The following is a 118,252-nucleotide window of genomic DNA, read 5'->3' as shown; positions in this document are numbered from 1 at the left end:
TGCTTTGTTTGTATCGAGTGTTTTTGTTACTGGATATCAAAAACGAAACAAGAGCAAGTATGATAATTGATTTATCACATAAAAGTGGTTCATTTAGCAAATCATTCTTAGTTTTGTTGAATTTCAAGCTTTCTTTCAACAGTGTCTATATGAAGAGTTTTTCAACAATCAGTGTATGAATCTAAACAGTGGTGATCATCTTATGAAAAGTTTCATGCCGCAAGGCATGCTGGGTACCATCATAGATGACATAAAACGAATTTATTACTCCCAGCATGCATTGAGGATTGAATAAATCATGCAGATGAAATGTCGTACTGTTTTCTTTATCTGCTTTTACTTTTCCTGTTGTTTTGTTGGTTCTTCAAATTTGTCAGCAAGAAAAACCATGAACCTCTAAACCTTCTTTTAATAGTCAAATGAGCGCTTTTGTACATGTATGACAGAAGGAAAGTGAAGGTGGCATTTAAAGTGTGCCATTTACGCCCATATAAACTTCAAAGATTAAGCTGTACTTAATGCATAAATAGCTCATATAAAATAATTATAAAAATAATCCAAAAAATTGTGCTTTTGCACCAGTTGCCTTTAGTCAGCTCATAAGGGAACATTTTGTGTTATGCTTCAATATTTATTTCTGTAAAACTGTAAAATTTCTGTCAATTATGTTCATTGGATTTACCAGCTAATAAAAATAAATTCTAACAGTCTTAAATCATACATTTTTTAAACCTCTAAAGAAATATTAAGAATTTCACCTAAGAACATTCTTATGAATGTATAATTTATAAAACGTTCAATACACTGAATGAAACGAACAGCAGAGCCAATCCACTAGAATTTAATCCACTTTATTAAATGTGGAATTTTAAACGCATACATACATTTATTTCACTCCATTTACATAAACTATCAAATATTAGAGGTGTACATGTTAAATAAGGCACAAGGCAAATTGAATAGATCGGCAAAACATCCTGTACATACATTTCTGGCAAACATTTTCTCTGACAACATTGAATATTTACATTCATATTTTGCAAGGCTCTCAAATTAACAAAACAGGCAGAGAGTTAAACATGACCACAAGCCAAACGATAAAGTTCATCATCATTTAAAATGAATCAGCAAGAAACATGACATGAAAAAAAGACCTTTCTTAATTTCAGCCAATAACGTTTATGTCCAAACACAGAATTTCTCTGTCAAGGATTGATGAAGGTTTCAAACACACATTTAAAGTTTTTATGGAGTGATGTTTTTAAATATCGAGTCTTTTTTTCTCAGTAATGATGGTTTTGAGTTCAGACACTCGGGATGTGATCTGTGGGTGCTTGTGTCTGTCTGAGCTTTCACAGAAAGCAGGAATAAAGCCGCTCTGTTGGCGCCTCTCTCAGCGTTATGGACGGGACGTTTGGTTGCGTCACAGTTTAATGTCCTGAGAATCGGACATCTTGCAGAGCGTCTTCTTTACCCTCAGTGCGGTCAGACGCGACGCGGGATTGTGCGCCCAGCATTCCGTCATGAGTTTACCCATCTGCCGTAGACACTATAAAGCAAAACACAAAACCGATTAAAGCTTATTAAAAAAAGATTATTAGTTGTTTAGATGCATATGTGCTATATAATGTTAGTCGAAGACATTTTTTTACAATCTACAAACTATCTTTGTCTTCTCTTGGTGGATGAGTTTGGAGACGATACTCAACATAACTTGGCTGGAAATTTATTTCATGCATAAAACTTCACTTCTTTTCACAATAAATCTGCTTTCTTTCGATAGTCGATTTTGATACGTCATCAAAGTTGGCAACTTCTTATTTAAAGAATATTTCTCTATATTTTGGATGAGATGTAGTTTGATGTTTGTACCTCATCGCTGCTCCAGCGGTTGGGAAAAGAGGGTCTCTGTCTCTTAATACAGACCACCTCCCTCATGTCCTCATATGAAGGGTCACTGGGCACCAGATCATGATACGGTAACTGATACTCCTCCACAATCCCTGTTGAAAACATGACATCGGCGTATAAACAGGACGTTTTATTACATCTGATGCTTTAAAAAAGAAACACCAGACTTTCACGCTAAATGCAGTTTTTGCTCACCAGCAGACACGCATCTCCTGGCGATCTCCCACAGAATGAGACCGAAGCTGTACATGTCTGCCATGATGTACGACTGGAAGTGACTCCGGTTCAGACTCTCGTCCAGAACCTCCGGCGCCATGTAGCGTTTGGTCCCGACTCGCGTGTTGGGAGGGATGTCCACTTCGTTCGTGTCACTGCGTGAAACAAAACACAGTTAGACGTCTCATGATCATTGACTGTTCATCCGACCCAACGGGCACGTGTCCGCGCGCTTCTACCTGATGAATTTGACGGCGAGTCCCAGATCCGCAATGCAGCAGGTGCCGTTTTTCTTCACCAGGATGTTTTTGCTCTTCAGGTCTCGGTGTGCGATGGCCGGTTTTCCCTTCGTGCCGAAGATCTCCGTGTGCAGGTGACTGAGACCCGAGACGGCGGAGTAGGCCAGCCGCAGCAGGGAGAGGGTGTCCAGCGTGGTGGATTTGAGGTAGTCGTACAGCGATCCGTTTTCATGGTAGTCTGTGATCAGATACAACTGCGTCCAGGAGCCCGTGCCTTTAATATCTGCCGCGATGAAACCTGCCGAGACAACACGAGATGCTTTCACAGACCTGCAGCTTCTGACAACGTAACAGCACTGTTACACCAACACGTCTGAACACAGACGGTCTTTACCCAGAATGTTCTCGTGTCTCATGAGGACGGTCTGGTAGATCTCGGTCTCTCTGAACCAGCTGGCCTCCTCCGTGGTGAAGAAGACCTTCACAGCCACTCGCTCGCCTCTCCAGCGGCCCATCCACACCTCACCGTACCGACCCTTCCCGATCTGCTTCACCATCTGGATCTGCTTTGCGATCGTCCGCTGCACCTGCACGCGAAAATACAACCCATCAGTTCTGACTTTTTATCTCTTTTCTACTCTTTCTATATAAAAAATATATATATAAAATAAACAAATTAGATCTGTATTCTGTGGTTGGCTAAATGAGACCAGTTGTACTGCACTTATTCTTTTTGTTGTCCTTATGATGTTCCAATTGCTTCCATTGTTTCCCTCATATATAAATAGCTAAATGTAAATGTACAACGATTCAAAACTTGTGACAGGTCTCTTGAGACGATGAGGTCAAATGTGCTGAGGTCAAATCATCGTTTTTTTTTTCAAACAGTGAACTGCTTACAATGTTTCTCGCAAACTTCACTTAAAAATATTTGCGTTTCGTTGCGGAGAATAAAAACGGAAGAAACAGGTGAAAATATGATTTTTTACACACCTGAAATACTGCATAGAAAACAAGTTCAGATTCACTTTTATGCAAAACAACAGTCATATTTATTTTTTTACACAAATATTATATAAGCTGGATTTTCCCACAGTTTTCATGTGTCTTTGTGTCACTCCTGAGGTTTGATTTGGTTAAAAAATCAAATACAGAAGATCAAAAGAGTTGAAATTCAACAAACACTGGACTGGAATGGACACAATACATCTAGAAATCGTCTTTTCTATTAATTTTGCTCAAAATATTCATTGTTTTCTTTGACAGTCATGTTTTACTTGATGTTTATGACCCCACTTGGAGTTGTTTGGATTACTTTCCTAATGGATGAATGTGCTTTGCAGATTTAACCAATTTTTGTATATAAAGTGACAAATATTTGTATTAAAATAAAAATGTTCATTATGTTCATATGTGGAATGTCATTATGGTGAGTGAATTACACGTCTTTTATTGTTTGATCTGCTGCTGTTAAATGTCCCTCAGTGAGTGTATTTCTGAGTGATGATGTAATGATCGTCTCTCACCAGCAGAGGGAGTCCTGAACCGCTGCCTGAGCTCTGAGACTGTTCGATCAGATCCCTCAGAGATTCTCCAGCAGGAATGAAGGTCTCGTCCTGTTCCAGACCCCTGCTGTACCGCGCTCGAGTCTCCTGACGCTTTTTTCTGATACACACACACACCATTCATGTCAAAAAACATCTGAAGTTTTCAAAAGACAAGAAAAATCAACAAGATGTGACAACAGTGATGTACCTGTAATAGCAGAATATAATGATGAAGAGCAGAAGCAAACAGCAGATGCACACAGAGATCAGAAGAGCCAAATAATGAACGCTGCCCTCCAGATCTGTGGAGGAGACGGAGAAAACACACCTGTGTTTAGACAATTCATCATCTTTCTCTCTGTGTGAGTTTGTTTAGTGTGTGTGTGTATTGACAATTAGCGGAGAGGTAATCGAGTCACGATCGATTGTGTCTCTTCCTGCTCGAGTTTCTGATCAGTGACACCATTGAGAGTCGCTCGTGGGACGGCCGCTCGCTGGGACTCTAACCTTACACACACACACACACACACACACACGAGAAATGACACGACTGGTGTGATTCATACAGAGGACAGATGCTCAGTCATTCATTTTCACCAGTTACTAATTCTTAATGCACACACAGACACACAGTCACATATACACATGCATGTACACACACACACACAAATGCACGCACACATTCACATGCACACGAACCAACACGAACACACACTCATGCAAACACGCACAGTCACACACACACACAGTCACGCACACACAAACACACACTCCCATACACACGCACACAAACACACACACTGAGAGCTGGATGTGTCGTGCAGTGTGACAGATTCTCACATGTCAGAAACAGAATCTGTCCCGTGAGAACTCGTGTCCTTTTCATTAGAGACAGAGAACACGCTTCCACTGACCTGCCCCAGCAATCCCAGCAGCCCAAAAAACCTGCGGTTTGTAACAGTTTAACCTGTCAAAAGCCATCAGCCAAGAGACGGCCATAAACAGCACTGTGTGTGTGTGTGTGTGTGTGTCGCTTCATTCAATAACAGCGGACACATGTCACATGACACAATCTGACCCTCGCGTGCGTCCCTTATAACAGAGTGACCAGATAACAATACAATCTTATACCGAAGCTTGTTGATCATACAGCTCTGCATTCTGTTAGTCTCAACATCTGGTAGAGACGCTAAAGAACATCATTCTGCTGTTGGGATGTGATGTGTGTGTTTGTGTGTGCCTCACCGGGTCTCTCGAGCGGAGGCAGTGTGGGACGGAAGTCTCGGTTACAGTAGTCCTGATCCGTGCAACATTCCATGATTCTCCTCAGACGAGCGTTTCCTGTGTCCTGATAAACAAGAGTGTGTGTTTTTTATATGTGCTGCGTCCGGACAGAAGATCTCACACGTGTGTGTGTTTGTGTGTGTGTAACTCACCCTACACTGAAACTCTGACCCCACAGACGACAGACAGCCGAAAGCTATAACCGGAGCTTTGTCTTCCTCTTGCTCCACCATAGAGAAGCAGTAGCCGTCCGTCCTGTGTGGACGTCATCATCATCAATTACAACATGTGCTGACCTTTGACCTGTGATGTCATGCGTGTTCGTAATATCTGTACTCTGATTTGTTGTGATCTGTTTATAATGCTCACTCCAGTCTCACCCACAGCTAATCCGTACTCCATCCGTGTGAGTGTGTGTGTGCGTCTGTGTGCGTGTGGATGCGTGTGTGTGTGTTGTACCTGCAGGTGTTGTTGATGGAGTCTTCAGGACATTGATTGTAACAGTGACACAATAACATTTCCTCTAGAATCACAGGTGCGGTGCTGCCACTGCTGTCCTTCCTACTGCCCACCGTCGCCTTCCCAGAATTCCTCACTAACATGCTGTCCAACACGTTTGCTGCAGAAAGACACATGCATGTTAAAATGCTGGAATCCACCGAGAACGAAAGATGTTTGGAATCAAAATTATCATAATGGTACTCAAAAGTTCGCTTTTCTACATTCTTCAAAATATCTTCTAATCTAATAAAGAATTTTAAATATGATTTATATATTAAATAAACATAATATATTTATGAAGAGTTTGGTTCCAAAATGAGATTATCTTCATCATGTTTTTCTTGTGTTTTCTTGTGTTTGTTAGCTGTATTTTTTGAGTTATTATGCCTTAAATCAAAACAAATCGACTGCAGTTTGATAGATATTAATTGGAAAGCACGTAAAAAACATATTATTTTAAAATAAAAAAGGGAGTAATCTCATTTTGGAACCAAACTCATCATATATACAAATATGAATTCTCTCTATATTTTTATAGAATATATAAAAACAAACATACATGTTTTTATAAATCATTTGTTTCTACTATGGTAGTCGATGGTGGCCAAGTGCTGTTAGAACTGACATTCTAACAAATATCTTTCTCTGTGTTCATCAGAACAATGACATTTAAACAGATTTGGAGCGACTCTAGGGTGAGTCAATAAAGACAGAATTGATATTTTGGGGTGAACTGTCCCCTTAAGAAAAATCTTTTTGTGATGTTGTACTACTCGTGTGAGTGATTTTGTTGCCGGTTTTACAGTGAAATACTTTTCAGCTCTATGTTTAGACTTCAAGAGTCTAGCCAGCCCTCAAAAAAAAACCACAACATTACAAGCGACTGTAAATTAGCTTCCCATACGAGCTGTCAATCATTCCCAACACGCCCCAGTCACGTGACTCCAGTAGAAAGGCTCAATGATCAGCTGTGATGTTTGTTTGTGGGGTCGAGCGCTGAGATTTGTAGCGTCTGTAAACACGTGAGGCATTTTAATAGAGTGCACAGACTGCCTGGAGTTTAACTGCCGCTAGAATAACAGAAGAAGAACAGATGAGTTTACAATCCAAACTCACGGCTCGCGTTACCCGTGTGTGTGTGTGTGTGTGTGTGTCTGTGTGTGCTGAACGTCTCACTCACTACACATTCACATCCACTGAGATTTAACAGGAAAACACCTCAAACCTTCACATCAATAACACAACTATTCTCCATCACATTAGATGCTAACAGGTCTCTGTAGTGTGCGTGTGTGTGTGCGTGTGTGTGTGTTTGCGTGTGTGGGTGCGTGCGTGTGGGTGCGTGTGTGTGTGTGTGTCTGTGTGTTTGCGTGTGTGTGTGCGTGCGTGTGTGTCTGTGTGTGTGTGTGTGTGTGTGTGTGTGCGTGTGCGTGTGCGTGCGGGGTCTCTGTATGTCCGGTCTGATATCACAGCTGCCAAGCAGATAAAGCCACAGATGCTTATGGCCTTCACAAGATTACCAAAAAATACCCGTGAGCCTCCGAGACAGACCGCTGACGCCAGGACAACCCGTGACACAAGAAGCTCTGAAAACATCATCAGGGTCTCAATCTGAAACAATGCATCAGCGTTTCTCACAGACATCACATCCTTCAACATCAACAGATATGAGAGGGATTTTTAAAGCTGATGATTATTGTGTTTTGCTCTTTTGTACTTTAAATGATAACGTGTCCTCGCCATCCACAACACTGCAAGACAAAGAACACAATGTAACAAGTTTTGTTTCGATTGCATTTTTACAGTTTCTCTATGAAGTTTAACAAGCTGAATGAGAAAATCACAACAGAAAAATTTTACCATGGAGGGGACTCATAGGAGGGGACAATAAAAACACAAAAATATTTTCACACTTTTTTGGTAGTAATACTCGTGCGCAGAAATGTCAAAGTACTGGAATAACCAGACCTGCAAACTCAGAAGAGGTGAGAAAGGTGACGGCCATCTAACGGACGGGGAATGTCATTTTCTTCAGTCTTTTGGCCTGCACAAGTTTTTCAAGTGCTCCACACAACACAGCAGGTTATCACATGTCAATAATTTGAGTTACAGGAAAAAGTGAGAAATATGTTATTTGATTGAATTTGAGATTTTCATAGGAAATAAATACACTCTAAGGAGTGATAAAAAAAATGAAGATAGAAGAATACAGTTTCTTTTGTTTAAAAGCAGAGACTCTGTTCTTTCATTGGACATATTCTTTGTCATTGGACATATAATCTTTACAGAAAACATACTGTGAGCCATTAAAGTTCTGTGAAAATGTTAAAAAAGGCTGGCGTAGGCTGGCAACTTTTTTTTAAAAGACTGGGGAAAGAGTTAACAGAACAGTCACCAAAAAAAGAGTCGTCCAAAACTTCACAAGTGTACATTTGACGTTTTTTGTCTTTTATGAGTAATACTTTCCTCAAAGAACCAAGTTGGAAAGTCACCGTTGGAAAATGCGAAAATTTGTAATTTGTACAAATAATTCGTAATTAATGATACAAGCTCATTTGAGCTTAATATCCACTAAAGCATTGATGCTACATGAAAATAAATATGACCACGATAATAAGCACCACAGAATCATACAAGAGCTATAAAAAGGTCGGGCCAAACAACAATTTGTTACACTTTGAAATCAAAGTAGACCTGTGACCTAGCAGAAGAACACAAATACATCTAAGGATGCATCACAGTTTAGGTTGAAAATGATCTGGAGCCCTTAAAAAAGTCAGAGAGAGAGAGAGAGAGAGAGAGAGAGAGTGTGTATATCCATTAATAACAGTGCTGGTGTCAGGCAGGCCTTTTAAAGGCTCTCTGTGATGTGTAAACATAGCGGGGGCCCAGAACGGGGTCCATCCTCACAGAATGAACCCATTTCATTCCCTCACCTTTAACAGAAAGTCAGTCTTTATATTTCACTGTTGTTTTACATTCGTGAAGATCTACAGGAGAGGTTTGTAACTCTTACGAGAGACACCGCCACGGGCCGATCCGGGAGAATATTTACAAACCACAATCTGAAGGCTCGAACCGGCCACTCGTTTCAGAAACAAAATGATGACAAACCTGCGAGATCACACCGGAACGCACTGTCACTAAACATTGAAAGTGACGTATCGCATATTTCACATTTGAACATTTTACTCAGGATTCAATGCTTAGAATGATTTGATTTAGAGATACAAACACAAGAGACGGACAGACAGAGTGGAGCGAGTTCTCCAGGTGTGGGAAGTAAATCACACACACACACACACACACACACTGCAGAGATCTCTGACCCGGCTGAGTTCACACAGAAGTCAAGACAGCTCATACATCAGCCCCCATCCTCTTCCCTCTCGTTCACTACAAAGTCTTCACTCATCAGTAAACACCGGCTCATGTTCAGACCCAAATGGAGCTGGCGGGCGTTTTGTGCACAGAATGGATTTAACAGGAGCTGAAAGTACTCCATTCGTACTGCTGAATACAATCCTCAGACCTTTTCAAATTTATTCTGCAAAGAAATTTACATTTTGTTTTGACCCACCATTGGAAATAGAAACCTGAAGTAATCAACTATTATCAGAAGTGGTTATTGAGTTAATAATCCCATTGTTTTGGACGACAGAGCGGAAAAATGGTGTGAAATCTCCTGAAAAACTCCTCAAGATTCATCCAGCGTGTGAGATGAGTGATGAGCGTCTCTGACAACCGCAAACTTCATCGGCCTGTTCTGCATTTGCCGCTTTCATCGAACACTAAACTCGATTTGGTAGGGTGTGACCCCCGCCCCCTTGTCCGATGGAAAATGATCAATGGGGTCCCACAATCCCCCCGTGTCCAATTCATTCTCTCAGTCTGCACAAACTCGCACATCAAAGACTTCTCATTACACGACCCAAACGATGACTTCATATTCTACTGTCTGCGGAAAATTACATTATAGTCCTTATTATAGAAAAAGTTACAATAGTGATAATATAAACAACAAATATTATCATTTAAAAATAGTAAAATAAATATAAATATATTATATTAAAAAAGTTAAATATATTTTATTTGTAAATTAACACTTTGTTACACTGTATGTTTTTCCAAATGATGTCACTTCGGGATCTGGTTATTAAATCACTTTTATGTTTCGTTTCACCACCGCTTCAATGTGTTATTTAGCACGACGCCTTAATTTCAGTATATTCTACAGTCTATAATAACACTAACCATAAATCTTGTCAGTATTGTGACTATGTGCAATCACACAATCCATCATTTCACCTGAACGTGTTTGAACGTGATGCTTTTACAGGGCCACGAACACACATGACGCTGCCAACATTCAGCTTTACACTGCAGTAAAATAATCAACGGCATATTCTTCCATTTCCCAGCGAAAACAAACCAGTCGAGCACAATTGTCTTATCGCGGCGGGCAGCTGCAGCCGGAGGGGAGGACTGACCGCGGTCACGCTGCCCGTGAGACGCTAGCGGGTTTACCTGAGAAACACCTGCACGGTCGGAAAGGCCTTCAAAGAGGTTTCAAAGAGACCATCAGATAACAATGAGCTTTATTTCAGAGCCGAGCAGGTCAAAGGATCACTTTCTCAATATGGCATCTTGATACACACTTAAAATACAACTATTGTTAAATGAACATATAATAATTCACATCTGCTAACCACAGACAATGTGGGCGGTTTACTAAAGCAAATGTGAAGGGCCCATTTTCTTTGGCAGATGAAACAGAATGTTTCATATTAAGAGAGTAAACGAGAGTCGATCTGATATTTGACAGCTCGCTGCAGATATAATAACAGAACTGGGCTCGTGAGAGAAACAGGAACATTGTTTTATGTTCAGACGGAGCATCTGTGTTCCTGAAACTTGATAGAAGGCTTGTGACAAATCGGGAAAGCAGGAATTGTCATTCTGGTCTTGTGGTTGAGAACAAAACATGTGACGGGCCAGTATGAAGATTTACTAGCTGGCAACAGGTCTGAAACACGTCTGCTGTTCCACACCATGTTTAGACACGGAGAGAGAGAGCGAGGGAGAGAGCGAGAGATATAGGGAGAGAGAGAGAGAGAGAGAGAGATGGCCTTCTCTCAGTCCATCTACACACACAAGGCCACAGGGACCTGAGATAAAGTCTTGTGTTTTATCATGCAGTAGTTTCCGCTCACACCTGTCTCCAGCTCATCATGTGAGCGCACGTGTCAGTATTAATACTCACTGCTTGTGTAATAATTATGCCTATTATTTGAATTTGAATAACCTTCACACCCGTGACCACGCCAACATCACATTTTACTAAAGAAGGTCACTCGTTCCACTGATTGTAATTGTACTTGTAACTCTGCACATTAAAACTGGGATATGATCAGTGTTGGGTGTAACTAGTTACAAAGTAATAAACTACTGTAATTGAATTACTTTCCCGAACAAGAAAAGTAAGGGATTACTCTCATTTTGTCTGTAATTTACTTACAGTTACTTCTGAAGTAATTAATCTAAATACTGTGTAATATATGTGTGTGCAATAGTGGAATTGACATCAAAATTTAAAGTCTAACTTTACAATCTGTGCTTTAATTTATAATTCTCACATTTGTAATACTTCGTTATACTAATTTATGTAGTTTAATATTATTTATTTGAATGAATTAAAAGAGCCGTTTCTTGTCCATCCTTGAATCACTTAACAAACCAAGATTGATATATGATATAGAAAGTTATAAGTATATGTACAGTAATCTACTTACACTATTGAATATGTTTTAATAACAAGCTTACATCAGAGTAACTTGCCAACTCTGGATATAATATAAAAAATTACTGACAAATACAACGACACATTCAACTTCTATTGAAATTCTTAACTTCAAACTGAAACTTAATTCAGGAAATAAATGTTTATTTAAGAAATAACAATGAAAATGGCGTTTAGTGGTCACACTTGTATTAGTAAATACAAAAACAAATTTTTATTGTTCATTTATGTTATTTTATTGTGTATTAAAATGTAAACAGATTCAACTTTCGATTGTAAAAATGCTGAAGTTAAAATGAACTGATATTAAAAATGTGGTGTGTGTTTATTGTTAGTTCATGTTGAAGGGACAGCTCACCCCCAAAATAAAAAAATAATCTTAATTTATTCACCCTCATTATATATTAAACCTGTAACACTTTATTTTTATATGCAGAACACAAAAGAAGATATTTTGAAACCTCCATTGATTTCCATTGTATGGAAACAAAACTGAGACATTTCTTCAAATATCTTCTTCCATGTAAGACAGAGGTTTTTAATAACATGGGGTTGAATTTCTTTTTGGGGTGAACTATCCCTTTAACAAATGAGACTTCTTATCAAGTGTTACGAAAAACATCATATTCAGCATTTTTAAATGTAATCTTTGTAACACTTTACAATAAGGTGCTATTAGTTAACAATAGTAAATGCATCAGCGAACATTAGCTAACAATGAACAATAGAGTTTTTCAGAATTTATTAATCCTTCATGTCAATACATGTTAGTTTTATAATTTTAATAATGTATTAGTAAATGATGAAATAAACATGAATTAATATTAATAAATGCTGAAGAAGTATCGTTCATGTTAGCTAATGGTTTTTACTAGTTCTTAACAAGCAAGTTAAGTGTAATCGTCATTTTTTAATTGCACAATTTATCATTCGTAAGAAATATGTCGCACACAATCTTTTTAATGATTTTTAATGAATCCATTTTAATGATTAATGCTAGACATGCTTTACGTCATTTCCCAGAATGCTTTAATGTGCAACCAACATTTTTGAAAGCGAGTCACAAGAATTATGCAACAAGTCAAAAAGCTTACTTCTTGAACTTCTCCTAAAACTAGAAGTGAGCCGTCGATTTGCTTAATCCTGGAAAATAAACGTTTAAAGTAAATCCCTCCTGGCTCGCAAAATTCCCGTCAGTGTTTCCAATTTTGCAGCAGCTACAAACCAGCAAGCCCAATACACAGAGAACAATACAGCACAGATAACTGAAGTCAACTCTTCCGGGTCAAGAACAGAGTGTCTTTGAGGAGCGATAACGCCCCCTCCAGTCCCCAGGGTCCAGAGCCACAGGTGCGGCCCGTCAGGGGGTCACCGCTGGAGCCACATCTGACTGCGGATCGGATTCTGTTTGGAGCAACATGATCCGTATCCTGTCAGGACGTCCGGCCGGCCCGCTGCTTCGCACCATTTCTGTTACTTCTGTGAGCGCCGATTGTTGAATTTGAAAACGCGAACAAGTCAAGTGTGTCTGTATATATAACACCCTTTTAAAACGCATTGCATTGAGGATAAAGTCGCGCGGCTGTGTCAGCCTTCAACTTTATATTCACATTATTAAAAAAGTTTAATCACGCGAGGAACCTTGACTTTGGATAAAGCGAAATGATTAATCAAACAAGAGGCATTCAATGAAACGAATCACGTTTGGCAAACGGTCCGTTACCTTGAAAACACTTGCGGTGGAGGTGCGGGAGGAGAGAGAATGCGGCTCTAAATCCTCAAACTGCTGTTCACATCTCACACTTCAACTACTCCAAACACACTTCTGCAGAGCAGATGTGTTTATCCGACAACATCTGAATCATCGGAGCGAAGAGCTTTAACATTGTAGCAAACAAGAATACACAAGAAACTTGATTAAAAAAAATCACATTATTGTATATGTGATATCAAGATGTTCGTATCAAGATGTTCCAGTAGGTGTTGCCTTTTGCAAAGATCACGCGTTTGATTCCCCGGGAACACACATGCTGGAATACATCGCATGTCGCTCTGGATAGAAGCGCCTGCCAAATGCATGAATGTGAATTTATAGGCCGTGACCGCAATATAGTAACCATGACGATTTTAGTCGGCATCCCATGCCAAACAATACACCTGTGAGAGCTCAACTCGAGACTAAGCAAATCCATCGCAGAAAAAAACCTAATAGAAACCATCTCAGAAATTCTTACGGTTTCCGTTCGTTTACCCTCACAACCCAATAGCGTTTTCCATTAAAACCATCACAAAATTCCTTTTTGTAGTGTGTTTTGGGCATTCTTCCAATAGGATTTAAGATCTCACCAATAGAATCCATCACACACCAGTAGACACCATTACAAATTCCATTAAAACCAATGCAAGTCCCATTATAACCATAACAACTTCTTCTTTCTATTGTTTTTTTCAGCAGGGGAGATCTGAAAGCATCCACCCAAAAACAGCCCGCAACAACAAACTCCAAAGAACAGAAGTTTGCACAGTTGTACGGCGTATTAACTTCACAGAAATCCACAAACACTTCATACACGTGAAGCTCACGTACACAGAAAGTGTGAGAGGCGATGTGTGGAGGACGTTCGGGAAGGGAGAGCTCCTGTGACTCATGTGAAGGAGGAACTGTGAAGGTCACAGACTGTGTGCTGAGTCTACAGATAAAGCAAACATTTCTCTCCTCCTCACGAGTGTCTTTCTCTCAGCGTTTCATCTTATCGAGAGCTTCACAGAGCCCAAGAGCACCTGCTCAAGAACAACTCAAAACAAATTCACATTCGGTGACACGGAGATCAACACCAATAACAGTGTCAATGAACACCAGCATTTGTTCCTCGATCAGTTCGTGAAATAAAAAAATATGATATTTGAAAAATGTGCAATACTACTCATCTTGTTAAAGAAAACTCCTTTCAGGATTTTTTCCATCATCGCAGGACTGTGTACAACACAGCCGCGGAAAACATTAAGAGAAAATCTTTCAAACTTGTTTTTTGTTTTTCAGAATTAACAATAGGTACAAAATTATCATATTTTTTTTATTCTGTGAACTATTTTCCTTAAATTCCGAACAAAATATTGCTTCTTTTTGCGTTTATTTGCTGAAAATGAACAGGTGAAGATGCTCTGTTTTTTCACACCTCAAATACTGCAAAGAAAACAAGTTCAATTTTAAGCAAAACAACAGAGATATTTAAAGAGTTTGTTTCCAAAATGAGATAATACTGTACATTTCAATTAATATCAATCAAACTGCAGTTGATTTGTTTTCATTTAAGCCATAATAATAAAAGAATACAGCAAAATAACACAATAAAAACATACTTAATAACAAAATAAAATCTTATTTTGGAACCAAACTCTTCATTTGTACATCCATTTCTTTTTTTGACAACCTGGATTTTGATCACAGTTTTCATGTGTCTTGTCACACTGTCAGTCTTTCACATTGCTGTCGGATGACTTTAAGTCACTCCTGAGGTTTGTTTTTGTTGAAATTCAACAAAAGCTGAACCGGAATGACCACAATACATCTAGAAATGCTGATTTAATGAACATTTAGAATGGCGTCTTCATTTTTCTGCGGCTGTATGTATCTGTTTTATATTGATCATTGGCCAGATGGGTCTTTAGCCTCTGGTGTTATTGACAAATATTGGGTCAACCGTAAACTAAACAAACCACAGATACTTCAGATTTCCTCATCAAACTTCTCAAGTAGCTGAAAAATCACAGCGCTACCAAACAGTCTAGCCGTCCAGAAAATAAATAATATAAACACAGGATTACTGTGTAACACAAACATGTAGATTCACAGACACCCTACACCGACTGAACAATCCCACAATTCATTTGAGATGTTTAGTAAGAGAGAGAAAACCAAACAACAGGCCAAAACATCATCGTAAGTCATCATAATTCAGACCTATTATACTTTCAGATGAAAACAAACAAGATTTGTTTTAAATTATTTTGCCCAATAATGAAAAATTCTTTCATCATTTATTCACTCTCGTGTCATTCTTAACCACTATGACTTACTTTCTACTGCAAGACAGTCAAAAAAAGATATTCGGAAGAATGTCGGTAACCAAACAACATTGGGCCCTTTTGACATCCATTGTATGAACACAAATTCAATGAAACATTTCTCAAAATATCTTCTTGAGAAAGAGTCATGTGCGGCATGAGGGTGAATGAACGACAACAGAATTGCCGTGATTTCCATCAATATTTAGCCGTGTCTTGATATTTGACAGGTGGCTGAGGAATAAAGGAGTTTGTCGTTTGATAACGTCGAACCTAAATCACATATTAAAGTTTGATTTTAACTTTTAAAAAACTCCAACAAAACAAATGCACCACACAGACACGCAGAAGTTTTCTGAACACATTATGTGTGTATCTGTGGGTGCAAAAGTGAATTGGTGGAAATCAATGCCACCCACAATTATTTCAAGCATGTATGAGCACATGTGTGTTTGTTTGTCTAAGTGTGTGTGATTTTACAGCCCGACGGCCATCCGAGTGATTAACAAGCGGCAGACAGCAGATCACTTTTCCACGTCTCAAAGACTTCGCCAAATCCCTCACCAAAGGGTCAAATCCCAAAACCAACAACACAGACGACAGGCCAAGACCTCACGATCATAACGGACACCTGTCAGATTACACCCGTCAAATCACACTGAACTTTTCTAATATAGACAAGCTTCCCAACAAATAAACAAAAAGTCGATTTCATTCTTGAGAAAGTTTTTTTTACATTTGAGTCGAAAAGCAAACGTTGCAATCAAAATTTTTAACATTCGACTACAAGACATCTTATTTGCTAACAGTACGCATCATGAATATTCCAGACGGGTTGTATTTTGCACTTCTCCACAGTGCATATTTGGCAAACGCAGCGATGCCGTTCTGGCGAGCGTCCGACAAATATTCCAAACATGAAAGAGACGGGGGGGGGTTTAGACACAAACAGACATAACTTAAGCGCTCGGATCATAATGCGACATAAATACCAGCGCACAAAAATAGAATCAGCCGTACCGACCGACTGCAGAAAGTACACAGTACTCACCCTGAACGGACGAGAGCAGCGACATCAGACCCCAAAACACCAGCAGTCGCGTCCACCGAGTTTCCATCCAGACCTGTAGCTCCATCCCTGAGACCCGAGCCGCCCGCCTACACCAGCAGGACATGAGCGTGTGTGTGTCGCTGCCTCACAAACACACACACGCGCTTCTCTCTCTCTCCACAGTCACTCCACACTGACGGCCGGCTGCACTGAAGGAGAGAGAGAAAGAGGGTGTGTTAAAACACCTTGTGAGGGACAATAACAGCAGCGGCTAATCTGTGTGGCTCTGCCGGGACCCTCAGGACCCTCCTCACGCACAGGGGAGGGTCGAGCGCTGAAAAGAGGCCAGGGGCAGGAGGGGCAACAGCGAGTGACCCCCGAAGACACGGGAAAAACAGCCCCGGGTCACATGACCAGGGCCCCTGAACTCCAGACAATGCAGAATGAAACGTCCCCTGCGTCATACTCCGACTGTTTTACCATCTAGAAATCCGAGAGCGATGCTCGATCGTGCAATGTCACGACGCTAAACGCCGTAGGTGGATGATAGGCGGTTGCTAGGCTTGCGTTGTCATGTGGTTTTCGTGGCATCGCTATGTATTTTGACTGGTTGCTATGTGGTTTCTTGTGGGATTGGGTATTGCGGCGCTTGACTCAGATCTTTCTTTCAGCACCAATATGTGGGATTTTCGTGTGGTTTATCAGCCACTGGGTGAATTTCACACGCCGTCTCAACAAGTTGGTGTTCAAACATTCACGCACTGACGTTTAGGAGACGCTGTGATGAAAGTGAGGAGGACTCGGTCTTCAGTGGTTGTGCAGTTTAACGTCTAAACTCTGAAAGTGAATGAATGAAGTGGATTCTCAGCGCTGTAAATACTTGTTCCTGTTGAGTTGGTTAAGCATTTCCTCCGTTCTCTTCGGGGGGCCGGCGGGTGACTGACGGCTCATTATGGGTCGGTTAAAGGAGACAAAGCAGCCAGTACAAACACACAACAGAAAGGGCGCATGACAAAAGGTCTTCACACGTCAGGTGACTGCGAGACTCACCTCGGGCTGTGTCACGCCCCCTCTGGCACTAATCTCCTGTGAAAACTCACCCGAACGCTCGCCGTTAGCCACAACTTAAGACGATTTAGTGGTTATTACTGAGATTACATCAAAACCACAGCGGCTGAACTTCACATGATCGGAACGTTTCTTCGAGGAGCTGATGAGGATTGTGTTGCTGTGGATGTGTCTACAATGACGTACATACACAATTAAAAAGGTTTTAAGGACTCGTTCTTCATTTATATTTTCAACTTTTCAACACTTGACATTTTACCATCTACCTTCTGAGAAGATTTAACACAATATCAAAGAAATTTCTGCTCAACTGTTAATGGGTGCTTTTCATTCGTCATTTTGTCCAAGTAATCCGTTAAAAAAAATATTTGTTTTCTAATAATAATAAAAAATGAGGCCACAGTAATATTGGTGTATACAAAAGTCATTTCAAGCATTGAAGATTGCAAGATTTTTAAGATCATGAGAAACATTTTTGTCAAGAACCTGAACTTTTAAGCTGTTGTGTACAAACAGGCAAAGACACACACACACAGACAGACAAATGCATCTACACAGGCGCACGCACAAACACACACACACATCCACACAAACACGCACACTCCCACACACAATCACAGAGACGAATACATTTACACACGCACACAAGCGCACACACACAGACAAATGCATCTACACACGCGCACGCACAAACACACACACATCCACACAAACACGCACACTCACACACACAATCCCAGAGACGAATACATCTACACACGCACACAAGCGCACACACACAGACAAATGCATGTACACACACACACACAGACACACAAGCACAGAGACGAATACATCTACACACGCACACAAGCGCACACACACAGACAAATGCATGTACACACACAGACGCACGCACGCACAAACACACACACGCATGCACACAAACACTCACACACACAAGCACAGAGACGAATACATCTACACACGCACACAAGCCCACACACACAGACAAATGCATGTATACACAGACACACACATGGACAAATGCATGGACACACACACACACATGTCCACGCACACACACACACAGAGACAAGTGCATATAGACGCACAAACACACACACACGCAAGCACAAATACATAGACAAATGCATGTACGCAAGCACACACAAACACACATCTTGAACACAAACAAACTGTATACACACGCATATATCAAATGCACGCACACACACATACTTACATTACATGCATGCGCATACGTATTAACTCAAAAGAACCCACAAACACAAATCACTTATGCATACACAAACATAATTACACATCCCTCCACACACACTCACAAATTTACACAAGCACAAACCTTCACTTATGCACGAACAAAAAATATTCATACATAAGCAAACACACATTTATGATCACACACACAGGAAACCTGAAGTTCACTTTACAAGAATCTTTCTTTAACAATCAATCAATTACAAAATGTAAAATATGAAATCACAAGAAACACAAATGTCCCTCTCTATCGCGCAACACCAAAGCAAGCACCTATAACTCCCTAACAACAACTCGGATCACCTCAGCACAGCAAATTTTTCCCAGTCAGGGCTCACTCCCATTTGCATTGATGTACAAATCGAGTTTATTAATGTTATTTCAACACCGTAACTCTCTTCTAACGTGTTGAGTGGCTGATGTGTTCACCGCCGTGAGACGAGAGCTGAATCGATCATCTATTCAAATGAAAGAACATCCTTCACTCAGAGATGAATCACTCTACCCGCTGTGCTCCCCACATTCCCCTCCAACGCCTCACAGCTTCCCGTCTTCACCGGCCACGACGCTCCGCATGTGTGTGTGTGTGTGAGCACAACGCTAAAACAGAGAGAAAGAACTAAAGGGGGAGCGCCGCTGGGAGTGCGGTGAGCCGGCACTGATGTGATCTGCGCTCTTAATGTGTCAGCGCTGATTTGGTGAGCGCGCCAGATTACACCCGATCGCGGTGACCTCTGGGAAGCTCTGGCGTTGGGAGCTGTGAGTAGGTCAGGCTCGCTCACACAATCCCTGTGAGCTCTATCAAACGCCCAGCGTGAGGCCAGCTCGCCCGCTCGCCCGCTCGGGCCCTCGTGAAAAATGGGCCGCCCGGGGGAACGCGGGGGGCTGCATGCTCTGATTCCACAACACAAGACTCACCAGAACCGACGATGACATTCTGATGAACGAGCATTGCGGAAACGTTACTTGTAGGCCATTTTAAGAAATTCAACTATTTTGGGCTTCGTATAAATGTGAATCAAACTAAAACACATGAGATTAAATCCATGATTTTCACACAATGAGAGTTATTTCCTTAAAGGGACAGTTCATCCTAAAATGAAAAGTCTTTCATCCGTTCCTCACCTTCATGCCATTACAAACCTGCCATTACAAACCTGTATGACTTTCTTTCTTCTTCAGAATACAACAGAAGATATTTTGAATAACATTGGACCCAATTGACTTCCGTTGTATGAACGCAATACCACTTTTCATTATTATTTTATTTAGTTTGGGTGAAAACTGCACCACCCCCATGAGTAGAGACACAACCTAACGTTTACTCTGTAGACCTCCATATGGAATTACAGCCGGGCGGCTTCGTCTCTCTCGTCTCTGGAAAATCTGTCAGACAACCGCAAAATTCACATCTCAAGTGAGAAACAAAGAAGGGGCGGCCGAGCTGGCACGGGCTCTTGAATTACACCGGTCACCGATGGAATGCGAGTCATGAGCGATGTTCCGCCCGACCCCCGCAACCGTCACTTTCAACGGAGGATTTTCTGCCTCTTTTTCTACTTCGGGGGCGCTTGAGATTTCGGTCACGCAATCCGTGAAACTAATGCACTTCCTTTAAGCCAACAGCTGCATGCAGGTGGGAAACCCACTGTGATCTTACTAGAGTTATTATAGTTTTGATTTTAGTTTTATAAATATTTTGAATTAGTTTTAGCAATTTTGTTATATGCTCCTGTCATTGTATAATTTATTTGTTTATTTTTAATGTTGCTATATAAGATGAATTATTACGTTTTTTATAATTTTATAAATGCTATAACTTGTTTCAGTTTATTTTTGAGGCAACATTTACATTTTATTAGTTAGGCTATTTCCAAAAAATTGTAGGTCAATATTTCATTTAATTTCAATAAACATTTCAAAGTTAAAATTTTTGTAAACCAAAATGACCCGGCGGTCTCAGACCTTGTGACGGGATCTTCCTTCAGCTTTTAAACACTAACACAACGCTCTCAAAACTGCAGTTTTGCGATAAATAAATCCTATTCATTTGAGCGGTATAAGAAATAAACCATTTTAATGTTTCTCAAACTCAATCCCACTTTGCTAAATACAAAATCTCAGCTTTTTCAGAAGCTGAACGCTTGGTTCTTGAGGGTTTCTTGAGATCTCAACAGGGTTCTTTCAATCCCCAGCATCCCAACCGTGAGCGAGAGAAAGACGCTCCTCATGAATATGCAAAGCCGGCACAATGGGACGCAACAATCGCTGAGGCTTTGATGTCACTAGGAACGCTGGGTAGGAAGAAAAAACTTCTCAAGAGGACTAAGACATCAACACAGCAAGAATCTTTCCAAAAAGAAAGCCATTAACATCAGAACATTAGAGAAACCCAAACTAAAGAACAGTGGTTTCTCTAAAGAATCTAAAGAATGCTGACACCTGCACAGCTTTAACAAAAGCGCAAAACCAATTCAAAAGTTTAGAAAAACAAAGTGGGTACAGTTTTCTCACCGACAGTCGATTTTATTTCTCTAAAAAAGATGCTTCAAGACATCATGTAAACCTTCCATGTTTTGTATGATAAGGTATTTGAACCTCAGACGTTTTAGGAGATCAAGCGTGATGTTACGTCAAGAACATGATCTCACGTACGTATCGTCTCCTGCTTTGACTCTTCTGGATACAAAACGTTCCTACAAGAGAAACGTGTGTTCAACGCCAGGTGAGAATTCTGAAAATACCACAACATGAGCGCCGTCTGTATATATGCAAACACAAGTTATGCTCAATGCGCCGGAGAGAACGTCTCATGGCTGTTGTGTCTGCAGCTGTGTTTGGGATTTTACACAGAAAGAGAAGAAAAAAATCTCAAAACGCGTATTTAACGAATTCACTCAGTGAGAGGAGAAGTCAGGTTTGTCAGAGTGAACCGCCTGCGGGGGACGGCTGGGGTTGTAAAACGTGAGATCAGTCTCTGCATGAGTCATACGAAAAATATTATGACTGGAATGAGTCCGTGGGCAAGTTTACTGTGCGAGCTCCAGAGTTTCTTTATTTCATTCAGTAGTGCGGTGTACGCTCGCAAATCACAATCCTGTTACTGAGCTGCTTGTGTTTCTTTTAAAAGAACTGCACGTGAAACCCCAGAGAAACCAAAAACAAGTGTTTCAAATTATAAATAATAAACGGAGGGGTGCAAATTGAACAGCATTCATTGAATGCAGATGTGAGTTTGTATTTGTTTTTATAGTTTGCTTTATTTTTTAAAAGCATCTTACTAGTAAAGAAGCACCGGGAAGATTTATCAGCCCATATTTGATCGATTCATAAGCATCGGCGTAATAGAATTGATATCATTTTTTAAATAAAAGTATTTTTTCTGTATTAAAGGTACAGTTTGTAAAAAAACGCCGCTAGAGGGCGCACGATCAAAACAACAACAATGGCGTAGCTTGATGACGCTGTGAAGGAGCGTGGAATGATGGGGGAAAAAATAAAAATAAATAAAGCTTTATAAATCTTGTAATTGTGGTCCATAAATAAGTGACTGATCGAAACAAGCTAGTGGCTTGTTAGATCCAAGACACTACTTTCGCATTTGTCCATGACACGGTTTCAATGTCAGTACAGGCGGTAACAAAGGGTAACGCGGAGATGACGCCATTGAAGGGCGACTGCATAGCCCCGTTTCACTGTTTAAAATGACAATTATCTCGCGATTTACAAGTAGTTGGAAAGATTTGAGATATTGTAAGTACTCAACTGAACAAAATGTATAACACTGGCCTAGTGTTTTTTGGATATTTTATTGAAAAACTGTACCTTTGAAATCAGCATCAATGCATCCTGACTGTCCATCTTTTATACTTTAGGTCTGGCCATCTGTTCATTTTAAAGATTAAAAAACAAATCCACAAATGTGTCTCTTAGGAGAAATGATTCTCGTAATCGCTATTCTTGTTTCATTTTATTAGCTTTCCTAAAGCGCAGGCAGAACAGAAAGTTTCTGATAAAAGAATCAAAGTCGGATATCTGTAGGCGCCACAACCACACCCAAAGAACACACAAAAGCACAGACGCATCTACGGTTGTTCTCCATAAATTACAACAACCACAGGGCTAACAGGTGAAGTCAGTCAATCAGAATTGGTCTGTAGGTCAGCTTCTTGGACCTGTGTTTCACACACGCAAACACACAAAACATTCAGTCTTTGGTTATAATGGAATTCTGTCATTATTTCCATTGTCAAGGAAACAGCAGAGAGAGGCCAAAAACAGCATAACTCTCTCTCTCTCTCTCTCTCTCTCTCTCTCTCACGCACTAATGAGATGGAGGCTTGTCTGTGTCTGCAGCCTGTCAGATTGTCTAACTTAAGTTTTTTTGTTTTAACCATTTGATTATACTGGTGTTGCCTCTGTTACAATAAATCAATAAAGTATGAATAGACAGTTTCATCTTAACAACATAACAAACGTCACTGCGCATGGGCACTTTTGTAACCCCAACTGAACTTCCGGTACACATTCACAAACAACAGAGTGCCTGTAGATTATTTCTGATAACAATCTGATAAGAACCGTTACTTGGCTAAACTTCTCTCCAATATTTCGAATTTAGATTGCGATACCAAGCTCTTTAGCGCTGGGATGGCTCCATATAGGCATCAGTTTCAAACAATCTCCAAATCCAGTGTTATATCCAGCGTTTATATAACATTTATCACCCAAATGCAGTGAACAAACAAACACCTGAACTTCGTGAAGATATGCTCTCTCTCCTGCACACAAGTGAAAGCGACGTCTGCGCATGCTCCTCCTCCAGCTCTCCTTCTACTGCTCTGGCCGTGCCATGTGCTTTTCTGAGAGAATTCTCCAAAAAGGGACAAAGAATTTGTTACAAAACGTTATTTAGAGTTTTTGTTTACATCAGGCACGACGTGATATCAAACGCTACAATAGATTCCATATTAGTGTTGTTTTTAAATGTTTTGCGTTTTCAGTTTCAAACTGAGATGGCGACAAAGAGGCCAAAGTTAAGGACTGCAACATATTAAGAGAGCATTTAAAAATAATTTTTAGTTTTTTTATTCTGAATATAGGTTTGTGTTTAGGTAAAATTATCATTTTTCATCAAATTTTAAATTAAAATATTATTTATTTTTGCGCTTAATGCAAAAAATTATAACTGGAGAAAAAGGTGAAAATAACAGAAAAGATGCTCTGCAAAGTAAAAAGTTCAGATTTACTTTAAAGCAACGGTAATATTTGTACTGTAAATGTTAAGTTAAAAAAACACTTAATATTTCATGTGATAACCTTGATAAATTTTTATCATATTTGTCAGATTTTGTTTAAATTTAACAGACACTGAACTGAAATCGGCACAATACATCTAGAAATAAAAAATAAACAAATATTTGGAATGCTCTCTATTTTTGTGTATGTACATATGCGAGTGTGTGCATGGGCTTATCTGTGTGTGTGTGTGTGTTAAACACCTAATGGTCCAGAGCTCTGTTGGCAGGACACTTGCTGACATCATCATCAGAGAAACGCCTTCATCACAGACGTGTCTCACCCGGCATCAGTGGAAAACAGACAAGCTGAATTCAGCAGTAAAACACTGCAACGAAAGTTTACGGGAGGGTGGAAATTAAACCACACGCCTCTGCTGTGACTCACAATGTCTGACACCTTCACAACACTGAACCGTGTTCACCAGAACATCACGCACACACCTCCTCCAACACAACTGCCTACAACGACAGCATCTACAGGCAGAACATTATCAACATTTGTCCATGTGAAATGTTGAAGGAGGCTCATGTGGAGCTGAAGGAGTTCTTCTGACTCTGAGAAGTTCTTCAGATGCTTATTGAATACTGACTTTTCATGAAACAAGCATGAACTCACAAATAGAAATGTAAACATAGACGCCACATTCAAATGCTCCAGACACGTCGATGCGTCCACCATCTTGAAACAAAGCACATTTTACAGTCATCACTTACAATACAAATCAATTTTTTTAGGTTGCTAAAACATTGTGCAGCTTCTGGCTGTAAAAAGCACAGAGAACGAAATTCTCAAAGAATTATTAACAATATTTGAATAGCAATTCACAATGTTTGGGTCTGCACCCAAATGAAATAAAAATAAAATGATCTTATTATTATGTTAGTTTAGCTATTATTAATCATATTTCCATCTATATAACAGCACACAATATAAAAATATAAAATACAAATAAAAGTATAAGTGTTAGTTTATCTATTATTAATAATATTAAAAAAATAAAACAAAATGTGTTTGCATGGCTATTATTAATTAATAATATTTAAGTCTACACAGCACAAAGAAAACATTAAAAATATATAATTAGCTTGTCTAGTGAAAAATAGTTTAGCTATTATTAAAAATGTTTTAACAATATTTGCACATAAATAAAATGCTCTTGAGTGTTCACGAACCGGCTTGGACACTTAAATATGTCAGATGACTTACAAGTAGTGACCCATAGAAACAGGATCTAATCAAGCATCTATGTATATTTATCTATGTATATGTATGCATGTATATCCATGTATATGTATACGTTCATGTATGTGTATACAAAACTACCATTAAAAAAACACCCCAGACAGTTTGATGGTGTACAGTCCATATAAAAGAAAAATTCACTTGTAGATTTTGGAGCCGTCTCTGTACTCCTGATTCGACAGCTAACCAACACCACACAACACATCAATGTCTTTACTGTTCAGTAGCATCAGGTGCGTTCAATAAAACGACACAGCCTTCCAGAAACCAATCTTTACAGCAACGCTTTCGATCACGCTTAACTTGTTCTGAACCCAGAAGATTCCTTGTTAATATTTTGTCATCAATAATGTGCGAAAACACTGCGGTCAACCTGCCGAGCCCACAGGAACATTTAATGAAGGGATTGTTTGTAAGTGTCTGTGCACAAAGGCTCTCATTAAAAGTGTTGAACAAAGCCAAACCAACAGCAGGGGTCACGACACTCACCCCTAAACCCGCAGTGACCCCCACACCTGCCTGATTACATTAAACTCTATGTGTCCTAGACATTCTCGTACACAGGGGCCGATGACCCCAAAACACATGAATCCGTCTTAAAGCTTTGCCAGCCATGTGACACATCTGGACTGTCAAGCATCATAACAGAGAGCGGTTATATATAGAAGTCTTAAAGGTAACATGCGCCGTGGCCGTGTAATTACGGACACCGATGGACGGTGTGAAGAGTCACTTGTTCCTTTCACACCAAGAAAAGCTGCCGATGAGCACCTGCGTCTGCTCGCCAATTAAAATCCCACAGACAAACTCCCACAGCTCACCATTTAAAGCTACAGCGTGTCCAACTATCAGCGATACACAGAATCACACGGCCCACACACATCTGATAACATTCTTCTGATTTTGGAAGAAATGTTCAGAATTCTGTGACTTGGGTGTCGTGTTGAAAACAAAAGAAGATTCTCTGTGGTTTTTTGTTCATACAAATGGAAGTCAATGAGGGTCAGTGTTGAACTTGTTTGGATACCAACATTCTTCAAAATATCTTCTTTTGTGCAGATGAAAGGAAGTCACGCAGGTTTGAAACAACATGAGGGTGAAAAAAGAATGAAAGAATTTGTATTTTTGGTGAACTATCCCTTTGAACTAAGCTCATACTAGTAATCCCTTTATTAAAAATGATTGATTTATTATGAATTATTTCAATTCTATTTTATTTTCATGTAGTGCTGATCACAATTTTGCATCGTGTCAAAGCAGCTTTAGATATACATTTTTACATATTTCTTCATGTTTTCTATTTCAAGCACTTTGAATTACCGTTGTGTCGGAAATGTGTTTAAAAAAATAAACCAATGTCTTGATTGCTTAATAGCTTTCCTGTGGCTCAGTGGTTAAAGCAAGGAATGGGTTCCATCCCAGTGGATTGCGCAAAGTCAGAAATGAATGTATGGTACGATGTAATGTAAGTCGCTTTGGTTAAAAGCGTCTGCCAAATGCATTAATGTAAATTGTTTGACTTACTCTCACTGGTAAAATGATGCAAAATAATACGCAAAACTAGCTTACACTACCCGCACATTAAACCAAGACTGGAGTCTGAAAATCCAAATTAAACACATCACATTTGAATACAAATATTGAAAGATGTCAGTAACTGAGCTCTTCAATTTTTTTGCCACAGCTCAAATCTTTTGTTTGTGTCGATGAGACTCAAGTTTGGCTTTACGTCATGTGCGTGTTGTGTGAGTTCAGACATGTAGCGTGTGTGTGTCAGCAGACAAAAACAATGACACTCCAACAGCTTCAATCCCACAGCAGGTGTGGAACCATCAGCGACGCTCGGCCAACCAAATATAGAGCTCTAAACCTGAGCGCTCAAGTGTGTCTCACAAACACAACACGATCTTAAAACAAAGAGGTTTTTTGAAGTAACATGCTCTCTATCGATAACACTATTTAAGTATCGGATTGAGAGAAACATCTGACTCCTGAAAACAACTATATTACACTGAACTCTTAAAAACATCATTCTGAGAACTCTAATAGTAATAAAATAAATATTTCATAATCATTTGATGGATAACTTTGAGTTCGAGAGGCCTCACAGCACACACACAAAAGTTCATGTCACAGGGAACAAAGCCTCGCTCGAGTTTCTCAGACAGACAGACAAACCCTGACGGATATTTCTGAATGTTTGGCTCCGCGCCCCTGCCCGTATTTCCATTGCGAACCTTCAGAACAGATTCACGGCGGAGGAGAAACACGATACAAGCTGGAGAAATACTCGGCATTGCTGCGGATCGCTCACCTGCGTCTGTCTGTCTGTCCGTCTGTCTGTCTGTCCGTCTGTCTGTCTGTCTGTCTGTCCGTCTGTCTGTCTGTCCGTCTGTCTGTCCGTCTGTCTGTGGCTCCGCGAAGCAGTCAAAACGTCCCGATCTGTCGTCGTGCACATTCACATCTGCACATTCACAGGTTGCACAGCTGAGAGAGAGAGAAGTTTGAATGTAATTCCCTGAAACTATAATGCATAAAAATATATATATTTTAAGATCCACAAATTAAGCAGTGACACATCTATATATTCTTAATGTAATAAAACATTTATTTCTTTACAATAAACCAAATATAACAACAATCGGTCACACTTAGAATAGGGACCAATTCTCATTATTAACTACAACGTTTGCCTCAATAAACCCTCAAATACTATTTATAAGGTAGTTATTTAGGTTTAGGTATTGCGTAGGATTATGGGATGTGGAATAATGCATTAATTTGTGCTTTATGCATACTAATATACAACCAATATGAATGCTAATAAGCAAGTTGTTAATGATGAATCTGTGTACCTTGTAACCCAACTATCTTCAAACTAGTTTTCATAGTTTTATTTGGAGTAAACCATAGTCTTCTTACTGTAGACGGTTTCTTTAATGTCATTTAAATGTCAACATAAATCTGGCTTATTATATCATTTTTGATGGTAGCAGAAATAAACAATGTTAATTTGACTCGATTCATTTCCTTTTTAATAAATACTTAATACAACATAAATGTAAATTAATATGTGAAATATAAAAGGAGACTGGAAGTTAACTTTTAGCGTGTGCGTCTGATGAAACTGTCTATAATAACCACAGTTTGGTCCTAATGCTAAAAGTCAAACTATGGTTATGCAAATGGTAATGAATCCACCAAAAAACACGGTTACTACATTTTTACTGTTATAAAATCAGGGATTATTTCCCTAAGAGTCACTTTCTGATTGGATTATCACCTCTTATCAAATGTTCTTTTGTTTCTAATGTTGGTTTCATGATTTAACATTAGATATTTAAATCCCTCCAGACAAAACAAATGTGAAAAAGAAAACATTTCCGGAAGGCTGCTTGAAAAGTGGACGCTCTCTACGGCCTCCATCCCAGTCAGGAATGTAATTCAATCCTGTTTGTACTACGGGACACACACACACACCTGTGCTTTTCTTTGTTTAAATTTATCATCAAAGTCTAAGAATAATGACGAGGAGGTCAACATCAGCGTACACGTCTTAAGTGCGTATTTGTGTGTTCTCTCACACACACTTCAGTCTGGCAGTCTCAATAGTGTGGAACGTTCCAGGGCTCTGTGTGTGTGTGTGTGTGTGTGTGTTTGTGTGTGTGCCGAGCCCTAAAGCAGATCTGATTTAACTCACACATGTGTTCTGAAGGCCATGAGAAACTTTTACCCCAGAACACTCAACTAATGCCTCCACATCCCCTCGACCCCCCCCCCCCCATGATTCGGCCATGAGGAGCCGCTTTGGAGAAATAACCACAATAGTCTTGAGTTTCTCTTCCACTTTTCCTTCTTCATGAGCCATCTCAAAGGTGAAGAAAGTCATTTTTTGGATGTTGAAATACTTCCTCCACTAACAGGCTAATGTGAAGAGACAGCTATAAAAATACAGCAAAACCTCGCTTCTGTTCAGACCGATCGTGAGTCTGAAAAAAGGGGAAAATATGTCGAGTACGTCCATCCTTCGACGAGCACACTCAACATAAAGAATTAAATCTTAAATCTGCTCCGTCGAATCTGCAGTTCAAAAGGACTTAATCGATATGGAGTTACACATCTGTATCTTATTATCTGATGGGTGAGGTCACATCAGCTGCTTTAACTTCAAGATTCACTAAAGCCAAAGTGAAATGTGCATCTTAAGATGAGCTGAAACATGCACTAAATATGTTTATGAAAACAACACACGTGTGATTGTATGGTTGTGATGTGGACTTTGCTTTTCTTTTAAATGTATAATTGACTTTTAAATCTGTCTTTATAGTTTCTCTTCATTTGTGTGAATGAACCTTAAAGGCTTCATTATTTGATGTGTCGACGTCATTTCAAGTGAAAACTGCAGAGAGCGCGAGACAAATCGTGACCCCAAAACCATATTAGATATAAAAACACAGAATAAGAAACTTGAAAAAACTGTTTGAAGCTTTTCAAATTTTTGTATTTGAAGAGCCTTTGAAAGAGAGAGTTGTGTCAACTTTTGACTCCCATGGAACGGTTCATGTAGGCTCTCAATAGTTCCCGGAAGTAACTAGTAATGCATGGAGCAGCAACTAAACAGACCAACTGAGGTAAACTTTTAACCCATTTTAAGACGAAAACCATTTAATGAATAAAAAAATGAAAGAATTAAAGCATTTAAAGAGAAAACATAACTTCCTGGATCTGTCTGAAGGCTCCATGAATCACGTGACGCTCCAACGTTTTGGACTTCCGTTGGCAGAACTCTCTCAATGGCTCTGGCGTGATATCGCGGAATTTCGAGATTGTTTTGAGCGCACATGTCAGTTTTTAACACTTATATCGTGTAAATGGGAATTTTGTTAGCGCGAAGCATCATATCAGTTTTTCATATCATTAACTTAATAAAGATTTTAGTCTTTAAAAGGCTTTAAGTCTTGTTTTCTCTCATGTTTGTCTCAAGTGACAGTGAAATACTTTCACCCAAGATCCGACTGTGCAAACATGTCGTGTTTCCTGACAAACCGGCTCTGAAATTCAAACCACAAGACATCCTGATAACTCTATTTGAATCATCCAAATGTGCTTGTGAAGGTTTTCTTGAGGTCTTGTGCTGAAGGTGAGATGCGTCTTTCACAGTGTGCCAACGAAGCAATGACTCAATAACCAACATTACGTCCGGAAACATGATCAGATAAACGCGTGACGCATCTCACAAACAGAACACGCACGTAACACACCGCTTCACTTCGGTTTAAACAATGAGGAATGTCTTATACATTAAACCATGTTTCCAAAGTGTCCTGTAAAAACTCCCTTAAAAAACACTTCCGAATTTATTGCTGATCTTTCATTTATAAAGGGTTTTCATGTTAGCAGTTGCATCTGCGTGGCACCGATCAATTCTCTCTCTGCCACTCTCATATAAAACGTTTCTCCTCTGCTAATGTATCTTCATAACCTCCTGCCTCTCGCGTGCTTCTCCGCAGTCAATAAACGTTGGAAATGCAATCCATCTCTGAAATCTCACTCCATTCACTTACTGTAAAGCTGAATATTTGTGGGCACTGACATGTGGAAACAGGATGGATCTGTTGTGTAGCGAAGCGTCTCTTACAGCAGACGCGAGTTTGACGAATGTCCATCCAAACTCTTCCTGTCACACGATTTCTTATCGCCTCCAATGCATTTATGATATGAATCTCTATTTTGTGAGACATCGCAATTCACATTCTTTCATGTTTTCTTATTTGCTGCTGAAAAGTGGAACACAATTAAAGCATCGGATATGGTGAAATCGATTTGGCGTTCGTGACATGAGTCTGATGAGGCGAGTTCGTTCACTTTGAAGTGCACACCAGTTATGTATGCAGAATGCATGTTTCTGTTTTGGGACAGTCTGTACCCCATCACCTCTGTGACCCCTGTGATGCGTTTCCTGAACGCAGGCTGGTTAAATTAGCAGCACCTGATCCGTGAACACATCAGTCCATTCACAGCAGGTTCATCATCACATGGTTATCATTAGAGTCAGAGGCACGCAGGAACCACACACATGCACACGCACACACTTACACAAAAGTTAGATACTCATGGACATACACACACACCTACAAAGACACTCAGACAACATAGACACACACAAAATAAAGCACACAACCTAAACATACTCACAAATACATACACAGATGTGCACACACACATGTGCACACATGCACGCACACACACCTCATCCAGATCAGGATATAGCATCCTGGTGTAATTTTCCATGCACTCGTGGATTGTGGTGAAATTAATGCAAGTTTGCTCTAATGTAGCTCACTTTTTTGCATTTTTAATTTTTCTTTCAAAAAGTATCGTTCTGTAAAATGTATAACCTTTTTTTGCCTGTGGGGGCCCAATTTTGGTCCCCACAGTGACACAAGTCCCCATGAGTTGGTGTGCATTCAGGTGCATTAAGGTCCCCAACAAGGTCACTTCTGTGTTTAATTGTACGCATTAATGTTATTCTTTCATTTACCAATATATTTAAGAACATGTTTGTAATACTGGCATATTATTTATCTGGCGATTTATTTTATGCATACAAACTGTGGTGTTGTATATAGTTAATGTTTGTCGTTTATGTTTTGTTTAGTTCTGCAAACAAAGAATATAAAATATTCAAACCTTCTACACAGTAATACTTCTACGATGGTAAATTTGACCTTAAGCTCTGAAAACAGTAAGGCGTGTAGCCTACGGTAAGTACACCAAGCGTAAGTGTCAATTATCTTCAAAGAGCTTACAAATTGCCTCTTGAAGATGAAGACACCAGCCCATAGTGACAGGCTGATCCACACCTCAACACACTAAACACACTTTATCTTCCATCACTGTGAAAACAGAGCTAGTTATTACATCATAATCCTTTTACAGGCATCTGAGAGAGAGAGAGAGAGAGAGAGAGAGAGAGATGAAAAAACAACTGTCAGGTCTCCTCAACAAACAACATAATCTCAAGAATAATTCATGTCTGGAGCACAAACACAGTTCATGTTTAATTGAATCTCACCGTGATGAAAGATGACAAACAGTTTATACACCACTGACGGAATAAAACAAACTCGACAGATTAAGTCAAGCTCTTATCTGATGCTCCGTTCCACTTCAGACAAATGAGCAATATCCCAGACGTCACATTAAAACATCTCTTCTTTTAAAAAGCGCTAGCCGTGTGAGGTCAGGAGGTCACGTGATGCTTCACTTTTGTCGCTCCGGGCAGGAGCAAAATCTCTCGTATCCTGTGTGGAATCAAAGCCGCATTTAACCGCAGCGTCTCACAGGCCCAGGAGCCTCTAATTATAAAATGTGAAAGGATTAAAGCGACGCGAAGGAAACCGAGTCCTGATGTCGATCGGTGAAAAAGAAACCGTCCTCCGTATGTTTAACTTTGTTCTCTTTTACGCACTCTCACGTCACTCCAGACCCCATGGCTTTCATTTTTCCATGGATCACGGACGGCAAAGTGCAGGATGATTTCACAACGCTCTGATCACTGTAACACGCAGAGACGTTCAATGAATAGTGACACACAGCTAGTGACCTCAGAAGACACGCAATACAGAGCATAACTCAAATGAATGACTTCATAAACGGATATTCCGGTCCTTGATTATGATTGGTTGAGCACATCTGTCACTTCATCACATCAGTAGTACTGCAAAATTGCATACGTGTTGCTAGGCAACCACCTCCTGAAATCGTTTCTGAAGGACTACATTGCTTGGCGGAGGAATATTTTATAAACCTTGCCGGAAGTTTATTATTTGGTTAAATTATTCATAAATAAAAAAAGGTTAGGCAAAAATAAGTATCTCCTGTATATCTAAATGTGTATTTTTTTTTAAATACATATTTTTATAACATATTTATATAATTTCAGGTACCCTCCGTTGAAATATATAGTAAAGATATGCAAATACATGAAAAAGAACAACTTTTCAATGTAGGCAAAATAAAAGTTTTTTTTTGTTAATAATGGATGAATGATTATTTTCTGTGACTTTAACTTTAACTTTGGGTTGCGTTAGTCTTACGGTGTAAATGTTTAAAACCCATTGCATCTCAACCGCTTTCAGAGGTAATTCACCGTGCAAACATCTTCCTCTGTCAACTTCACACATCATCTATCAGCAACCAAACAGGCTTTTATTATGACAGCACTAATGCTCTACACCGGACTAAATATTGTTCTAGAAAGAACTCTTCTTGGAGAATTGTTTTATTTCTTAGTCCTTAATAAACTCTTTTGCTTGACAACGCAAGAAACATACAGGGACAATCTGCAGAATGAAACTACAAACGCAAATCTGATCCGGTTGATGTGTGGATTCAGGAATGCCGTGGGGGTTCGGGAGTTCAGCGTGTACGTGGTCAGTCCTGCATTCTGTGCATTAGAGGGGACGGGTGGCACACGGACAGATGCAGATTTGAAAGCGAATTTGCCGCTAGTCTGATGGGATGGTGTACTGGAACTAATAGGGAACACATGAGTGAGAGAGAGAGAGAGAGAGAGAGAGAGAGAGAAACGCCACCCCCACTCTCAAAGCCCCATAAAACTCCATCGTTACTGAACTGACCTTCATTTCTGTAAAGCAAAAGTTCACCAAAAAATGAAATCTCATTTACAAACATGGAACGACTTTGCATGAACAAATAATTATTATTGTTTTACTACAGTAAAAGTGTAGTAACCATGATTTTCGATTAACTGATTAACATCTTTACTAACTACAGTTTACTACAAATATAATGGTTAATCTTTGGTAACTGTAGCGAAACTGGTTCGTTTAAGGTTTCCGAGGTTATAATAATCCAAATAAAAATACACGTTTAATATTGTTAAACCACGGTTAATTTGGTAAAGAACGGGTCTGAAACACTCCAGCGTGAGTCAATAATGGTTAAATCTTTGATTTTAAGGATTACTATTTTTTCACAGTGACCAAAAAAGATATATTTTTAAAAACCTGCGTGTTAAGGTTGAGAGCGACTTTATAGTTAACTCTCCAGCAGACTCCTGACCGTGTCCCCTGGAGGCCACTAAAACTCTCCAACGCTTGCCATTCTGAACATATACTGCCCACAATTAAAATGTTTAGGGTTTGACAGCCAACATAAGGACAAACGGTAACAATAGCATATTTGTGAAAGGCCTTAAGAGTTTCCACACACGCGTCCAATATTCTTCTGCATCCAGTCAGAGCAGTAAAAACACAAAACCTTCCGTCTATAAAGAGGACAAATGTAGCCAGTGGACGACCTTCTCTGATTATAAAAGAAGAGGCATTGTTTTCTCTCGCACACACATGCATAACATTCAGCACACGCAAAGCTTTATGTGCGTGCGTGCATGTGTGCCGGGGGACCGTCAGGCGCTGTAAGTGGAGATCGCAGAATAACTCAACAGCTGCTCAGAGTTTTGGCTGCATCTCCGGCAACTGCGATTATACGGAACAAAGCGAGAATGCGATCAAACTGTCAGCTCTCCACGCACGTCTGTCTCCACCTATTTGCGTTGAAGCTTTGCCTCTCGCCCCGCCGTATCTTCAACTCTCAAATCTCCGGCAATTTATTCTCATTCTGTCTGTCACTAAGGCGCTCTGATCACAAGTCACCCGCTATCAGACATCACGGCGAGCGTTTGACCAAAACCACTTTCGCACAATCGCCGACTAATTCCGTTCATACATCTCGTGTCTTAAACGCCACCATCGGACACACAGGTGCTGAAAGCTTCTTTCGACGGCCCACCTGAGTGGAGTCGGGCTTTTCCTAGCCTCTTCACAAAGGAGGTGTGACCTCGCTGTGTTTTACCTGTAACGGGAGACTTTGCTTGAATAACGGGGAAATGCTTTCAAACAAAGGCTCCTTACACTCGATATCTCCGGCTAATCCACCACGATGACACAAACATTCAAGACTCTACAGGTGCGTTCAAAGAGCTCGTTGGTGAACTATCGGAGTACACGGCAAACACAACAATGACCACAGAGAATTTAATTGCCTTATTTTAGCGTTCTCCAAAAAAACGTATTTCACAAAACTCAGATGAGTGGAAGCAACACCTGACCTCAACCTTCAAATATTTAGTTGAATTTCACAAACAGAGATCTGCAGGTCATAATTAGCCCTTACAGGCGTATGTCAATAGAGAAATACGAAATTGTGGATAGCAAAAAATGATTTAGAATCATCAAGATTTCCCAAGACAAATTTTATTCATAAAAAAAGAGGCAAAAAAATATATTGCATTAAAAATTAAATTGTACAAATTAAATTAACTGCAGTTTTGTATTCCCAGAAAATTTTGATACTGTAATGATGTTAAAATGTACAAATGAAAATCACTATAGAAAGGCAATAAATGTGCATAATTGTTAATAAAACCATTGTCAAAATATTTTTAATTATTCGTTTTATATGTAATTTTCTTAAGACAAAATATCATTTCTTATTTTTGAACCAAACCAGTACGACTTCGTCTCTTCTGCAGAACACAAAACAAGATATTTTGAAGAACATTGCTAAAAAACAACATTGACAAAATACCACTGAGCATTTCTCAACATATCTTCTTTTATGTTCCAAGAAAAGTCATATATATGATTTAAACGACACAAGGATGAATAAATGCTTTTTTTGTTAATAACAGCCTTCGTTTTCTACTTCAGGTATTTTTCATACTTTCACATATGCATCGGGCCCAAATCATATCCATCTGTTGGATACCTACAGCTTCTGGAGAATATGTCTCAATCAGCTCTCTTGTTCAGTGAACAGGGCATTGACCAGGGAGTCGGCCATTTTTAGGCCCGTCTCAATGGCAATCTAGGGAGCTGACTTTCATCTCTGTAGGCTTTTCTTCAAGCACTTGACTCCAGCGCTCTACACAAACACACGACCCATCATCACATAAACACAGTTATTCCGCGTTATTCTCCAGCTCATGTTACTGTCTGACAGGAAGATTAACAGGCCGGGTGTGGTACGGCTCGCCCCCATCCCAACACCCTTTTATGGGCAGCGGAGTTCAGCGCCTTCGGGTGTCAACGCCAACACGGCCAATAGCTTCCACATGGCACGGGCAAGACCCTCAACTGCTCCCGTGTCTCGATCGTGTTAAACGACACGTCTTTGAAGTCGTACACGGTTTCAGCATTCTGCTTACTGATGTCAGAAGCAATTACATGAAGTGAAGGGATTTTTGCGTGCGTTTCACTGATGTCTACGCAATCTGCAACCCGATACCACACGCATCACACAAGAGGCAATTATTGCAAGATAGTGTGTCGTGGTGTACGATCATGTTAGTCGATGTAATTGTTTTTGTACCCTGATGTAACAGGCTTTCCTGCGATCTCAGGTGCGCGGCTTCTCAAGTGCACGTCTCCTCCCCGTAGGTGCGGAAACATTATACGGCACGGGCGCGGAGAGATCGGGGCTTAACTGCAGACGCAGTGATTCTATTGTGATCGGAGAGGATTACTGCTAAATCCCCTTCATTCAAACACTTTCTCCGCACCGCAGACCAAACAAGAGCAGAGGTGTCGAGATTGACAGGTAGCCTACCGTGATCAATGCGTCACATTGTGTCGAGGGGAATCGACAGCAAACACACGACTGTCAGACAATCCCACAGCGCTCGCGGCCATCTGAGGTTATTTTAAATAAAGTACTTGAGGTTTCCAGAGTTTTATGCGCTCTGACCCGACCTTCTCAGGGAACATCAACACTTTTGCAGTCTGCCGCCAACTCGCGCTATCCAAACAAACCTGGGGATGGAGAACGCTTCACTCAGCGTGTTTATTTGACTTCAGAGAGCAAAGGGTTTATTTGTCAGGCTTTGGTTGCATCCTGCTAATGCAAGCGCTAACGGCAAAGAGGCTCGTGTGTCATTCTGAAGGGCATGAAAGATCGTAAATGCACATATTAGTGCTGTTAAGTATACATTAGGTATGCATACATGCACACGGATATACACACATTATATACATGCAAGTACACGCAGACATGCACATACAAACATGCACACAAACTAACATACGGTGTGTTGTGCATAAATACATATGTATATAAATGCACACATGCTTAAAAACGAACATGCACCCACACAAAGAACAACAACAAGTGTTTTCTAATCCCTTTTAAAAATAAGAAAACTACTTTTATTTGGTACCTGACCATGCACAATGTTATGGTTATCTGCAGTTTATTACTTGTTATTAAGCGTTGTTATCTTGTTGTCTGTAATCCACTTTAGAAGCGTTGTAATGAAGAATATAATCATTCAATTATAAATAAGACTTCACTTCATGGAGCCTCATTATGATAATAAGACACCATTGAGCAGTATATGATCAACCAGCAATTGGGCAATTTTCTTAATTGAAAAATGACGGCTTTCAAACCGCAGGTGTTATTTCTCAGCAGTCGTCACACCTCGGGATCACAGTGGAGCGAAAATATTTTCTTATGCCAAAGGGAATCCGTCAGGATCAAAGAACAAGGAAGCTGCTCATGAGTGAGACAGACACAGCTATAAAACAGAAAAAGGCTCTGGACCCTGAAAGCCCCGACACATTTCAGCACATCAACAGCGTCCGGCCACCTGGCCGAACCCAAACCAGCGTGAGACATCTCGACTCATCCTGATGCGTGTCTCTGTTTACCCGAGAGGCCCTCGGCCCGGGAGGAGCAGCTCTCGCTGGATAGACACACGGCTGGATTTCAGTTAGGTCTCACAGCGTGGCGGATTGCTTCTGCGGTAAAAATAATTAGCGGGGCGTGACTCGCTCACCGGGTGAGCACCGGGTCAGAGCACTGAACGACAAGACTAATGAAACGCTCGGTTCCTGCTCACCTTCGACATCAAACCAGCCGGACAGAAACACTGATGTTCTAGAGAGAAATATTAACATTACAGTTAGATTCTACTTTCTGTAGTTAAAGGAATTGTTTACCCAAAAAGGGTTAGGTGGTTAGGTTAAGGTAAGGGTATCGTAAGACTCGAAACACCAAGGATTTAGTAAGAGCCCAGTCTGACATTTTAAATATCCGGGCCCTTTAAATTCAAATGGATTTTTGATAGGCTGTCAAAGTTTTATGATTTAATAATCAGAAAAAAAAGCTCTAAAAGGGTTCACAGGGATGGTACCTCTAGATATCATTATAGTTGTGATGTGGACTCAATTCTCTCAAATTTGAAACAATTTTACAGTTATGGTCCAAAGTGTTAATTGGGCTTACATCATATATAAATATACATTGTTTTGCAGTGCTATTTTTCTTTTTAATTCGTTTAATCAATGATCGATATCAGCGTCTGCGAGTTCTCAGCAGCAACAGAAGAGAAATACACAGACGTGACATTACAAAGGCAGAGCCAGAACTGTGCTGGAAACCCAAAATCAACATTCAACAATTACGGGGTTAATTGTGTTTACGAAGAAACAGCTGGTTTAGATTACCATCAGACTGCTTCTATAAAAACACACTAACTCTAAACACAAAGACAATCTGTGAATCCACGAACCGCCCGCACCGACGAGAACCACAACAGTTCTGACCCACTGTCCCTTTCGGTGCAGATTTAATATCGCAAAACACTGAAAATCGAATCCACTGTATATCACGAACACAGATTGGATACAAAATTACATCTTGACGTCATATCACTTTAATTTATTATATTTTTCAACACATTCTTGAATTGGTGATTCAAGAGAGGGGATCAAACTTTAATATTTGTTTATCAAAATAGATTCCAGTAGATAAGAGGAAATCCTAAAGCAATTCACAGGGAAAATACTCGCTACTGAAGGTGAAAGTATAGTGTGTCGAAACTTTGAGAGCGAGCGGACGGAACGCGTACTACACCCATTCAGTCTGCGCGGACACGTGTGTGTGCCCATGACAGAGATGGAAGAGGAAGGTTAACTATACCCAGGCCTTTACTCTTCTACAGTATCAGGACCAACTGGATGAATGTTTCATGCATCAGTTCCTCATCAGTTCCATTTGCACTTCATCACTAAATGCAGCTTACCATATCGGCATGCTTAGAACCACGCAAACCTCATCTCAGAAGAACCAGACTTTCACCAAACCCTGAACCGCACACATTTCCAACACATGCTGGTCAAATAAAGCCATATACAGTTACCTACTGTTTCATATAAGTCAATGTAAAAAAAAAAACACGTCATCAAAATAAAAACCGAGCAGGGAAAAATTAGGGAACTCCAGACTTGTGTTAATGTCAAAGTCATGGATACTTTAAAAAAACACAGCTGGTACGATTTACCATCCTGAACTTGTCATTCTAAGTTCAATAATGTCGAAAATTCATTTTCCACCGTTAATGCGTGGCACTGCAGACGTAAAGCGGGCGGCAGTGGTGAGATTTAAGACACGTAGAGGAGGAAAACACAAACTCCCTTTATGAGCGTTCTGCTCTGGCACCTCCAGCCGGTCCCCCAGACTCTCGCACCACTCCGCTTTGTTTTTCCTGTAACTCTCCCCCCTGTTTTTCATTTATTTACCATGACACAATGTTAATCAGGTCCAACCAGGACTTTTACCCAGGCCTCCAGTTTGAAGGTGGAGTATGAGCTAATTCTTGCGGAGTGTCAAACCGGCGTACCCTTCTTGACCCCTGTTCATCTTGATGGGCTTGTGCTAATGAAGATCTTCAACCAAAATAACAGACTCTCCAAACCCTCTCTGAATACCCCACGGGTCAAAGTGTTAGGGTCGGGAGTATCATCGACTGCAGTTTTCTGGACAGCAGGACAAGCAGTTTCGCTTTCTATGTGATCTCACAACCTACTGGATCGCCTCCAAACCTCTTCCTAGAATAACACTGGTACCTCAACAGCGGGCGTCTGTACGTGACGGACCGCCGCGAGTGATTGATGACTGTATTCGTGAAGTGCCGGGTGTGAAAGCAGAGGGGGGTGAGAGAGAACCACTTTACCGGCCGTCATCATTAATATTATTAGTTATTTCTCTGCAGTGGACGCGCTCCAGCTGAGCTCGGACATCGGGCGTGGTCAGCCAGCGCAGAGGGGTTTTCCATGCAGTAAGTTGTCCAGGTATGTGTAATGAAATCCCTGCACTTGTTTGGAAAGCTCTTGGAGTTTCACTCATTTTACATTTGAGGCTGGAGGTCTGCGGGACTGATGATGGAGGTCGAGGCCAATATGATCTGTAAACATCACACTCTCGACACAGCAACAGGTTTGTTACATCTCCAAACCTTCATACCAAAACCAAAGTATAACGTATCTAATAAACACAACATATTTACATTGTTTTAAATGCATGATATTTTCAAACTGCATCTTAAAACTGTTCATTTATAAAATCATGACAACAGATTATTCTGGTCTTGTAAACATTTATTTTCTGTATGAAGCAATATGTTTTGTAAAAAGGGCTACAGAAATAAACGTGAACTCAATTAAATTGTTTTAATGCACAAGTACGAACGTGTGTTTTTATTGGCTTTATTTATGAATATATTAGCCTTAAGGAAATCTATAAACCGACAAACCGACATCGACTAGTGTTGAGTTGGTACCAAAGTAAATCTCACGTTGTACCGGCCTGTGAAATGTGTAAGCGCACCACTTTTTGGGAGTTATAACCAAGCTGAAAGAGAGGACTTCACAATCCACTTCAGTAAACCAGTGAAGCCACAAAAACCCTGTAACCCCTGGAACAAAAGCACACGAGAACCCCAGCTGGTTTATCCTCCAATTTCCTGCAGTCTAAACTCTCATTAATTGAAGCGGATCTTTATGAAACACATGTGAACTACCGTTGCACAGCCTTCTGCAGGTGGACATCCTGAAAACGACTGTTCAAACAAACAGCACAGATCCTGATCCTATTTCAAACAAACATGAGCGAGAGGGAATTTCTCCCGCATTATTCCAAAGCCTTGTTTTCTGTCCGTCTTCCACAGGAGATTTTCATCTGGCTCTGGAAAAAGCATGGCCGCTGATTTGTTTTGTGGCTTTAAAACCCTAACACACAGGGTTTCTGCCAATCTCATATTAATCTTGAGTACCTATAGGGTAGGTTTGCATACTTCATATCTTCAGATAGTATTTAGTTTGATCACATTTATAAAAGATAGATACAGCTTTACGATGACTTCCTAAATCAAACACAGTTTGGGGGGGAGGGGAAGGCTGAACTAAAGCACATTGTCAACAAAACACAGACATCAGTTTCACTCACCGCTTGCTGTTAATATTCCATATATCAGTTTCAAACGATCTTCAAATCCAGCATTATATCCACCGTTTATATAACATTTATCACCCAAATGCAGTCAACAAACAAACACCTAAACTTCGCAAAACATATGCGCTCTCTTTCTCCTGCACACAAGTAAATGTGACGTCTGCGCATGTTCCTTTTCCTGCTCTCAATACTGGAGCGTCGGCGTGCTGCATGCTTTTCCGCGGAGAATTGTCCAATAGGGGACTCAGAAAAATTGTTACAAAACTGTTTTATATGTTCGAAAATAACATTCTGAAATCTGTACGATCACTGGGGAGTGTATCGAGTACAGAAATACTACATAATACGCCCAACTCGTTTTTTGACAAGTTGACCATGATAAGCATTAGAAGACAGCACGTTTAACATTGTAAAGAAGTCAGAATGCATGACGCAATGTTGCACCACCCCTTTAAAGGATGACAGAGGTTGTAGGGGTTGATTTGCTTGGACTTTTTTAAATTAAAGTTTCTGTTGGACTGTACATTTCATACCCAGTTGAAAAAAACTGCATATGTTGGGTAAGGTTCAGTATATGTTTGGATGCTGGTTTGACCAGATTAAACCAGCTATGGACCAACACATAACCATCTTATACCAGCACAAAGCAGCATATGCTGTTTTTTTCAACAGGGTAAGGAACGTTCAGCATCCTTTCTAATTGCACAGAGGTTCTAGACATGTGTTCAAGGCTAAAAATGTCTGACAGAAGTGATTCTTTTAAGAAACTGTTGACTAAACGCACCTTTATTTTAAAGAGGGAACCCGGTACAGTAGAGCAAAGCCGCTCTCGACAGCAAGTTACAAATCCAAACATCACACACATTCTTCACCACACTGACCTAAAGTAAATTTACACCTTACACTGGAAACAAACACACGGCAAAACTGCCAAAACGTGGGGTGGAAAAGACATTCAAAAGTGCTATTATTAAAAACAACTTCTCGCTTCAGTGGTCTGTTATTTTAAAGTCTTTAAAAATGTTTTCATTGGTGGGTAAAATAAGTCAGCCGCAGATTGAATTGCTCGCAGGCCACCCGACAGCGAGGGTATTTCATCACACGATCCTAAACTGAAGATTACAAGATACGAGTCAATTAAACCAGAACATAATCAAACAAATGCTGGACACACATCTGTGCTTCACCTGCAGCGGTAACGCATTCTCAACACAATGAACCCTGTTGAGATTGTTGATACTTTATTCTTGCTCAGTTCCCCTTTTAAAATAAATATCTCGACATACCGGATATTGTGCGAGAGTTGGAGGCGCTTTGAATCGTCAATGAAGAGATGACCGAGACCTCTACCTCTCGACACGGTCTTCCAGGAAAATGATTAGCAATTACAGCTCTGTTATTGTTATAAATATCAGTGGGGCTTCAAAGAGATGCACGAAGGGTAAGAAATACAATACAAAGCACTTAAAGAGAGGGTTCACTGAACATTACGATTCTGTCATCATCTGCCCTGACGGATGTATTTGTAGCGCAAACAGCAGTGATTTTGAGAGCGGCGGGACTGTAGATACACATACATAAAGTAATTTAAACCATTCCAAAAACATCAAGGTTTCCACAATTTTGGAACGGTGCACATTATAGGTACCATCGATGATGCTAAAAATCAAGAATTCTTTGCAGGATACAGAAACAACCATTAACCATGCTCAATATCTTTCATGACTAAAATTATAAAATCAGAGTAAAATATACTCAGAGACTTGGAGATTTATAATGTTTAAGAAAAATCATTAGTAACAGCAAAATATCACTTTAAACCACATGCATCATAAACAAACACAACATTTCAAGACAAATTTTAAGCTAAAGTTGAGTTGCAAGTCATGTGGTCTCATGTTGCGCATTTGTTCTTTCTGAACAAAAGAAAGTTATTCAGGTTTGCAATGACGTGAGGGAGAATAAACGACTGAATTTTTCATTTCTGGATGAACTATTCCTTTAAGCAAAAAAAAAAAAGGGAAAATCTTCGACAAATGTGTCTGACAAGGGGACACTGTGTTTTGTTTGGCCATCGCCTGGAAGCGAGTTCTGATACTGAAATGGATTCATTTGTATATTTGTTCAGCTGTTCTAAGGTGAAGGCGAGCCAAGACGAACACTTTACCGTCAGAATAAGATGCCGCACATCTCAGACGGAGATACCGACAACTTCTGATCGAGGAGAGCCTCCGAAACTACCTAGAGAAGCTCGACACTGGATGTCTAATTTGTGTTGGCCGGCTTCCTAATCCTGAGAATATGTGCCGAAAGCTGCCAGGCATTCCTGCTCTCTTTAACCTGTGTGGACGCCTGCATACGCCATGTGTCACTTGGCCATTAATATGTCGTCTGATTGAGAGGAACGGACCCAGTGGCACAGTTTCCATCACGGAGTCCAAAAAAACATGAGCGTTCCTCAATGCGACTCATTGTGGATGGAGGCAAACATGTGACCCGTTTGACCCAAACCAGAAGAAACACCTGATTTGAGCGGTTTACTATGGTAAAACCATGGTCAATTTTGTAAAGGTCATACAGAAGTTAATGTAGTCATGTTCACATTTTCTCGAGTCGTCAATGTTCCAGGATATGCAAATGACCGTCAAATAATCCAGCCACATCAATGTCTGATCGGGAGGATCCCTGTCACAGCGTTTTAATCTCCATTATGCAAATACCCAAAGGTTACGAGCATCACGCAGGAGTCTGATCACACGCGAAGCTCAGATATCATTTGATAATCCAGTTACAGATACGATATGAATGTTCATCTGAGCGCACAACACATGTGCAATGCATTTGAATGTCTCATGAAAGGGCGTGAGGATGGATGAAGTGTGTGTGAAGGCGTCATATCTCATCTGGTTCTCTTTTCACTCATGCACTCCCTGTCAAAAGCGTTTAGAGGACGTGCGCAGGCTCGTGTTACCAACACTTCTGGTCCGAAGGAGCGGACGGTCTGGACTAATGAAAAATAACCATCTTTCGAAAAGAATATTTAACCAATCTATCGGGCGCACTATATCTGGAGAAACTGATCCACAAATGACATAAACAAAACATACTTGTGAAATCTACATCAGCTTTGTTCTTAAGAGAGTTCTGAAACGGAAAAAGACGATCCGTCTGAAAGCAGAAGGAAGCTGCTGCCAGAGGAGCCGTTTCTGAATGTGGAGATTTGGCAGACGGTTTCTCTGACAGCTTCTGTAAACAGTTCGAGCTCTAGACATCCCCTCGCATTAACCTTCACGGGAAACTTAATTTACGCACCTGCAGCTACACAACAAGAATACAGCAGAGAAACGTAAACATCTGGAGAGCTACCTGTTCACATCAGAGCGCATGGACAGACTCCAGACCTGAAGACATCTGACTGAACAAGATGCCTGGATGACATCTACACATACTATTCACAACATGAGCAGCCACACAACCAGAACTCAATACATATCAACTCCAAATATACACACATTCTACATACTGTACACAAACAAATCAACTAATACTGACATTTAACATATACACAATCCGTTAACTCAATTGTCACACAACCAACTTAATAAACGCATACACAGACATTCAACATACACAAACAACTTGACTCATACAGTAGAGGAAACACATCAGTGTCTTTAAACTTTAAACATATACACATATAACTCAACTTACGCTCACGCACACTTAACTCAACATACACTCACACACAAACACACACACATGTTCAAGATACACACACACTCTTAACTCAACCTACATACTCTCAACCTACACACACTCTCAACGCAACCAATATTCTCTCAACGCAACCTAAACACTTAACGCAACCTACAATCTCAACGCAACCAACCCACACTCGAAATGCAACCTAAACTCTTATCGCAACCTACACTCTCAACATAACCTACACACTCTCAACGCAACCTATATTCTCAATGGAACCTGCACACTCTCAACGGATCCTACACACTCTCAACTCAACCTACACACACAAGGCAACCTACACACTCTCAACGTAACCTACACACTCTCAACGCAACCTATATTCTCAACGCAACCAACCCACACTCTAAATGCAACCTAAACACACAACAGAACATACACTCTCAACGCAACCTACACCCTAACAAAACAACCAATTCAAAACCTATACACACTCTCAACGCAACCTACCCACTCTCAATGCAACCTAGATACTCTCAAGCAGTCTTCACACTCTCAACGCAACCTACAATCTCAAGGCAACCAACATAGACTCTCAACGCAACCTATACTCTCAACGCAACCTACACTCTCAACGCAACCTACACACTCTCAACGCAACCTACACACACAAGGCAACCTACACCCACTCTCAACGCAACCTACACACACAAGGCAACCTACACACACTCTCAACGCAACCTAGACACACGCTCAACGCAGCCTACACACACTCTCTCTACAACCTACACTACTTTATAGCGCCACCATTAAATCCAACAGCACAAATGACTAAATATACTCCATACACTACAGACATAACATCATATGTAAAGCATATTCAGCATACATGTACATCAGCAAAATGTAATAACCTGCTCCACCCCCGAGACCACTTTCATGACATCAGCGCTATCTTGCAAATATTTATCAAAGTATTACAATGAGAGTTAATAAAGATTGTCATTAAAAAAATGTACCTTTGAGATGGAAGTGGATTAACGTGACAGTCAGCCTCCTCAGAAGAGTGTGGCTCTGTTGTTTCAGGAACAGTAGAAATCTCCCACAATGCACTGCAAAGACATATCATAATCAAAACCTCCAGTCCAATTCATTACACAGATCATTTAAAGAAGCGATGATGGCACTGTTACCCATCTGATTTCATTATGTCTGATGTCGGCCAGCGCTCTGATCAATCAGTATGGATCTAAGCGGGAGAAGGTTTGTATACAGTAATGACGGAGCAAGACCTCTGCTGTAAATGGATCGATCTCTAAATCAATAGGTCCCTCTCTCTGGACACAGATCGCTTTTATTCAATGCTGTTGAACCATCAGCAAATCACACCTCAACATCATTGATTCTAGTCTTCACACATCTGAATGATCTGTCGTGACAAAACATTGTTTTTTACGGTTGTAAAGGGGGGAAATATTTAAGATTACAATGAAAAACTAAGAGTTAACGTGTTAGGATTAGTAAAAGGAACAAACTTGTATGACCTCACAAAAACCAGATGTGAAAACAGCACCAAATGAATCTGTTTTCGCCCATTCAGACCTGGTTTCTTCCTTGAAAACACAATGAACACATTAAAACCCTCCAAACAATTCGATTTATCCGCTCTGGATTCAGAGTTCGCTCAGTCTGTATATGGCGCAAGAAGCCTGACTCATCTGCTGATCTCACGGCAATCTCATTACGACTCCCAGCGCTGGAGAAATTTGATTTCAGCTCCACTCCACACACTCCACGTTCTTCCTCTTCCTCTAATGGGGCCACTCTCACGGTCTCGCTGGGATTCCAAGACGTTCTGGGCGGCCTGCAGCTTGAACTAATTCCCCACCTCTTTCCTTCTCATCCGTTCACACTAAACAGATTGAATATCTTCTCTCACATCTACGGGAGGTTTTAACCCAAGTAGGTGCGAGCTCAGAGCTTCACCCAAGGTGGAACAACATTGGAACAACATCAGATTACGTTCAATACGTCGTGAATAAAACCTTATTTTATCATAAACGCCACACTGAAAAGAGACTCATCTGAAGTTTTCTGAGCGTTGCTGCTGTGATTTTGAAGCCCTATGAAGCGTCTGCGCTCTGATCCTTTGATGAATGAATGAAAGACATACACAAGCCGAGAACCGTATCACAACAGCAATTTTGTTTCAAAGCAATTGCTCGTGAGCTTTTGTGGATGTGACGGTGAAGGAACGTCTGCCGGTCAGAGAAGCCAGCGGAAGGGAAGAGGGAGGCTGTCTGGTGTATGCAGGCGAGCCCCTCTTCCCATCACATAAACACATACCTGAGCAAAACTGTGAAACTAGAAACCGTACTGGAGAGCAGGGGCGGACTGGCCATCTGGCATTCCGGGACTTTTCCCAGTGGGCCGTAAGCGCATGGGCCGAAACACAAACATGAATTCACCCCAACCCCCCTCCTTCGATAGACGGAAGGATGCTCTTTGGCAAGAATAACAGGGCCGTTTTTAAGCTCCAGCCCAGCCCTGCTGGAGAGAGAAGGGAGAGAGTGAGTGAGTGAGAGAGAGAGAGAGAGAGAGAGAGAGAGAGATGGAAAAGCCATCACTGAGATCCAAACTTTCCCATGTTGTTCTGGCTTCTGTTTTTCCTACATGTGAGCCGGGAATGAAGATGTAAATATTATTCATTAACTGGTTTCTTTAATAAAACGTATTTAAAATGAATAACTGGAACCAAATATTTTCATTCCCATTATGTGATGTGATGTGATGTGGATATAAATAGGAATGAAACACTTTTGCTCTGCAAATGAATCGACCAAAGAAACAGTCCTGAATAAAATGAAAGATAAATACAGCTCAAGTCGACAACCACTTAAACTTCACATCTGAACAACCCTTCCTGTCTGAATATGATTCTCATTCCTCTTTTGTGGCCTCATGGCTCCTCCAGCCTTATGTTTGAACCCCACAGAGCAGACCCCAGCACCCATAATGCATCTGTGCACAGATGGTTTGCTAATGGAGCACACATACACACCCATACACACACACACTTTTACTGGCAATCTTTAAAACGGTTGCTGAGAATATCTCCATCAAACACTTTATAAAGTGCTTATGATACACACACACACACACACACACACACACTGTGAAACGTTAATGGAGGAGTTTGCGTCGAGGCGGAATTGTTCGCCCTCGTGAGATTTAAAAGACACTAAGACAGCCCGCCCGTAAATCTCCTGCTGCCTGCGGTCACCATGTCAAGAGTCAGAAATGTTCACCTGCAGCGTGTGACACGGTGAACAGATAATAATTCAAATCATCTGTGTGAACAGAACCACACAGAGGCACATCCACGTTGAGTCACATGCAAAGCTCCTGTGATGGAAATCACTGATTCTAGTTACACTCGAGGGTCAAGTTTGCAAATTCATATTGAACTGTGAAGAGATTATTATAGCTGCATCTGCAAACTGGGACAGGAGATTTTTTTACCTGGCAAACATAAAGCGTTACTATGGCAACCACAAACGCCATCAACCTGGTAACCTGGCAACCACACAGTGTCACATTGGTATCACACGCAGAATCATCCTGCCAACCACACAAAGCATCATCCTGACAACCACATGCACAATCATCCTGGAAACCATGCAAAGCATCAACCTGGCACCCACAAACAGCATCAACCTGGCAACCACACAGTGTCACATTGGTAACCACACACAGAATCATCCTACGACCACAGTGTCACCTTGGCAACCACATGGCATCATCTTTGAAACCAGACGGAATTCTCCTGACAGCCACACAAAGCATCATCCTGGAAACCATACAAAGCATCAATCTAGCAACCACAATACCAACTTGGCAATCAGACAGCATCACCTTAGTACACAACATGACAACCAAACCACATCTGTCTGACCGTCCCACTGACAACCACATTGCATCACCCTAACACTCAAATATTATCACTCTTGCAAACCCACAACATCATCGGGAAGGCATTATTCACATTGTTAGTCAGAAAAACAACATTAAAAGACAAAGACACATTCTGTTACAATTTAAGATGAACAAATGCTGCACACCTGTAAACGACTTAACAACAGCTGTCTTTTACAAACGCTTTTACTTTCAAATCCGGCGGCACCATCAGCGACAGAACCCCTTAAACAACACTACCACCTCTGTGCTCATTAATGCTTACCCACAATCCCCTGCTCTCATCGGCCCCACTCACTTCCTGTAATTATGAGAACGGAAGGCAGGGGTCAGAGGTCAGCTAATACGCTAAATCCGCGGACAGAAGCACAGCTGCAAGAAGCCACCAAACATCCTCCACCGGCAAGATCTTCCTCACTCTCTCTATTCTCACATCGCTCCGAGCATCTGTCGCTCTCATGTTTAAATAATGCAAGGCCGTCCCGCACACCGCTCATTATTCACAATCTGACCTCTGACCTCCACAACTCTAGACTTCAAATTTACCTCGGTGAATAATCTCACACGACTCCGTTTCTTCAGGAACATCAGAAGCTTGTTAAATTCTCCCAGAAGCCCCTGGGGCATGTAGATTCAGAGCGGAGAGACGCGGTACAACAGATCCTTTTACTTTACGCGGACACAAAGGCGCAGTGTTCCACAGCGTTAACCCTGAACCTCACACCTGATGGAAACAGTGTGTGTGGAGCAGTTCGTAAAACATCTACAACTACTGGAAAGATAAAGAATTTGATATAAAACGTTTTAGTAGGTTCAAATATTTCTGTCATATTAATATTCATATTAAAGAATTTAAACTACATACTTGCGAACATTTTTTATTACAGATTTCTGCGTTTTAAAGAGCACACTGTCATCAGAAAGTCGATCACCGGTGATAAAGCAACACTATTTTTACGTTAAACCCACACAAACGTGAGGCTGTGTGACTTCAGAACCTGCCCATGAAAGCACGACCACCGGAGTTCATCCGCGACAGAACGTCATTTTTCCCAGTTATTTCGCCACCGTGAAATGCAAGCAGTAAAACAGCGCCGGCCCACTGGGTTTAATTCAAACAACCCTACAGCCGCCAAACCCAGACCACACAGACACAAAATGAGCACTTTTCCACACGCCGGCTTTTAAAGATCCCACCCAAAACACACATCGGCCCTGTAATGGCATTCTCTCATTACAGCCCAGTATAAATGACTCCTGTAGCCACTGCCACTCAATAACACGCTCCCAAAGAAGCGCTTATCGGACACCCGATACTCACCGAAACCGCGGTATATCACAACACGCACCCGGCGCGGGCCAGACGGACCTGCTAAGATTAAAGACAAATTCACCGTACGGCCAAAGAACGTCTGACCTGATTTTCACACTTCTGTGGGTTGATAACACAGAAAAACACAGATCTGATATCAGCTGGATGAAGATCACAGGCTTTGGGCATAAACTTTCACATATTTGTTTTGTAATCAATTAGATGCACCATACAGTGTTAAAAAACAAAGATGGGTTCATACCGAGGGCTCCATGTATAAAATGTTTGCACAGATTTTATTCTTATAGTGATACGTTTTTGTAAATAATGATATGCGCATTAAATAAATTGCAATATGCAATTCATGTTCATATCACATTAACATTTATACATCAGGCCTCAAGAAGTATAACTGCAACGATATTGATGTCTATTTTAAGCTGCGCTTTCGCATTTTAAATACACAAATCCTTTAAATTTGAATGATTTGGATTGGCTATAACGTTTATCCGCCCAATTGTTGGGTTGCTTTCAAATCCAGCGTTGGGTCAAAAATGGACAAACCTAACCATTGGGTTCTGAATTAATCAATGTTTGATTGTTTCAACCCAAAATCCTGGGTTGTTTTAATAAAGTCACTGTTAACCGGAAATTGTGATCGTGTTAACTTGCGTATGCATTAAGAATGACACAGAATTTAGAATGAGAAAAACTGTGGCCGTGACTTATATTTTTTACAGAGAATTGATTGGATGTGTAAAAACAGACATCGCATTTTAAAATGGAACTGGGACCAGATTGACAGTTGAAGGGGAGGAGTTAACAGATGGCGTGCCCTAACGTACGTCATTTAAGAAAGATCGTTTTCTGATTTTACCTATAGATTATGATGGCACATGAATTTTAAGAAGAGAAGACCCACATTGGTATGCTATTTACAATAAACGCTGCAATATTTTAAGAAAAATTTGATTTTGATTTTTAATTTCACCTCGACTTTTGCTGTGTTAATCCAATTTAACCATTTGGTTTGTCCATTTTTGACCCTCTGCGAGGTAGAAAAATCGCTCAGAAAGTGATCTGAACAATGTAGTTTCTCTGTGATTTATAGTTGTGTGTTTGCACTTGCTCTTTTCTTAAATGTATAACAATTTATAAACTTTATAATTATCATCCTTGATGTGAACAGGCCTTTACTTCTCCAATTAGTTATAATGAAAATTGACGCATCACCACAAAATCTATCAAAACGCAAATATGCATGTATATCTACAAAAAACTAAACAACCTTTTAATACTACTCATGGCTCACAAATGGTTGACCTAAATCCAGTTTAAGACCAACATCACAAACCTGAAGAGTTGAACCCGGAGCTTCATCTCATGTGAACAGTTCATAAACACTGAATAAATGACACAGAAAAAAACATACATAGATGCGATATGCATAAAAAGTTGCTTATTTTTTTCCAGTGTTGAAACACTGCATCCCAATGATGCTAACAGAACACTATTCAGGAACCCAAACACATCTGCCATAAAAGCCCATAATGATAAAACCCCACAATCTGAATAATAATACAGGTGGAGATTGTCAATCCACACTACACTTCAGCACTAACATCTGTAGATTCTGTAGTTTATAGTCTTACCTTCAGTGTTTGTCTGTAAATGAAGCCTCTTATTGAAGTGTGATGCTCAGTCCTGTCAACATCTGCAGGAAGAGTCGAGCAGAACATTTTGTAAGATTCTCATTAACACTATAAATCTTGTTGTGCAACATCTTTTATTGCAGCATAAATAACAGGTACAACACCCCCTGGAATCATTCCTGGTGAAACTTTAATTCCATGTATTAACACGTCAACATAACTTTCCATAATTAGAGCTGTATTTTCAGCGTGGCTATATATTTAATATTTGTGAGCATAAATCAGCATGTCTGGCTCGAGACTGATGCATAAGTTGCATTTACAACATCATATGAACTTTATCAAATATATTCAGATTGTTTGTGCATGAATGCTGTCAGATCGTCCGTCAATGTTGCAGATGCATTTCGACTCATCAGCATCACTGAAACTGAACTCAATGTAGATGCGATTGGAAGAATGACAGAAAAATGTATCAGTTCAGTGTTTGTCACAATAGATCAGTGATGACTGTTATACTTAACTGTCACATTGTTACTTTAGCGATGAACGCAGAAATGTAACACTGTGCAGACTGTTACATTGTAAACGTAGCGAGGAAACTTTCACAAACACACGTAAACAACACCGAATCCCACAAAGCAATGAAAAAAACCATCGAGTCTGCACTCAAAGTGAATCGCAGCGGGTTTGCTTCGGTTGTTTATCGCTGAACGTCACAACATTTCAAACACTCACCTTCATATTCACGACCGACTGAAATCCTCCAGCAGATGTTCACGCGTATCCGCTGAAGAAAACACATCGGGCACTGAGTTAATCGATGAAGTTTTGCTCGGTGTTAAACTCACTTCTCTGTCCTGCTCAAGAAGGAACGCTGCTTTTCTTAAGGCTCTCTGTGAGAGAGAGAGAGCGAGAGTACGCGCGTCTGCGTGCGCGCGCGGCTGTGTGTGCGGGCGCAAAGGCTCCGACCACTGACGCCTCTGAGAAATACACCTTCATCCATCCGTCCGTGCATACCTCCATCAGTCCATCAGAAGCTTACACTTCACACTATTTCTCTGAGCACACTGTACATCTAATAATCAATAACCTCAAAACAAATATAGCCTAACATAACATAATACGCACACTTCCCCTTCAGATAGCAGAAAACATTACAAATGCATCCTGATCAGCATAACCATACTCATATTCAGCATAACCATACTGATATTCAGCATAACCATACTCATATTCAGCATAACCATACTCATATTCACCATACTCATATTCAGCATAACCATACTCATATTCACCATACTCATATTCAGCATAACCATACTCATATTCACACAACACTTGTTCTGCCCAACTGAACAAACACTGTAGGGTACTTTTTAATATTTACTACAGTAAACTGTGGAAAATGTATGTATACTGCAATATGTTAAGTAATCACAATACTCTGTTTATGTATATCTTACTACAGTATTCTGTAAGATTAAATATGGTCGGTTTAACTAACACTGTAGTGCGCTTAAATATTCAAGAACAGCCTGTTGAAGAATTTTGTTTGCTAGAGTAAAGCATTAAGAATATTTTTTTCACAAACATTACTGTGAATTTTATCTGGCAGGAATTTTAGCCTGTAACCATGTTTTTTTGGCAGATTGTCATTTGTATTACCATAATTTAATCAGAAATATCATGGCAAAACTATGGTCAGACTATGTGGTGAGACTATGGTGAATTTGTGAATACCATAGTTTTACTGGGAATATCATGAATGTATGGTTATATCATGAACCTTCTTCATGGTTCTTATTTATTTTGAAAAAATAATCTACCACCAAAAGAACCCAACACATCACCAGTACACTGTAAAAAATTTTTTTTTAGTATTTTGCCTCGTTTCACAGTACAAACATCAAAGGATTCTAAAATCAAGTCATGCGAAGCAAGATTAAGCGTTTCTGAAACAAAGTAGGGAGTATATGCAAAAACACAGAAGAACACACCAATTTAATATTGGTTTTAACCATTTCACACATTCAAACGAAAGGATCAAATCTTGTTTTACATTCCCTAAAGGATTTTTTAATCAATTAAAAAAAAAAATCTTGTGTCATTTTGCTACTCAAGTAAATGCACCTTGAGAATGTTTATAATTTATAATTATAATTTATTGTTTAGAAGTACTGGAAACAAAGTGCTGAGTAACGAAGTGCTGAGTAACAAAATAATTTAAGCACTGTGGAGAGCCCATTATTGTCATTACAGCAAACCATTAAAACCAGCACAACCCATTATAACCATGGAATCCATGAACATTTCTAATGTGGTTTCTATTGTTTGTAAACAGGGATCAATTATTTGCAGGTCCACTGAAATGTTAGAATGAAAGTAAAGTTCACAACTGACGCCTGATCCCCAAACAAGCTTTTCATTAACAGTAGTATCTGTGTGAAATGAAACTCCATGTTTGATTCTCATAATCTGATTATGCACAGAACATTAAAACAGTATTTAATCTGAGAATCTGAGGACAAACCAAAAGTATAAATTCAGATGGAAATGTTACATAGGCCTAAAGTGTTTTGACCGTATTGACGTTCTGCTGAATTTATGACACTTGATCATTTCAGCAAACCAACTCAGGGTCAAACTTTTTTAAAGTTTGATCTCAACATTATCTTTCAAACCCGCAGTACAATTTACTGGTTGCAAACTCAATGCTTTCCGGAATGGGAATCAGCGTTTATTAATATCCATTTACCAGTGAGTGAAATAATTTGATCTGATATGAAACAGGAGTGCAGGATGTGTGTTTGTGGTGGTGTCATGGGCAGCCGATACACACATTGCGGGATTGCTCTGAGGTGACGACGCATGACACGCATGATTATGTTATGTACATGAATGATTTGCTGTGAATGTTTAGTGCCTGAGGTTCTGAGTCTGAAATGAACGCGAGTCTGAAACAAACACAGATTTTTATTATTTTATACATTACAGTTGACAACTACGACAAAGTTTTAGAAAGACCATTAACCCCTTAAAATCTAGTGCTAATACATGAAGATAACACAGCTGTCTGAATGACTGACAAATGTAAATATTAATCATCTTAATCGGAACACGTTAAGGCACTTTTAAACCACACAAACACTGATTGAATCCCCATAAAGATCCGCAGACCTTATATAAAGCCGCACAAAAAACATTAAATATCACTGTCGCCCTCGAAAAGCCCCAGAAATCGCCCGTCAATATCTATACCTGCAGAAATACAGCTGACACCACAAATACAGTCTGCATGTGCCAACAAACATCAGAAAAATATATTATGAAGTCAAAGCCTCTTTTAAATAGCTGTGGAGAAAAGTAATACAACTTCTGCGATGCTTAACGAATAGACTGATATATTTCTTGCAAGTCGACATTATTTTCTATCACGTAAATGGCATCAGTTTGTTTTCGATAAAACATTGACATCACATCGTATTCATTCAATATATAAACATTGTAAAATGACTGATTGTTACGTGGCAGTGTTTAACCTCATATAGCAGGTGTATTAAATACTGACAGCATCTGTCCAAATGTGATAGCTGTTGTAGTCGCCAAAACATTTTTATCAGAACTCCAATGTCTGGCATTCAGATAGAAACAAAACAACATAGCAAAACATTCACCTAGCAAGAATTATTCTCACAAATGACATAATGTGTTTTCATTCTTTTCCGTGGGTTCAGAATTGGATGGTGTGAGCGTGCTTCTTGCATAAGGGCTTGTCTTTCTTGGAGAAGAAGGCTTGACCCTCTAGACTCGTGGTGCAGACCTACTCAAACAAAGAGAAAGAGAGAGAGGGTGAGAGAGATAAAGAGCGAGAGTGAAAGCGTGAGAGAGATAGAGAAAAAGAGATAGAGGAAAAAGAGAGAGCGAGAGAACGAGAGAGAACGAGAGAACGAGAACGAGAGAGAGAACGAGAACGAGAGAGAGAACGAGAGAGAGAACGAGAGAGAGAGAGAGAGAGAGAGAAAGAGAGAGAACGAGAGAGAGAGAGAAAGAGAGAACGAGAGAGACAGAGAGAGAACGAGAGAGAACGAGAGAGACAGAGAGAGAACGAGAGAGAGAGAGAGAGAGAGAGCGAGAGAGAGAGAGAGAGAGAGAGCGAGAGAAAACGAAAGAGAGAGAGAGAGATAGAGAGAAAACGAAAGAGAGAGAGAGAGCAGTATTACTTAAAGTACAGCACAAGCTCTCGTATGGTTTACTGTAATGTGAGGAATTGTGAACATCAACTCACCGTACACACAAAACAGGTGTCATGCCAGGTATAGCCCAAAGCCTCCAAGAACTTATCACCGGCTTCGATCGGGAAATCGCAACCGTGACAGCTGGTACCAAAGAGGGTGTAGTAATCTAAATAAATGAGAATGAAACTCAATCGGAGTGACTGAAGACATTTTTTGACCACCCTGAAGCATCGACTGTAAAGATTTTATGGTTCCAATAAAGATCAGTGGTGGTTGACTGGGTTATAATGAACAGTTACGGCATTAATAAGCAGTGATGCCTGTGTTCTCGAGACAGAGATGAGCTCACAGGCCCCGGGGCGGTGGGTGGGTTCATGGGTAATTACGGGACTCTGCCCCCTCTCACCTCTCTCACAGTACGGCTGTCCGTCCTCCAGGTGGAAAGTGTCGTTGCGGATTGGCTGCTGGCAGGTGGTGCATACGAAGCAGTAAACGTGCCAGGTTTGCTTCAGGGCGTTGATAACTTCCTGTCAGGAGAGGAAAACATCAGATTAGAAGTGAGCACGGCCCAGCTCGTGGTAAATCCCCGTTACAGATGTTTTTATTTTTAAATATCGATTCCAAATATTTCATACTTTACTGAATAATTCATCTTTTCTCTTCCAAATACAAATTATAGGCTGAAATTGTTCCCTAGTGAGGAACCGATATACAGTACATGCACTCACGTATATTTATTAGGTAATATTTACTTTTAATTCTCTACTAATTGCTCTTTGTTCAATTCAACAGATCTACATCTTTATCATATTTTGTAAATTGTATTACTTATTCTATATTAAATAGATGGCTCGACGGGTCGATAGATGATAGGTGGGTTGATAGATGGGTAGATAGATGGGTAGATAGATGGGTAGATAGATGGGTAGATAGATGGGTAGATAGATGGGTAGATAGATGGGTAGATAGATGGGTAGATAGATGGGAAGATAGATGGGTAGATAGATGGGAAGATAGATGGGTAGATCGATGAATTGATGGGTAGATAGATGGCTAGATAGATTAATTGATGGGTAGATAGATGGATAAATAAATGGGTAGATAGATGGCTAGACAGATGAATTAATGGGTAGATAGATGGATTGATGGGTAGATAGATGGCTAATTAGATGGATTAATGTGTAGATAGATGGATAGATAGATTAATTGATGGGTAGATAGATGGATCGATGGGTAGATATATGGATAGATAAATGGGTTGATGGGTAGATAGATGTATTGATGGGTAGATAGATGTCTAGATGGGCAAATGGGTATACAGATGGGAAAACAGATGTCTAGACGGGTAGACAGATGGGTAGATATTGTAGATGTATTGATGGGTATATAGATGGCAAGATATATGTCTAGATGGGTAGGTAGACGGGTAGACAGGTCGATAGATGTGTAGATTGGAAAGATGGATGGATGGATTAAAGAAAAGATTTAAACAATTTTGAGTTCAACACTTGTAAAGAAAAGTATGTAAAATATCCAGCAATTTTATGTTCAAACAGAGATGGCGATAGAGAGCCAAACATTCTGTTTTATCTCTCCACAGACATGCCAAAAGTCCTCTAGATTGAAAGGCGTAAACTTCAAACTTTCCCACAGTCCAATCAGAATCACTAGAATAGATCCTCCACTGGATTCAGCTTGAGCTGGGATTCATGTACTAAACTAATTATAATTATAGAGATGATCTGTCGCTCACCCCTAGAACCTTCTGATGACAGCGACAGCATGTGGGGGCAAACAAATCTGCGTAACAGTGCTCGCAGCAGACGGACCCCCGTTCCTCCACGAAGCCCACATCTGCCAGCGAGCAGTGACAGTGGGTGCAGGTGAACTCATCCTTGTGCCATGATTTGCCCAGGGCAACCAGGAACGGACCCCTTGACAAAAAAAATGAGCAGACATGTCTAAACATTTCCGTAAAATGACAGTCAGGTTTTAAAAGAACAACACTGCACCATCAAACATCCATGAGGCCTGTGCTTTATAGCTTCGACTACCTGACTAAACTATTCCTTCAAGTCAAACTCATGGCACCTCGAAGCTGGAGTTGAATCCAGTGGTCTCAGTTACACATGATATCAGAGCCGGTCTCTGTCCTGACACTGTGAAAACAGACGTTTTGAGAGTCGATCTGTGATGTGATGAGCTATCTGTTCAGGTAACGTGAGGATAGCCGCGGGGATGTGGCTAACAAATCGGATTATTAGCTGGAAGGGAAAACAACAGACACTGCGGATATCAAATGCGGAAAACGGAGACATTAAGCTTGGATGTCACGGGCACTTTGGCCAGGAGTCTAAGAGTCTGCGCCGGGGCCGCTGCGGTGTAAGGTATACGGCTGCTCGCGCTCTCTGGGGAATGAAGCGGTCGAGTCGGGTCTGAGCTACTGAACGACGATAAGGCGGCAGAGAGAGCATGAACTCAGAGAACGCTGCCCTGCAAATTAAACTTCACACGACAGGAGATCTGGCAACATGTCACCATCACACCGACTATCAGACACTTCAAACTGAAAATATTGTGAATTTTCGACCCATCTCACCTGATGATGGTGTTGCAGTGGCCACACATGGGTGCGCGTGTGTCCGGCGGCATGTGTTCGGCTCTTTGTACCAGCGAATCCTCTTGGCCTTTGGGCTGAGCTTGAGGCGCAGGTGGATTCGGACCCTTTGGAAGGCTGTTGCCCACCCGTCCGTATGAGGGCCCCGTCTGCGGCGCAGGTGCACCTGCTTTGGGAAATCCTAATCAAAGCGAAAGAGATGTGAATCTGGATGACCAGTCGGTGAACTGTACCTACAACAGCATCTGTGTTACACGAGACAAAAGCGTGACAGAGCAGAAGAGCCGTAATGAGATCGGACGACATTGTGCGCGGCTATGTAGCGTGACCGAAGGTGATGGAAAGTTCTAGTTAAGACATAGGAACTGCAGAGGGCTCATCTCGCGGGGGCTCGGAGGTCGGGACATCCACACCGCAGCGCCACAAAACAAAGGATCGATTTACTCGGTGCAGAAAAACACGACATTCCCAGAGCTACAGGAGACACCTGGCAAAATAATCCACCCGTCTCCTGAAGCTCTGGACAAGCCTTCCCTTCTCCGCTCGCCTCCAGAGGGACAGCGGGGGCAGAGGTCAACACACTGCGGTGGGCGGCACAGAGCGTCTCATTCAGATGGCCGCTGGAATCAAAGTCGAGAAGGTCACAGAGCAAGTGCCCTGTTCATTTCCATGTAAGAGAACGAGAAAACGGGCAGAGTCAGCAGATGTGTGTGAGAGATCGACGGCTGATAAGAGTCGGACCGGCACATTCACTTGTTTGGGCGTTAAAGTCTCACACTAATGCATCAGAAACAGACTTTATCTACATCTGGAGGATGTGTGTGTGTCGCTCTCTGACAGGTCAGCTGTAATATAGATCAGTGTGTGTGTGTGTGTGTGTGTGACTGGGTGATTTCCTGCTTTCACAGCAGGCCGGTGTCAAAACTACTGCACACCAGATGAGAAAGTGACTGTAATACGCCTCTATTTGCTCTGGGATGATTGTTTCTGTATCAGGAATGCATCACGATGATGAAAACGGTCATTTACAAGCCAAGGGCGCAAAAGTTTGGCGACTTGAGTGAAAAAACAAGCTACTATCTCTCAGCTGAGCCATCTGTCAATGAGAAAACGCTGTGTGATGAAGATTTCTGAAAAATAAAATATATATATATTTTCCAGCTCTTCTGTACCACACGACCCCACTGCATGAATGCCACAGTGTCCAACTCGCATAACACGCTAAAAGCAGAATAAGAAACCTAAATGTTATTCTGTCTAAGGAGAAGAAAACCTAGTGTTTGGAAATTGCAATAGAACTTTCACAAAACCTTCAAAAAGAAGCACATGTTCACCCCAAATGTTTATTACTGTGATTTGCAAATAATAATAATTATTAATGAATAATAGTAATAAAATAATAATACATGTGTGATTATTAATTAAAATCATATAAATATAAATGAATAATAATAATATAAACTAATTTTTATTATTGTTGTTAATAATAACAAAAACCATGATAAGTAATAATTACAATACTTTATTAATCTTATTGTTATTATTAGTTGTCAGTATTATTATTATTATAAAAACTGACAACTAATAATAATAATAATCCTTATCATCATCAAATTCATAGTGTTACGTTTTTCATAGTGTTGTGTTATATATATATATATATATATATATATATATATATTAATGACATATTAGCATCATGGCCAAAAAAACTGTTTGTTATAAAAACAACAAAAAAACTATATAATATCATATCAAATATTACATACAAATTATACTAGCCACATTCTTACCAGATGTCAGATAAACATGTCTATGAATAAACCCATTTGAAATAAAAATTAAATAAAAAAATCAAGATTAGAAGAATTTGGGGTGAAAATGTGCTTAACTGCTGTGAAAACAAAGTGTTCTGACCACCTGTCTCATATTTTCTTCTAATTCTGGGGTAAAACGTTACCATGAAAATTCACCTCACAATAAGTGGCATTAAAAGCGTTATTTTGGGAGTGCTGAGTTATTTCAATGTCTTAAGGGGAGGTTGTAATTTAAGGAGATATCAGGAAAGGAGAAATGAAGCCCATATGTGGCATCTCACAGCCGGACGTCCCGTTCCTTCAGCGTGTCTTTGCATAAAAAGAACGCTTTTAATCTCACAGCTGCTGAACGGCTTGTCCTCGTTGGCTTTCTGGAAGATGTCTCTCTCAACCCTGACCGGTGACCGTTAGATTCTCGGGTGGACAAGCAAACGCGGCCTCTTAACGCTCATCTCAGCGGGTCATTTAGTGCGTGTGGCTCAGCACCAGAAGTCCGTCGGACCACTGAGACATACACAGAGAGTGTACCTGTGCCCCCTGTCCCCCCTGCCAGAACGCCTGTCAACAACCTGCTCTTAAGAACCCCCGAGAGGAGAGTTTCGGGTAAACACAAGGTCTCCCTGGCCGCATTCCTATAGTACAGTAGCTCTGAAGGATGAGCGCACATAGGGGCACACAGTGAAGTACTCAGTATATGACAGAGTAAATATTTACCCCACGACTCGGCCGCCCTGCGGCACAGGAGAGCCAAACCAACAACACCTCTGCTCAGTCAAAACTCACACACGGAAAATATGTCAGTGGGATTTCATAAGGGAACCTGTTATAGGTGTATGAGCTTATTTAATGAAACACAGCTCTGTTTAACAGAACTGATGAACTCAAAGAACAAACTAACAGTGTGGCAGTGATGAAACGAAAGACGTACAAGTCCGCCATCTACAGGACAAATGAGGAATTGACTGAATTTAGGCGGCCGTATAACCAGTCCCAGTCAAATATTCAGATACGCTTGACTGAATTGATGTCTCTCATAGGTTCATATATTTAATAAGTGGCTTTTTCAAGAAGCCCAAATACAACTTTTAATTTATTGAACATATTTTTGACAAGTGCAAACATCCAACTGTGATATTTCACAGTTAGCCTACTTTTGGTCTAAATAAATTGTTATTACAAATATTAGGTGTTCTCAAAACGTATTAAATGTATATTCATAAAAAGCACGTGCATATTTTTTGTGGCACCAAATGAGGAAATGAACTGACCTGCAGTGTTTGCAGACTGCCAGCTTTTGGTGGTAGGTGGCGGGACCCCGTTGCCCTGCCGAGGCGCTCCAGCGGGAGTTTTGCTCATGGTTTTCACTGAAGATGTCACATGAGATGTGGGCTGAACGTCTGCGGCTTCCTCCCTTTTGACAGATCAACAATAAGAGAGATGAGCTAGAACGAAGCAGATTTTACATCAGCTCCTGCCAGGACATCCTCATGAAAGCGGAGATTTGCATACAGCACTTTTGTTATGCCAGAAACACAAACACACAAACGTGTTCAAGCTGTTTTTAGATGTCACACCAAACCATTCTAAGTATTTCTTGTTTTCAGCCATTCTTCATTCCTGCAACCTTCAGTAGATGAAAGCTGGTGGATATTCTCTCACCAACACGTCTGCATTTTTAAAATGTTTAGTTCGACAGATTTGCACAACGACGTACATTAACAGTTTTAGTGTTAACTTCATTTCAAAGGGTCTTGCACCTAAACTGCATGTATCTGGCCTCATCATAGACACACAAAGCAAAGACCCACAATTGTATTTTCCCTTTTATTCTGTAGTGAAAAGCTTTTTTGCAACAATGCAGATTTTGAAATGTCATTTTATTCTTAACTGTTTGGTTTTCATGCAAATGCCCAGTCAGACCGCAGCACCGAAGCCGTTTCAACGCAAAAGTGGATCATTGATTTACAACTAAACAGAATTGAACAGGAAACAACATGAAAGCCAGCGAACCGTAAACATGCACGCATGCCGTCGGCACTGATCCGGACACATGCACTGATGTGTTCTGACTCTCACCCTCTTTACAGGACACACATGAGCAGACCCATCCAATAAAACAGCCACTTCCAGATGGTGCGTTAATGAACTAAACACATGCAGACAAATACTGCTTACGCTGTATCAGAACCTGAACAAATCAGGAACCCCGACAACTGTCAGCATTACACAACACATTTATAACCAAAAGACAGAAATAAAAAAATGAAAGCCACTTTTCAGAACGATGATATTTCATGTTAACCATGCAAAACAAGATAGAAAATTGATTTGAATGGTTACATATGGAATTGTACTGGTTTTAATGAAAACTATAATGGTCTCTGTGTGTCTCTACTGGAAATGTAAGACGTTATATAAGTTCAATCACGTTCACATGAGGAAGTTTAATGTGCCTGACATACACAGGTCAATGCAGTATGACTTGTGTCGTCACCTAGTGGTCTCCATCAGTACTGGATCAGTGTGTCATGGCCTGTGGCTGAGCATTAAAGAGAATTGAAATATAAATATATAATGACATCTCAGATGTCTCGACACATTACACATCGCTTTGCTAGAAATGGGTACATTTTTCCTCACTGTGTAATCTTGTTCTGTGGGTTTTTTGCCACTGGAGGCGAATTAATTTTGAAGGTGGTAGAAGCCGAGCGGCCAAAGGTGAAATCACATTTATTATTGATCTTTGCCAATAAATGAAGATTAGAAATGTGCAGTCATTTTCTGCCATAAGGAGCGTGTGAGGGGTCTATAAAGCGTTCATGTGAGTGAAATAAAATGAGCTTACGGGGATGGATTTGATGGACTGGGCTCTCAGATAAAACATCATTATTTTGGGGTTATTGAACAGACGACTTAACCAACAAGAACCACGAAAAGGTTTGTATTACCTGATCTTGTAAATGAATAAGTAAAAAAATGCAAAACATAAAGTGTTATGCGTTACTTAAAACTGTAAATAACTTTCAGTTATCTGTCCTCCAGACAGCTGTATCAAAACCATTAAAACTCACATTGATCGACGTTTGAACTAAAGGTCAGAGGTCAGAACAGAATGATCACATTAATCCACGTTTAAACTAAAGGTCAGAGGTCAGAAAAGAAGACGAAAGAAGAGATGACGGAGGAGATACAGAGACAAAGAGCTTTATTTGAGCTTTCAGACAGAAACAGACAGCACTTCAAAAAGATGTTGTATGACAGTCTCAGAAAAGAAAACTGAAAGAAAAAGAATAGATTACAGATTGAAGCAAACACAGACACGAGTCATGCGAAAAGAGAAAGACAACAGGAATATTTATCCAATGACTACTTTCTAATAAAAAGAGACTCGTCTCTCTAAACACACATCTTTCATCCACGCGAGCAACGCTCTCATACACGACACAGCTTCCTCCATTCAGTCACGTGATTGTGTTATCGTGTGATTGACAGGCGCGGGGAGGTGAGGGAAGAATATTTCAGAAGACTTTCTCAGGGACGTCATAATATTTGGACATTGAGCACACTGGCCGAGACACCGTGATGCCAGTCTCTCAGCTTGTTGTACTGCGGCCGGACCAGCTCGGGGTCCACTTTGGTCACCCTGACGATCCGACGATTGAGAGAAAGAAGAAATGTGTCAATATTGCTCCGTAAGACACAAAACAATGCATTATAATAATTACTTTTTAAGACTAAAATAAAATCTAAACTAAATGTGGAAATAAATTCATATCAGCATGGATTACATTATCGGGTGTTGGGATTTTAAACGTTTCTTCAATGTGGATAATTGCATGGCACGTCTTCATTGCAAGGGTCATATTTTTATTTTGTCTGTCTCACTTCTGCAAAGTAACTGATCAATTTAAGTCCAAATAAAACGAACTATTTCTAACAAAAGATTTGGGAAGCTTTCTCTTCTTCTTTTATGTATGATTATGTGGTTAGCTGCATTTTATTAGTGGCGTCTGACATTATTGTTCCCTGCTACCCTTTCACGAGACCCACGAGTTCTGTTTCAAACCCTTCAGTGTTTGTTTCCTCAAACCGATCTGTGGCACATGTTTTCCAGGATTTTCCAATAATGAGCAGAGAAAACAGCCCAGATTACCCACAATCCTATTTAATTACCAACAATTCCCTTCAATGGAAGAACGGTCCGAGGCAAAGCCCTGATCCATTCGGTTCTTTACATGTGGTCTTTGCCCTCATCAGAAGTCTATTCACTGCCGATCTTTTTAACAGAAACAAAGTTGACTTAAAACAGCACCAGATGGATTTGCATCCACGTGAACTCACTTCTTTCCAGTCCGGTTCTCCTGGGCTTGATCTAGAGGACAGAAACAAGAGAGACTTTAAGCTTCAACTTCAAACACGATTAAATTCCGCTAAACAAGCGCTTCATGAGACCACAGGGCAAAATCAGGCTTTCTAATACAATTTGCAGTAGTTCGAATAAACATGTGATGCACACCGCTAGCGCATTTTATATAGGGGGTGATTATAAAAAAAATACATCATTTATGTCCGCCCAATTCCTCATCTTAAATAGTTTGTTTGTTCCTGACACGGCATCCTAAAATTTTGAAATGAAAAATGTTATATTGAATAAATCAAAGACACCCGCAGTTCTTACCATTCTCTGTGCCAGTGATCTGTGCCAGGATGCGGAAGGACCGGGACTGCGACGTCCCCGTGCGCGGGTGCCAATCCTCCGTGTCCTCGATCAGACGCTTCTTACTGTCATTGCTGAGCGGAGACACGTGGTTCACCTCCATCTCTATGACGGGTTTCCGTGCGGTCCTGAGGCAAACACAGAGGTACAGAAAGTACATCAGACTGATACTTCCAGACAGTATGTCAATCACACACAATGAGATATTTACCTGGGTGGAGTCTTTCTGTGGTTAATATCACAAAGAGAACAAAGATAGAAATCACAAACTATATATTGAAAGGTATATAAACGTACAGTCGCTCTCTTAAATGGATGCTTCCACTTACTTTAGAATACTCTGAGGTCCGCTACAGAAATAAATGTCAGAAAATAATTTTAGTGCTCGCCTAATAATTTGTGCAAATTTAATTTATTTGCATTTGTGCATGCAACTAACTGTCAAGAAACGTGTGTGCAGATAAACACGAGTTAGCAAAATAAAAGTGGAGTTATGAACACAAAACTATGAACTAGATGTCATTGCAAACTTGCATTCGATACTCATATCCGCACAACAAAAACGCTGAACAGAGCTGAACATGCTTTGACAACAGAACATTTGAAGAGTTTGGTTTCAAAATAAGATAAAAAAATCTTGTGTTTATTGTGTTAGAAAGCTGTATTTTTTGTTATTATGCCTCAAATCAAAACAACCACCTGCAGTTTGATTGATATTAATTGCAATCCACAATAAATAAAAAAATTTGGAACCAAACTCTTCATTTTCACAATGTGGACAGATGATTCTTCACACCACAAGATGGCGCCACATGCACTGAACTCACTCTATCTGCAACAAACCAAACTCATCTTTAGGAATCTCTCACTTTAACAATACCGGTGTAAATGTCACACCGCTATTTATACTGCCGTGCACAACACAACACACTGAAGACTGACAGCAACACATTGAGTTCTGATGTTACCGTGACTGTACCAAATGAACCTTCAAAATCATCAACATAAACTTTCACCGACTGACAGGTGAGGAAAAACTACAGTGATGTGTGCGTGCGTGACCAAACACAAACAGACACACAGATCTAGAACACTAACTTTGTCATGGGCTCTCCCTGTTGAGAAAGAGACGGACAGTGAGACATTTGAATCTGAAGTACTGAAGATCACATTAAACTTCACCTCAAATCCATGCAAAAACTCACACATGCACTGAAAACCAGAAGAAAACCACACAAACGTGAGAGTTTAGTCTTGTTTAACACTCATCGTGTGCACTTGGGTTGCCAGTTATCGGAAAACTCAGAACTTAGATACATTAAGAAATGATTTCCAAATGAAAGTAATTGTGTAATTATTTAGACACACAGATGTGCAACAAATTGAAGCTTTTCAACATATTGAAAACTGTTTTTTCAGAACATAAATAGTAATGAAAGCCAAATCCATCCATTGAATAAATATTTTCACCTGAGATTCGGAGACCAATTTCATTGCCTTGAAACTAAAATAATGTTGCGGTTATCTTTTAGGTCAGATTTGTATAAAGATTGGAAGGCTTAATAGCGATCTTGTTGCAATACAAGCCAACGGCGATAGTTAGACTATCTAGAAGTGTTTTTCCCTCAAAGGTTTGAATCCATGTAACTACAAAATTATGGAAGTTTCTTTATCATAAATAACAGTGTTGTTTGGTATTTACATTTATAAGGCACTACTGTACAATCGTGGTCAAAAACAAATGTGGCTCACTTCGCATACAGCTGTTACTTGTTGTATTTAAAGTCCCCGTAAACCGTAAGTTGCGATTGTTTTTACTTTCGTAATAATAAAAGAAAATAAGTTCAAAGAAGAAAATAACTGGCCGTGGCTTGCCTTTTACACTGCGAATTGATTGGATATGTAAAAACAGCTGTTGACTTAACGGATGCTCTGGCCAAGCGGTCTAGTTTACGTCATTTGAGATGGAGAGTCGTTTCAGGGCGGAAGTGCATTTTCAGATTTTAACTGAAGATTATGAGGGAACGTGAATTTTAAAAAGAAAATGACCCACATAAGCTATTTACTATAAACGCTGCAATATTTTATAAAAAAATAAGAATTGTCATTTTTAATTTCACTGGGACTTTAACTCTGAGTGACAACCAAATATGAACAGACAAGTCTCAATTCACGTCGTGTGAAGTTTCAGTCTTACACACGCAGACACAGTTTTCGGTTTTACGAGCCGATCACGTCACACATCATCCAGCCTTCACAAGCGCTTGTCAACAAACTCTCTGTGTTTTCCATCTAAGACGCCAACAAACGGCCAGCGACACGCAGACGTTTCTCTCCGTCACCAGCAGAACGTGGGTCACGCCGCCGAAACTAATTGGTCGAGTCAGTAAACGCGGCTGGAAACTCCTGCAGGGAATTTTACAAACATTCCCGTGGACTCCTGTGGGACATACATCGTAAATGAGCGGCATGAACCAGACTGGCAGTGGCAGGCAGACGTAAACATATGGAGACGCACAGCCCTATAAACACACGGGTTACTGAAAGGACATCAGATCACCGAGCAGGAAACACGGCGCAGGTGCGGCCAACACCACACCCGCTTTACAATCCCAACACACGGGCATCTGGACCGGCAGAACAGAGGGACATCTGTTCCAGAGTGTTTCTGGCTGGTCGCTAGGGAAAACTGTGTGGTTGCTAGGTGGTTCATTGCTAGCCAGACGAGCCCAGGCCGAGGGACACGCCATGTCTGTTTTTCTTTTTATTTGCTTGTTAAGCCACCAGATGAAAAGTGTGAACACACTCAAAGCTACAGAAAAACGCTTCAGGTAGAAATTTCACAAAGTGATTTCTCCATAAGCAGCTCATCTGTATGGAGAGGATGCAAACATTCTGCTAAACGTCATTTTGTGCTCGACAGAACAAAGAAAGTCAGACAGGAAGATCAGACATCAGGGCGGCTTAATGATATTTAGTCGAAGTTCCTTTAAGATAAGCAGAAAAGAGGACATTATACACTATCCCTCCACTAAACCTCTCTGGATATCCCATCAGCGCTCTGGGGATCTGACCTGTTCTCTGCTCTTTTCCTGTTGACTGCACTCACACAGGAATTAGGAAGCTCATAATAATATTTTATGAAGAACACACCCAAAACAACCAGAGGTGACAACGGCAACTAATCGTAGAGATATTCTGATCCATTCAATATTCTCTGTCATTTTAAAGGGACACTCGTTGTCATTTGAAAATTCTGTCATCATTTACTCACCTTCAAGTTTTACAAATCTGTTCGCATTTCTTTGTTCTGATGAACACGGAGAAAGATATTTGGAAGAATCCTTGTAACCAGACAGATGTTGCCCCCCGTTGACTATATAACACATATTCAATAGTGTAATTAGATTACTGTACAAATTACTCTCTCCAATAAGTATTTAATTACTCATTACTAATTAATTACATTTTATATCCTATATAAACTTAGATTAGTTAAGTGATTCAATGATGGACATGAAACGATTCCTAATTTATTTAAATAAATAATATAAAACAACGAACAATTCTTATTAACTGACCAAAGTATTACAAATGTGAGCATTAAAGCACAGATTTTAAAGTTAGACTTTAATATGTGTGTCCAATAGTGAAATTGACATCAAAATTCAAAGTATTTAGTTCGATTAAAATCAGAACTAATTAAATTACATAACAATAATCCCATAATTTACTTTTTCAAGGGAAATGTAATTAAATCAGAGTAACTAATTACTTTATAACTTGTTACACCCTTGACTGCTCCCATAGTAGGAAAAAATACTTTATCATTGTTTGCTCTGTTAAACACAAAAGAAGATATTTTGAAGAATGTAGGACATCAAACCGTTCTGAGGCACTTCGAGGCACCTTTGTATTTTTTCCTACAATGGGACTTAATGGTGGCCAGGATCTGTTTGGTTATGAGCATTCTTCCAAATATCTTCACCTGTGTTCATCAGAACAAAGAAATTCACACAGATTCGGAACAACTCGGTGGCAAGTAAATGATGACAGGGTTTTCATTTTTGGGTGAAGTATCCCTTTAAGATGACCAACATAACAAATGTTGACATTCTACTCAAACCATCCAAACCAGAACAAAGAAAAAACTGAACTCCAGTAGAAATAGTGCAAACTAACCGCAGCGCTTCTAAAGCCTCTCGACGTCTTACAGATTCTTTCCTGCCGTTGTTATTCTCATTCTGTGGTCAGAATTTAAAGCACAACTGTGTTTACTCGGATCTGCACATGTGGGACAGTTTGCGTGTTTACTAGAGTCAATAAAAGCACATGAGAGAACATGCGGCACACTGTTACCACTATACGAGATTTCTTTCATCTATTGTTGAGTTCAATCATAACTCTATCCACAGAGTAATTTAAACCACTGATCTCCTTAAACACATAATCTGTTTCCTCACATAAAAAACTAAATATGAATCATTTAAAAACGCACATACAGGTAAATATTATAGTAAACTAACACCTGACTCCGGGTGGAACAGGTTCATCTGTGCCGGTAGCAGATGCCCTTGGGTCTGAAGTTGCTCGATCCTCTGCTGTGTAATTCAGTTTTTCACTAACCGTGTGGATTTGGCACAGACAGTCGCAAGCTCGTTTCCATGTTTTGGAAAACCCTTGCTTTTAAAGTCGACTCCCAATTTTGCTGTCTGTTTCACCACAGAGGGATCTGCATATTGTCAAAACACCCCACAGACTTTGAAGAATTATTGTGAGTTAAAACTTCATGGTTGGCATTTTTCGCAGACCATTTTACCATAAAACATGATTAAAAAATAAAGGACGAAGTAACAGAGTACTGGAAGATAATCATGATATTGATCATATTTTGAGCATCCTGAAGTGACGTTTTTAATGTTACAATTGCTCATATTCCATCTTAACAACGATTGATTATCCTGAAAACAATAACACTGTGCAGTGCTTTGCTTTTTAACACGGGGGATTACAGGGTCTATAAAACACCCGCTTCTTGCTTGTCTGCTTGTCTAAAATCGAAGAAAAACTATTTTTCAGTCTTTCAGTTTGTTCCCTTCTCAAAGAACACAGAATCATTTTACTTAAGAAGACAAAAAGCAAAAACATCTGTATGCTTTGTTTGTACCGTGTTGCATTATAAAAATAAATAAATAAACTGAATTTAAAATACACTTTCGGGGGTTTTCTATTCCGTAGAAAAATGCTGGTGAGCTGAGATGATTTCATGTGGTAAAACACTTGTTCGATAAATTGTAAATAACCCGGTAAATTCATAAAACAAAGTAAAAACAAAATAGTCCTATTCTTAATAAAACAACAACATCAGCACCTCTGATAACTGCGAGAAAGGTTTTGTGAAAGAACAGATAAAGTAAACTGAGAAAAATGAAGATAAAGTTCAGGGTTTGGTCCGTATGCCCCACCTACCCATTAAGCTGTTCTCCTTTGCTCTCCAGAAGACCCCGCCTTTGACCGATGGCCACCTCACAGGCGTTCTCATTGGAGTAGAGGTTGATGGGCGTGTTATAGACGGAGGGCTGAGGGGCGGTGGGTGCAGAGGAGGGACCGCTTACTCTCGCTGGGGAGGAGGAGCCAGAGGAGGAAGCAGAGGAGGAGTTGGCGAAGGGGGAGTGTCCGGAGACGGGCTTTGGGGCGGAGCTAGGCGAGGACAGGGTGCGGTTGGTGCCTCCACCCAGCGGGAAGGGAGGCTGAGGGGGGTGCTGGGATGGAGCTGCTGGTGTGAAAGCGGATGAGGCCGAGGGGATGGAGGCTTTGGGTGCCGCGAACGGTGTGGGGCTCAGGGACGGACTGACTGATCTCACAGTGCTGACGCCCCCTCCGAAGGGACGTGCGGTCTTATTGTAGGGGTTGGTGGCCGGGGTGAGGTTGGCAGAGCTGGCTGGTGGTTGGCTTACGGGCACAGGCTTTCTGATCTCCTGGGCTTCCTTCAGAAGGTGATAAAACACATGCAACACACGCTCAAACCACAGCACACGCATGCAGTTCCCTCATAACAGTTCAAATACACTTTATTCATAAGATGATGGGTTCCCACACACTGAAAAGTTCATTCGAGGTTTGCGATTATAGATTTTCTTAGTTTTTTTTTCTAAATCGAGAGCCAGGATTAGTTATTGAAAAAGAATTATGATAATTTTTTCTAAAAACCTCAAGATTAATTTTACATTTTGGATTACAGGATAAAAGCTTTTTTTTGTATTCAGACCTTTTTTGATAATAACTGTTTGTAATAATCAAGGTTATAATCGTTCACTAAAACTATTTAAAAAAAATGTGTTTTGAAAAAAAAAGTATGAAATGTTGCCTCAAAAATAAACTGAAATTTATTTAATCTATTTTATTATTATTACCTAAAAAGAAATGTAAACTTAAATAAAAAAAGTCATCTTGTATAGCAAAATCGATTTTTTTTTTTTTTATAAAACGAAATGCATTCCATGACAGAATAACTAAAATACAAAATAAAAGCACATTCAACATATTCACAAACACTGGGAACAAAACTATAATATTTCTGGTAATCATTTATAAATCATACTGATTGAAATAGAAGATGATCAAATGCAATACTATATTCAATAAAGAAAAAATATCAAATGTAACTAATTTGTATTTATTGGTGTAATGTTTAAATATAAATAATAAAAACAACCCCAAAAATATTTTCAGCTCACATGTAACCATGGGAACCCACATATCTGGGAATATGTCAGTAAAATTGGAAGACATTATAATTTAGGAAGTAAACTGTAATGAGGGAAAGCAACGAAATTCAGATATATTTGTATATTATATTAAATCCATCCAAACAAGTCATGCATTTAAAACATGCAGCATCATTCTGTGCCCTAACCAGGTGTGATGCAAATGAAAGAATAATGAACGTTGTCTCAATAATGCATGTTTGTGGCATCTTTAAGCACATACGGCAGCATGCATTTTGTGCACTACTAAGGTCTCATGCACCAGCTTTGTAACTGCTATTGAGATGAATGCCGAAGGGTCGCTTCTCCAGACATCATTGCTCAAATCTGTGCAGGGCATGATGCTACATATTTACATTATATTAAGTTAAACTATACATACCTTCTCGTTTTTAGTGACACCGGCAGATCTGCAAAGAGAAAACAGATATTACCATCAGACCACTTATCATCGATTAAGACACATGTACCCGATAGAGAACGTGTGTGTAAAGACTACACTGACTGCTTTCCCCTGTATGCTGCATTACACGGCCCGTAAACAAATGAAAAGAGAAAACAAATGGCATTCATTCCCAGCATCCTCCATTCATCAACACTGTCAACATCTGAAGGACTCCATACAGCTGACAACGGTGTAGAAATAACATCATAAATCGCATTGTACAACATCTACAGTAGAGCTCAGTCTCAGATGAGCCATAATCACAGAGGAGAAAACTCACTTTAGTAGCTGAACTGATGCGGGAGATTTCCAGATGAATCTCTGGGTGGTTTGGCAGCTCTGACACTACGATAAACATGTTTTGCTCCTTTATTTACATGTGCACATATGGACAGAGTTTATAGAATAAAGAAGAGGGCGGATCAGAGTTCACAGCATGGAAACTGTAGGATCCCACCTTTCAATTTGAAACAACATCTCTGCAAACGGTTTAACAGATTTGAATCTTTTTACATTTAAGCAGAAGTTGAAGTTGCACGACTAGATATCCATAATAACTACCGGGGGAAAGAAACCAAAGATGTGTCAGAAACCGCTCCATATATCCTACTGTATATAGTGCAATATATACCTTTATCCTATATAGCGCACTATATTAATTGTTGAAAAACAACCTAAATTCCTATGTTTCACTCATTTAGCCTATACCCACATTGCACTCTGATTTTGAGTCTACAACTGACGTGTATCTGCTAACTCGCTTGTTCCAAAGACTAAAGGAATTCCCAAAATGTTGTCTACATAATTTATTAATATTATTTTCCTATTTTTAGTGAACAGTTAAGATACATAAATGTCAGTAACCGAATTATCTTTTTAATATAAAATATCTTTTTAATAGATTTAATAGTACCATAAATAAACATTAAATAAATAAATAAAAGATTTTCTTTGTTATTCTTTAGACCGTTTCAGAGGACGCACCTGTCCCCCAGGTAACTTCGGGTTTGTGTTTGACTGTCGAATATATAACTATTTATATTTAATTTAAGATAATAATTTGTATCATTATTTTACTGTATAATTATCGCATTAAATAAACGATTTGTTGAAATTTTGTGATATGTTCATTCAATTAAATAAGCAAACTGAGTCCTGCAGTTTGGTAGCATTTAAACAAGCCATATGATTCACTGACACCTAGCGGTTGAGCTTGGTATCGCAGTCTAAATTCAAAATATTGGAGAGACAAGTCTAGCCATGTAATGGTTCTTCTTTTGATTGTCATCAGAAATAATCTACTTGGGAATGTGAACCAGGAGTTAAATTGGGGTCACAAAACTGCGCATGCGCAGTAACGTTTGTTTATGTTGTTCAGATGAAACCGACTATTGAAGCTGAATATTGAATACAACTGAATTGTATTCTGTATTTATTCACACTGTATATCCTGCACTTGCTAATTGCACTTCTGGTTAGACCTAAACTACATTTCGTTACACTGTACTTGTATATGTGTAATGACAATAAAGTTGAATCTAATCTAATCTAATCTATTTATTCTATTTGTTAATTATTAATGACATGACCATTTAATGATTTTTATAATCTATAAAGCTACAAAAAAGACTTTTGCATTTTTATAGCTGTAAATGCTGTTAATTCCCAGACAACCATAACGTCCCGGATTATCATCATTTGCATTAGAAAAAACAATATCACACTGTGTGGAATACTGCCAAATGACTACATGATAAACGCAAATGCGAAAAGTATTAGAAACTATCAGACTCACTTCAATCAAACATGCAACAAAATGAGGTCACATGACAACTCGACACACAACTGTCGTCATTCGACCTTTGATTTAAAAGCTGCCTTTCTATTGACCTGAATCCGTTCTCATCATTCATGCATAGCTGTGAATCCCAAATAGGACTGTGTAAATAAAGCTCCATGCGGACGGCCATCAGGGTTCATATTTTTGAGGTTCTCATGTATGCGAAACATTCCTGTCACACCGTCTAGACGGCTTCATTAAATCAACATTAAACCCAGCATGAGGTCACATAGCTCATAAATAACCTCTGTCCAGCGGACAGGCGACAAACAGGCTCTTTCCACACACAAAAAAAACTGTGACTCCGCATAATTGGTTCCGGCTCGTGTTCTCAAACGCTTCCATATTAGGAAGACGAGACCAAGCGGTTCTGCAAGATGAGCGATTGTTTCTCAAGAGTCTCTCTCAGCTGAACGCTTGGCCTCATAATGAGGGTGAAGGTGGGCCGCTGCTGCGGACACAATGAGGACGTTAAAAGCCCTCATACAAAAAGCCTAACACCCCGAGGGGACAAACATGAACAATAGAAACACAGACGGGAAGCAGACGGTGTGGAAGTGGACAGGGTCACACATGGATAACATCTCAAAGGTGAAGTGTGTCAGTTCTGGGAAGAAATGATACAACGATCAGGTCAGGAGGAACCAAAGCAAATAATGAGACCGTTTCCTGAACTCTTTATCCAACTGCAACAGGTCCAGATCCCACCTATACACGTCATCAGTCAGGTCCAATGGGAGGATAGCAATGGAGAGAGAGAGTGAGTGATAGAACGATAGAGAGAGAGAGATAGAACGATAGAGAGAGATAGAACGATAGAGAGAGAGAGAGATAGAACGATAGAGAGAGAGAGAGATAGAACGATAGAGAGAGAGAGAGAGATAGAACGATAGAGAGAGAGAGAGAGATAGAACGATAGAGAGAGAGAGAGATAGAGCGATAGAGAGAGAGAGAGATAGAGCGATAGAGAGAGAGAGAGATAGAGCGATAGAGAGAGAGATAGAGAGAGAGATAGAGCGAGAGAGATAGAGCGATAGAGAGAGAGAGATAGAGCGATAGAGAGAGAGAGATAGAACGATAGAGAGAGAGAGATAGAACGATAGAGAGAGAGAGATAGAGCGATAGAGAGAGAGAGATAGAACGATAGAGAGAGAGAGATAGAGCGATAGAGAGAGAGAGATAGAGCGATAGAGAGAGAGAGATAGAGAGAGAGAGCGATAGAGCGATAGAGCGATAGAGAGAGAGAGAGAGAGAGAGATAGAGCGATGGAGAGAGAGACAGATAGAGAGACAGAAAGAGAGACAGAGAGAGAGACAGAGAGATATAGAGAGATAGAGGGAGAGAGATATAGAGAAAAAGATAGAGAAAGAGATAGAGAGAGAGAGATAGAACGATAGAGAGAGAGAGATAGAGCGATAGAGAGAGAGAGAGAGATAGAGCGATAGAGAGAGAGACAGATAGAGAGACAGAAAGAGAGACAGAGAGAGAGACAGAGAGATATAGAGAGATAGAGGGAGAGAGATATACTCAACTCAACTCAACTTTATTTATATAGCGCTTTTTACAATTTTCATTGTTACAAAGCAGCTGTACATGAGACACATTTAATACAAGTATGAATTCTAAAGCAGCCCCATATAGAGAAAAAGATATAGACAGAGAGAGACAGCTGTCTTGTATTCTCACGGCTTATAACATTTTACAACCATCATCCACATAAAAGAATCACCTCACTGACAAAACGTTTTATCTGAAGATGTCTGCGGCAAAACCCACGCTCTTTCATTTATGATGTCATCGTGTAAGAGATGTTGCATCAACAGCACATACACAGACACAAATAATGTTAAACAATTTAAAAATCCGTTCATGCAATTGACAAACAAGTTTATCCAAAACAACATTTTAATAAGCATTTGGAGATCGAACCCACAATCTTTGCATTGCAAACACAACATTCTACTAGTCGAGCTACAGGAACAAAGATCACATTGTCGATGTTCATTTTTGCGTTTGTGAGTCAAAGCAAGCAAGCACGTGGACTCACATGATCTTGAATTACAACTGAATTTACTTCTCGAGTCAAGTTCTGGCAGGATGATTGTGAATTATTCAACTGTTATTTTACACAACGAAACTCCATAAATAATCCAACTGAACTGTTATAATGTGAATCTGCTTACAGTAGGTTCACTTTCACACGCTGTTGTGCCCAGGGGTGTGACAGACCGACAGAGCATGCTGGGAAACATGCAGGAGGCGGTGCGGGTTTCGACAGCACATGAGCCAAAATCAACAGCGTGACATGACAATCCTCCGTTCCCTTATCAGTCAACATGTATTGAAAGACCCTTTCACACACACACAATAGACAAACGCACATCCCTTGTTTCCACTGCCGCGTGTTAAATATTGAAACACATCTGCTGTCAGCAAAGGATGATGACTTTCAAAGACAAAGAGAAAAGCTACAGTAAACATTGCGTCTGTTGTTGAGCTATCTATACAAAACCATAATTTCCTGTATAGCAAGAAGGCCGTGAAAATAACACAGACGCCAAAAAATTGACAGTAGATACAGAACAACAAGTGCAGACTTCTTCAATGGGTTTAGTGTTCCTGCAATTGAGTTTCTCAAGAGGCCTTTCAGTTTTGTAGCTGCTGCGCATTTCACTCCAATAGAGGCCAGATGAACTGTGAGGAACTAGGTCTTCTTCTTCTTATTCTCTTTTAAATTGTGTAATAAAATGAAATATTAGGAACGAAACGCTTCATTGGAATAATAAACGATATTCGTTAAAGTCCCAGTGAAAATAAAAATGACAATTCTTTTTTTCATGAAATATTGCAGCGTTTGTAGTAAATGGCTTATCAATGTGGGTCATTTTCTTTTTTAAATTGACGTACCCTCATAATCTTTAGTTAAAATGTGAAAATGCACTTCCGCGGCTTGGGCGGAGCATTCGTAAACTCCTCCCCTTCAACTCTCTGTCTGCTGCCAGTTTCTTTTCAAAATCAATGCAACAGCTGTATTTACACATCCAATCAATTCACTGTATAAAACGCTAGCCACGCCCACTAATATTATCCTTTGAAATTCCTTTTCATTAGGAAATGTGTCAGAATATGATGGTAAAAACGATCTAAATTTCCCGTTCACAGGGACTTTAAAGCACTGAGGCACATCATGCCAAACAACATCCTTTAGCATTGACTAAACTCAAACTAAACCCCAGACTCCAGTATCCTATTGCTGAATAATGATCCTACAATAGTAAATGTTATATTTTGGAAAAAAAAAAAAAAAAATCACAGGCACCATGGCAACTGTTTGTTGAGACTGATGATGTCTGAACGGTAATGAAAGCCATAAGCCCGACGGGGATCCGAATATGAGCTCCTGAAACTGATTTCCTCTTGTTATACACACAGACTCAAACGCACAAACAGATGTTTCATAATGTCTCTCACAGATCCTTTCTAGACGTCAACCGCAACCCAAGGAACACTGGAACTGAGCGGGTCACCTGTTATTCCACTTAGACGCACACTCTTCCACCTCGAATGTTAAATACCTCCATTTACATCTGCTTAAACCTGGAGACTAAGAGAGAAAATATGTCAAGAAAATTGATTTTCCGCTTACGTAACAAAGTCGAGACACGACTCTCAGAATGACATTCCAACATTTCCAAGAGATTCGTTATCATCTTAAGTGGAATAAACTGGAAATAAACTGTGACAAATAAAAACAACATATATATAACTTGATGAAATAATGAATGATGTGAAATAGGAGGGAAGGTTTCAAAGTGAACAAACAGTGCTGCATAAAACATAACAAATTGAAGATCACGTCTAGGAGCCAGAGGTGAACGTTTTATTATGAAGTCAATTTTGGAACGTGGATTTTACGCCCTTAAGTCGGCCTCCGTAATGGTTTACGGATGGACGTATGGACATATGGGAGAACTCAACCAGTGGGAAAATGACATCATACACCAGTTGACAGGGTTCAAGCCAAAAGTCTGACCTCAGATGACAACACCTCGCCAGCCATACCAGAGCTGACCTCGGCTCAGCGGGGGGCCAACGTGTAGGGGATGGAAACATCATATATTAGCTCATGTGGAGAGTTTTCGGACCACTCCAAAAGAAGCAGAGAGCCAAAGCAGCACCTCAGAGAGACGCTTTATCTGTGAGCTCTGGGACTTCAGCAGACAGTTTTCTCCATTGTTTCTTCCCTCAATAGAGAACACGGAGTACGATGATGACACAAAGGAATTTACAAAGAATTTAAGACTTCCTTTCCTCAATTGAACGGAAAGAACGTTTTATATAAAAGTATCAAGTCTCCAATTGTTGAAGCTCAGAAAAAACAAGCATCCATCATAAAAGTCATGCAAAAGATTGAAATAAGGGAACATAGAGATAACTTTTAATCTTATTGTTTCTTGTGACTAGGTCCAAAAAGAAAGAACATATGATATTTTAATCATCTGGATTACTTTTATGATGGATTAAAAACAAAAAAAATCATTTACAGCTGCGAAAAAGACCATTTCAAAATTATTTTCAGTTTTCTGAATTTACAATTTAAAGGTTTTGTTCTCTGAACTACTAACAATATTTCTCCCAAACTTCAAATAAAAACGTTGCTTCTATTTGCGTTTGTTTGCAGAAAATAAAAACCGGAGAAGCAGATGAAAATAACAGAAAAGATGCTCCGTTTTTTTCAGGCCTAAATAATGCAAAGTAGTACATATTTTTGTGATTTTTTAGGTCCTTCTTTGGTTCATGTAGTATCCAACAACAAGTGTAAAACACTTTCCTTTTTTAATAACCGGCAGTTATTGTTACCTTACTTCGTGATTCATTCTAATTCCCTCCTGTCAGCCTACTCTGATCTGATAGGTCAGATGGTCTAGTCTGCTGTGATTGGTCTACCGCATACAGCATCGCAAGTGAAAGAGTAGATTACACGGATTACACGAATGATGCAAATCCGACCCGGATGTGAAATAAGAACGGCAGACTCGTTCACGGGATTCAGATTTGACTCATTTTTTCTCAAGCCAAGAACTTGGTTATTCGTTCACTTTCGGCATTACAACTTGCGATTCACACACTGCATGAAATGTTATGTTAAGGACATTGTAATAGTAACTTTAAGCAACACAACAGTAAAATTTTGTGTTTAGGAAAATAATTCCTGAAGTCTTAACACAGTTTTCGTGTGTCTTGTCATGATGTCATTCTTTCACATTGCTGTTGGATGACTTTATGTCGCTCCTGAGGTTTGATCTGTTGAAATTCAACAGAAACATGACTGGAATGAAAGCAATACGTCTAGAAATGCTGAATAAATAAACATTTGGTATAGTCTCTTCATTTTCTCTGGGGCTGTATCAGAGATATTTGTATCTGGTTGCCATGAGAGGAAGTAACTTATAAGAGAGTTTTACTTTTTCAGTGATTTATTCCTCTCAAAGGAGTGTGGTGTAATAACACAAACTGTTATCAGAGCTTCAGGGGCTGTTAGGAAAAAAATAAGAGGCTATTAAAATAAGAACAATCCCCTAAATAACATAGGCTACAGAGAAAGATGAAAGAACAACTACCACCAGACACCAGTCGGTTGCTGGTCAAACTACTTCAACAACAACCATACACAATCACTTTTATTTTCACTTATCAGAACCTCATCAAGGGTTAAAAGCAACTCATAAACCGGGGAGGAATCTGATTTGTTTGTGTTTTTCTGACCACAGAGAAATCAGACAGGAAATGTGGAGAGAGGTCCAGGCAGGGACGGAGCTCATGTGGGCTGCGGGTCGGGCTTCAGACCCGTGCAGTCAAGCAGGTTTCTCTGCGTTTCTTCAAACTAAAACCACACAGCACCGTTTTGTTCCTTTATAATAGCCCCTCTTAAAGCGGATCGTTTGGAACTGATATATGGAGCAGTCCCAGTGCTAAAAAACGCCAGACATAAACCGCAATTGGTGAGTGAAACTGATGTCTGTGTTTTGTTGACAATGGATGTGCACGTGCTTTGGTTCAGCCTACCCCTCCCCCCTGCACGCATCATATGTTTTCGGAAACAATTGACAGCTGTATCTGTGTTTTATAAATCTGATCAAACTAAATACTCTTCGAAGATACGAAGTATGCAATACTACTCCATAGGTACTCAAGATTAATATGAGATTTGCAGAAACCCTGTGTGTTACGCCCGCTTTAACACCTACATGCAGCATGCGTCACATGAGAAATTCAACACGGTAAAGGAGAACCTCGCATGCACTTTCCAGTTTCCATGAACAACCCCAATTTATCATCGACGCAATGCAAAACCTAAAGAACGACTGTCATCACTCCAGTGGGAATATTATAATGTTGTTGTTTAAAGTCAGATACCACAGCGAACCTGCCCCAAACCTCAGGCGCCGCTACGTGCACGTATTTCAAAGGGGGCTTTTTGAATCCGGGTTGGAAACAACTTTAAGTATGTAAAAGAGAGAAGTGCGTGCGGTCTGGAGCAATCTCCTACCTTCGGTCCTGCTGAACCGACTCAAAACGGTAGAAATTTTGGTTTGGAAGCGAATGGGGGACACATGGAGACCTGTGCAATTCCTCTCATTTCTTTAGTGCAGAATACCGTGTGGTTTCACCGCAGTCTGAGATGCTTCAGCGTCTTTAAGTGCTTCTCTAACAGACAGAGATTAACCGCAAGACATTAGGGTTTGTTTAAGAGAGTCCATGTTCGGGGTTTTAAATAATAAAACATTAATGTTTTTCTACATCAAGACTAATGAAGGTTTATTTGTGAGCATCACTGAACAAAACGTTTAATGGCGAGTCATTATTTTGCCACATGCACGGGACAGATCAACCAATTTCTCTTTATTCTCTTTCCGCCTCTGCCTCGGGATGCCCATCCCGAGGTAGGAAGAAGTTCCACCATGTCCAGACGACCGACAGATGCCCATCCCGAGGTAGGAAGAAGTTCCACCATGTCCAGACGACCGACAGATGCCCATCCCAAATTTGAGATTACACCAGATACAGCTGCAGACTGACTGACCATCCCAGCTCCATCTAAGGCAATTCCACCAGCTGCCAAGAGAAATATGACCATCGGACCATCCCAGCTCAGACCACTACATCCCCAACCAAGAGCAAAGACGGACTATTTGTCTTATTAATGCTGAAGTTACAATATTTGGTATTAAATGCTAAACTAAAATCACATGTCACCAGTCTGAGTGCAGCTATGACACGTCAGAGGGGATCTGGCCCTCCCGGTTGAGCCTGGTTTCTCCCGAGGTTTTTTTCTCCATTAATCAATCATTGGAGTTTGGGTTCCTCGCCACAGCAGGGCAGTGTTGGCCTGCTCACCGGGAGACTGCATTCATTCATTTATTTATTTAGAAATTAGATGTTATTTATTAGAATGAACTTACTCGTTGTATAAATACCATGCACTGTGCTGTTTTAACTTTTCTGTTTTTCCTGTTTGCCCCTGTAAAGCTGCTTTGAAACAATACACATTGTGAAAAGCGCTATATAAATAAACTTGAATTGAAATTGAATTGAATTTATTTTTACAAATCTGTCATTTATTTATTTTCATGTTCATCTTTTTTTTTGATAAACGTCCATTGTGTAATTTTTTGCAGGATCTTTTGACAGAAATGCAATATAACATTCATAACTATGTGTTCAGAGGTGTATAAAGACTGTACATAATGAAGCGTTAGCTTTTTATAATCTTAGACTGAGCTTTTTCTATCTACATACACCGCGGGTCCCCTTAAATGGAATTCTCCATGTTGTTTCTACAGTGGGCCTAAATGGACAAATTGCTCTACAGAGCGAGTTTCGTAAATACTTTATCTCAAAGAAACGAAAATGTGAAGACCTCTTAGTCCTGTGTCAGCCACAGAGTGCTTCTAAAGGGAGGGGTGGAGTAAGCCGTTGGTTGCACTTCGCAACCTCACCACAAGATGCCGCTAAATTTTATATATAGGACTTTAAACTATATGAAATTGATTTTCTGTCCAACCAGATTCATGATCAAAAGTTAATAAAGATGTTTTACATGTTATGCTTTTGAGGCGAAAAAATGAAAAGAGTATGATTGAAATGTAAAATCTCTAAATGCAGTGGTACACACAGTAAAGCGTTTAAATGTAGAAAAAGCGAAGTAATAGTTGAGATGAGAGAACTGCGGTGTTCTGGGTGGATGACTTTCTAATGGCTCTCTGGGAGCCTGTGCAAACGTTCATCTCCTCTAAACACAATGTTATCTTAATAGTAAAGTTTTAGTGCTGCGATTTCTCTGATGATCTTTGCAGATTCACTGACTCTTAAAAACCCACTGAAACACTTTAATGGAAGATTCCAGGGCCATTGCACAATATCTAACCTCGACATTTCCTTCCACAATTCTAGAATATCAGTCTTGCTATTTAGTAGAAAAGCGTTTTTAAATATAGTGTTAAAAAATGTAAATATATTTGAAGCACAAAACCAGTGATGGGTAGCACAGGGAAATTTTTAGCAATAGCCAAAAATACATTGTACGGGTCAAAATGATTGATTTTTCTTTAATGCCAGAAATCATTAGGATATTAAGTAAAGATCGTGATCCATGAAGATATTTTATACATTTCTTCACTAAAAATATCAAAACTTTATTTTTGAGAGTGAGGACTATTTTTGCTAAGGACTTCATTTGGACAACTTTAAAGGTGAATTTCACAATAGATTTAATAGTTGTATCCCGGCCAAATATCCGTCCTATCCTGACAAAAACATACATCAATGGAAAGTGTGTTTAATCAGTTTTCAGATGATGTAAAATCTCAATTTCAAAATTCACATTAGCGCTGGTCAACACAAATAAACGCCGTCAAGAAACAGTTTCACCTAACAATGAAAAATCATCACCATTTATTCACCCACATGCTATTCCGAACCTGAAGACCGTATTCTTCCGCAGAAGCAAAAAAGCAGAAGATTAAACAAGAACTGACACTATTGAGCAGAAAACAAGCACAATAAAAAATCACAAAAGCTTTACTATAAAGTCTATATCACTGTTCTCCTTAAATCAAACTATATCTTTGTAGGAGAAAAAAAATCTCATGCGTTTACATCAAAAATGTTCTCAGAAGAAAGTCATTCAGTTATGAAACTTTAATCTTTTGTGAAATATTCGAGCCAAACTTTGACTCCGATCTGTGTGACCTCGCACAACTGAGAAGTCCACAAACAGATTATTGTGCCTCAGAAACACAGTGTCCATGACAACCGACAGCGTTCACGCGCTCTCAACCCTCTTCAGATACAACAGAACAGACAGTGCCGATGTGCGCCGAGAGGCTCGTAAATACACGCTACAACCCAGACATCTTGAGTGCATTAGAACTTGCGTGCCCGGTCACGAGAAGAGGCCCCCTGGAGGGACGAGACCTCCTAACCAAACAGCTCTTCCCCATCCGAAGGCCCTACTGTCATATTTATGTACACAATCCCTGATCTTATCTGGAGGATGATGTGATTTCTCTGAAACTCAGAACCCTTGTGAGTGGATGTCTGTGTGTGTTCTCGTACCTCAGCAGCGACAGACTGAGATTTCCCACGCAGGCTTTAATTTTGTTTTGTGCCTCCAGGTGCGTCATGGAGTCTGTGGCGATTCCGTCGATGGAGAGCACGATGTCGCCCACGCTGATCTTAGCTTTAGCCGCTTTCCCTCCATCCGTCAGCTACACAAACAAACACACAGATAACAGAAGAGTCAGTGGCAATAAAAAAGCACAACAGAAGTGAGTGAAATGTTGATTCTGATTCGCTACGCATCACAGTGTGCCATAAATTGAAACCGTACACAGAAGCAGACGCACCAAAAGCACACCGTCGACACGTGAGTGATGCTCTGATGACCTTTGAACCTATTGGCCCCAATTGAAGAGAGTCCGTCAGATGATAAAGACGGATCTCAGAGCTTTGGTGCTGAAGTGCGGCGAGATGCTCAGAGCCAAAATTTACCCGCAGTAGACGTGGCTGAACACGAGAGCCCAGCCGGGGTGGGGGAGGTTGATTTATTGGGGGCTTTAAATCCGTAGCTAGCAGCTTTGAGACAATGCAGTGCTGTTTTCTTTATCAGACTATGACTGACGGGCTATTAGACTCGGTCACATAAATGATTCCTGTACTTGTTAATATTGGGGAGGGTCTTATCATCTTGTCGGGGCTAATAAACAACATAATAGCTCACCAGCTTCAGCCAGTGAAAAGCAGTGGCGTAACTTGAATGATTTACACAAAGCCAAATCAACCTAAACAGCTACAGCAGTCCTGCGTAGATTCTCAGATAACAGCTCTAGCAAGGTAGTTGTTTATTTAGTTCGCCAAAAAAACTTGCGCTCAACTATATAAACAATGTTTTTTTTACATGTCCACTTTTTACTGTTCCAGTTAACTTCAGGGCTGTGTTTGTTATAATATAACAATTTATTTGAGATTTAATTAATCTTAATATTTTTTTGTATTAAAATAAAACCATTCAACAGTTATAGATTCTTTGCAGAGGTCTATAATTTTAAAGCTCCAAAAACTTCATGCATCCGTCATTCACCGAAAGGTTTATCAAATGTCTTCTGAAATGAAATGACGACATAAACATTTTAGCTTATTAAAAAACTGAAACCAAAACATGTGCTTAATTCAAATATGCCGCATGACCAAATATGTACATGTTCACAAATTAAGTTGGCTAATTTCCTGCAACCACATACAATATTTAGACCTTCATACAAACACCCTCATAAAATAAAACTAAAAGAATAAAGCTATAAGAGCTTAGGAGCAGAAAAATACTTTATTGTTTGAAATTAGCTTTATTTGTTTATTTAATGCAATTTCGACAACTGAAAATGAGAGCGAGAGATTTTTTGAAAAGTATGTTTGCACATACAAGGAATTTGTTTTGGTGAAAGGGGTGTGCGACCAGTACAGAACAACAACAGCAGAACACAGAGAATGTAACACGAGAAACAAAAACAGAACAAACTGACAAAAACACAAAGCTACACACCGAGGCAGCCATCCACGGCACCATCTTGGGATTTTTTTTAAAGAGAAGTTACACAAAATGTTTAATAAAAAATGCAAACCGAAAACTGGCTTTTTGAAATGCACACATTGTATGGGGTTAACACAAATCCTGAGTGACACCGTTATCAAATGATCTATCTGCTGCCATTGAAGCGTGATGTCTTCTGGAGAGATGTTTTCTGTGATCTATTATGTGTGTTAAACTCTCTGACACAAGCTGGTGTTCTGATTCACAGGGTGGGTAGCATGTGAAATCGGACAGTCTTCTTGACGTGTCTGGACAGGCAGGTCTCGGTTATGTGATTATATAACAAAGCATGAAGAACCTCAATCCTTCATCACACCAGTACCTCACTTCAGTCCTGCTAGTCAACAACAGTAAACAACAAAACGCCTATAAATGAATGACTGGATATTGTTGACTTATTTAAATTATTATGTTCCCTTAAGAACCTATTGTAAATGAATATGCACTTTTCCAACAAAGAACCCTCTGGCTGTGTGCCAAATTCAAAGAAATACAAAAACAACACTATTATGACTGTCTATTCCACGAACTGCAAAGAAACAATAGAAAATTCAAGTTTGTGATTTAAGAAAACAAATGTTATTCAGGGCAAGAATCGTACGCCGTAAGGAATGTATATCAGGAATGTAAACGGGGAAACAGGAAATGTTTGAAAAGTCTTTCATCTTGACTTGAGCAGTACAATATGCCACATCACTTACACACACAGTGGGAAACTAAAACTAGAGGTCACACAACCTTCAAATTCCTGAGCACAAATCCACCTCAAGGTCACACACACCCGCTCAAAGATACTGCACCTCAAAGCCGAATCTGATATAAGGGTCCACGGAGACCCCACAAGAGGAAAACAAACAGACGAGAGAAGTGAGGTCCTCGCCAGGTCAGAAGAACACGTCCTAAATACACACAAACACACATGGTGTAGTGTGTACGACAGCCAGAGGTGATGTAAACTATAAATTAAACCTCAGTTTCATGAAACCAAATCCCAAAGTGGCTGATTTCACTTTCATGTCACCCTTTTTCCTCTCCAGCACTACGAATGGATTCCGTCCACCTGAAATGAAACGAACGGGACAAACATCCTTTGTTCGATTTAAAACGAAGCTGAACGCTTTTCATTACATGTGTTTGGCAGATGAGAATCTCTAGAAAGCCAAATGGATGAGATATCTGCCCTCTTCCACTTGGCAGTCGGTCACGTACCGCAGAGGCCACGCTGGTGGAGAGCCGCTCAGTTTTATGTCGGGCAGTAAACGGTAACGATCGGTTGGTGATCGTCCTTTTATAGCCACGCGAGAGTGTCGAGGGCCACATCAAACCTACTCGCATTTCACAGCACGAATAAGAAGAGCAGTCACAACAACTCATGAGATTCCCATGAGACGTGTAAACCTCCATGTGCAGAAATATGCACAGCTATATGAATGATTACAGAGAAGCAGTTCCGAGCAATTAACGAAGAAAAAAAACCCACATGTTGTTAACCAGAGACGCAAGTTATGCTAAACAGGACAAAACAAGGACACGTTCATTTCATTTCAGTTTCCTCATGGAAATTCCTCAGTTTCCAAACACTTCCATCTGTGTCTCTGCTTGGAGATTAACCACAATCACACAAATCGAATTGAGGTGAAATCCCCATAAAAATACTTGATGATAAACCTATGGATCATCATTATCTGCTCAATCTGAATCTCATCAAAACCTCATACACACAACTCTTTTTTCACCCACCAAGAACACCACGAAGATACTGATTAATAAAAATATTAAATAAAGAATTTTTTAGGGAAAAATGTGGAATGGTCAGGCAAGGGCTGGGCTAGGGCTAAATCCTTGTCATCCGTCCTTATTCTGCTTGATCTCTCTGCTGCATTTGACACTGTGAACCACCAGATCCTGCTGTCCACTCTCTCCAAACTGAGTATCTCTGGAGCTGCACTTAACTGGTTTGACTCTTATCTCAAATGGCAGATCCTGTAAGGTAACCTGTAGAGGAGAGGGTTAGGGTTAGGAGTTCCTCAGGGACCAGTTCTTGCTCCTCTCCTCTTTTCTATATTTACCACCTCCCTGGGTCTAATTATCAAGGCACATGGGTTCTCATACAATTTTTATGCAGATACGCAGCTTTATTTCTCATTTCAGCAAGATGATCCCACCTTCTCTGCCGTGTCTCTGCCTGCCTTCTGGACATCTCTCTTGGATGAAAGAGCATCACCTACAACTCAACCTCTCCAAGATAGAGTAAACATTTCCTGGTTATACCGGCCCACCCATCAATCGAACACCACCTTACCTTTCAACTCGGATCCTCAACTATAACACCCACCAAGTCTGCGAGGAACCTGGGGGTTATACTCGATGACCAGCTGAGATTCACCTCTCACACCACTCGAACTTGCAGGTATGTGCTCTACAACGTCAGGAAAAACAGGCCTTTCCAGTCGGAGCACGGCTCTCAGCTGCTAGGCCAAGCTCTGGTCATATCAAGACTGGACAACTGCAATTTTCTACTGACCGGCCAGCTGACTATGTCTTGTCTTAAAAAAAACTATTTTTTATTCTCTCCCTTGCTTACTCCAGCCTTAATCCTCCTAGTAGCATGGCCTTGTAAACTAACGGTACTCTTTAACGTGTTGATAAAATGTTTATATGCTCTCCTACTTGTAAGTCGCATTGAATAAAAGCATCTTCCGAATGAATACATGTTCCTGTTAAGTTATAGAAAATACTATTAGGTCAGTATAAAACAATAAAAGTCTATTGCAAGTCCCCAAAAAGTTACCAAAACAAAACAAACATTCAGTCAAGTGTATTAAAACCAAAACTGTGTTTGTGTCTTATGCCGTTGTATGATGATTTAAAATATTTATTTTGAGCTTGAAACGGTTCTCTCTCAGTTTCAGTGAAACACCTGGTTGGAAACCTGCATTCACTGAATGTCCGACACAATGACATAATGTTTCCCTGAGAAGTTCCCTGTTCCTTAAAAGGCAAGCAAAGACACATTAAAGCTGTTTAACAAGCGTCCACACAACTGTCTCCATCGAGCAGCCATCTTAAAAGAGCAGAAGAGCTTCATTCACCCGCAGCCCCCGGGAGAGAAAGCCCACGGCATTTCAATCGCCTTTAGTGAGGCCAGGGGGGAAAACTTTGGCAAAGAAACGATGAGTTTGAATCTAAACTACAGTATGAGTGTGGTCTTAATATGTTTACAGGACATTTATTGATCTTACGCTAAAGATTAACTGAGACAAACATAACAGTTCCACTGACTTTTCAAGGGGAATTATGGGACATAACTTAATTTGCAACCAATTCGTTCTTGAACGTTGCTCATATTCAGGGTCAGGCGTTTGCTCAATATATCACAATAATAACTGAAAAAACACAACTTCCATAGCAACACAAACCAAAAAACCTTTTGAAACGGCTCAGAAGAGAGCCATGAATTTTCAATCAATCCAGCATTGTGTTTGCAACGTAAAGGCTGAGGGTTCGATCCCTGAATAACACGTACAGAAAAAACGAATAGCTTCAATACACTTAATCGTTTTGGATAAAAGCGTCTCCCAAGCACATCAATGTACATTTAAGTGTTAAAATGCGGTGGGAAACACTCGCATCTGATTCCAAGGCTAAATCTTTCTTTATTTTCCCAGTTTTAACAAAAGGAGAGTATGAGGGCTGGTTTAAACTCCGATTACATCCAGCCATCCTGCCAACAACCCCAAACTCACACAAACCCACAGAAGCTATAAATCAGAGAGAGAGGAGCAAGCCAGTGGGACATGATAGATGAGCTTTCATTTCATGATTCAAACCAGATCACCTCAATATAAAGCTAAACATTTTTAGAGGTAAATATCCAATTAGTAGTTTACTAGGACTGACGTTTTTTAAAGTTTTCATTGTAACAAAGCAGCAGATTCAACAGTACAAAATCACCATCATGATGCTTATTGCTCAAAACCGCAGAGCAATACTTTCCTTAAAATGTCTCAAATCATGCGATGAGTTATTTATATTTAGAATCAAGAATAGCAGTGTCAATCTTTTTATTACTAGAAATATCATTTGAATGAATGAGTTCTGAATGCTCAATACGTTTCACCATATTTAGTATTATACATTTGAAGGAGAATGATTTACAAGGTTTCCTGCAAATGTATTTGATCAGATCAAAGAGAAAACCCAACGTTTCAAATGATCAGAAATCTTACATCAGTTCAGGATGAAGAAGCAACCTAACCTGCAGTAAACCTCTGTCTTGACAGCTCCACGCTTCTCTCATCTGGACTGAATATCTGAGTGATTCAGGGTTCAGAGTAACTGAACTTTCTTTGAAACGAAAAAATGAAGCTGAAAGAGATCAATGAAAGGCTCTCAACAGTAATTTGGTGGAAGCCAAATGAGGCAGATGCCAACATGGACAAAATACAAAAAAACCACCTCAACCACCACAAGCCATTAATTTCTAAATCTAAAAAAAATTGAGCTTTTAATGGACCAAAGAGAGGTACGAGATGATTAAGAAACAGTATGAAAGTTATCAGCAACACCATGCAAATCACGTAGAGTCCAAACCAAAACACAGCTGACATAAATTCCTCCATGAAGCAACTGATATGCACTCCGTTCAAGTGATTTGTCTACACGTGGAGTCAGAATTTGACACTGACTGCGAGTTGTCTCATCAACACTTGTCTCATTTATCTGAAATATGAGGTCAATCTAAAGTCAGCCGACTGCAAATATGCAAAAGAACAAATAACAAGAAAAATCATACATCTCTAAACCACTTTCTGTTCCAATACAAACCTTGCATTCATTTAATAAATTGATTTATTGAACATCAACGCTTTAAAACCTTCTTTTATAGAAATATAATAACATATTGCGTGTTTTCTCAGTATTACTTTTGTGTTTTACGTCATCAAGCACACATGTATCTATCAAAAATACAGAATTTTGATGACAAATAAACATGCGACGCTGAGAAAGGGTAAATATAGTTAATTTACACATACTATTGAATTTATAACAAAATAAATCTGGTTGAAAATATGCAGTTACAATCTAACAATCTTTATTTATTTAGAATACTATACACTTATTTAAACATGCTGGAGATGGTAGGGTGTATGCAGATTATACAATATTCAAAGAAACCATACAGATTTAAAGCAACACTTTGTAGTTTTTCGACCATAAAATAATGTCTCTTAAATGATTTAAACTCTTAACTGGACAAATTCTACTGCCGCTGCAACCTGAGCAGCCCCCTAACGGATGATTTCCAAACAACGTTCCTGCATTTGCCGGTTTCATCAGCCCGTTAAACAAATTCACATGTATCGCGCTGCCCACTGGAGGCTTATACAGCGACATTATTTACGACACCGGTAACAGACAATTGTACTTATCAACCACATGGGGGGCCTTGAGCAAAAGTTCATAGAGCTGCTTTAATAAATAAACTCAACATGACATAATGTAATTGTTAAGTGTTGCATCAGTCGCAGTATTTTTATCATGATGCTCCAGACTTTTACCTAAAATTGCTCTACTGACCAACTCTGGAGTCTGGAGATGAAACTAGTCCATGTGTTCTCTATGACTGCTGGTGTTATAATTGGGCCCTGTGTGTTTGCTCCCAAAAATGACAAGTTAGAACGTGCCACAAAACATCTTACAGACTCTAAAGTCAAAGCCACAAAGCCTTAGTTGACTTTTATTTGCCGAAAGCCGCATTAACCATTCAGTGGAATTATTTTGAGCTGTGGTAGCCGAACAACGCGCCCATGTCAGACCACTGGATCCTGGACCGACCAACAAGCGAGCCTAACCTGCACGGTTCATATTCAGCAGAGAATGTTACCATCCAATCCCTCAGAGAAAAGCAAATGTATTTGTGTAATTGTGACGTACATGGCCAAGCTGAAAGCACAAAAAACACTACAAGTAGTTTGTATGACTCATGCCCTATATAACAGGTCTTCGGAGGGTATATCAAATTAAGCCGGGAGTGCAAATTATGACAGAGCGTTTCTTTTAAGGCGAACTATTACGCATTCAAATTTAAATTTTTATATTTACACCATCACTCATATACTTGTCTTAAGTCGAAATACTGAAAGCCTTTATGGAATCCGTAAGCTATTCGTCACAGACATGTGCCAAGTTTTTGTCTCAGGAAATCTGAGGCCGACGCGGCCCACTGGACGCCATTCATCTTCCAGTTCCTGTTCTTTAAAAACACCTTCTGCCTATGCAAGTCTAGATTATTGTTCCGAATGGAATCTAGTGTTACCCTTAAACAATAACAGTCCCTAATACACACATCCAGTCACGGAGACTAAACGCTATGCTACAAGACATTCCGGTCTTATCTGGGTGAAACATACAAGGCCGTATGTGAAGTGGGGTCAGAGGAGCGTCCATCTGGGAATAAAAAAGTTCAACACGAGCAGACGGCTAAAATTAGAGCAGATTTGTTCAGCACGAGTATCCAATGTTAGGCGGACACAAAGCAGACGCTTTCTGAGGGTTATGGGATGATGGGAAGGGGTTTTGAGAACCGAACGGAGAGGAAGAACCTGGATGTAACCGTAGGGTGGGAGGAAACAATCAGCAGCAGAACTGGAATATCACAACGTCAGGCTGCGATCGCACTGCCATGATCCAGTGTCACCAAAAAAGGAGCATTTTAAGATTAGATAGACAGGAACAATCCTCACGGACACCTACTGCTTCCTTCCTCGGATAATCCCTGCTGGAACATCCCACACTTCAGCTGTTTCAAAATCTAGTGAGCTTCTTTACTGTCCATGGTATCGTAAAGCTAAACTACAACTCCCATTCAAGACCGTAAGAGATTTAAAATAGGATTAGTGATTTAAAATGCTCAACATATTATTAATACACTATGGCCCGGTTTCACAGACAAGGCTTAAGGCTGGTCCCAGACTAAAATGAATGTGTGACCTGTCTTAACTGAATATAACTTGCCCAGAAATATCTTAAATATTTCTGTTGCATTGTTTCGTTTCGAGATGCACACCAGTAATGTATTCTTCAAAGGCAGTTTTATAAAAGCGACATAAATATATACATTCAACTAAGGCATAGTTATGGCTCAATATAAACTGTGTCTGTGACCCTGGATCACAAAACCAGTCTTACGTAGTACAGGAACATTTTTAATAAATGACAAAAGTACATTGTATGGGTCAAAGTTATCGATTTTTTGTTTTATGCCAAAAATCATTAGGATAAAGATCATGTTCCATGAAGATATTTTGTAAATTTCCTACCTTAAATATATAAAAACTTTATTTTTGTTGATGGATGGCCTGCCAAAGTGCCCCTGACAACTTATTATTAATGAAATTATTATTTATAAATGTAAAATTATTAAATATGTATATATAATATATAAATACACATGTAAGTATTTCCTAAATATGTATACATGTACTGTATGTGTATGTATTTATAATATGAATATGCACAATGTACACACATATATTTTGTAAACACAAACTTTTATTCTGAATGCGAATAATCGTGATGAATCCTTTGATAGCCCTCGTGTTCATTGTTTATTCAAATAATCATGTTTCTTACAAATTTCCAAATTTGAAAATTGTTATTGCTCAGAGATTTGGAGTTCTCACCTATGTTTGATTTAAATATTAACTAAATCTTAAACGTTTCACCTAAAATTGCTTAAAGAAATAAACACAAACAAATGAGACAGTTGTAGAAGTCCATGAAGAGTACAGAGATGTCAAATGAATGTAGATAGTAGAGGTATAAATTGTCTGGATTTGGGTGAATTTGATGAGAAATGTTTGGGTTCATAATAAGATATTCAATAAAATGCATTTGTAAAAAAAAACATTTGTAAGATTTCTGTCTCTTTTCTTTAGAGAAATGTCTAAAACACCAATAATGTTACCTATACTTTCTACATTTACGCTGGTGTGAATTCATGCATAGCCAAACAAGCCACAGCCAGTTTCTCACACGAATAAGACACAAAATCTCAACCTCCTTCAACGATAAGCAAGTTTTATTGTAGATTTCACAACCTGTTTCCGACTAAACTTGCCTCTGTTACTAAGAGACAGGATGTGTATTGATTCAGCTCGCTCTGATGAAATGTTCCAACACGCTGTCTTGCTAGTTAATCATTCTCGATGAGATATCTCACGAACCAGCCAATCGAAATAAAGACTTTGCATAACGATAAAGGTCCGTCACGTATTGCCAATAGAAGATACAGTTGCCATGGTAACATCATAAAGGAATGTCTATGAGAAGACACAAAGATGAGGTGGAACGCACGTAGACAACGCAATTGATCATGAGGTTCATTTAAACAAAATCAATGAGGACATTTGCGATGCAGATTATCGTTAAAACAACTCACAGTTTGCGTATCGTGAATTTAACCCAAAGTCACTGAATGACAATTCAAATTCTGTTTCAAACAGAGAGGCAAAAGTTATGGATTGCAGCTTTCAACACCATAATGATTTACACGAGTGTAAATTAGAAAATGCAGTGTTTTATCGGCCTCGCTCGAGATCAGATAAAAATATTATTTTGTTTACAACACCTCCCACAACTAAAGGTCAAAGACCACGAGGTCATAATAAAGCTCTTCAGCATTTAGTGTTTGAGTAAATCACTTACGGAGACATTCTTCTGTTGACAGCGGCTCCCATAATAGAGTCTGTTATGTCTAAGACTGAGAGGATCTATTAAAATTTCACGTTGATAGATTTGGGGCTTGGATAAACTCAGAAAAATCTCTCAAGGGCCATTTGCAATGGAGAAATGCAACAGACTGAGGTTTCTGAACAACTGTTTTGCCTTGAGGCTTTCTCTCTCTGCACTTCTTCTCTCACGACACAGTTAAATCAAACTCGGATGTAACAACGCATACTTTATTTCCGACAGATTTCCCATTTCTGCCTTAGCAGCTGTCGCTTTCTATCTCTTTCTGTAAAAGTAGCACAAAAACCATTTACAACATTCCAGACCGCGGGTCTATCTTCTCAAAGGCAGCGATCAGAAGATCCACTAAGGGACGGCACAGCAAACCATCGACTAGAAGTCTAAATGCAAACATGCTAAACGACGTCTTTAAAAAGTTAATTAAACTCCTAAATCAAGCTAAATAAATAACGTCACACCCAGTTTAACGAGACTGAAATTGAAGGGAAACTTGAGTTTTATTGGCACCACAGCTATGCAAAGACGCACGCTAACCACGTACAACAGTTATTTATGCACGACTGGACTGCATGCATTCAATGCGCTGGCTCAGCATTTGCATCTGTGTTTGCATACTCGCCGCGTCTTTGGCCCGACACATCACTCAAAGCGCCGATTCTAGGTTTAAAGACTGAGAAACAAAGGCAGCTCTGTGGTTCTGTGCCTGGCCTTCAACCACGGCAATATCAACACTTCATTGCCGCTCCAAAAGAAACACAGGCAGCTGCAGTCTCAACCCAGTCAGTCAGGATGACAACGGGTCTTAAAGAGATTGAATAAAAAAATTTGGGTGAACTTTATTTATTTACTGACCCTCATGTCATTCCAAACCTGTATGAAACAAAAAAGAAGAGATGGTGAAGAATGTTGGTAAACAAACAATTTCTGCTCCATTGACTTCAATTGCATAGACTGGAAAATTTCTCAAAAGGTAAAATACCATTTTTTGTTTTGGGGTGAATCGTCCCTTTAATGCACGCTCGGTTTCTCAGCCGGATGGGAAGGCTTCAAATGAAACGGTCACCATTATTAAATGAGTAGTATTGATGCAAATCAATCGATTCCAGCAGGTTGCATCGCATTTGCAGTCAAAAATCAAAGGAATTCTAACTTAAATACTTCTGAAAATGAGGCAGAAGGTTTGATCTTCACAGCGCTACTCACTGTCTTCGTTAACTGTCAGGTTTTATACATTAGGAAGTCCTAATAATTGTCGATACATGAGCCAATACAACATTGGATACTTGCACACGCTGTATTTAAACAGCTCGTTGTTTTACGTCCAAACCTCTCTGTCTTTTATGTTGCATTTGGGTTATAAATCAAACACTGCGTGTCTTTATCCGAGTGTAAATCAAGACGCTAACAGAGACCAAAAAATCCAGAGAACTTTATTCTGTTTCAAACCATCCGAACGTCAGATTCTTTCTCCAAACCATATGTTGGAGAATATTATTTACACCACCGCTCTGATATTTCTCCTCAAAGATGCCAATCAACATTTGAGTTTCTTATAGAAACCTGTTTCTCACAGATGTCACGACTGCTTTTACCACAAACCCTAAAAGCCCATTATATACGGTTTGTGGTAAAAGCATTTGTGACACCAGCATACGAGGAAAGGCTTTCTGGAAGAAACTCAAACTGGCAGCCAGTCTTGGCTTGAAATCAAGTTTGCTTACGAATGTGTTGCGTGACCTTGCGGCTCCAGCCGTCCATTCAGACCTTCGCTCAATAAAGAGGTAAATACAGTTAAATGTGTGATGTAAAGGGAAAATGTGTATGAATCGAGCAAGAAGCTGAATGCTTCACATAAACAGCACTACCAAATAAGGACAAAGATGTCAAATGAAAGCTTCAAGTTTTCCGCTGGACATTGCGCTCAGTCCCAGGCTGTTGGTCGCTGTATCTCCCCCTCTCCGCAGCCCGAGAGTATAAATAACTTCTAACAGGAAAAAGCCATTATGTCCCGTTGGGACGGGCTATAGTGGGCAGCCTCGAAGAGCGTCAAAATCCTGCATGCAACGAGCCGTGCCAAGGAGCACGACCACTTCAAAGAAGGGCACTGGCACTCATACATCACCGAGCACCTCCGCGCACCCTCGAAATCACCGAACCCCGCGGCTGCAGAGGAGCACCGCGCCCCTGCGTAGCCCAACAGAAAACATTCAGAGGCCCTATTAATACTTCCATCAGATAATTTATCCATGCTTATCGCGGACAGCTTTCGTCCCGGCAGAGGTATGCCGTTCGGTCCGGGTGGGTGGGGAGATCAGTTCTCAACCCACACCGGCTCTTTTACGCTCCGTTCTTATGCAATGACATGTTTACATGGCATGTGATGTCACACTTTCCACTCCATGCAGAGACATCCAAACCACACCGTAAAAGGGTCCGAGTTCACGGAGAAGCCCACATTAGCGCTGGGACAGTGGAAACACACATTTAAATAACAAAGGACATAAACATGCTTATATATATTAACCGTGATGGAAGCCAAAACCGTCACTATCCGTTAGACGTCACTGAGCCGTGGATGCAGAAGGGTCAAGAGAGATCTGTACCAAATGTACCACAACAAAAACACTTACTACATCCAGCACTAACCGTTCATCAAAGTATGGCTTATTCTCCACTTGGAGAGCCCATGCCAACATCTTCTCACTCAACACACGCCAGGCGGTGACGACTGCCAAAGCTGAGCTCAGATTTACAGGCAAAGAGCTTCCAGGAGTCTAAAGCCGGTGCGCTGGACAGATTCATCTCCATCATAGGTGACGCATCAGAGTGCATGTGGAAGCCATGTGAGCAACCCAGGACCGCGTCTTGGGGCTGTCCTACACTTCGACACGGTTGCTATGATCAACTGGAAATACGCCGATTAAATAAACCAGATGGTCTGTGTTTGAGCAGAACCGTTTTCTTGAAGTGGTTTTACGGCAAAAACTAAATCCAGCACCAAACAAACACATTGACTTTCTGCCTTACTCTGATATTTTTGATTTCCTGTGGCGATGAACCTCACCGCCGACAGATGCTTGCTTTCCGGGTGGTATATTTGGGAACAATGTCCAAATATTAAACGAAAAAACCTCGCGTACAGCATTTGAATTAAAGTCAACATAAAACATTTGTGGCATGCAATGTGACGTCTAGCAGTAAAACCGGATATTAAACAAACAAGAAAATGTAGGGCAGAATTTTGTTTTATCAGAGACTATGCAGAAAAGTGTGGATGGTCCAGAACCTTACGTTTGCAGCCAAAACAATCAGCTTGTGTGGTCTCTGTTACAGAGGCTATTTGGGGATTTTCAGTGCACACTAATGTAAAAAGGGCCTATTTTTAAGGGACAGTTCACCCAAAATTAAAAATTCTGTCATCATTTACTCACCCTCGAGTTGTTTCAAATCGGTGTACAGATGTTTGTTCTGATGAACACAGAGAAAGATATTTGGAAGAATGCTTATAACCAAACAGTTCTTGGACCCCTTTAAATCAAAAGAAAGACCGTAATCTCAACAACATTTCCAGTTCTATGTAGCACCTGGATGTTCCTCAGAGAACACGAGCGACGCACAAAGATGTGCAAAGCAAGCAGCCAATCCTGGCTCATGAAAGTTAAACTATAACCTGTCCCGACATTCTATTGTATAAGACAATACTTCAGCACGATAAAAACGGAGGACCGAAGAGATCGCAAAGATCCTTTCCTGAGACATCCTGGAAACACAGACTTACCTTGGAGATGGTGAGGGGCATGCTGAAGTCTTTCCCACCCTGAAGTCTAAAGCCCCAGGGTGAAGGTCCGATCAGGGTCGTGCTGTAGCTGTTGCTCATGGTCAGCCGGGTCACGGTCACAGGGACAGTTCAGGACGAGTTCTTCCAAAGTCCAATTCACAGCCTGAGAAATGAGAACAGAGAACATTAATATCACAGTAAGACACTTGGATTTAAAAACATTTATGGTGGATACGAAAGACGATCTACAGACGCCTGACGGAAACACAATCTTTTGCCTGGAGAAATAAGTTTGTACTTTTCAGTCAGATGTGTTATTTCTTCTGTAATCTAAAGTCAACAGCAAGTGAGCTGGACTTGCCTAGATAACATGAAAAGAAAAATCAAGAATTGATTCAAGTCTACCTGTAAAATAGATGTGTCTGGAAAACGTAACAGGACTTTTTAAATAAACCCGAGGACGAGCTGGTTCACAGTCTAAACATATCTCCCAAGTACAGATAACACAAAAGAGCCGTCTCTATTTATATAAAGGTGACTGCAGGGTGGGGGGGCATTCTTGGTCCACACAAGCGAGTATTTTAAGAGCTTGTGGGTAGGCAGTCGTTGTTATGGTAAAACCCTAGTAAAGTCCTGTGGCAGCCAAATACAAACATTCCCAAGGAACGGATTAGAGTCGGGGGTGTTTATGCAGGAATGTCCCATGGCCCTAATTGTGACCGTTTTAGCCAAGTTAACATCCCGTTTTACAGCATCCAATAAGGCTGTGAATCCGTCAGTTTCATAGAGGATGGTGCCCTGCGGGACGGGTCTGAAAATGAGTTTTCGACCATTGAGACTTTCAAGGAGGCGGGTCAATTTGACCTTTCAGGAATTGAATTAAATTTGCAGCACGACTGCTTCGTTTCGAACTCCACACCCTCGAAACGCATTTACACATTCCTATCCATCAAAGTTTCCATTAGAGCTTTTCTCTAGCGTGCAGGAACCCCGAGGAACGCATGAGTGTTATTTATATAGCAGGCTGTGATGTTTCCAGCGCTCGCTTGGATTGACAGTAATTGGACATGTGGAAAGATGAGGGTTAATGACAGTTAATGAGCAAATCTGTGTGGATGACAACAGGCGGGTTCAGGAAAAGGCCAAGATGCTACGCAATATCACAAAGACATCGACAGATGTACGATACAATCACAATGTCAATGGTATTCTTTAAATTGTGTCACTGTATACGTTTTTATTTGTCTTTTATTTTTTTCATTGTATCTCACTTTTGTTTTGTGCTGCTACATGGTTATATTGATTCGAGATTTTTGATATGCTCGATTATTATTTTGTTTCTTTGTCTTGATTTAAGAAACAATAAAAGAAAAACAATTACAATCCCATACACAATAATTTAGGAGGGTTGAGTAGGGATTGGGAATCTTGCATTTTTTATATATAATATCATTCTAAGTTATTTGATATAATACTATTTTATTCTTATTTCTTTACTGTCTCTTTCACATCATTTCTTTTCTGTAAAGCCGATTTGCCAAAATGAAAACTTGTGAAAAGCACTACAGAATAAACCCTGTTCATTTCATTATCGTACTACAGCTGTGGACAAAATGTTAGACTAAGATAATAAAAACTTGAAATCAAACTTTATCAGTGACTCCTGTGATGAGTCTGTTATGGGATGTGTTGTCATGGCACCATTTGTGATGCAACACGTTGTTTTGAACCAGCTCTGGGTGCGGTTCCAGAAGCATTGTGTTGAGAATATGCTGAACAGACTAAAGGAATCAGTTTTCCACGCCTGAAGCCACAAGCCCTGCATGCGATTCTACAGCGAATGCTTTTCTAATTTTGCCAGGTCGCCATTTACAATTACCATGAGGGTTGCACTCGATAGAGACGCAAAAGTTGACAACTTTAAAATACTGATCACATCGGTCACAAAGTAGCAAAGCTATTGGACTATTGTCTATGATGTTTTGACCACAACGTCCTGTTTCAATAGGAAATATTTTAACATATGTATTCTTGTGTATATTTACAATATATTAACAATAATTACGAATAAATAAGCTGGAGATAACAGATTATAACAAAAAGAACGATTGAGCTGTTTCTAAGCATTCATTGTCTCCACACATTGTACCCAAGGCCAAAACTGTGTGCTCTCTGACTTGCGCGTCCATCACCATGAAAATAAAAGAACTACTACTGTGTGAAAACCGACACGCCTTTCCGCTGATCTGTCAATTACAAACTGGTTTTCCCATGATGTGAAAAGTGCCAGGCTGCATGGCGATGGGAACGACATAATGCCAAGGGCGCACCCTGGAAAGCCAACAGCCAGCTGCCCAATAATTACAAAGTCAAGAAACGTATTCCATTTTACGGAAAAACAGAAATTGGCATGATTAATTTCTTTAACATCAAAGCCAAGCGTCCCATTTGCCAGCATGGGGCCTCTGGAAAGATCCAGTTATGGAGCACTGACCCAACACGCTCAATGCAAACTCTATAAGAATGCACATGACTGTTGCTAAACCACTGCATGCCTGGACAAAAACAAGCTCATGATCACCAGGTGGACATTTATGAATGCATTATATAAAAAACAGGCTCTAACAGAGTTGGACCCGAAATTGCGGTTTTACTTCCGTATTCTGACACATTTCCGAGTGAAAAGGAATTTCAAAGGAGGAAAGTACAGATTGCGTTTTTCACAGCGAATTAATTGGATGTATAAAAACAGCTGGAATTGATTTTGAAACGAAACTGGCAACAGAGGCACAGCTGAAGGGGAGGAGTTAACGGATGCTCCGGCCAAACCCTATTATTGACGTCATTTGAGTTCGATAGTCAATTCAAAAAGAAGAATTGAAATTGAAAAAAGAAATTGAACCACATTGTTAAGCTTTCTACAACAAACCCTGCAATATTTCATTGAAAAATAAGAATTGTCCTTTTTAATATCACTGGGACTTTAACACTTGAAAGTTTAATGTTTAGCCATCACCATCTGGACTTTTGGACACGGAAACTACAACGCTGACCCACAAACAAATTCTCAAACAATGCGCCACTTGACTGCTTAGTTAGTCAGTAAAAGCAGTATTTGGTGGTTTAGTCTGACGTCACGCGACACCATATGTGGAGGGTCATATAATGTGTCCGGGTCCAAAAATCAATAACGTGATATAGGCACACAACAAAAATGCTAAAATACGCTCATGGCGAATAAACTGTGCACATTAACAGCTGTAGTCTCGCTTGAAATTATTAGTTGGACCCGTTAACGGTTCTCCTTACGTCACCACTTAACAACCGAGTAACTTACGACGTAAAACACATTTGTGCTGTGTGACGTTGACGTTCATATCCCTCACAAGTTTTCATTTCTCTCTTGTCGAGACGCTTCTCTTATTTAAACTCGAGAGGAACCCACTCACACCTGCACAGTTTCACTAGACTATAATCACTATAATCAATGTATTATTAAAGATTTGTGTGGCGCTGCAGATCCTCCGCAGACCGGAGCCGCACCCGGCACGGGTTCTGTTCGGGCGTGCTGCATCACGCCTGTCTCCAGTGATTCAGCTCCGTCTATCACGGGGAAAGTTTAGGGGAGAGGCACCTGGTTACAATACAACCATGACCCCCACCTCGTTCAAAACGAGTCCCTGCGGGCAAAAGTCTCTTATTACTCACTTCTGCAGCCAATTTTGACTTTAGACTGTAAATACAAACAACACTTTGAATCTAATGGATGCGCAGGGTCACTGAATGGTCGTCATTTAAAACGTTAAACAAGCGTCGATTTAATCACTTAAAAACTCTTTGATTGCTCTGGAGTAAGTTTATAACATTTCTGACCATTGTTCGTTCTGTTGTTTTAAATAGCGCTATTCTGCACGCAAAACACCTGCCGGAAATACTTAAATACACATGTACGAGATGACAATCAGACAGCAATTCAGTAACACAACACTACCCTTTACTTTCCACACATTTTAATCTTGTCTATTGTTTCCCTATTCCGTTTTTTATAAAAGCACGCGCACTTTACGAATGCAATGAAATGCTTTACACCTGCTATTCGAGAATATTGCGTAATGCAGTAAAATATATACACAAAATACACGCATAAATAAAATCGTTTCACATAAAGCATCTTATTCACGCTTGTACCGACACACCCTCTTAAACTTTCAGAAAGCGACAAACCACTTCCTCGTGATCACGACTTCCCACGCTAAACGCAAAGTTTACATTATAAATTCAACGTCACATTTATAAGAACTTTGTATCGTTTTCTCGTCATTACTATATCAGGGAAAGTCCAAAGACAGTGTCACAGCAATATCAGCGACACAAGCATGAACTTTAAATCATCACGGGACGCACTTCAGTCATTACAAAAGTCATCTCGTGGTGTAAAACGGCCGCGCACACGCGTGTTTGTGTCACTCACCTCCGATCTGCTGTGCGTGGACGCGCTGCTGGAGTTTGATACCGTGCGTAACTGTGGAGAGAGAAAAAGACCTTCACGAGATCCTGCGACTTCCGCCCCTACCGGGAAAAATACATCCCTCCGCTACCCTCGAGTGACGTCACCACACGCACTCAAACTGAGTGACACTCGCTTTAAAGGATCTGACCACACACTTTCACAACCATACAGCAACTACACAAACTCACAACTGTCCACTACACACACCCACAAAATACACACTTTTCCACACTTACGCAACTAACACAAAGAAGACGGACACGGGGCATGTTGTCACAAAATTGTTAGTTTTAATCGTTTCTCGCTATTTTTAAGGCGTTCATTATATTCATGCACATTATTAAGTTATTTTCGGAGCTGTGTGTTATTATGGGACACGAATATAAAGTATTCAAGGAAAACGCACCAATTTCATTCCCACTTTGGTGCAATTATATGATGAGAAATGCGGTGGTGATTTTTTGTGTAAATTAGGGGGTTACGCAAAAGGAAGGGATGTCTATTTAATGTGAAAAAGAGGAAACATTAAACCAGACAAGTAATCAGGCAGGGATGTGATGGCCTTTCAATGCCAGATCGGCTGTGTGCCAAAAAAGTTTACATTTCTTTCCAATATCGTTTTAAGGAAAGTTGCTCAGATGTGTTATGCACTTTGCGGTTGATTTATGAAGCATTGGTTGGCTATAACGTGACCTGTGTAATACTTTCCCAAGTCAAGTGTTTCATTGAGTTTGCTGAAATAAATTGTTACAATGATGTGCAATAGACTTGTGTGACGGTTTCCGCTCCGTTGCACTTCAAAGAAGCTTTAAGAATTGATGACACATCAGAGGGATTCGGAATGCTTGCATAGGTGTTTGTGACCCAATTAGGGCTGACGTCATTCTCTCCCCTCTCTACTTTTATACGAGGACGTGAATGGCAATAATGACGTGCGCATTCCTTTTGCCTGACGTGACGTGACAACGTGTTTCACAGCGAAAGCGTGTTAATCTGAAAGAACAAGGTCTCACCAAATGCTTTCATCTACGGTTTGATTGATGTGACCTGTCTACTATGAAGATTATTAAGAGGGCAAGTACAAACTTTCTAGGCAAATACTGCTCCCTCGTGGCCAAAAAGCAGCATTGCAATTACGGTACAAAGTAAAAAAAACAGCATACAGTGTCAGGGCTTGTATTTTTGTGGAAATGCATTGGTTACTGTCAAAGGCAAAGCCACATGATGGCAAACTAAACCTTCCAAGCAATCAGGGCTACAGGCAGGGCTTATGCAATATTCATAAAATTAATTTAGGACATATTGGTGTAGGCCTGTCCGCTCCAGCGGGATTAGATGGGTCCAGTTATGGGTCAGTGACCAACGCAAGCTCTAGCTAAACCCTGAGGAGCACTAAACATCAATCTGAAGAGAATCGTTGAACATTCACAGACAGATTTAGTGTGATGTTAAATCAATGATGTCGATCTGTGTTAGAGATTTACTGTATTGATGACTCCGAGAGAGAGAAGGAAAGTGTCACAAGAAAAGCAATAAACAGGGATTTTGACAATCGAGCTGTTTAAATAAATGATTAAGTTATATCTTGTATACTTTTTGACAATCCTTACCTATATGTGTTATGTTATGCATTACTTAAACATAAATGTTGCTTTTTAAAACAACCTATAAAAACATATTTTTGAAACAATGAATTCTCTGTATACGAAAAAAGAACCGTGGTACATTTTTTCAGACATGCATGTATACATCTTTGCAAATCAGTCTTGCGTTTCTAGACAGTTATGGCCTGGATTGTTTTTACGGTGTGACCTCTTTTGACCTGAACGGAGTTCCGTATACATAAGTATTAAATCCAGAAAATGTGTGGCGTGAGACAAAACGACGATGAGCTTTTCTGCGTTTGTGATTTTCGTCACTTTGTTTAATCTCAGTCGATCGATGACAGTGTTACATACATTTGCATGTCTGACCTCACAATTAATATTTCTGATTATATTAATTGTAAAAACCTGTTGTAATGTTCACGACACATCGGCTGTCGGGTTAAAATAATGACTGAATACATTTGCATTTTCACTGGACAATATATAGCTGTTACTATATTATATAATACATTATAATCAGATTTTTGGATCATAATGAATATTGGCATTCGACACAAGTATATGTACCGTTCATCAGACAGACTGGACAAATGCTTATAGCTTAAAATAACACCTGAAAGGATTGGAAAACATTATCTAATGGAGATGTGGGATTACGTGCACATGACTAAAAAAAAACATGTCAAACAACCAAAGTACCTAAAAGAAAGATGGAAAACAGGGTCTTATATAAAATAATGACACACGATAGCAGGACAGATGAATTACTGTAAAGAGATTGAACAGTCCACTTTTCTGAGATCAACGTTCTGTATAAGAAACATTCAGTGTTCAATAAAGTTGAAGTTTAAAAAGCATCTGTGACAAAAAAAAACCTCCCACAGAAGTAAACCCCAGAAAGCATTTGAACTCGTGATAAAAATGACAGAGGTTACAGTCTCATGTACAGTAGTAGCCAAAAGTGATAATATTTACTTTGAAAGCTCTCGGGTTAGTCTAAAATATGAGGTGTATGAAACAAAATCGATTACACATTAAACATTTCTTCTTAAAGCTAAACTTTAGTTTACACTCCTAGCATAACTATACAACTCATATTCAAAATGTTTAACATATCTTTAATAATGTATTTGAATAAAGGACAAAGTTGTACAGTACACCACTTTTGGCCACTACTCTATTTACATTTGTTTTCTAAATGAGGGAGGAATCAAAATGGTTTTCTTGGGTTTCTTAACCACCGATGTCCTTAAGAACCCATTACATTGCTTTTGTTTTTGGTCTCTTTATGATGGAACTCTTTATGTAGCTTTTATGTTAACAGAGTATCGTCGAGCATCTTTTGCTGGTAGGTTTGGTTGGAAACATTTGTAAAGTGTCTATATCTTTCTCCACATGTTTCTGGCGTCACATGAAGCTGAAGAGTATTCCAGGGATGAAAGCATGACACTTCTGAAGGAAAATGCATCAACATCGTTGCCAGATATTATAACAGATCTCAACATAGTCATCACCAACTATATGAAAGTGATGTGAACAGTCAGAGGTTTTTCTCGGGAAGACTGTTGTTCTCCAGCGTGCTGAACCGTCTTCGGAGAAACACAAACTTTTAGGATCTTCATGTGGGCGGTTTTGCCGTCTCACGCAATATATATTTCCGGGGAGCAGTTCAGAGTCCTCAGACTCAGTATAAATTCATCTTCTCTGGTTTGTGTTACTATATTCTTCTCACGCAGGTTGTTCTCTGATGTGGGGCGGAAAGGCGTGTCCATGTCTTCATAAAAAGCCAGACTTCTGCTCAGGGAGCGTACAGAAATACTGTCCTGTCCTGTCAGGGAATCCTCGCTCTCCTCTTCTTCTCCTGGACTTGGGTCTTTAGCCATGAGGAGAGGGACGGTGGTCATGTTGACAGACACCAAGTCGTGGCCAGAACTTCTCAAAGCCCAGCTGTCTGTCACTGCAAGCTGTAAGAAATAAAACACAAATAAAAGCCGAACAGAGAGGGGGGAAATATCTGTCACGTTGACTGATCTGAACAGAGGAGAAGCATTTACCATACCTTCTCTTCACTGCGGACTTCACCTCCTCCTTTGATCCTCATCTCAACCCGTTGTGCCTTCTGCTTCTGCACCTCGTCTCGCAGCTGATTGGCTGATCGTGAGTTTCTGAGGAAGTGACTCTTCTGGTCCATGGGATCTAACTCGACATCACTCCACACCTGAAGCATGCACGGAAGCGGTCACAAAAGATCACACCGTTTCGCACATTTGTATAAGTTATAGCTAGCCCCGTTTCAAGATGACTAATGTGTGAATTAGTTCATCACATAGTAAAAGACAAACCGTGTCACCAGTGGACATGGAGGACACGCGCTGGAATCCAGAGGAATGTCTGCTGATCACGGGTTCTCTGAAGGACGACCCGCTGTTGGACACGCAGATGAATTCTTTACGCGATGACTGCGCTAGAAAATGCAAACATGGCACCTTCTCTGCCAGCGTGTCTCTGTAAGTTAGACACAGGTTACAAGGGGTTAAAAATATGGATTGTATCATAAAACCTGTTCTTTTACAAAATGTTGTTTTTACAGATTTTAAATGTATTTTTAAAATACGGTTAAAAAAAGTACATTTACAGAAAAAGACTGCAAAATTACAAGAAAAACTGGGAAAACATGTACGTTTACAGGGAAAAAATGTTATTTTACAGTTTATTGTTTTTTAAACGAGATTTTATTTTTTTAACAGTTTTTTACAGTGAATACAGTGAAAAAACTGTAAAATTACAGAAAAGACAGCAAATGTACAAGAAAAACTGAGAAAACAATTAATTATATCTTTATATTATATAATATCTATCATATACAATATATATATAAAATATCCTGTAATTTAACAGGAAAAAAATATTATTTTACGGTATATTTCTGTCCCTCCAGCTGGCAGAAAATTTCAGTTTGTATAAAGATTGTTTTCACAGTGTAGAGAATGTTTCTAACATGAGCAAACCTGTATTTGGAGCGTATGATGGCGTAGATGAAGGGATTGTATATTGCTGATGCTTTGGCGATCACCGCAGGCACTGCCTTGGAATATGGTGAAAGAACGTGACTGTACCTAGAACATAAGAAGAAGAACGACAAATAATAACATATTGGTTTTTAATAAGAAACACTTGCATAAAAGCATATTTCTGCCCAGGTGACCAGCTAGTTATCCATGACCCACAAGAGGTTCAGATGTTCATATGCATGTCAGTGACCCAAAGGTGTTGAGAAGAAAGAAGCACGTGCTTGATCTTCAGTCCGTACTGCACTTCACCGCTTCACCCCATCTGATTTTGTAAAGGTCTTACTTTCTCTGAACCAACCGCTTGCTTTTAAAAGCACTTCTATAAAAGGAGGTTTCTTTACTGTGGAATTTTTAAAGTCTCAGTCCCCTCCCACCCGAAAAGCAAACTTCTCATCTGCATGGTTAAGCTATTTACATTTGGGCTCTGCTTGATAGACAGAAGACAGGTCAAATTATTTCTGCAACTGTTTAGTTTATGTATATTTGGATAATATTTAATAAACGGTCCTTATTGATAATGGTGAGATTTTTTTTACATTGAAGTATATAGCAGATGCTTTTATCCAAAGCATCTCACCAAAGTCAGGAAAACAGCATCTGCAGCATTGGTTTTAACTCTGTGTTTTGACGAGGGTTTTTTTTGTTCAAGGACTGTCATCTAACATCAGTTAAATACATCAAGTAACATGTCAAAAAAATGATTTGTTGTTACCTATTAATAGAAAAAGACCAAGGGCACAAAAGCCCAGATGAGAGACAGATTAAGATGCATGAACTTTAGATGTATGAAATCAGCTAGACATGTTTTTATTAATATTATAAATAATACAATAATAATATTATTGCATTATAATATTATTGTTTTTTCGATAATACTAAAGTATATTTGTTGTTCTTCAGTGTAATCAATATTTGCATACAAATTGAAGAAATGTTCTTTTGTCAAATGGTAGGCCTGCTTGAACAGTTATTTGCTTATTTGTAATGACATTTTAAATGTCTTCAGATCCCCTTTTCAAAACACATTTTTCATAGTTTGAAGGGTTAAAGGGACGGTCCACAAAAACAAAATCTGTCATAATTTATTCACTCAAGTTGTTCCAAAGCAAGTGGTTCTGGAGCACTTTTTTCAACCATTTTCATTTTTCCTTCTATGGTAGTCAACAATGTCCCAGAATAGAAAATTGCTAACATTCTTTCAAATATCTTCCTTTGTGTCCAGCAGAACAAAGACATTTATACAGATATGCAACAACTTGAGTAAAGGAAGATTTTTGAATGAACTATCCCTTTAAGAACTAGCAGTCATATAGAGAAAAAAAACTGATAGTTACCCGCCCCAGGCAATGAGAGTGACGCAGGCATAAGGAGACCAGGACAACACAAAAACAATGATGACCACAAAAGCGATCTTTGCCAACTTCCATTCTGTCCTTATAGACTGCTCCTGGATCAGGGTGGTCTTCCTCACATGACTTCCCAGCCTCTCCATTTCTCTGAACACATGAAAATATGGCTGATCACATCCTGGCCACCTTTGCTCCAAAACTGACACTGTACTGTGGCACAGAGATACCGTACCTGCTTGCGTTCCGAATGGCGAGGAACATGAAGATGTAGCAGTACGAGATGATGCCGAGAGGGATGAAGAAGACAAAACAGCAGAGCATCAGCGTGTAACTCTTGTTTGCTGGAGTCGCCGTCACATAGTCCCATGTGCAAGAAGTCATGAGGCCTTCAGGTATATAAGAGCCTGTCCAGTAAAAACAGCAAAAGTTACATTTGTGCCATTAAGCAGAAACCCAAGAAAAAAGTGTTGAAGATAAAGCCTAAAACTAACTCCATCCCAGAAGAGGTGCCAGACTCCAGGCCAGCGAGTAGATCCAGACCACGAGGATGATGAGCAGCGTTCGACGTCCGGATGTCCACCGGATGGCCTGCAACGGTTTTGTGATCACAATGTAGCGGTCGATTGAAATGGCCAACAGGTTGATCATGGATGTAATTCCAAACAAAGCCCCGCAGAATGCGTACATCTTACAACCTGCTTGGCAAAGCAAGAGCTGAATGTAAAGCGTAAGAGACTGAAAATCAATGTCGCAATTGATGGGTGGGTGGAGAACCTGGAGAAAACAACTTACCCATTTCACCAAACACCCATTCCTTGTACATGCAGTTGACAAAAAAGATGGGTGATTGGGTCACGGCCATGAGGAAGTCGCTCACCGCGAGGTTTATGATGAAGTAGTTCGGCGGTGTCCGAAGCTTCTTGTTACTAAAACACAAAATACTTACAGAATTACAATCCTTTACAGTCCTAGCATGCTTCACCTCACACCCTTTACTTCTGCACATTTAATTTACTCTGATGAGACATCAACTCATTACTCTCATGTCGTTTTCCTTTGATTGAAACTCGCCTACTCGCAAACCTCGCAAAGAATTTCATAGAAAGCTCTCATCCTTTCCCACGATTCCCTCTGCTCCACAAGAAAAATGAAAGATTGTTTCTGTCCACATTATAATAAACATGTGCCCCTTTCACTTCTTGACCCTACTGCTATGCGTGCATCTCCAGGTCACGTCCTGCAAAGGCTGCGTCCTCCGAGGTTGCATTTGTCGATCGCATAAGTCATCAAGGTTTATTATTTTAGATTTTATTCGAGAAAAGCAACAGTTACAAAGATTAAGTCTTGAAGGGGGGATTAAACGCTGTTTTATGCATCCTGACTTCTTTACAACGTTAAACATGCTGTCTTCTCATGCTTAAAAGGGTCAACTTGTCAAAAAACGAGTTGGACGCATTACGTAGTATTTCTGAGCTTTATACGCTCCCCCAAGGTTTGTATAGGTTTCCGAAACATGAAAAAACATCACGTGACAACTTTTCTTAGTCATTTATTGGGTAATTCTCCCTGAAAAGCACGCCCATGCCAAGGCGAAATTAATAGCCCACCCGCGTGTTAACCGATGAGCAATAGGAAGACCTGCCTACCATCAAGATTGGCTGCACTGCGTCGAGATTGGCTGCATCGTGGGCCTACAGGTTCGGCTCGTTACTCTTGCGATACTGAGAGAAGTTGAGGTGTATTTGTTTGTTCATGGCATTTCAGTGATGGATATATAAACGGTGGATATAACGCTGGATTTGCAGATCGTTTAAAACTGATAGATGGAGTGGTCGTGCCGGACATGATCCACACACGGTAAGTCAAACTAAGTCATATGTCTGTGTTTTGTTGGCAATCCACATGTACATGCATAATGTAAACAACACAAAGTAATTGTGAATCAATACAGTTATGCGGGAAAAATGTTATGTGTGGTCGTGAGTTAGTCCCCCCTCCCCGCACACCCCCAGGATGTCGTATGCCTAAATATTGAGAAAATTACAAAAAGATCTCCATGGAACATTGACTTGATATTCTAATGATTTTGACAAACTGTAAAAGAACAATCTATAATTTTGACCCATACACTGAAATTTTGGCTGGTTTTGTGGTCCAGGGTCACAAATGAGCAACCTGTATGCAGTCGACGTAATCCTGAGCAGGATGTGTCCTGGAGAAATGGATCTTTAATATCTCAATTATTTCTAGACTTCAGTGAAGTTAAATGGAGAATGATTCCAAACCTTTACAAGTCTCCTGGCAAAAAATTTGCAGATATCTCAGAACTGCCTCCATTAGAGTTTCAGAAGAGACTCAAACCGAGCTCAGCTTTGACAAGTCTGCAATCAAAAGTCAATATTATTGGAGATCTCAATACGACCTCAAACATTTCTCATCAAATTTACCAAACTCCAGATTATTTTACCTCTACAATCTCTATAATTACACCTCCATACTCTTCATGCATTTCAACAAATAACTTTCTATTAGTTTTTTCTAAGCACTTTTAGGAGAAACATCTGAGACCAATTGATACTTAAAAACAGATCCAGGAACTCGTATGAGCAACAGTTTTTCTCTGGGCCTTCATGTGCCTCTGAAATTGAAATGTTTTTTTGACTGTGATTCCACAAACACAAACAGTTTCTTGTAATGGAGGTTTTTTAAATTATGAAAAGGTTCTTTGGTCTCACTGGGATGAATATATATTTATTAAAGTGAATGTGCTGTATCTCTCAGACACAACACTTTATCAAGACCTCCTGCTCTCAACATCAAAAACACACATGACTATGATTCAATGATTCAACAGACACTGTGATGTTCACGCTGACATCATCAGTATACGGTCATGTACATCACAGAGCAAATGACACAGAATCAGCAGAGACGTCCCATCAATGAATGACACAGTCAGTCACACTTTATAAGAGTCATAAGAAAAACGAATATTTAAACGCATAAAAAACTCATTGAATGAGAACCATAATATTTTAATGACAGTAAAGGATACTACAGCCTCAGTAAAACAATCACTGATGAATTGTATTAAGATGACCAAATATTGATAAGAAGTTTCGGCCCACCTGAAGAAGGCATAAATAACCAGAATGTTTCCAGTGACCCCCAAAGCCCCGATGACCGCCACAAAAAACGCCACTATGTAGTGTGCATGATCTGGAACGTCCACCTTCCTGAAGAAGCCTCGATCCATTTCCAACTTATCCTCCATTCCTGTGACGATCACAAAACAAACATCACTGTAAGTAAAGTGTTTCACCTATATTCTCTGGGACATTCTTAGTTTCTGGGAAACTTGGTTTAGGTTATCTCAGCGTTTCTCTGTTGTACAAATGTCAGAACAGCGATGCATGTGATGCTCGCGGCTTGAGAGAAACAAGAACATGCTTTATTAGTGCAGCAACATCAGATTCCCTCAAGCTCGGGAAACACGGACAACTCACAAAGCGACTACACATTACTCAAAAACATACTTCAAGTCTCTTGGAAATGAAACATTTTGATCTCAGTTGAGCATCTGAGATGTTAAAACACATTTCTCAAGCCATGACAAGTACATTCAAGTTCATTTAATTCAGGTACACTTAAGCAATGCTCAAGTATGTATTAATTTGTGTATATTATTAAAGTACTAGTATACTGGTTTAAGTATGTTATACTCCTGAGTGTACTTGGGACTAAATTGGCCGTAACGAGTTATTATAGTTTTATTATGGTTTCTATCAACAGCTATTTTTAGTTTTTATGTTAATTTTAGTTTAATATTTAGCAACATAGTTATATGCTTTGGTCAATTCATCATTTATTGTATTAGTTCATTTTTATGTTGTTATATGAGATTCAATTTTAGTTGCTTTAAACTTCTTTCAGTTTTATTTCTAAGGCCATTTTCAATTTTTTCTTAGTTTATTTCTTCCCTAATAATTTTAAGGCCAATATTTTATTTAATTTCAATAAACAAAACGCTTTCGAAAGTTTTAATTTAAGTAAACTAAAATGACTCTCAGTTTATAAAAGTGTACTTTTAACTATACTTTAATTGTAACAGCAGTTAACTTTAAGTTCATTTTTTATGTTTTATTTTGAAAAGTATATAAAATATTTTGCTGGGAAGTTTACAAAAAGAGGACTTTCTTATTTTTAGTTTAAAACAAGGATACATGCATTAATAGCACACTTTGTGAATAAAAAAGAGCAACCAGTGAGAAATAAAATATTTCTGGTTAGTCAGGACTGGTGAAGGAACGTTTTGTCCAGCTACAGAATTTAGTTTCGCTTCTGTGCACACGGCCTTTCTCATAACTTCTGGCATCCTGCTGTGCTTTGCGGATATTGCACATTTCTGGATCTGAGTATATTAAATCAAACCCTTCAGCCCACCGGTGAAGCAGAGCCTGCGGCTCTGAATATTGATTACTTCCAGGTAAACGCTCCTGTCCGAGGTGCAGTAAACATGCCCTCAGAAGAACCCCACACTCAATCCATCCAATGAACATGCGCAGAAGTACTCTTGTGGATGTATTGCACAAGATATGAAGATCACGAGTGGTTCTTTGATGCTGAATTATTTGGAGACATGCAGTTATGAGAAATGTATCATGCTTTAGCAAGTAATACAGGAGATGTTACAGTTACCGGACATTAAATGGTCATTTATTCACCCTCCAAACATACTAACTTTCTTCTGCACAACCCAAATGAAGATATCTTGGAGAATGTTAGTAACCAAGCAACACCCACCCCATTGATTCCCATCATGTGGACACAAAACCACTCAAAGGTTTCTCGAAATATTTTCTTCTGTGTTCCACAGGTTTTGAGTGACATGAGGATGATGAGAGATTTCTTTGGGGTGAACTGTCCCTTTAAGACATTGACCTCATCAGATGTTGTGCCTGATTCTGTAATCATTGAAATAGGGCCCTGACCGTATAGCCATTAAAAGACGAAAAGTAATTAAACTGGAAGAGAGAGATTAAATTTTCAGTCATCTCGAACGCAACCATGTACAGTAGGTGGCGATCATAAGAGGATTTATTTTTGTTATTTATTTAATGCTAATGTGAGCACATCAAAGCCAACAATAGTCACGGAAGGACATCAAAAAAACCTAACCATCATTTACATTTATGCATTTGATGGACACTTTAATCCAAAGCTTTTATCTCCTTTCTATCTTCCACATCCAAAAGGCATTTGTATAAAATTGTGGAAACTTTATGATGTTGTACTGTACTGAATACCACTTTGCATATTATTGCTTTCCTATAATAAATCGTTATGTTTTTCGTTTTATGCCACTTTGGACAAAAGCATCAGCCTCCATATAAATGCACTACTAAAAGAACTGACATGTGTTGGAAGAGTTTTCAAGAACAAAACTAAATACAGTACAATTTAAATCACCACATAAACATTTAAATATGAGACAAATGCTCTCCAACTGCTCAAATACTCTCAGTATTGATTCATGAACTAATTTCCCGGAAAGACAGAAAGTCAGAAACTCGCAGAAGACATTAAAACTCAGAATATATAAATGGACTGACAAACAGTCATATCTGAGTCAAATTAAAGGTCTTCTCATTTTAAAACGAATAGAAAAAATTACAATAATCTTTTTTTGATAATGTAAAAAAGTATATCAATCAGCCTAGATGAATATACATGTATGTGTTTTCTTTTTCATGTAAAGCTGCTTTGAAACAATGCAACATGGTATAAAACATTGTATAAAATAAATAAACTTGACAAGTCAAAAACCTTTTTAAAGTAAAAATAAAATAAAGTGACAATTGCATTTAAATGAATATTGCAAGAGTGACATTATTAAACAAACATTATTATAAATGCAAAGCATTTACCTGCCGTGTTGTGTCTCTCTGTCTTTTACTCTCACTTTGACATCTGTCACCATGTGAATGTGTTTATGGGATGGAGGATACATGGCCGCAGTCGTGTTCTAATCCGACAGGGTGGAGCTTCACTTTGTGTTGCACGGTATACTTCAATCTCACATCCCGGCAATTATCATCAGCCCTGACACACAGAGCCCACCCACAGGCCCGCTGGATGTACACGCTGAATTGATTTTCTACCCGCTATTGTCACTTTCAATTGCTGCCACTTTGTTCATCTAGATTGATGAGAGCTGTAGATGCGCTCATCCTGATATCATCATTAAAGCTTCAAGATTTCAACAGCGATGCAACGTAAACGACTGGCTACACTTATACAGTGTTTTCAAGTGAGTCCTGTTTGACTTTCTGATGTGTGCTGATTCTGCTTTAACAGAGACGTCAAAGCAGAAGTTGGTAAGTCAGTTAGCCCGTTTGAAGATGTATCCCATCTCTCCCTGCAGGCCGGTAGAAAGCGCCTGGACAGCACACAGAGCACAGAGGAGATTCAGGCTTTTAGAACGAGCAGCCATGTGTGAAGCGGCTCCTCAGAGAGGATTCCTCACACGGATAAAAGCTTTACAGATGCTGATCGACGTGCACAAAGTGCTGCCCGTGAGATCGTTCGTCCTTCGTTTCAACCGTTTCCTGTTTGAGTGTGTACATAATAGCCTCAAACATGTATGCTTGTGTATTTACTTCGGCCGAGATTGACAAGGTCATCAGTTACCGAAGAAACGCTGCAGCAACGCAGTTCAAACTCGTTTTCATCTTCAGAAGTCTTTTCATGCACATGATGTCATGATGCCGTAGTGTTCCTAGTGTATCCAGGTGGTTCCATAGTGATGTCACAAAGGTGTTACCAAGCACGCTTTACTAAGTGTTTTATACTGACCTAGATCTCTAGATCAACCGACTTTTACCTGTTTTATAATTAAACAATTATTCGTCTAATTCACAACTTTTAGAATGAGCAAATATACAGTGACACCAACTTCAGCAAACACAAGCAGCCTACTGTACATAAAAGGTGACGTTTTAGTTAACATGCAAATATTCAATGAACATTAACTTTTATGTGCTTCTATTCAACCTTTTTCTTCACACACCTGGGTACTGTTCCTAGATCATCTCTTCTTAGAAAAGTCTTCAGAGACTGAGGTGTGAATCTCCAGTCCTGGTCTATAAATAATTGTCTGCTCATTCACCAACGAGATGATCGTCCTCTCTTGCACTTGCTCTGTATTTTCGAAAACTCGCAGTTGTTTGTTTGAATGCAGAGAACATTTCAGATGCCCTTAAACCAGGTAGATTTACCTGACATACTCTCCTCATACTTTTGCTCATCTCAAAAACAAAACAGACGGAGGACTGTAAACCAGCTCCAGTAAGAAACATCCTCACCACGCATTTGGGACATCGAACAATGCAATCGCAGTATCACAACAACGTAACATGCACAAGTCCCACAGAAGTGTTCAGAGACAGCAGTCCTGTGAATTAAAAAAGTGGTGAGAGTTTGGTTTACTCACCAGCAGCCTGTGGTTCTTCTGAGGTTCTGATCCTGCAGAATGAAGAGGGAGAGAGTTGAGCCGTTTCTAACAGAAGTGACTGGCGTGTGTGTTGTGCGCTGTGAGCTCGAACCGTCTGAACGATGCCTCTCAGAGATCCTCTGACCCCCTCTGACAGCAGAAAACATGACGCTAGTCTGAGCGGAGAGATACCAGTGAAATCTCACACAGCAAAGCAAGCGTTTCACATGCAGAGAAAGTTCAGGTTCAAGTCTAAAACCTAAAGGGATAGTTCACCCTCAAAATAACAATTCTGTCATCATTTACAAACCTCTGTGACTTTCTTTCTTCTGCAGAACACAAAATAGATATTTTGAAAAATGTTGGTAACGGAACAAAAAGCCGCTTATTCATTCTATTGTAACCAACGCCAGTAAATGAGGGGCTGTGAACAACGTTCTTCAAAATATCTTCTTTTGCTTCTTGGTGCATACTGAGGTTTCGGACTTACTACTTGTGACTCATACTCATTTTCGCCTACTTAATAGTAAGGAAGGTTAGTTTATATCTCTGCCTGGAGTTTGACGAGAAGCTGAAATGCAGGATGATGTCGTACAATAATTTTTCTGTGTTGGCAGAAGATTTGAAAAGCTTTCCTCTTCCAAATACAAATAAAGTCTATGTTTATAGATATGGTTAAGGCTCACATATCCGTGCTAAACGGCCATTATCAATTTAAGGCAGCATGTTCTGAATGTGCAGAATGTAAAAAATGCTAGTTTTACATACTGATGATCAAAGGAAGATGTACTGTATCTACAGTAATATTTTTCTCATGACATAAGACTTTAATTACTAGAGGTTAACAAGTTCTTTTGATGTTCACTGGGAGATAAAATGTCTGTCCAACATCAGAGAGTTTACTGAAAAGAGGTTGTCTGGAGAAACATTGTATGATTGATTTACCTGTGAAGGTGATCGCAAGAACCTCGATCTGAGCTGTCAAGAGGCTTGGGAAATGAATATCTTCTTTGAACTGATTCATTTGTCATGTTGTATAGGTCTGAGATACAAGTGCACTACACAGCTAAAAAATATATTAGTTCTGTGATAATCCCTGCTAGAGAGTACAGTAAGAACAACTTAAGTTTTAACCTGATGATCTTCTATTCTAATTAAAATTAAAATTGTATTTCTTGACACATGTAATCACTTGAAACATGTTAATTTCACAGACTCATATACAGCACATACAGAACATCATCAGAGGTTCTATGAAGGCCGGTCAGTTTAGCTCAGTTTCCAAAAAATCCGTCCAATTAGAGGCGATTACAATCTGCTCCTCAGTTAATGACAGAGTGTATGTTAATGCTTCAGTTGTCTTTAAATGCTTTCTAACATGTTATGCAAGACTCACTGTGTTAAAGAAGCACATTCAGACGAGCACATGTTACTTGTCCTTACCTCAGGGTGGATCACCACAAACTCTCAATTTCTGTTGACATCACTGCTTCCTTTACAGCAGCAGTCAGAGAAATGCATCCTGACGTGTGAATACTGTCAGTCAAGAAACTGTAGGAAAAATAAGGGCCTGTCCTATAGAGGTAAATATATGCCTTGTGTAAAGGGTTTGGCCTGAAGAAGTTGAGACACAGAGAGAAAGAGAGAGAGCTACAGCG

The 118,252-nt window shown here is 39.8% G+C and overlaps 3 protein-coding genes across 7 annotated transcripts; all 3 read right to left on the bottom strand.

Moving 5' to 3' along the window:
- Window positions 1-835: 835 nt before the first annotated feature.
- On the bottom strand, window positions 836-53,356 carry bmpr1bb (bone morphogenetic protein receptor, type IBb). Its single transcript, XM_056736724.1, has 15 exons — window positions 53,182-53,356; window positions 52,444-52,505; window positions 46,524-46,616; window positions 27,800-27,972; window positions 16,615-16,823; window positions 5,657-5,816; window positions 5,350-5,452; window positions 5,159-5,261; window positions 4,122-4,215; window positions 3,893-4,031; window positions 2,761-2,953; window positions 2,367-2,664; window positions 2,107-2,282; window positions 1,873-2,003; window positions 836-1,549 (listed from the first exon to the last, which is right to left on the bottom strand). The coding sequence occupies exons 5-15, from the start codon at window positions 16,736-16,738 to the stop codon at window positions 1,424-1,426; spliced, it is 1,647 nt and encodes a 548-aa protein (XP_056592702.1). The 5' UTR covers window positions 16,739-16,823; window positions 27,800-27,972; window positions 46,524-46,616; window positions 52,444-52,505; window positions 53,182-53,356; the 3' UTR covers window positions 836-1,423.
- A 2,045-nt stretch (window positions 53,357-55,401) lies between these two features.
- On the bottom strand, window positions 55,402-103,194 carry pdlim5b (PDZ and LIM domain 5b). 4 transcript variants are annotated; one of them, XM_056735827.1, is made up of 15 exons: window positions 103,037-103,194; window positions 98,566-98,728; window positions 84,503-84,654; window positions 72,982-73,009; window positions 66,931-66,947; window positions 66,162-66,182; window positions 66,044-66,058; window positions 65,794-65,960; window positions 65,457-65,487; window positions 62,384-62,526; window positions 59,281-59,479; window positions 58,435-58,615; window positions 57,088-57,208; window positions 56,732-56,847; window positions 55,402-56,266 (listed from the first exon to the last, which is right to left on the bottom strand). In XM_056735827.1, the coding sequence occupies exons 2-15, from the start codon at window positions 98,662-98,664 to the stop codon at window positions 56,177-56,179; spliced, it is 1,380 nt and encodes a 459-aa protein (XP_056591805.1). In that variant the 5' UTR covers window positions 98,665-98,728; window positions 103,037-103,194; the 3' UTR covers window positions 55,402-56,176. The 4 variants fall into 4 exon arrangements, with proteins under 4 accessions (XP_056591805.1, XP_056591802.1, XP_056591804.1 ...); XM_056735824.1 differs by lacking the exons at window positions 66,044-66,058; window positions 66,162-66,182; window positions 66,931-66,947 and adding an exon at window positions 71,302-71,819; XM_056735826.1 differs by lacking the exons at window positions 66,044-66,058; window positions 66,162-66,182; window positions 66,931-66,947; window positions 103,037-103,194 and adding exons at window positions 71,302-71,819; window positions 101,903-102,167.
- Window positions 103,195-105,120: 1,926 nt separating this feature from the next.
- opn4xa (opsin 4xa) lies at window positions 105,121-116,685 on the bottom strand. 2 transcript variants are annotated; one of them, XM_056735828.1, is made up of 10 exons: window positions 116,595-116,685; window positions 112,231-112,378; window positions 109,895-110,028; window positions 109,594-109,797; window positions 109,335-109,506; window positions 109,088-109,249; window positions 107,691-107,798; window positions 107,025-107,187; window positions 106,742-106,900; window positions 105,121-106,646 (listed from the first exon to the last, which is right to left on the bottom strand). In XM_056735828.1, the coding sequence occupies exons 2-10, from the start codon at window positions 112,374-112,376 to the stop codon at window positions 106,323-106,325; spliced, it is 1,572 nt and encodes a 523-aa protein (XP_056591806.1). In that variant the 5' UTR covers window positions 112,377-112,378; window positions 116,595-116,685; the 3' UTR covers window positions 105,121-106,322. The 2 variants fall into 2 exon arrangements, with proteins under 2 accessions (XP_056591806.1, XP_056591807.1); XM_056735829.1 differs by lacking the exon at window positions 116,595-116,685 and adding an exon at window positions 111,388-111,483 and having other exon boundaries at window positions 112,231-112,363.
- Window positions 116,686-118,252: the final 1,567 nt, after the last annotated feature.

This window comes from Triplophysa dalaica, chromosome 22 (genome assembly GCF_015846415.1).
Source record: "Triplophysa dalaica isolate WHDGS20190420 chromosome 22, ASM1584641v1, whole genome shotgun sequence".
Lineage (NCBI taxonomy): Eukaryota > Metazoa > Chordata > Actinopteri > Cypriniformes > Nemacheilidae > Triplophysa > Triplophysa dalaica.
Note: the sequence above shows the minus strand (reverse complement) of the source record. Positions and strands in the feature narration are given on the sequence as shown.

What these genes read in the sequence shown, in the direction of transcription:
- opn4xa (XM_056735828.1), bottom strand. Translation starts at nt 112,376, where the DNA reads ATGGAGGATAAGTTGGAAATGGATCGAGGCTTCTTCAGGAAGGTGGAC. An exon ending in GCCATTCGGAACGCAAGCAG is followed by an intron (nt 109,250 to 109,334) that starts GTACGGTATCTC and finishes TCATGTGTTCAG; the next exon opens with AGAAATGGAGAGGCTGGGAA. An exon ending in CCATGTCCACTGGTGACACG is followed by an intron (nt 106,901 to 107,024) that starts GTTTGTCTTTTA and finishes TGCATGCTTCAG; the next exon opens with GTGTGGAGTGATGTCGAGTT.
- pdlim5b (XM_056735824.1), bottom strand. Translation starts at nt 98,664, where the DNA reads ATGAGCAACAGCTACAGCACGACCCTGATCGGACCTTCACCCTGGGGC. An exon ending in GATCACTGGCACAGAGAATG is followed by an intron (nt 65,488 to 65,793) that starts GTAAGAACTGCG and finishes TCTGTCCTCTAG; the next exon opens with ATCAAGCCCAGGAGAACCGG. An exon ending in GAGAACCGGACTGGAAAGAA is followed by an intron (nt 62,527 to 65,456) that starts GTGAGTTCACGT and finishes ATCTGTCAAAAG; the next exon opens with GGAGGAAGCCGCAGACGTTC.
- bmpr1bb (XM_056736724.1), bottom strand. Translation starts at nt 16,738, where the DNA reads ATGTCCTGCTGGTGTAGGCGGGCGGCTCGGGTCTCAGGGATGGAGCTA. An exon ending in TCCATCAACAACACCTGCAG is followed by an intron (nt 5,453 to 5,656) that starts GTACAACACACA and finishes ACGTCCACACAG; the next exon opens with GACGGACGGCTACTGCTTCT. An exon ending in ACCGCTGGAGCAGCGATGAG is followed by an intron (nt 1,550 to 1,872) that starts GTACAAACATCA and finishes TTTGCTTTATAG; the next exon opens with TGTCTACGGCAGATGGGTAA.